The sequence below is a fragment of the Conger conger genome, chromosome 2 (genome assembly GCF_963514075.1).
Source record: "Conger conger chromosome 2, fConCon1.1, whole genome shotgun sequence".
Taxonomy (NCBI): Eukaryota; Metazoa; Chordata; class Actinopteri; order Anguilliformes; family Congridae; genus Conger; species Conger conger.
This window is the reverse complement of record NC_083761.1, coordinates 83,423,602-83,567,780: the sequence shown is the minus strand read 5'-3', so window position 1 is coordinate 83,567,780 and position 144,179 is coordinate 83,423,602. Positions and strand designations below refer to the sequence as shown.

The 144,179-nt window shown below is 42.0% G+C and overlaps 2 protein-coding genes and 9 gene segments (V, D, J or C); all 11 read right to left on the bottom strand.

Moving 5' to 3' along the window:
• Positions 1-249: 249 nt before the first annotated feature.
• Positions 250-743, bottom strand: LOC133121822 (immunoglobulin heavy variable 3-30-3-like; the record flags this gene model as incomplete). The annotated part of the segment is given in 2 exon segments: positions 250-557; positions 651-743. Coding segments are annotated over 2 exon segments (354 nt in total), but the record flags the coding sequence as incomplete, so codon positions are not given.
• Positions 744-2,765: 2,022 nt separating this feature from the next.
• Positions 2,766-3,326, bottom strand: LOC133121386 (Ig heavy chain V region 914-like). The segment is given in 3 exon segments: positions 2,766-2,801; positions 2,888-3,177; positions 3,281-3,326. Coding segments are annotated over 3 exon segments (372 nt in total).
• Positions 3,327-16,591: 13,265 nt separating this feature from the next.
• LOC133118184 (Ig heavy chain V region PJ14-like) lies at positions 16,592-17,610 on the bottom strand. The segment is given in 2 exon segments: positions 16,592-17,185; positions 17,525-17,610. Coding segments are annotated over 2 exon segments (405 nt in total).
• A 986-nt stretch (positions 17,611-18,596) lies between these two features.
• LOC133118193 (immunoglobulin heavy variable 3-30-like) lies at positions 18,597-19,082 on the bottom strand (the record flags this gene model as incomplete). The annotated part of the segment is given in 2 exon segments: positions 18,597-18,895; positions 18,989-19,082. Coding segments are annotated over 2 exon segments (345 nt in total), but the record flags the coding sequence as incomplete, so codon positions are not given.
• A 2,427-nt stretch (positions 19,083-21,509) lies between these two features.
• On the bottom strand, positions 21,510-21,946 carry LOC133117760 (Ig heavy chain V region 914-like; the record flags this gene model as incomplete). The annotated part of the segment is given in 2 exon segments: positions 21,510-21,808; positions 21,901-21,946. Coding segments are annotated over 2 exon segments (345 nt in total), but the record flags the coding sequence as incomplete, so codon positions are not given.
• Positions 21,947-41,125: 19,179 nt separating this feature from the next.
• Positions 41,126-42,751, bottom strand: LOC133121608 (Ig heavy chain V region 914-like; the record flags this gene model as incomplete). The annotated part of the segment is given in 3 exon segments: positions 41,126-41,199; positions 42,311-42,613; positions 42,706-42,751. Coding segments are annotated over 3 exon segments (423 nt in total), but the record flags the coding sequence as incomplete, so codon positions are not given.
• A 15,170-nt stretch (positions 42,752-57,921) lies between these two features.
• LOC133121385 (uncharacterized) lies at positions 57,922-66,189 on the bottom strand (the record flags this gene model as incomplete). The annotated part of the gene is made up of 4 exons (XM_061230573.1): positions 66,141-66,189; positions 65,740-66,032; positions 58,308-58,437; positions 57,922-58,211 (listed from the first exon to the last, which is right to left on the bottom strand). Coding segments are annotated over exons 1-4 (762 nt in total), but the record flags the coding sequence as incomplete, so codon positions are not given.
• Positions 66,190-67,871: 1,682 nt separating this feature from the next.
• LOC133121384 (immunoglobulin heavy variable 3-21-like) lies at positions 67,872-69,624 on the bottom strand. The segment is given in 3 exon segments: positions 67,872-67,893; positions 69,136-69,433; positions 69,525-69,624. Coding segments are annotated over 3 exon segments (366 nt in total).
• Positions 69,625-80,676: 11,052 nt separating this feature from the next.
• On the bottom strand, positions 80,677-81,473 carry LOC133122922 (Ig heavy chain V region 914-like). The segment is given in 2 exon segments: positions 80,677-81,165; positions 81,356-81,473. Coding segments are annotated over 2 exon segments (393 nt in total).
• Positions 81,474-88,764: 7,291 nt separating this feature from the next.
• LOC133121383 (Ig heavy chain V region 914-like) lies at positions 88,765-89,370 on the bottom strand. The segment is given in 2 exon segments: positions 88,765-89,111; positions 89,293-89,370. Coding segments are annotated over 2 exon segments (387 nt in total).
• A 49,894-nt stretch (positions 89,371-139,264) lies between these two features.
• Positions 139,265-142,325, bottom strand: LOC133121382 (uncharacterized). Its single transcript, XM_061230572.1, has 5 exons — positions 142,240-142,325; positions 141,904-142,077; positions 140,901-141,020; positions 139,502-139,797; positions 139,265-139,291 (listed from the first exon to the last, which is right to left on the bottom strand). Exons 1-5 carry the CDS (start codon positions 142,283-142,285, stop codon positions 139,265-139,267), a joined length of 663 nt encoding a protein of 220 aa, XP_061086556.1. The 5' UTR covers positions 142,286-142,325.
• Between the last annotated feature and the right edge of the window lie 1,854 nt (positions 142,326-144,179).

The window sequence follows — 144,179 nt, the reverse complement described above, 5'->3', positions numbered from 1 at the left end:
CAACAGCATTATTGTCTGCAGTTTAGAAGGTGACTCTAAAAGGTATATACAAGATGTTCAAGAATTAACCAGCACCTATAAGCATGAATTAGAGTAAAAGCACAAAACACATCAGTGATATTAAAAACAGAAACCATGAGCTTCACTTCATACAACAGAGTTCATTCCAGGGCTCTCTGCTGTAGCTCTGTGTGATGAAGGGGAAGAGGTTTTTGTGCAGCTCTCCCCTCACTCTCTCTCACTGTGGGTGTCTGCTCTGGCACAGTAATACACAGCAGTGTCTTCAGCTGTCAGGCTGCTCATGTGTAAATACAGCTGGTTCTTGCTGTTGTCTCTGCTATTTGTGAATCTTCCTTGAACAGACTTAGAGTAGAATTTATTATCACTGTCATATTCAATGATTGAGATCCACTCCAGCCCCTTCCCAGGAGCCTGTCTGATCCAGCCCATCCAGTAGTCACTGAATGTGAACCCAGAGGCTGTACAGGTCAGTTTGTGTGATTCTCCAGGCTTTTTAACGACTGGTTCAGACTCAGTCAGTGTCTGACATTCAACACCTGTGAAATGAAGAGAGACACAATCTTCACAATCCACAACCTCACAAAATAACATTTCAGTAAAAATTAAATTACTGGGAAATTAAAACATACTTGTAAAGAACACTGTAATGAGAAGCAGGCTGGTTATGGCAGTCATGGTGAAAGTCTTTGACTGCAGTCTGTGATGATAGTCCTACAGTCAGTCTCCAACAACAGTCCCTCCTCCCTCAGTGCAGAGAGCTAAATGTAGAAGGAAGAGCTCAGAGTTTGCATCAACTCCTCCTCACTGGGTGGGCAGATCTCACACTGTTTAAATAGAGCAGTCAGAGCTGTAGACGGGGCTCAGATCATATAGCAGTTATGAGTATTATCCATCATTACAGCCGTGTGTCTCTCACAGACAGCATAGGACCACACAATACAGAAATCACCCTGATACCCAGTGGTAAACACTGGACCCTGCATGTGTAACACTTACAAACAGAAACATTCTTCCACCAACATTATTGTGGAACTTGTAAGTAATATGCTTAGGTCAGTTCTAAAATGATCATCTGGTCAGTTCTACAATGCAGTAATAAAGTTATTACTTTATATCACTCTGTATAAGAGCATCAACAAAGTGATTGCAATGGAATGACGTGTTCAATTTGGGTCATAATTACTGCTCATCTTCCAGCATAGTCATTGTATTCAGAGGCATTGAAGCATAATTTTTGGATAAATCAAATAACATATATATATTCTCACATTTATGATGAATGTTGTAAAGACATGTTGTTGGGATGGGGCATTATTATTAAATTTACTTATTAAATATTCCGCCTCATGGTATTATGGTGTGTGTTTAACTGCAGAACTCATCAGGGTGGGTTTTTGTACAGCCCTGCTGTAGCTTTGCTGCACTGTGTGTATCGGGCACAGTAATACACAGCTGAACAGAACTTGTTTTTTAGAGAATCCTTGTAATACAAACTCCCATCTCCGTACATATATCCAATCCAATTTCCCTGCAGGCTGTCGGATCCAGCCTGTATAGTAGCTGTCAGTCAGGGAATACCCAGAGACTTTACAGGAGATGCTCAGAGACTCTCCTGGTTTTACTATCATAGAGCCTGGCTGTGTGAGTTCAGAAATATGACCATCTGTGGAGACAGAAATAAAAAAGATCCCTGTGAGCAACATAATAAATGAATGAAACAGCATACAGTATTTAACTCTACATTTAAGCATTTTTAAAAGTAAAATATTGGAACCTCATCACAGAAGAATCTTAAAGTGAAATAAAAATATTAAAACAGCATAATCACTTACAAGACAAAGTTCCCAGCAACACTGCTAATGCTACAATAGCTCCCATTGTCACACACAGATCTCCCTCCCTGTCTTACAGGTGATGCTCCTGTGTTGGGAGGAGGAAGGAGAAAAACAAAATAAATTCAGAGGGTCAGAATATCCATTATGAGGAGCACTGCTGCCCCCTCCTGGAGGAAAATTAAAACAGCAGACTGCTTCCACCAGCATTGCTCTGGAATTTCCATCAGTAACAGTAATGTTCGATTCATTGTTTTCTTTCAGAATTTAAGCTCATGTAGTTATGATTCATATTTATGATGGAATTTATTCCATTAAGGTCACAAAAAAAGAAGAGTCCTTCCTTATTTGTCCTGTTTGGGGAATCTTAGCTTATCTATCTTAAAAAGTAAGTCAAACCAAATGCAAATAAGCTTGAATCTTTTCTGTAGGTTTGGGTTTCCATTAAAAAAGAATCAGATAACCCGAATAAGTCTGTTCATATTTTACTTTCCTCACATAATTAATCTTGAAATAATTTGGATTGCCAGGTCTTCCATTGAATAAAATACAAAGACGGATAGACAAATAGATAGATAGATACTTTATTCATCCCGAGGGAAATTTTAGACTGCTCTTCTCCAAAAGGTGTGCTCGAACCCCTAACAAATATAGATGAACCCATTCCACTATGGGTCTGAATTTATATGATATATAACCAGATATGGTCTTTATGATTCATTAACAATGCCATTGGGTACATATCATAACCACATGTTTACTATTGAGAGAATAACTGAAACTGTTGTGAAGAGATAAAGGGAACATGCTTGTGTGTTGGTCAAAGTGACTAATGCAGAAATGTGGAAACAATTAACTATAGACATTTGCTTCCCAGAATATTTGATCTGAATCTAAAACAGCATTGTTCTTTTATTCCTTCATTAGATCCAGTTCTCTGCTGTGGCTCTGTGTGATAAAGGGGAAGAGGTGATAAAGGGGAAGAGGTTTTTGTGCAGCTCTCCCCTCACTGTCTCTCACTGTGGGTATCTGGCACAGTAATACACAGCAGTGTCTTCAGCTGTCAGGCTGTTCATCTGTAAATACAGCTGGTTCTGGCTATTGTCTCTGGAGATGGTGAATCTTCCCTGAACAGACTGGGCATAATAACTCGAGCTGCTATACTGAGATCCCACCCACTCCAGCCCCTTCCCAGGAGCCTGTCTGATCCAGCCCATCCAGTAGCTGCTGAGTGTGAACCCAGAGGCTGTACAGGTCAGTTTGTGGGATTCTCCAGGCTTTTTAACTGCTGGTTCAGACTCAGTCAGTGTCTGACATTCAACACCTGTGAAATGCAGAGAGACTTAGTCCTCACAATCCGCAACCTCACAAAATAACATTTCAGTAAAAATGAAATGAATGGGAAATTAAAACATGTTAAAACATACTTGTAAAGAACACTGTAATGAGAAGCAGGCTGGTTATAACAGTCATGGTGAAAGTCTTTGACTGCAGTCTGTGATGATAGTCCTCCAGTCAGTCTCCAACAACAGTCCCTCCTCCCTCAGTGCAGAGAGGTAAATGTAGAAGGAAGAGCTCAGAGTTTGCATCAACTCCTCCTCACTGGGTGGGCAGATCTCTCACTGTTTATAAAGATCTTTACATTCATGTCCAGATTACCCAAACAGGTGTAGAACTGCCTCAAACTGGACCTCCATCCCTCCTCTATCTTTTCAGACAGCTGTTCAGTGACAGTACACTCAAAGGTGTGATTGTAGGAGAAGTGTGACCCCCTCTTAAAATCACACTTAAAAACCAAAAAACATTTTCTCCCAATTTCCTGGCCAATTGTATCCTGTTTTTTCTTCAATCCCCCCCATGTACTGCTGAGGACTCGCCACTACAACCCTGCCCCCTGGTGGCCGGAAAGTGAGCAACGGCCTCCACCCTCAGAGCAGCGGCCCAGTAACCTGTAACATTACACATATTTTAAATAATGAATACAATATTGATAATTATGATATAAATTCCGTACTTTCCAAGTATCAACAGTTGCGATGCCACTATTTTTAATAAATATTACCATCGACGGGTGTTACATGTAATAACAGAACTGGAATGAAGGTATTTCCTGTTTTTCAGAAACAGAGACTCTTGGGCCACGTCATATATAGAGCCACCGCAGGTGCAGCGAGTCACAAATTAGCCACAGGATAGTGTACAAACTGCATGGGGAGAGAGATAAAGAGCTCCGTATACAGAAACAGTGGCTGCACTGTTCATAACATTTAGTCCTATTTACAGAAAATCTGATTCATTTATTGTGCTTTGCTTGTTGTGTTGCCAATTTGCATTTGCATATCTGCCTCGTAACAATTTACATTTACATGCAGTGTATATGTATATAAGTACTTGGTACTTGGTATATAGTTGGTCTGAATTTTCCAGAAATATTATTTGAATTTTACTAGATTACAGTGTTGCAATTTATACTTTATGCATTTAAAATGAAATTAAGAAACTAAATCAGGTGTCAATTGGTGTTTTGATTTCATTTCTTTGAAAAAGTATATGATGATAATATTTCAAATATTTGCATGACACTGGTCTGACTGACCCATGAATGCACTATTTGTGTTCATGATGAATGTAAATTTACAGTGTAATTACAGAAGCTAAAAGTAGCGATGAACTTTAGACAGTCTGACATTTTAGCAGTGAAGCAGTGAATTTTAGCCATCTGATTCACACTGAGCAAACTGGACATTCATTTTACATGTTTGTTGAAAATATATATTTTTGGTGGAAATGTAACTTTTCACAATTTCCACCAAAATATTACAATTCCAAGACTGTGTAGCAGTAGGCAGATGCCAAGACCAGAATGGTTTATGTATTTATTCATTGATTGGGTTGGGGTTCCTCTGGTTGTACGCAGTTGGACACACACAGAGACTCACAGGATGCAGCTGCCAGATCCTCCTGCTTAACCAAGCCACCAAGCCCCCATGTGATTATCCACACCCCTTAGTGAATCTTTATAAGCAGTGCTTCCAGCATTGTTTATATACCCAATCCACTCCAGAGCTTTCCCTGCAGGCTGTCGGATCCAGAATGTAGCATAGCTGCTCAGTGAATATGAGACTTTACAGGAGATGGTTAAAGGCTGTCCTGGCGTTACTACCATAGAGCCTGGCTGTGTGAGTTCAACACAGTGACTGTCTGTGGAGACAGAAATAAGAGAAAGGTTTGTGAGTATATGATCAAATATTATAATTAATGAAATAAAAAGAAAAACTGTCATAAATCACTCATTTTAAATTATTAAAATAAAGCTTATATAAATATTTGAGAATGATCTTATGTAAAATATAGAATCTTCATAAAGCTTGCCCACTTACAGGATAAAGTTCCCAGCAACACTGCGAATGCTACAATAGCTCCCATTGTCACACACAGATCTCCTTCTCTGATCCTGTGTTTGGAGGAGAATTCTCAGGGGCTTTTATAGGAAATACGGTGGGCTGAATTTATTTAAATCTCTGGGGGTTGGAGGAAGGAGAAAAACAAGATAAATTCAGAGGGTCAGAATATCCATTATGAGGAGCACTGCTGCCCCCTCCTGGAGGAAGATTACAACAGCAGACTGCTTCCACTCTGGAAATTAGATCAGTCACAATGCTCAAGGTTTAAATGCTCTTATAGTTATGATTTGAATATTTGTGCATTGTGATACATTAAATCAAGATGTCGAAATATACACTAAAGTTTATTTGAGTGCCCTTTCACTTCTTGGATTTGGCTGTGATATTATCCGCATTACGTACTGGGAAAAGCAAACTTAAATTTGGGAGCAGATATTTGTGTCTGTTTGTGCTTCAGTGAAAAAACAGGCAGCTGATGAGGCTTTACTGTTGGGATATGGCAATACTGTTGAGATAGAGCATTTCTGTTGGGATAGGGCATTACTGTTGGGATATGGCATTACTGATGGGATATGGCATTACTGTTGGGATATGGCATCACTGTTGGGATAGGGCATTATTGTTGGGATATGGCATTACTGATGCGATAAGGCATTATTGTTGGGATATGGCATTACTTATGTGATAGGGCATTATTGTTGGGATATGGCATTACTGATGTGATAGGGCATCACTGTTGGGATAGGGCATTATTGTTGGGATATGGCATTACTGATGTGATAAGGCATTATTGTTGGGATATGGCATTACTGTTGGGATAGGGCATTATTGTTGGGATAGGGCATTACTAATGTGATAGGGCATTATTGTTGGGATAGGGCATTATTGATGTGATAGGGCATTATTGTTGGGATAGGGCATTACTGATGTGATAGGGCATCACTGTTGGAGTGGAGATAAAAAAACTCTGTAGGCTCATGTAACGTGTGGTGGGTAAGCTTGTGAAGATCGGTGTAGTTGTGCAAACATAATTATTAATGCGCCTACAGTACATGGTGTTTGTGTTTTACCACTACACTCATCAGGGAGGGTTTTTGTAGAGCCCTGCTGTAGCTTTGCTGCACTGTGACTCTCGGGCACAGTAATACACAGCTGTGTCTCCAGTCTGCAGGCTGCTCCCTTGTAAAGACACTGTGCTGCTGGAGGTGTCCACAGAGATGGTGAACTTGCTCTTCAGTGAATCCTTGTAATACAAACTCCCACCTCCGTACATATGTTCAATCCACTCCAGAGCTTTTCCTGCAGACTGTCGGATCCATCCTGTATAGTAGCTGCTATCAGTCAGGGAATACCCAGAGACTTTACATGAGATGGTCAGAGAGTGTCCTGGAGCAACAACAAGAGAGCCTGTCTGTGTGAGTTCAACACAGTGACCATCTGTGGAGACAGAAATAAAAAAGATGTTTGTGAGTGTATCAATAAGTAATATAATTACTGAATGAAACAGCACACAGTATTCAGCTGTGGATTTAAGCACTTTTAAAAGTAAAATATTGGAACTTTATCACAGAATAATCTTAAAGTTAAATAAAAATATGAAAACAGCAAGATCACTTACAAGACAAAGTTCCCAGTAACACTGCTAATGCTACAATAGCTCCCATTGTCACACACAGATCTCCCTCTCTGTCTTACAAGTGATGCTCCTGTGTTGGGAGGAGAATTCTCAGGGGCTTTTATATGAAATACTGTGGGCTGAATTTGTTTAAATCTCTGGGGGGGGGGGGTTTCTCCCCATTCCCGGAGGAGAATTACAACTGCCGACTTTAAATTCAGAATGAATCTGCTCTTATTTGAATATTTGTGCAATGTGATACATTTCATCAAGATTGCTAAAGAATTCTCAGTTAATCTGAGAAACATCATTTACGTTTACTTTTGCAGGGTTCCCGCACGGGCCGCCAAATGACGTAGGGATCTTACACTACGAAATAGGATGATTATAAGAAATGTATACATCGCAGTCCTTGCACAGGGGCCACAAATTGTGTGGGATACGCCCCTACGCGTTGTGTGTAGATTGCAAGTGTTGGTACATATGACGTTTCGTGATAATAATAATCAAATTAACCAATTAACGTTATGTAGCAGTATAACTGCAAAAAGTAATCCGTCTCATAGTACTGTCATCTGAAATATCCAACCACAAATTTAGCATTTTAATTAATAATTACAATAACCAATATTAATGATTGAACATTAAGATAACCTGAAGGTTGGAAGTTCTTTGAAAGATTGATTTGACTCAGCTCTCATGTCTACGTGACACCAAAACAGACACCGGGTTTAATAAAATACATTTATTAAACAGACGTACAAACACAGAACATATATGGGGTTGAACTAACCGGAAGTTAGCAGGATAAGGTATGGTAGGAATGTGCGCATGCGCACGCATACCTTGGACAAGGGAATGTTAAAGAATCTAGCTTGGGTAGTTAGCTAGAGTTCTGGGTGGGAGTGACAAGAGTGTTAGCTGTGAGAAGAGAGAGACTACTGACGTTGTTTAATTCTATACATACGCGAAAGACGGCAAATGTATTCATGTACATATACGGCTAACAGAATGCATTCAAACGGTAACAGTTGAAATTGTACTTCCCTCTAGGGTCTTTCATTGCACTTATCCCTGGTTATGGGTATGCACTTTGCACTTAGTTGAACGTCGCTCTGGATAAGAGTCATGGCTGATGACTGCATTATTAGAGCTCAGAGTTTGCATCAACTCCTCCTCATTGGGTGGGCAGATCTCACACTGTTTAAATAGAGCAGTCGGAGCTGTAGACGGGGCTCAGATCATATAGCAGTTATGAGTATTATCCATCATTACAGCCGTGTGTCTCTCTTCCATGGCTGATGACTGCATTATTATTCATAGTGAATCCAGGGAGTTTCCTGGCAGGTGAGGGTGGGAGAGTGGAGCCAGGAGCTCCCCAGTACTCAGTACATCACAAGTCACTCTAATGAGAGTGTCCAACACAGACAGCATAGGACCACTCAGTACAGAAATCACCCTGATATCCAGTGCTAAACACTGGACCCTGCATATGTAACACTTACAAAGGGAAAAATGATTCCACGAACATTATTGTGAAACTTGTCAGTAATAGGTTTTTGATTAAAATTGAAATTTCAGATGGATCAATACTTATTCGATTTTCTATTACCAAGTCACAGAATACTATGATCTGTTTTATCAATGTAGTAATAAAGTTCAACGGATTCAAAGCATAATCTTCTCATTCATCAAAATGCATTTATTAGATATATTTTCCTCAAATGTATGATAATCATTGTAAAGATGTGGTTGGGGGCATTATTTTATTGATTATTATGTCTCCACGTGATGGTTGTGTTTTACTGAGAAACTCATCAGTGTGGGTTTGCTGCACTGTGTGCGTCGGGCACAGTAATACACAGCTGTGTCCTCAGTCTGCAGGCTGCTAATATCCAAGTAAAGCACGTTGCTGCTGTCTCTGGAGATGGTGAACCAGCTCTTGAATGATGCTGGAGAATCAATGCTTCCCCCTCCCCACATGATTCCCATCCACTCCATGGCGTTCCCCGGACGCTTCCCCATCCAGCTTGTGCCGTAGTCTGTCAGGGCGTACCCAGAAACCTGACAGGACACCTTCACCGACCCTCCAGGTGACCCCACCTGTGCGGGGGAGGAGGTCAACGTGATGGCATCCAAACCTAAAACAGGATTAAAGGCAGGATTACTGTGGGTTAAACTGCAGTATTACCACCATAAACTGACACTCCTGACTGGCTAACACATGTAGCTCAGTCCCATTCTAAATGAGGCGTATTCACAGAGAAGGACATTACAATGGTATTGTGAAGATCCGAGATCAACGTCATCAATGGCTTACATGGCAGAAAGACCTAGAGAGGAAGGAGCAGAAGGAGCTCATGTTTGCAGTTGCAGTTGCAGTCAGGACGACTTTGACTGACGCACATCAGTGTCTCTCGGCTCTCACAGGAAAGGTCTTTTATAGCAGGGGACACACAGGCCTGATTTGCATACAGACCTTCCTGTTTTCACTCAAAGAGATGGCACGCCCAGGGAGTCAGTGCAGACTGGAAGAGTCATAACTGTGGAGTCACTGCAGGCTGCGGGAGGTGAGTCAGTGCAGTGAGAGTCACTGCCATACAACAGGAGTCCATGCTGAATAGAGGAATATGACTAGTGAGGTCAATTCAGCATTTATTTTGACCAGTAGAACTCAAGTACAAAGAGTTTGTGGCAAATCTGGTCAAATATATTAAGGAACAGGATGTTTTTATTGATGAGAAAGTGTTGGAACATTGTGATAAAATGACAGTGTAACATTGGAACACACGTTGCACTTAGTCACAGAGATCTCAAACTCAAATCCTGGAGGGCCATTGTGTCTGCTGGTTTTTTATGTTTTCCTACACTTACATGTTTAATTTCAGTCACTGATTGGAGAGAGTCTGCACACCATTTTTCAGGACCTAAACTGGCTGCTGATTGAGAGGAAATCACAAAAACCAGCAGAGACTGCAGACCTCCAGGACTGGAGTTTGAGACCCCTGCACTGAGTGGTGTGTTTTAGGATGGGGTGTGCACCCATGTTCTTACTGATGGACTGTCAACCCCCTCTTTTATTGATTATCTCAATCTGACAATTTATGTTCTTTTATTGAAAAGCTGAAGAAAAGCTTGAAGGACTGCTCTGAGGTCCCTGTATGAAGCTGTTTCTCATGGTGTGGTCTACAGGCCTGCAGGTGTTAGTGCTGATGCATCAATTCTCAGGGGCTTTCATAGGAAATACGGTGGGCTGAATTTGTTTAAATCTCTGGGGGTTGGAGGAAGGAGAAAAAAAGTTAAGTTCAGAGGGTCAGTAGATCAGTAACAAAGCTAATGGGGTGAATTCAGAATTAATATCAGATATTATATAAATGCACAAAGTGCAGGAAGGATTGTATCTGGAACTTTTAATTGCATACAGTGAAGATTTTCTCATTTACAAAGACAATCATAAAGAAATCAGGCAGACTTCTTTATTTCAGTGTCAATAATGAACTACATGCCTCTAGAATTGAGTAATAAAGTGTGACAGAAATTCTATGCATAAATGAATAAATAAATGTATATATAAATAATTATTTCATAAAGCATACACTGGATGGTCCCTTTCACATGTCCATAAAGCATTCACTCCCAATTAATTAATGGTATCATGAAACTAAATGTCAGTGACATTCATGAACTCCATTGATGCAGCTGGATTATCAGTCAGACAGTCCAGGAAAAGCCTTCTGAATGTGTACAATCCAGCTGGGAATTGAACCTACAACTTTTGAGTTCCAAACACAGGTTCCAGATTCCATTCTACATCACATTACATGACATTTTTCACATTACATTACATTACATTAATGGCATTTGGCAGACGCTCTTATCCAGAGCGACGTACAACAAAGTGCATACCCATAACCAGGGATAAGTGCGCTGAAAACCCTCGAGGGAAGTACAATTTCAACTATTTTAATTCAGGTTCTGGTAATATGGGGTGCACGCTTCACTGAGCTCTTCAATGTTTGTGTTCTACCACTACACTCATCAGGGTGGGTTTTTGTACAGCCCTGCTGTAGCTTTGCTGCACTGTGTGTTTCGTGCACAGTAATACACAGCTGTATCTCCAGTCTGCAGGCTGCTCCCTTGGAAAGACACTGTGTTACTGGAGGTGTCTCTGGAGATGGTGAACTTGTTCTTTAGTGAATCTTTGTAATCAGTGCTTCCACCCGACCATATAACTCCAATCCACTCCAGAGCTTTCCCTGCCGGCTGGCGGATCCAGTGTGTACCATAGCTGCTCACTGAATATGAGACTTTGCAGGAGATGGTTAAAGGCTGTCCTGGTTTTACTATCATAGAGCCTGGCTGTGTGAGTTCAACACAGTGACCATCTGTGGAGACAGAAATAAGAAAGAAATCTATCTCATTAAGCAATAGAATTATATAAATAACCAGAAAACATGAAGAAAGAAAAATGGAAATATTTAATATTTACATAATATTTAAAGTAAGTAAAACTGGAAAACATCACCAAATAATTGTATTTCAAAACAGAAAATCTAAATACAGCATTGTTACTTACAAGAGAAAGTTCCCAGTAACACTGCTAATGCTACAATAGCTCCCATTGTCACACACAGATCTCCCTCTCGGTCTTACAGGTGATGCTCCTGTGTTGGGAGTAGAATTTTCAGGGTTTTTATAGGAAATACTGTGGGCTGATTTTGTTTAAATCTCTGGGGGTTGGAGGAAGGAGAAAAACAAGATAAATTCAGAGGGTCAGAATATCCATTATGAGGAGCACTGCTGCCCCCTCCTGGAGGAGAATTAAAACGGCAGATCAGCAAGCTGCTCAAGTTTTATTCATGATCTACAGATTTACCAAGATCTTTGTATCTGGACTTCTTCGGTCCAATGATAATGTGCTTATTTACAGTCCTTCCTTGCCCCAAAGAGTACAGACAACTCCATATATCTCTGAAATCTACATACCAATACAGTATTATGAAAACAAATTCCCCTTATTTTCAGTACATTATACTGGAAATAAATGTAATGCTGAAAAACAAATGTAAAGGACGGCAGATTTCTGTCCATGTTTCCATGAATAACACAGATGATTTTAGTATAATAATGGTTTGCAGATATGAGAAAGAACAAGATGGATTCTATCTGGACCTTTTGTCAGTGTAAGAGTGGTAAAGTGCACATTTACATTTACAGAAGTGGTCCTCTTCCACCTCAATGATAGTAATAAGAAAAATTGTCTCTTTAAGCCAATCCAGTTCAAACAAACATGAAAGCAGCCTGCTTGTTTATATTTTGCAGAAAATAAAAATATAGTGCGTTGAACATAAGAGACAGTGGACCATTTGGGAAATATTTATGCAAGATGTAGATATTTTTTAAATATCCATGTGAGGTTGGTGTCAGTGTGAAACATGTTTCTGGCAATGTACGTTTTCTCTGACTCGTCATCCTGATCACAATGATCACAAACCGAATGTTGTAGAGGCACAACAGCCTTACAGCCTGCAGATTAGCAGGTGACTCTAAAAGGTATATAAATGATGTCCAAGAATGAACCAGCATCTATTAGCATGAATTAGACCAAAAGAACAGAACACTTCAGTGATATTTCTAACAGAAACCCTGAGTTTCACTTCATACAGCAGAATTAATTCCAGGGCTCTCTGCTGTATCTCTGTGTGATAAAGAGGAAGAGGTTTTTGTGCGGCTCTCCCCTCACTTTCTCTCACTGTGTGTATCGGGCACAGTAATACACAGCTGTGTCTCCAGTCTGCAGGCTGCTCCCTTGTAAAGACACCGTGTTACTGGAGGTATCCCTGGAGATGGTGAACTTGCTCTTTAGTGAATCTTTATAATATGTGCCTCCACCCGAGCTTATATACCCAATCCACTCCAGAGCTTTCCCTGCAGGCTGGCGGATCCAGGCTGTAGCATAGCTGCTCAGTGAATATGAGACTTTACAGGAGATGGTTAAAGGCTGTCCTGGTGTTACTACCATAGAGCCTGGCTGTGTGAGTTCAACACAGTGACCATCTGTGGAGACAGAAATAGTAAAGATATATATCTCATTAAGCAATATAATCATAGAAATAAATAGAAAACATGAAGAAAAAAAAGTATATATTTAATATTTACATGGTATTTAAAGTAAATAAAACTGGAAAACATCACCAAATAATTGTATTTCAAAACAGAAAATACTAATACAGCCTGGTCACTTACAAGATAAAGTTCCCAGTAACACTGCTAATGCTACAATGGCTCCCATTGTCTCGCACAGATATCCCTTTCTGTCTTACAAGTGATGCTCCTGTGTTGGGAGGAGAATTCTCAGGGGCTTTTATAGGAAATACGATGGGCTGAATTTGTTTAAATCTCTGGGGGTTGGAGGATGGAGAAAAACAAGATAAATTCAGAGGGTCAGAATATCCATTATAAGGAGGACTGCCGCCCCCTCCTAGAGGAGAATTAAAACAACAGATCAGCAAGCCGCTCAAGTTTAACTCACGAACTACAGATTTAGCAAGATCTTTGTATCTGGACTTTTTGTGTCCAATCATAATGTACTTATTTACAGTCCTCCCTTACCCCAAAGAGTATAGATTACTCCACATATCTCCGAAATCTACAAACCAATAAAGTATTAAGATAATGTACTAATTTTCAGCGCATTATACTGGAAATAAATTTAATGCTGAAAAACAACTGTAAATGATGGCAGATTTCTGTCTTTGTTCATGTTTCCATGAATAACACAGGTGATTTTAGTATAATAATGGCTTGCAGATATGAGAAAGAACAGGAAGGATTTCAGATGGATTAATACTTAGTCTATGATGCTAAGACTAAGTCACAGAATAATATGATCTGTTGCAGTAATGCAGTAATAAAGTTCAAGGGATTCAAGGTGTAATCTTCTTATTCATCAAAATGCATTTAATAGATTTATTTTCCTCAAGTGTATGATGATTGTTGTAAAGACACGGTTGTTGGGATGGGGAATCTTTTTATTGTACTTATTAAGTATACCACATTATGGTATAATGGTGTGTGTTTTACTGCAGAACTCATCAGAGTGGGTTTTTGTACAGCCCTGCTGTAGCTTTGCTGCACTGTGTGTATCGGGCACAGTAATACACAGCTGTGTCTCCAGTCTGCAGGCTGCTCTCTTGTAAGGTCACAGTGCTGCTGGAGGTGTCTCTGGAGATGGTGAGTCTTTGACTGCAGTCTATGATGATAGCCCTAAAGTCAGTCTCCAACAACAGTCCCTCCTCCCTCAGTGCCGAGAGGTAAATGTAGAAGGAGTTTGCATCAACTCCTCCTCACTGGGTGGGCAGATCTCACACTGTTTAAATAGAGCAGTCAGAGTTGTAGACGGGGCTCAGATCATATAGCAGTTATGAGTATTATCCATCATTACAGCCGAGTGTCTCTCACAGACAGCATTGGACCACACAATTCAGAAATCACCCTCATATCCAGTGGTAAACACTGGACCCAGCATGTGTAACACTTACAAACAGAAACCTTCTTCCACCAGCATTATTGTAGAACATGTCAATAATAGTTTTTTGATTAAAATTTCTGATTATTATTTATTCCTGTATATCACTCTGTATAAGAGCATCTACAAAGTGATTGTAATGGAATTTAATGTGTTCAATTTGTGTCATAATCACTTCTCATCTGCCAGCATAGTCATTGTGTTCAGAGGATTCAATGCATAATCTTCTGATTCACCAAAATGCATTCAATAGATTTTTTTTCTCAAATGCATGATGAATGTTTTAAAGATGTGGTAGTTGGGATGGGGAATTATTTTTAAATGTATTTATTAAGTATTTCGCATCTTGGTATGATGGTGTGTGTTTTCCTGCACATGGGTTTTTGTACAGCCCTGCTGTAGCTTTGCTGCACTGTGTGTATCGGGCACAGTAATACACAGCTGTGTCTCCAGTCTGCAGGCTGCTCCCTTGTAAAGACACTGTGTTACTGGAGGTGTCTCTGGAGATGGTGAACTTGTTTTTTAGTGAATCTTTATAAGCAGTGCTTCCATCACTCCATATAATTCCAATCCACTCCAGAGCTTTCCCTGCAGGCTGTCGGATCCAAATTGTAGCATAGCTGCTATCAGTCAGGGAATACCCAGAGACTTTACAGGAGATGGTCAGAGAGTGTCCTGGAGTTACAACCATAGAGCCTGGTTGTGTGAGTTCAACACAGTGACCGTCTGTGGAGAAAGAAATAAAAAAAAATTCATCTCATTAAGCATAAGCATATAATCATAGAAATAAACTGAAAATAAATAAAAAAAATTGAAAAAATTGAAAATCTTAATACACCATGATCACTTACAAGAGAAAGTTCCCAGCAACACTGCTAATGCTACAATAGCTCCCATTGTCACACACAGATCTCCCTCTCTGTCTTACAGGTGATGCTCCTGTGTTGGGAGGAGAATTCTCCGGGGCTTTTATAGGAACTACTGTGGGCTGAATTTGTTTAAATCTCTGAGGGTTGGAGGATGGAGAAAAACAAAATAAATTCAGAGGGTCAGAATATCCATTAAGAGGAGCATGACTGCCCCCTCTTGGAGGGGAATTGAAACAGCAGGCTGCTTCCACCAGCATTTCTCTGGAATCAGTAACAATAATGTTCGATTCATTATTTAAAAAATGTAAGCTCATGTAGTTATGATTCATATTTCTACACACTGGAATATATGCCATTTTACATCACAAAAAAATTAATAGAAGTTCAGAAGAGTCCTTCCTTATTCGTCCTGTTTGGGTAATCTTAGCTTATCTATCTTAAGTCAAACCAAATGCAAAAAAATCTGAATCTTTTCTGTAGGTTTGGGTTTCCATGGAGTTCCAGGGAGTTTCCTGGCAGGTGAGGGTGGGAGATTGGAGCCAGGAGCTCCCCAGTACTCAGTACATCACAAGTCACTCTAATGAGAGTGTCCAACACAGACAGCATAGGACCACTCAGTACAGAAAGCACCCTGATGTCCTGTGGTAAACACTAGACGCTGTAACACTTAGAATTGGAAAAAATATTTCACCAACATTATTGTGAAACTTATCAGTAAGTTTCAAATCAAATATCAAATAAGTTTTTGATTAAAATTTCAGATGGATTAATACTTATTCTGGCGGCACAGATGGTGCAGTGCTTAGCACTGCCGCCTCACACCAAGGAGGTCCTGGGTTTGAATCCCCGTCGGCCGGGGCCTCTCTGTGTGGAGTTTGCATGTTCTCCCCGTGTTTGCATGGGTTTCCTCCGGGTACTCTGGTTTCCTCCCACAGTCCAAAGACATGCAGGTTAGGCTGATTGGAGAGTCTAAAGTGCCCATAGGTGTGAGCGAATGGTGTGTGTGCCCTGCGATGGACTGGCGACCTGTCCAGGGTGTATTCCTGCTTTTCGCCCAATGAATGCTGGGATCGGCTCCAGCTCCCCTGCGACCCTGATCAGGATACGCGGGTTAGGATAATGAATGAATTAATTAATTAATAATACTTATTCTATGATGCTATGACTAACTCACAGAATAATAGGATGTTTTTTCGATGCATTAATAAAGTTCAAGGGAGTTCAAAGTGTAATCCTCTTATTAATCAAAATGCATTTAATAGATTTATTTTCCTCAAATGTATGATGATTGTCGAAAAGACATGGTTGTTGGGTTGGGGCATAGTAACTTTTTACAATTTCCACCAAAATATTACAATTCCAAGACTGTGTAGCAGTAGGCAGATGCCAAGACCAGAATGGTTTATATATTTATTCATTGATTGGGTTGGGGTTCCTCTGGTTGTACGCAGTTGGACACACACAGAAACTCACAGGATGCAGCTGCCAGATCCTCCTGCTTAACCAAGCCAACATGTTATTATCCACACAAGCCCAGTGCATGTTCAGCAGGGATATTCAACAGGGTGGGTTTTTGTACAGCCCTGCTGTAGCTTTGCTGCACTGTGTGTTTCTGGCACAGTAATACACAGCTGTGTCTCCAGTCTGCAGGCTGCTCCCGTGTAAAGACACTGTGCTGCTGGAGGTGTCTCTGGAGATGGTGAACTTGCTCTTCAGAGAATCTTTATAAGCAGTGCTTCCCTCCCACCAGATAACTCCAATCCACTCCAGAGCTTTCCCTGCAGGCTGTCGGATCCAGGCTGTACCATAGCTGCTATCAGTCAGGGAATACCCAGAGACTTTACAGGAGATGGTCAGAGACTGTCCTGGAGTTATAACCATAGAGCCTGTCTGTGTGAGTTCAACACACTGACCATCTGTGGAGACAGAAAAAAAGAAGATATGTCAGTATCCCATTGTGCAATATTATCAGTAAAAAGTAAAAAGTAAAAAACAGTAAAAAGTTTTAACAAGGTTGGTACCTTGCGTGGCAGCCAATCGCCGTTGGTGTATGAATGGGTGAATGAGAAGCATCAATTGTACAGTGCTTTGGATAAAGGCGCTATATAAATGCCAACCATTTACCATTTACATATTGAAAAAAAAAAAAAGGAATATATTTCCAAAGAATTGCATAAAAAAGAATAATGATATCACATGCTCACCAAATAATTGTATTTCAAAACATAATATATAAATATAGCATGGTCACTTACAAGAGAAAGTTCCCAGCAACACTGCTAACGCTGCAATAGCTCCCATTGTCACACACAGATCTCCCTCTCTGTCTTACAGGTGATGCTCCTATGCTGAGAGGAAAATTCTCAGGGGCTTTTATAGGAAATACTGTCGACTGAATTTGTTTAATTCTCTGGGGGTTGAAGGAAGGAGAAAAACAAGATAAATTCAGAGGGTCAGAATATCCATTATGAGGAACACTGCTGTCCCCTCGTGGAGGAGAATTGAAACAGCAGACTGCTTCCACCAGCATTAGTCTAGAATTCACACCAGTAATAATGATCATGGGTTAAATTCAGAATGAGTGTTCACATAGTTGGGCGGCACGGATGGTGCAGTGGGTAGCACTGCCGCCTCACAGCAAGGAGGTCCTGGGTTCAGTCCAAAGACATGCAGGTTAGGCTGATTGCTGTTCAGGATAAACGGGTTCAGACAATGGATGGATGGATGGATGTTCACATAGTTATGGTCTTAATATTTGTAAAATCAGATGCATTCCATATAGAGTGTGGTCTTGTCATTTTTACAATATATTCTCCTGACAAAAATACAAAATACCTTATAGAAAAATACATTTATTTCATTACTTTATTTTAAAATGTGTGTATTTTTGTGCCTCTCTCAGGAGAAATATCAGGTTTGTCTCAGTATATTGTGTATATTTCATAGATGATCCAAGAACAGACAGGTTTGTATCTGGGCCTTCTATTAGTGTACAGTGATGATCTGTTTATTTATACGTACAGAAATTGTGCTGAGCAGATCTCTTTTAAATCAGTGGCAATAACTAACTATATGCCTCTAAAATGTAGTAGTGAGGAGTAACTCAAGAGAATTTGAAAGGTGACCAAGAATTTCCAGCCACCTAATAGCATAAATGGTGGACATAAAGAAAAGAACAAAACACTTCAGTGATATTTATAACAGAAACCCTGAGTTTCACTTCATACAGCAGAGTTAATTCCAGGGCTCTCTGCTGTAGCTCTGTGTGATAAAGGGGACAAGGTTTTTGTGCAGCTCTCCCTTCACTCTCTCTCACTGTGGGTTTCTGACACAGTAATACACAGCAGTGTCTTCAGCTGTCAGGCTGCTCATGTGTAAATACAGCTGGTTCTTGCTGTTGTCTCTGCTATTTGTGAATCTTCCTTGAACAGACTTAGAGTAGTATTTCCTATCACTGTCATATTCAATGATTGAGATCCACTCCAGTCCCTTCCCAGGAGCCTGTCTGATCCAGCCCATCCAGTAGCTGCTGAATGTGAACCCAGAGGCTGTACAGGTCAGTTTGTGAGATTGTCCAGGCTTTTTAACTGCTGGTTCAGACTCAGTCAGTGTCTGACCTTCAACACCTGTGAAATGAAGAGAGACATAGTCTTCACAATCCACAACCTCACAAAATAACATTTCAGGAAAAATTATATTACTGGGAAATTAAAACATACCTGTAAAGAAGACTGTAATCAGAAGCAGGCTGGTTATAACAGTCATGGTGAAAGTCTTTGACTGCAGTCTGTGATGATAGTCCTACAGTCAGTCTCCAACAACAGTCCCTCCTCCCTCAGTGCAGAGAGGTAAATGTAGAAGGAAGAGCTCAGAGTTTGCATCAACTCCTCCTCACTGGGTGGGCAGATCTCACACTGTTTAAATAGAGCAGTCAGAGCTGTAGACGGGGCTCAGATCATGTAGCAGTTATGAGTATTATCCATCATTACAGCCGTGTGTCTCTCTTCCATGGCTGATGACTGCATTATTATTCATAGTGAATCCAGGGAGTTTCCTGGCAGGTGAGGGTGGGAGAGTGGAGCCAGGAGCTCCCCAGTACTCAGTACATCACAAGTCACTCTAATGAGAGTGTCCAGCACAGACAGCATAGGACCACTCAGTACAGAAATCACCCTGATATCCAGTGGTAAACACTGGACCCAGCATGTTTAACACTTACAAACAATTATACAACATTATTGTGGAAAGTGTCAGTAATAGGTTTTTGATTAAAATATTATGCAGTAATAAAGTTATGTATTACTATATATCACTCTGTATAAGAGCGTCTACAAATTGATTGGAATGGAATTGAGTGTATTTAATTTGTATCATAATTGCTGCTCATCAACCATAGTCATTGTGTTCAAAGGCTTCAAAATACAATTTTCTTATTGAACAAAATGCATTTAATAGATTTATTTTCTTAAATGTGTGATGACTGATTCATAGAACTCATCAGGGTAGGTTTTTGTACAGCTCTAGCGTTCTTTTGCTGCACTGTGTGTTTCGTGCACAGTAATACACAGCTGTGTCCTCAGCCTGCAGGCTGCTCCCTTGTAACGACACTGTGCTGCTGGAGGTATCTCTGTAGATGGTGAACTTGCTCTTCAGTGAATCTTTGTAAAAGATTTTTCCATTGCCACAGACACGTCCAACCCACTCCAGAGCTTTCCCTGCAGGCTGTCGGATACAGTTTGTACAGTAGCTGCTATCAGTCAGGGAATACCCAGAGACTTTACAGGAGATGGTCAGAGAGTGTCCTGGAGTTACAACCATAGAGCCTGGCTGTGTGAGTTCAACACAGTGACCGTCTGTGGAGAAATAAATAAGAAAGATATGTATCTCATTAAGCAATATAATCATAGAAATAAATAGAAAACATGAAGAAAAAATATATGTATATATTTAATATTTACATAAGATTGAAAGTAAGAAAAACTGGAAAACATCACCAAATAATTGTATTTCAAAATAAAAAATCTTAATACAGCATGGTCACTTACAAGATAAAGTTCCCAGCAACACTGCTAATGCTACAATGGCTCCCATTGTCACACACAGATCTCTCTCTCTCTGTCTTACAGGTGATGCTCCTGTGCTGGGAGGAGAATTCTCAGGGGCTTTTTTTTAGGAAATATGGTGGGCTGAATTTGTTTAAATCTCTGGGGGTTGGAGGATGGAGAAAAACAAGATAAATTCAATGGTTCAGAATATCTATAATAAGGAGCACTGCTGTCCCCTCCTGGCGGAGAATAAGTTCAGCATATCAGCAAGCTGCTCAAGTTTTATTTATGAGCTACAGATTTACCAAGAAGCTTGTATCTGGACTTTTTGTGTCCAATGAAAATGTACTTATTTACAGTCCCCCCCTTACCCCAAAGAGTATAGATTACTCCACATTTCTCTGAAATGTACATCCCAATAAAGTATTCCAAAAACTATTTTCCCCTTATTTTCAGTACATTATCCTGGAAATAAATCTAATGCAGAAAAACAAATGTAAATGATGAATGTTCAATGATGTATGTTCATGGTTTCATGAATAACACAGATTATTTTAGTGTAATAATGGTTTTCAGATGTGACAAAGAGCAGGAAGGGTTTTATCTGGAACCTTTGTCAGTGTAAGAGTGGTAATGTGCATTTTTACATTCACTGAAGTGGTCCTCTACCTCGTTGACAGTAATAAGAAATATTGTGCCATGAAGCCAATTCAGTTGAAACAAATATTAAAGCAGCCTGCTTATTTATATTTTGCAGTAAATAATTGAGTGTGTTGAACATAAGAGACAGAGGACCATTTGGGAAATATTTATGCAAGATTTAAATATTTTTTTAAATATACTTGTGAGGTTGGTGTAAGTTTGACACGTTTCTGGGAATGTACGTTTTCTCTGACTCGTCGTCATGATCACAATGATCACAAACCGAATATTGTAGATGCAGAACAGCCTTACAGCCTGCAGGTTAGCAGGGGAATCTAAAAGGTATCTAAATGATGCCCAAGAATTAACCAGCATCTATTAGCATGAATTAGGCCCAAAGACCAGAACACTTCAGTGATATTTATAACAGAAATCCTGAGTTTCACTTCATACAGCAGAGTTCATTCCAGGGCTCTCTGCTGTGGCTCTGTGTGATAAAGTGGAAGAGGTTTTTGTGCGGCTCTCCCCTCACTCTCTCTCACTGTGGGTCTCTGGCACAGTAATACACAGCAGTGTCTTCAGCTGTCAGGCTGTTCATCTGTAAATACAGCTGGTTCTTGCTGTTGTCTCTGGTGATGGTGAATCTTCCTTGAACAGACTGGGAATAGTAGATGCTACCACTGCCAGAGCTAATATAGGCAATCCACTCCAGTGCCTTCCCAGGAGCCTGTCTGATCCAGGCCATCCCAGAGCTGCTGAATGTGAACCCAGAGGCTGTACAGGTCAGTTTGTGGGATTCTCCAAGCTTTTTAACTGCTGGTTCAGACTCAGTCAGTGTCTGACCTTCAACACCTGTGAAATGAAGAGAGACATAGATATGACAATTTACAACCTCACAAATACAATTGCAGTGAAAATGAAATGAATGGGAAATTAAAACATACTTGTAAAGAACACTGTAATCAGAAGCACGCTGGTTATAACGGTCATGGTGAAAGTCTTTGACTGCAGTCTGTGATGATAGTCCTACAGTCAGTCTCCAACAACGGTCCCTCCTCCCTCAGTGCAGAGAGGTAAATGTAGAAGGAAGAGCTCAGAGTTTGCATCAACTCCTCCTCACTGGGTGGGCAGATCTCACACTGTTTAAATAGAGCAGTCAGAGCTGTAGACGGGGCTCAGATCATATAGCAGTTATGAGTATTATCCATCATTACAGCCGTGTGTCTCTCTTCCATGGCTGATGACTGCATTATTATTCATAGTGAATCCAGGGAGTTTCCTGGCAGGTGAGGGTGGGAGAGTGGAGCCAGGAGCTCCCCAGTACTCAGTACATCACAAGTCACTCTAATGAGAGTGTCCAGCACAGACAGCATAGGACCACACAGTATAGAAAACATTAGAAACCTTATTCCACCAACATTATTGTGGAACTTGGATTAAAATTTCATATTAATTAATACTTACTCTAAGTTCCTATGAATGAACTACAGAATTATATGATTTGGTCAGTTCTGAAATGCAGTGATTGAGTTATTTATCGCTGGATATCATTGTCCATAAGAGCATCTACAAAGTGATTGTAATGTAATTGAATGTATTTAATTTCTGTCGTAATTAGATAACCACCACACTACAGGGGGTGGCCTTCATTGTGTTCAGTGGCTTCAAAGCATAATCTTCTTATTCATGGGAATGCATTTAATAGATTTTTTTTCTCAAAGGTATTGTGAATGTGAAAGGTATAGTTGGGATTGGGTGTTTTTTTACGTACTTATGAATTATTCCACATTATGATATTATGGTGTGTTTTACTGCAGAACTCATCAGGGTGGGTTTTTGTACAGCCCTGCTGTAGCTTTGCTGCACTGTGACTCTCGGGCACAGTAATACACAGCTGTGTCTCCAGTCTGCAGGCTGCTCCCTTGTAAAGACACAGTGTTACTGGATGTGTCTCTGGAGATGGAGAAATATTCATTTTCCATTCATTTTTGTATTAAATTTTTAACAAGTAATATATTACTGTCAGCAATTGACTCATTTTAACAAAAAAACTTCAGAAGCAAGGGGCCAACCAAAGTCTGCAGAAGAACTGTGGCAACTTTTCCAACATGCTTGGAACAACCTCCTGTTATGTTCCTGTGTTCTGTGTGTTAGTGTATCATTGTTTAGTATTATTCATTCTTGTAATTTATCATTTTTCATATTTCATGTCTGGGTCTGTTTATTTTGATTAGTCTTTGCACTCGTCTGAATGTTTTCCAGTCGAGTCACTCCCCTGTCCGAGTGCCCCACTATTCAGGTGTTTACGGTATTTTCAGGTTTCCAGTTAATTTCTCACTCGCGTTTCTTACTTCCTGCTTTGTCTTGGTAGTTAAATGCTGTAAAGCACTATTCTTACAAACCACTACTAATCTAGGTTTTGTACAGTACTAATCCGATTAATACACTTACTGTCTATCTAACTAACTAACTAACAATCACTTTTATTGGGTAGTTTAGAAATATTCATGTAACTAACTCACTAACGCTATCTCTTAGCATTTCTGCGCTGTTCTATTACTCCGCCTCCCTATGCTATCCCTTATTACTCGTTTGTTTCAGCGAAGTGTTCGCACCTGTCTCTTAACTATCACAACGTCTTCAATCTATGCATTGTCTACTCTCTAGTCCAGAGCCGTTTGTTTTACATGTGTGTCTTTGTGAATCCAGCCCACGTTTTCGTTTTCCCCCTCGTTATTGTCCTATTACCCTTTCATGTGTTTCACCTGATGTTCATTTGTTAGACCGCCCTCACTCCCATGCCCCGCCTAGTTTGTCTCATTTCCCTGTGTATTTATACCTGTCCTTTTCAGTCGCACGGCGCTAGTTCGTCTTGTCCTGTTCTGTTCCCGAGCCCTTGTATTCTGTCCCCCAGTTCTAGCGCCCTTGCCCTTGCCCTTGCCCTTGCCCTTGCCCTTGCCCTTGCCCTTGCCCTTGCCCTTCTGGTGATCTGGTGTTCTTGTTTTTGACCCCTGCCTGCTTCCTTGGACTCTCTTTGTGTTTTGGATTTTTGTACCTCTGCCTGTTTGGACTGACCCCCTGGATTTGGACCTTGGCTTGTTTTTTGACTACGCTCTGTCTGCCCCTGCTGTATTAAAACCTGCCATTTTTCTGCATCCCTGTCTGCTACTGGTTCCTCTGTTCCCCCCGGCATAACACCTCCCTGCTGATTGTCTTATAGAATTGCAGGACAGCATTGGCTATCTCAGGGAAGTGATGTAGTTTTAATGCCAAAGGGTGGTCACAAAAACTATTGATTTGATTCAGTTTTTAACTATTCTGCCAAATTATTAAAATGTAATGTAACATGTATAGTACGTTTATTTAGGACCTTTCATTGAATTATTTTTGAAAGAATCTTATCTGTACAGAATGTTATACAGGTGCATAAGACTTTTGCACAGTACTGTACATACCAATTAAATATTCCCAATTTCCCCCTTCTTTCAGTACATTATCCTGGAAATAAATGTAATCCTGAAAAACAAATGTAAATACTGCCAGATTTCATGTTTCCTTGAATAACACAGACGTTTTTAGTATGAAATGTGTTGTGTTAATGGTTTGCAAATATGATATGACAAAGAACAGGAAAGTTTACATCTGGACCTTTTGTAAGAGTGGTAAAGTTTCCATTTACATATGTGGTCCTCTTTCACCTCAATGACAGTAATAAGTAATATTGTCCCATTAAGTCAACACAGTTTAAACAAATATGAACACCCTGCTTGTTTATATTTTACAGTAAATTAACATATAGTGTGGTGTGTTGAACATAAGAGACAGTGGACCATTTGGGAAACATTTATGCAATGTTTATTGGATTTTTAAAGAGGTTAGTGTAAGTATGTTTCTGTGAATGTAAGTTTTTGAATATATGTTCAAAACTTTGAAACTTTTGAATATAATATAGTCATGAAAGAACAGCAATACAGTCTGCTGGTTAGCAGGTGACTCTGAAGGGTATTTAATGTCCAAGAATTATCATGCATCAAATAGTATGAACGAAAACAAAAGAACAAAACACTTCAGTCATATTTATAACAGAAAGTTTCACTTCATACAGCAGAGTTCATTCCAGGGCTCTCTGCTGTAGCTCTGTGTGATAAAGGGGAAGAGGTTTCTGTGCTGCTCTCCCCTCACTCTCTCTCACTGTGTGTCTCTGGCACAATAATACACAGCAGTGTCTTCAGCTGTCAGGCTGTTCATCTGTAAATACAGCTTGCTGTTGGAGTCGTCTCTGGAGATGGTGAATCTTCCTTGAACAGACTGGGCATAATATCTAGTGCTGCTATGCTGACATCCCAACCACTCCAGTCCCCTCCCAGGAGCCTGTCTGCTCCAGCCCATCCAGTAGCTGCTGAATGTGAACCCAGAGGCTGTACAGTTCAGTGTGTGAGAGTCTCCAGGTCTCTTTACCACCGCTTCAGATTCTGTCAGGACAATCTCACACTGAACACCTGTAATTAAAATAAAAATGAGATTTTATCTGTAGAACATGGAAGAGGCAGAGAGAAAAGGAGAGAGAGAGAGAGAGAGAGAGAGATCACACCTGACAACACCGCCACTCCCGCTGCCCTCTCATCCTCCTTCTCCTTCTCGCACACTCCCCGGCCTTCCGGCCGTGGCGGTGGTACTGGTCTTTTAATTTCCCCCTCATGGAAATTCTCTGTTCTCCCCCTCTTTGACCTGTCCATATCCACTTTTGAATTCCATTCTGTTGCAGTATCCTACCCTACTAACCTTTTCATTGCAGTTATCTACCGTCCTCCAGGGCCCCTGGGAAACTTCCTTGATGAGCTAAACACCCTTCTCAGCTCCTTCCCTGAGGATGGCACCCCACTGATTCTCCTTGAAGACTTCAACATGCACCTAGAAGCCTCCCAGTCTGCTGCATTCCTACCGCTAATCCACTCCTTCGGCCTCTCCCTGCAACACTCTCCTCCAACCCACAAGGCGGGCAATTCATGCCGCACGAGCAGCCTCCCTCTCCTCTGTTCTCATTCTTCTAGATCTCTCTGCTGCCTTCGACACTGTGGATCACTCCATCCTCCTGTCTGCCCTGTCAGCAACGGGCATCTGTGGCACAGCCCTGGACTGGATTGAATCCTACCTCTCTGGTCGCTCCTTCCAGGTTGCCTGGGCTGGTTCGGTATCGACACCTCGGCCCCTCGCCACAGGTGTTCCCCAGGGCTCAGTCCTTGGCCCACTTCTTTTTTCTCTTTACACTCGCTCCCTTGGCCCTGTGATCACTGCACATGGGCTATCCTACCACTGCTACGCGGACGATACCCAACTCTTCGTCTCGTTCCCGCCGTCTGATACGCAGGTTTCAGCCCGTATCTCTGCTTGCCTGAGGGACATCCAGAGCTGGATGGACAACCACCATCTAAAGCTCAACCCAGGTAAAACTGAAACGATATTCATCCCTGCTAATACCTCTCCCCATCTGGATCTCTCCATTTCCCTCGGGGATACCACACTCACGCCGTCACCCAGTGCAAGGAACCTTGGCGTGGTGATGGACAGCAGACTTTCCGAGAACATTGCGGCGGTGACCCGATCTTGCAGGTTCTTCCTATACAACATACGGAGAATCCGCCCCTTTCTCACCCCCTACTCGACCCAGCTCCTGGTCCAAGCGATGGTTCTGTCCCGCCTGGACTACTGCAATTCCCTCTTGGCTGGCCTCCCAGCGTCTGCCATCAGACCCCTCCAACTCATCCAGAATGCAGCAGCTCGTCTGGTCTTCAACCTTCCCAAATACTTGCACGTCACCCCCCTGCTTACTTCCCTCCACTGGCTGCCTGTCATGGCTCGCATCAAATTCAAAACATTGGTGCTAGCCTTCCATGCAGTTAAAGGGTCTTCCCCAGCTTATCTGCAAAAAATCATCAGACCCTACACCCCTGCCAGACCACAGGCCGCTTGGCACCTCCCCCTCTCCGAACCTCCACCTCACGCTCACGACTACTGTCTGTTCTGGCTCCACGGTGGTGGAACGAACTCCCCGTTGAGGTCAGAACTATAGAATCTCTCCCCACCTTCAAGCTGAAGACACACCTCTTCAAGCAGCACCTCTCCCCATCCCTCCCTACCTCCCTGTGAACCTTAATTGTCTCTGTGACTTGCTTTGTGTATCGGTATTTTTAGTTGGCTAGGTAAGCAGTGTTTGGATAGTTAACTTTGGTCACTTTTGCTGTTTGTTTGTTTGTTGAAAAAAAAAAAAAAAAAAAAAAAATGGCCCTTGTCCTTATCTTTGTTGTACAGGTAGCAGTTGAAATTGTACTTCCCTCTAGGGTCTTTCAGCGAACTTATCCCTGGTTATGGGTATGCACTTTGTTGTACGTCACTCTGAATAAGAGCGTCTGCCAAATGCCAATAATGTAATGTAATGAGAGAGAGAGAGAGAGAGAGAGACCTGAGAGAGTGAGAGCTGTGAGGAGCAGCAGGGCTGGTAGGAGCTTCATGGCTGCAGGAGAGAAGGAGCAGTGCTGAGTTAAAGTACAGACTGAGTCCCACTGACTGCTGCTCTGCTTCTCACACTGACACTGGCTCCATTTAAAGCTGTGGGAGGTTTGCACTGCACCCTCCTCTAGGGGAGGGCAGAGTGAGGGCCACTGCTGATCACACTCACTCCAGTGTAGAAGCAGCAGCACAGGGAACTCACAGGTGCTGCACAGAAACATAGTGTTCATCACATTCAGTACAACACACATTCATTTCTGTAACCCTGCACAGAAACATAGTGTTCATCACATTCAGTACAACACACATTCATTTCTGTAACCCTGCACAGAAACATAGTGTTCATCACATTCAGTACAACACACATTCATTTCTGTAATCCTACACAGAAACATTGTGTTCATCACATTCAGTACAACACACATTCATTTCTGTAACCCTGCACAGAAACATAGTGTTCATCACATTCAGTACAACACACATTCATTTCTGAAACCCTGCACAGAAACATAGTGTTCATCACATTCAGTACAACACACATTCATTTCTGTAACCCTGCACAGAAACATATTGTTCATCACATTCAGTACAACACACATTCATTTCTGTAACCCTGCACAGAAACACAGTGTTCATCACATTCAGTACAACACACATTCATTTCTGTAACCCTGCACAGAAATGTACTGTACATCTTGTCATTAATAGTTATATTAAGATTTACAGTTATAATGAGTGAATAAACATTTAAAAAGTTAATTATTTATGAAACATTTAAAGGGCAATATCAGTCATTAAGTAATCTTGTGGGTTGATTCCTGCAAAAGAAAGAGTGCATACTGGATATTTTTGACACATTTAAAGACAATTTTGCATTAATTGATTAATTTTTGATTGTAAATGCTCAATCATGTATTCATTGTTGTGAGATTGACATCTTGTGGTCAGAGACAGAACTGCAGTGTACCTGAATGAGATGGACATCTTTTGGTCAGAGACAGAACTGCAGTGTACCTGAATGAGATGGTTTGGGGATATACTCCAGGAGATAATTGATAGTTTTTCAACATGGCAGGAAGTTCTGAAGCTACGCATTGGTTACACAGAGGGAATTTATAATGACCATAAAGGTTCAAGTACAAAACAGGAATGAAATCAGTTTGGCCAGTTCACGAAGAAATTGTTGATTCAGCAGAGTCAAAATACAACAGAAGAATCATGTTCAAAGAAGAGTTCAGTTGACTGAGTCATCTCTGAGATAGAGTCAGACCAGAAGAGTTAAAACAGGATGCAGCCGTTTTAGATCTCCAAAGCAAAGAAAATTCATTTCTGAAATGATTCTTATACTTGTTCTTTTCTCTCCTTTGATAATAAAAATGAGAGAGTTTGAACATTTCAAAGGTAAAACCTGAGTCAGGGAAACATAGTGCAATTTAATTTTGGGGAAAATTATTTTGAATTATATTTAGGAGCCAGAAGTTGTTTTTGATTAGAAAGTGTTGGAACATTGATCTAAATCGACAGTATAACATTAGGACACATTGCACTAAATTCAGAGATCTCAAACTCAAATCCTGGAGCGACGCAGTGTCTGTTGGTTTTTTATGTTTTCCTACACTTACATGTTTAATTTAAGTCTCTGATTGGAGGGAGTCTGCACACCTTTTTTCAAGACCTAAATTGGCTGCTGATTGAGAGGAAATCACAAAAACCAGCAGAGACTGCAGACCTCCAGCACTGGAGTTTGAGGCCCCTGCACTGAGAGGTGAGTTTTAGGATGGGGTGTGCAACCATGTTCTTACTGATGGACTGCCAACCCCCTCTCTTATTGATTATCTCAATCTGCCTATGTATGTTCTTTTATTGAAAAGCTGAAGAAAATCTTGAATGACTGCTCTGAGGTGCCTGTATGAAGCTGTTTCTCAGGGTGTGGTCTAAAGGCCTGCAGGTGTTGATGCATCAATTCTCTGGGGCATTCACAGGAAATACTGTGGGCTGAATTTGTTTAAATCTCTGGGGGTTGGAGGAAGGAGAAAAACAAGGTAAATTCAGAGGGTCAGTAGATCAGTAACAAAGCGAATGGGGTGAATTCAGAATTAATGTTCATGTAGTTATGATTTGAATATTAAAATGGATTTAATAGATATTGTAAGGGTCATTTTCGTAACTGATTCTTAATTGACAATGTGTGTTAACATAATGACAATCACTTGATTAAAAATGACCTTTTATTTTAAATCCTTGTTACGATTAGAACACTTCATGAATTAAGTGCTTAATGTCTCTGCTTCTCCTAGAAGAGGGTAGCTAGCTCTGCTTCTCCTAGAAGAGGGTAGCTAGCACATTCCGGTCTTACAGCAAGGTCAACAAGGGTTAATCAGAAGACAAAATACTGATAAATCTTAGTGGCCAGCTTCATATCTTTTGGTTTTGGTAAAGCCCCCCCTTCTGGGAGAAAGTATTGGAAACTGGATACAAGTCTTACTATGTCTGATTCAGATCAGAAAGCTGGTAAGCTTTCTCACTTTCTGTTATTTCTTTGCAAATAGATACGAAAGTTAAACTCAAGCATTGCTATTGTTGTTTATACTGGGATGTCTTTCATCAGACGAAGCGCACCTGTGAAATAGTGTAAAGGGTAGGTGTATAGGGTAGGGATGTGCCGTTTTCTTTAAATGTACTTAATAAGTATTCCACATTATGGTATTATGGTATGTGTTTTCCTGCAGAACTCATCAGGGTGGGTTTTTGTACAGCCCTGCTGTAGCTTTGCTGCACTGTGACTCTCGGGCACAGTAATACACAGCTGTGTCTCCAGTCTGCAGGCTGCTCCCTTGTAAAGACACAGTGCTGCTGGAGGTGTCTCTGGAGATGGTGAACTTGCTCTTTAATGAATCTTTATAATCAGTGCCTCCAGCATAACCTATACCCGCCACCCATTCCAGAGCTTTCCCTGCAGGCTGGCGGACCCAGTGTGTAGCATAGCTGCTATCAGTCAGGGAATACCCAGAGACTTTACAGTTGATGGTCAGAGAGTGTCCTGGTGTTACTACCATAGAGCCTGGCTGTGTGAGTTCAACACCTTGACTGTCTGTGGAGACAGAAATAAGAAAAAGGTTTGTGAGTATATGATAAAATAATAAAATTAATGAAATAAACAGAAAAACTGTCATAAATTATTTATTTTAAATTATTAAAATAAAGCTTTTAAAAATATTTGAGAATAATCTCATGTAAAATATAGAATCTTGATAAAGCTTGCCCACTTACAGGATAAAGTTCCCAGCAACACTGCAAATGCTACAATAGCTCCCATTGTCACCCACAGATCTCACTCTCTGCTCCTGAGTTGGGAGGAGAGTTCTCTGGGGCTTTTATAGGAAATAATGTGGGCTGAATTTGTTTAAATCTCTAGGGGTTGGAGGAAGGGGAAAAACAAGATAAATTCAGAGGGTCAGAATATCCATTATAGGAGCATTGCTGCCCCCTCCAGGAGGAGAATTAAAACAGCAGACTGCGTCCACCAGCATTACTCCGGAATTTACACCAGTAACTGTAATGATCGATTCATTATATTGTTCCAGAATTAAAGCTCATGTAGTTATGACACATATTTCTACACACTGGAATACATTCCACTTAGGTCACAAAAATGTGTCTTGTCTTTCATCTGGACTCTGAGTCTGAACTAAAGTTTGAATTGAATTGAATTTAATTGAATTGAATAAACGATGCCATTGGGTGCATATCATAACCACATGATTCATTGTTTGTCGCTCTAGATAAGAGCGTCTGCTAATTGCCTGTTACATTACATTACATTACATGGCATTTAGCAGACGCTCTTATCCAGAGCAACGTACAACGAAGTGCAGTTCAAACACAAGTACAAGTGCGAAGAGGACCTGAGAGGACAGTACAGTTCCGAGTCCTAGTGTAATCAGAACCCTTGAAGAGTACAATGAACTTCCAAACTAGCATACCACAGTTGACAGCTAGAATACCCCGAGTACAACAATACAATAGCTAATAAAAATAAAAAAAACAATATCTATACAAGTAACAATATCTATACAATCTATACATAAGTGCCATTACAGTCAATGGCACATATAAGGCTAATCATGGTGGTGAGTTAGGGAGGGAAAGGTGTAGCCTGAAGAGATCAGTCATCAGTCTGCGCTTGAAGGAGGTCAGAGACTCTGCCATTCTGACATCCACCCGGAGGTCGTTCCACCACCGTGAGACCAAGCCCTGTTCAGGATAAGCGGGTTAAGATAATAGATGGATGGATGGATGACTGTATGTTTAGAACGGCACTTCATGTGAATTTTACGAGTTATGGATGTTTTGCTTTAACTTGTGGAAGAACCTATGCACTTGTAAGTCGCTTTGGATAAAAAGCGTCTGCCAAATGACTAAAATGTAAATGTATGGCTGAAAGTTCTTAATGTAGAAATGTGTATAAAATAACCCACACAAATGTTCTACCCAACTTTTATATGAATCTTTCATTGAAAAACAGCATTGTTATTTTATCAATTCATTAGATCCAGTTCTCTGCTGTGGCTCTGTGTGATAAAGGGGAAGAGGTTTTTGTGCGGCTCTCCCCTCACTCTCTCACTGTGACTCTCTGGCACAGTAATACACAGCAGTGTCTTCAGCTGTCAGGCTGCTCATCTGTAAATACAGCTTGCTGTTGGAGTCGTCTCTGGAGATGGTGAATCTTCCCTGAACAGACTGGGCATAATAACTCGAGCTGCTTTACTGAGATCCCAACCACTCCAGTCCCTTCCCAGGAGCCTGTCTGATCCAGCCCATCCAGTTGCTGCTGAGTGTGAACCCAGAGGCTGTACAGGTCAGTGTGTGAGAGTCTCCTGGTCTCTTTACCACTGCTTCAGATTCTGTCAGGACAATCTCACCCTGAACACCTGTAATTAAAAAATTGAGATTTTAGCTGTGGAACATGGAAGAAGCAGAGAGAAAATGGGACAGAGCGAGAGTGCGAGAGAGAGAGAGAAAGAGAGAGAGAGAGAGAGAGAGAGAGAGAGACCTGAGAGAGTGAGAGCTGTGAGGAGCAGCAGGGCTGGTAGGAGCTTCATGGCTGCAGGAGAGAAGGAGGAGTGCTGAGTTAAAGTACAGACTGAGTCCCACTGACTGCTGCTCTGCTTCTCACACTGACACTGGCTCCATTTAAAGCTGTGGGAGGTTTGCACTGCACCCTCCTCTAGGGGAGGGCAGAGTGAGGGCCACTGCTGATCACACTCACTCCAGTGTAGAAGCAGCAGCACAGGGAACTCACAGGTGCTGCACAGAAACATAGTGTTCATCACATTCAGTTCAACACACATTCATTTCTGTAACCCTGCACAGAAACATAGTGTTCATCACATTCAGTACAACACACATTCATTTCTGTAACCCTGCACAGAAACATAGTGTTCATCACATTCAGTACAACACACATTCATTTATGAAACCCTGCACAAAAATGAAGTGTACATTAATAGTGATATTAATATTCATATTTACAGTGAGGAGACTAAATCTATATCTATATATTCACTCACACACTCATACCTATGTGCAATTTAGACTCTCCAATCAGCCTAACCTGCATGTCTTTGGACTGTGGGAGGAAACCGGAGTACCCGGAGGAAACCCACGCAGACACAGGGAGAACATGCAAACTCAGCACAGAGAGGCCCCGGCCGACGGAGATTCGAACCCAGGACCTCCTTGCTGTGAGCCAGCAGTGCTAACCACTGCACCATCCGTGCCACCAAGTTTAAATTAAGAACTAAAGATTTACTAGTGCAGAGAGGTAAATGTAGAAGGAGGAGCTCAGAGTTTGCATCAACTCCTCCTCACTGGGTGGGCAGATCTCACACTGTTTAAATAGAGCAGTCAGAGCTGTAGACGGGGCTCAGATCATATAGCAGTTATGAGTATTATCCATCATTATTGCCATGTGTCTCTCTTCCATGGCTGATGACTGCATTATTATACATAGTGAATCCAGGGAGTTTCCTGGCAGGTGAGGGTGGGAGAGTGGAGCCAGGAGCTCCCCAGTGCTCAGTACATCACAAGTCACTCTAATGAGGGTGTCCAACACAAACAACATAGGACCACTCAGTACAGAAAGCACCGTGATATCCAGTGGTAAACACTGGACCCTGCATGTTTAACACTTACAAACAGAAACCTTCTTCCACCTTTATAACTGTGGAATGTGAGTAATAGGTTTTTGATAAACATTTCTGATGAATTAATACTTACTCCATGTTGCTACGACTTATTCACAGAATAATATGATGGTCAGTTCTGAAATGTAGTAATAAAGCTATTTATCACTGGATATCACTCTGTATGAGCATCTACAAAGTGATTATAATTTAATTTAATTTGTGTCTTAATTACTGCTCATACGCTAGCATAGTCATTGTGTTCAAAGGCTTCAAAGCATAATTTTCTGAAATGCCTTTAATAGAATTCTTTCTCAAATTTATGGTGAATTTTGTAAAGGTGTGGTCGTTGGGATGGGGCGTTTTTTAATGTACTTCATAAGGATTCCAGATTATACTATTATGGTATGTGTTCGACTGCAGAACTCATCAGGGTGGGTTTTTGTACAGCCCTGCTGTAGCCTTGCTGCACTGTGACTCTCGGGCACAGTAATACACAGCTGTGTCTCCCGTCTGCAGGCTGCTCCCTTGTAAAGACACTGTGCTGCTGGAGGTGTCTCTGGAGATGGTGAACTTGTTTTTTAGAGAATCTTTATAAGCAGTGCTTCCATCAGAGCAAATGATCCCAACCCACTCCAGAGCTTTCCCTGCAGGCTGTCGGATCCAGCCTGTACAGTAGCTGCCATCAGTCAGGGAATACCCAGAGACTTTACAGCTGATGGTCAGAGAGTGTCCTGGAGTAACAACCATAGAGCCTGGCTGTGTGAGTTCAACACAGTGACCATCTGTGTGAAAGATGAAAAGGACAATTATTAGAAATGTATGAGAAATGTATTAAGTAATGGAATTATCTTGTTAAAATATTTAAGGAAAAAATAAAAAATATTTCATGAAAACTAATAATATTCTTCAAAATATGAATCCTGAAATATATTGCCAAAGATCCAAATTTGCACAATTACATGATAAAGTTCCCAGCAACACTGCTAATGCTACAATAGCTCCCATTGTCACACCCAGATCTCACTCTCTGTCTTACAAGTGATGCTCCTGTGTTGGGAGGAGAATTCTCAGGGGCTTTTATAGGAAATACTGTGGGCTGAATTTGTTTAAATCTCTGGGGATTGGAGGAAGGAGAAAAACAAGATAAATTCAGAGGGTCAGAATATCCATTATGAGGAGCACTGCTGCCCCCTCCTGGAGGAGAATTAAATCAGCAGATCAGCAAGCTGCTAAAGTTTAATTCATGAACTGCAGGTTTACCAAGAAGCTTTTATCTGAACTTGGACTATCTGGACTATCTGGACAATGATATTGTACATATTTACAGTCCTCCTTTACCCCAAAGTGTATAGATAACTCCACATATCTCTGAAATCTACATACCAGTAAAGTAAACCCATTTCCCATGATTTTCACTTCATTATCCTGGAAATAAATGTAATGCTGAAAAGCAAATGTAAAAAAAGCTGATTTTATGTGTATGTTTGTGTTTTCCTGAATAACACAGATGATTTTAGCATAAAATGTGTTGCATTCGTGGTTTGCAGATATGACAAAGAACAGGAAGGGTTTTATTTGGACCTTTTGTCAGTGAAGGAGTGGTAATGTGCACATTCACATTTACAGAAGTGGTTCTCATTCACCTCAAAGACAGTAATGACAAATAGTGTGTCATTAAGCCAATTCAGTGGAAACAAATATGAAAGCAGCCTGCTTATTTATATTTCGCAGTAAATAAAAATACAGTGTGTTGAACATAAGAGACAGTGGACCATTTGGGAAAAATGTATCCATCCATCCATCCATTATCTGAACCCGCTTATCCTGAACAGGGTCGCAGGGGGGCTGGAGCCTATCCCAGCATACATTGGGCGAAAGGCAGGAATACACCCTGGACGGGTCGCCAGTCCATCACAGGGCACACACACCATTCACTCACACACTCATACCTATGGGCAATTTAGACTCTCCAATCAGCCTAACATGCATGTCTTTGGACTGTGGGAGGAAACCGGAGTACCCGGAGGAAACCCACGCAGACACGGGGAGAACATGCAAACTCCGCACAGAGAGGCCCCGGCCGACGGGGATTCGAACCCAGGACCTCCTTGCTGTGAGGCGGCAGTGCTACCCACTGCACCATCCGTGCCGCCAGGAAATATTTATGCAAGATTTAAATATTTTTTAAATATCCATGTGAAGTTGGTGTAAGTGTGAAACCTGTTTCTGGCAATGTACGTTTTCTCTGACTCGTCATCATGATCACAATGATCACAAACCGAATATTGTAGAGGCACAACAGCATTACAGCCTGCAGATTAGCAGGTGACTCTTAAAGGTATAAAAAAGAATCAACCAGGATCTATTAGCATGAATTAGGCCAAAAGACCAGAACACTGCAGTGATATTTATAACAGAAACCCTGAGTTTCACTTCATACAGCAGAGTTCATTCCAGGGCTCTCTGCTGTAGCTCTGTGTGATAAAGGGGAAGAGGTTTTTGTGCGGCTCCTCTCACTCTCTCACTGTGCGTCTCTGGCACAGTAATACACAGCAGTGTCTTCAGCTGTCAGGCTGTTCATCTGTAAATACAGCTTGCTGTTGGAGTCGTCTCTGGAGATTGTGAATCTTCCCTGAACAGACTTGGCATAGCTGATGGGTGAACTAGATGTGCCAATAGTGGCAACCCACTCCAGTCCCTTCCCAGGAGCCTGTCTGATCCAGTGCATATAGTAGCCACTGAATGTGAACCCAGAGGCTGTACAGGTCAGTTTGTGGGATTGTCCAGGCTTTTTAACTGCTGGTTCAGACTCAGACAGTGTCTGACATTCAACACCTGTGAAAGTAAGAAATATTTCGTACTCTACAACATCTGAAGTAAGATTTCTGTAAAAATTAGATGATTGGCAGGTTAAAACATACTTGTAAAGACCACTGTATTCAGAAGCAGGCTGGTTATAACAGTCATGGTTAAAGTCTTTGACTGCAGTCTGTGATGATAGTCCTACAGTCAGTGTCCAACAACAGTCCCTCCTCCCTCAGTGCAGAGAGGTAAATGTAGAAGGAAGAGCTCAGAGTTTGCATCAACTCCTCCTCACTGGGTGGGCAGATTTCACACTGTTTATGAAGATCTTCACATTCTGCAGAAGTCCAGAATACCCAAACTGACCTCAAACTGGACCTCCACCCAACCTCTATCTTTTCAGACAGAAGTGTGTCTAGCTGCTTAATGACAGTACACTCAAAGCTGTGCTTATGGGAGATGTGTGACCCTCCTCTTAAAATCACACTTAAAAATTTTCTGGCCAATTGTACCGTTTTGTCCTCAGTCCTCCATGTGCTGCTGAGGACTCACCACTACAACCCTGCCCCCTGGTGGGCAGAAGGAGTGCAACACCGCTTCTTCAGGCAGTGCCCTCTCAAGCCCCAGACTGTGATTCCAGAGTGCTTAGGGGTGCTGTATGTGGTGATCCTCCCTGCCAAACCGCCCCCCCCCCCCCACCCACCCAGTAACCTGTAACATTACAAATATTTCAAATAATGAATATAAATATGATATAAATTCTATATATTATAGGTATAAACAGTCGCGATGCCGCTATTTTTATTAAATATTACCATCGACGGGTGTTACATGTAATAACAGAACTGGAATGAAGGTATTTCCTGTTTTTCAGAAACAGAGACTCTTGGGCTACGTCATATATAGAGCCAGGTGCAGGATAGTGTACGGACTGCAAAGGGAGAGAGAAAGAGCTCAAAATACAGGAACAGTGTCTGCATTGTTCAAAACATTTTGTCGTATTTACAGAAAATCTGATTCATGCATTGTGCTTTGCTTGCTGTTTAGCCAATTTCTGATTACATTTATGACATGGTTCAAGCACTCCAGCTCAGTATGAAGACTCCCAAACTTCCCACAATTCCACAGGACACACCCTTTGCACACTGGTCACAGGGTCCCCTCTGTGGGACAAAGACAGGCTGCTGGCTGATGTGTCTGAAGCAGAATTCCAGTGCTGCTGTAACGTCCCTCATGTGCTTCCAGGAGACCTTCACTGAGGTGGGGGACAGCAGGTGACCAATTCCAGCAGAGCCTTTAGTGTGTGACTGACACATTCACTATTTCAAGCTTTTTAACTGCTGGTTCACACACACGCCCGGATTCAACACACATCTTCCCGGAATTCAGAAATCACCCAAATATGGAAGCTATTCCATGCCACATTTCCATTTATGAAGTGACCATGATAATGAAAACTCAACACACAAATTAACAAAAGGCCATATTATAAATTTTGAAAATTCAGCATGAATTAATAAAAGACTGCATGCAATTGAATTAAAGCAGTGTTTATTTGGTTTAAAAAAGACCCACCTTGTAAATGGTAAAATGGTAAATGGTTGGCATTTATATAGCACCATTACCCAAAGCGCTGTACAATTGATGCTTCTCATTCACTCATTCATACACACACTCACACACCAATGGTGATTGGCTGCCATGCAAGGTACCAACCAGCTCATCAGGAGCATTTAGGGGTGAGGTGTCTTGCTCAGGGACACTTCGACGCAGCCCGGGCGGGGATCGAATCAGCAATGCTAGCCCTAATTAAATCAGACGGGGTACAATTGCCTACCAAATTGGGAGAAAAAGGGGAAAATCTGAGAAAAGTTAGCGAAACAAAGGGGAATAGGGAATAGGTAGGCTTCGGTATCATTCGTAACATCACTAGTTATTATAACAAGCTGTTTATTTACTGTTTTCATGTTGCCCATTGTTATTGTTCACAGTTGCGGTACAACTAGCCAACAATAACCATGTATTAGTTGTACATGTTTTACTGCAGAACTCATCAGGGTGGGTTTTTGTACAGCCCTGCTGTAGCTTTGCTGCACTGTGGGCGTCGGGCACAGTAATACACAGCTGTGTCTCCAGTCTGCAGGCTGCTCCCTTGTAAAGACACTGTGCTGCTGGACGTGTCTCTGGAGATGGTGAACTTGCTCTTGAGTGAATCTTTATAAGCAGTGCCTCCACTGGAGCAAATCTCTCCAACCCACTCCAGAGCTTTCCCTGCAGGCTGTCGGATCCAGTCTGTACAGTAGCTGCTATCAGTCAGGGAATACCCAGAGACCTTACAGTTGATGGTCAGAGAGTGTCCTGGAGTTACAACCATAGAGCCTGGCTGTGTGAGTTCAACACAGTGACCATCTGTGTGAAAGATGAAAAGGACAATTATTAGAAATGTCTGAGAAATGTATTAAGTATCAAAAAGTGCTTGTTAAAATATTAAAATTAATATTTAAGAAAAAAAGAAAAAATATTTTATGAAAACTAAAAATATTCTTCAAAATATAAATACTCAAATATATTGCCAAAGAACCAAATATGTACAATTACATGATAAAGTTCCCAGCAACACTGCTAATGCTGCTATAGCTTCCATTGTCACACACAGATCTCCCTCTCTGTCTTACAGGTGATGCTCCTGTGTTGTGAGGAGAATTCTCAGGGGCTTTTATAGGAAATACTGTTGGCTGAATTTACTTAAATCTCTGGGGATTGGAGGAAGAAGAAAAACAAGAGGGTCGGAATATCCATTATGAGGAGCACTTCTGCCCCCTCCTGGAGGAGAATTAAAAGAGCAGACTGCTTCCACCAGCATTAGTCTGGAATTTACATCAGTAATAATGATAATGCATTAAATTCAGAATAAGTGTTCACATAGTTGGGCGGCACGGGTGGTGCAGTGGGTAGCACTGCCACCTCACAGCAAGGAGGTCCTGGGTTCAATCCAAAGACATGCAGGTTAGGCTGATTGCTGTTCAGGAAAAACAGGTTAAGATAATGGATGGATGGATGTTCACATAGTTATGATCTTAATATTTGTAATATCAGATGCATTCCATCTAGAGTGTTGTCTTTACAATATATTCTCCTGACAAAAGAATACCTACTGGAAAAATACATTTCTTTTATTTAAAAATGTGTGTATTTTTGTGTTTCTCTCAGGAGTAATATCAGGTTTGTCTCAGTATATTGTGTAAAAAATATTTAATCGATGATCCAAGAACAGACAGGTTTGTATCTGGGCCTTCTATTAGTGTACAGCGATGATCTGTTTTATTTCCTGGAGGAGAATTAAATCAGCAGACTGCTTCCACCAGCGTTACTCTGGAATTCACATCAGTAACAGTAATGTTCAATTCATTGTATTCTTTCAGAATTTAAGCTCATGTCGTTATGATTCATATTTCTACGCACTGGAATACATTCCATTTAGGTCACAAAAAAGAAATAGAAGTTAAGAAGAGTCCGGTTTGGGGATTCTTATCTCTCTTAAAAAGTAAGTCAAACCAAATGCAAATAGGTGTGAATCTTTTCTGAAGGTTTAGGTTTCCATTAAAAAAAAAAATCAGATGACCTGAATAAATCTGTTTATATTTTACTTTACTAATAAAATTAAGATAAAATCATTTGGATTGCCAGGTCTTCCACTGACAACACAAAGACTGCACTTCTCCAAAAGGTGTGCTCGAACCCATAACAAATATACATGAACCCATTACAATACGGGTCCTGCTCTCCGAACCTCCACCTCACACTCACAACTACTGTCTGTTCTGGCTCCACGGTGGTGGAACGAACTCCCCATTGAGGTCAGAACTGTAGAATCTCTCCCCACCTTCAAGCGCAAACTGAAGACGCACCTCTTCAAGCAGCACCTCTCCCCGTCCCTCCCTACCTCCCTGTGAACCTTAATTGCTGTCTTTGTGATTTACTTTGTGTATCAGTATTTTTAGTTGGCTAGATAAGCAGTGTTTGGATAGTTAAGTTTGGTCACTTTTGCTTTGTTGTTTGTTTGTTTATTTGTTCGTAAAAAAAAAGAAAAAAAAAAAAAGATTCAAATAGGCCCTGGTCCTTATCTTTGTTGTACAGGTAGCAGTGAAATTGTACTTCCCTCTAGGGTCTTTCAGCGCACTTATCTCTGGTTATGGGTATGCACTTTGTTGTACGTCGCTCTGGATAAGAGCGTCTGCCAAATGCCAATAATGTAATGTAATGTGTTCACAGAGTTATGATCTTAATATTTGCTATATTGGATGCATTGCATCTCAAATGCTGTCTTGTCTCTTGACTAAAATAAAAAATACCTTTTTTTTCATGTGTATTTTTGTGCTTCTCTCAGGAGTAATATCAGGTTTGTGTATAAATATTCTATAGATGATCCAAGAACAGACAGGTTTGTATCTGGGCCTTCTATTAATTTACATTTACATTTTTACATTTTAGTCATTTAGCAGACGCTTTTAATCCAAAGCGACTTACAAGTGCATAGGTTCTACCATAAGTCAGAGCATCACATCCAGAAACTAGCAAAATACACAGGAAATGCTGTTCTAAACATAGTTGTCATCAGAAGTGCATTTTTTTTTTTTTTTTTTTGGGGGGGGGGGGGGGGGGGGGGGGTGTTAGACAAGGATAGGGATATCAGAAAGGAGGGGTAGGGGAAATCAGGAGGGAGGACTAAGGTAGAGTTTGAAAAGGTGGGTTTTGAGTCTGCGTCGAAATAGGGGGAGGGATTCTGCTGTTCTGACAGTGGTAGGCAGGTCATTCCACCACTGAGGAACCAGAACGGAAAACAGGCGTGAACGTGCAGCTCGACCGCCAGGAGAGGGAACCGTAAGGCGACCAGAGCTGGCAGACCGGAGTGGTCTAGCTGGGGAGTAGGGAGTGATCAGGGATTGTATGTAAGGTGGGGCAGTCCCCTTAGCAGCCTGAAATGCCAACACTAGGGCCTTGAAACGGATGCGTGCGGCAATGGGAAGCCAGTGGAGGCCAATGAGAAGCGGGGTGACATGAGCCGACCTGGGCTGATTGGTGATCAGGCGGGCTGCAGCATTCTGGACCAGCTGGAGGGGCTTGATGGCACACGCTGGGAGACCGGCTAGGAGGGAGTTGCAGTAATCCAGGCGGGAAATGACGAGTGCCTGGACTAGGAGCTGGGTGGCTTTCTCAGTCAGGAGATGACGGATACGGCGTATATTATACAGAAAGAACCTGCAGGTTCTGGCAGTGGAGGATACTTGTGGAGCCAGGGTGAGGCAGTTATCAAGAGTCACCCCAAGATTCTTTGCTGTACGGGAGGAGGAAACTACAAAGTCCTCAACAGTCAATGAGAGGTCGATTGACGGAGAGGACTTAGCAGGGATGTAGAGAAGCTCAGTTTTGGCAAGGTTGAGCTTCAGGTGATGGGAAGTCATCCACGCAGAGATATGAGCCAAGCAGGCAGAGATCCGTGTGGTGATTTGGGTGTCGGGGGGGACAGAGTGATGATCTGTTTATTTACACATACAGAGATTGTGCTGAGTAGATCTCTTTTAAATCAGTAGCAATAACTAACCATATGCCTCTAAAATGTAGTAGTGAGGAGTAACTAAACAGAATTTGAAAGGTGACCAATAATTTTTTGCCATCTAATAGCATAAATGGTGAGACATAAAGAAAAGAACAGAACACTTCAGTGATATTTATAACAGAAACCCTGAGTTTCACTACATACAGCAGAGTTCATTCCAGGGCTCTCTGCTGTAGCTCTGTGTGATAAAGAGGAAGAGGTTTTTGTGCGGCTCTCCCCTCACTCTCTCTCACTGTGACTCTCTGGCACAGTAATACACAGCAGTGTCGTCAGTTGTCAGGCTGCTCATCTGTAAATACAGCTTGCTGTTGGAGTTGTCTCTGGAGATGGTGAATCTTCCCTGAACAGACTGGGAATAGTAGATGCTACTACTGCCAGAGCTAATATAGGCAATCCACTCCAGTGCCTTCCCAGGAGCCTGTCTGACCCAGTGCATTTCGTAGCTGCTGAATGTGAACCCAGAGGCTGTACAGGTCAGTTTGTGGGATTCTCCAGGCTTTTTAACTGCTGGTTCAGACTCAGTCAGTGTCTGACATTCAACACCTGGGAAATGAAGAGAGACATAGATATGACAATTAACAACATCACAAATACAATTGCAGTAAAAATGAAATGAATGGCAGATTAAAACATACTTGAAAAGAACACTGTAATGAGAAGCAGGCTGGTTATAACAGTCATGGTGAAAGTCTTTGACTGCAGTCTGTGATGATAGTCCAACAGTCAGTCTCCAACACCAGTCCCTGCTCCCTCAGTGCAGAGGTAAATGTAGAAGGAAGAGCTCAGAGTTTGCATCAACTCCTCCTCACTGGGTGGGCAGATTTCACACTGTTTAAATAGAGCAGTCAGAGCTGTAGACGGGGCTCAGATCATATAGCAGTTATTAGTATTATCCATCATTACAGCCGTGTGTCTCTCTTCCATGGCTGATGACTGCATTATTATTCCTAGTGAATCCAGGGAGTTTCCTGGCAGGTGAGGGTGGGAGAGTGGAGCCAGGAGCTCCCCAGTACTCAGTACATCACAAGTCACTCTAATGAGAGTGTCCAACACAGACAACATAGGACCACACAGGACAGAAATCACCCTGATATCCAGTGGTAAACACTAGATGCTGCAAATGTAACACTTAGAAATGGAAAAATTATTCCACCAACATTATTGTGAAACTTATCAGTAATAGGTTTTTGATTAAAATTTCAAATGGATTAATACTTCTATGATGCTACGACTTATTCACAGAATAAAATGATGGTCAGTTCTGAAATGCAGTAATAAAGTTATTTTTAATTGGATATCACTCTGTATGAGAGTCTACAAAGTGATTGTAATTTAATTTAATTTGTGTCATAATTACTGCTCATATGCCAGCAGTCATTGTGTTGAAAGGTTTCAAAGCATAATCTTCTGATTCATCGAAATGCATTTAATAGATTTCTCTCTCAAATGTTTGGTGAATTTTGTAAAGGTGTGATAGTTGGTGCCCTGTGATGGACTGGCAACTTGTCCAGGGTGTATTCCTGCCTTTCGCCCAATGTATTCCGGGATAGACTCCAGCCCCCCTGCGACCCTGTTCAGGATAAGCGGGTTAAGATGATGGATGGACGGATGGATAAAGCATATACTGTATGTCACCTTTCACATGTTCATAATGCATTCATTACTGGTTCATTAATGGTATCATGAAACTAAATGTCAGTGACATTCATAAACTCCATTGATGCAGCTGGATTATCAGTCACAGTCCAGGAAAAGCCTTCTGAATGTGTACAATCCAGCTGGGAATCAAACCCACAACTTTTGTGTTCCAAACACGGGGCCCAAACCCGTATGCCATTGACATATTTGAATTAATGTTCTGGTTATATGGGGTGCACGCTTCACTGAGCTCTTCAGTGTTTGTGTTCTACCACTACACTCATCAGGGAGGGTTTTTGTACAGCCCTGCTGTAGCTTTGCTGCACTGTGACTGTCGGGCACAATAATACACAGCTGTGTCTCCAGTCTGCAGGCTGCTCCCTTGTAAAGACACTGTGCTGCTGGAGGTGTCCATAGAGATGGTGAACTTGTTCTTTAGTGAATCTTTATAAGCAGTGCCTCCATTGTAAATTATGATTCCAATCCACTCCAGAGCTTTCCCTGCAGGCTGTCGGATCCAGTGTGTATTATAGCTGCTATCAGTCAGGGAATACCCAGAGACTTTACAGTTGATGGTCAGAGAGTGTCCTGGTGTTACTACCATAGAGCCTGGCTGTGTGAGTTCAACACCTTGACTGTCTGTGGAGACAGAAATAAGAAAAAGGTTTGTGAGTATATGACCAAACAATATAATAAATGAAATAAAAAGAAATAATTATTAACATAAAGCTTGAAAAATATTTGAGAATAATCTTTTGTAAAATATAGAATCTTGATAAAGCTTGCCCACTTACAGGATAAAGTTCCCAGCAACACTGCGAATGCTACAATAGCTCCCATTGTCTCACACAGATCTCACTCTCTGCTCCTGTGTTGGGAGGAGAATTCTCAGGGGCTTTTATAGGATATAATGTGGGCTGAATTTGTTTAAATCTCTGGGGATTGGAGGAAGGAGAAAAACAAGATAAATTCAGAGGGTCAGAATATCCATTAAGAGGAGCACTGCTGCCCCCTCCTGGAGGAGAATTAAAAGAGCAGACTGCTTCCTCCAATTTAACACTTTAAATTAGATACATTTTAATATGTTTTTACCATGATGAAAATTGAATTAAACTTCTGTGTTGTGTATTGCCACAGTCGTTTATATGCTCCTGTTCCAGGATAAAACAAATATTGCTTTACTAAGCAATATTTAAATAAATTCAAAATAATTCTGGATTACGGATATTCTATGGAATATATTGGTTGCAACACATGCTCAATTTCAATTTAAAATATTTAGCTTGATCAAATAACCAGGACTACATTTTGGAGCATGTTTTGTATTTAGTACATCCCATAGAATATTACTCAGAAATATTATTCAGGTTTGGCCGGCTCACGTGGAGCAGCAATAATTGGCTCACTGCTCCAGAGGGAGGGACTTGGCAGGGTTAGTAGATCGCCGCACCAAAACATGCACCTCGGGCGCCTCGGAATCACAGTTACAGCTTGGGAGGCGAGACGGCTTGAAGAAGGCGTGTCGCTCTCCCGTTGGCCGCCGAGGGACGGGGTGTGGGCGGTGTATCTAATATTAGCTCTAATTGAATCAGACGGGGTCCAATTGGCTACCAAATTGGGAGAAAAGGGGAAAAAATCTGATAAAAATATTTTAAAAAAAGAAATATTTTTCAGACATGCTCTATGCTCTGTACCTAAATCTAGATTCATACTGTGTAATCAAGCTAAAGATGTGTGTTCCTTTTCAAACGTTCACTCGTTACTCAAGCCGTTGCTCATTAAGAAACTGATGGGACCTCACAAGGACATACTTGAATAGTTATAATTTGTTTGTATTAAAAGTTTAATTGAAATGGTTGTATTAAATGTATCTGTTATGTTCTATAAAATGAATGTCAATGTCCATTAAAAAAAAAGAATATAAATGTGTGCTTTAGCTTCATGGTTGAGTTACAGGAGAAGAACAAAAACAGGAAATATCTCCAGTGTGATGAACTGAGGCCACACAGCACAGCCAGGCACATGCTGCCTGTTAAATCATCTGTGGAGGGTTTCTGTACAGCAGGGCTGTAATCTGTTTCACTGTGGCTCTCGGGCACAGTAATACACGGCTGTGTCTGAGGGCTGGAGGTCTGTGATGTCTAAGTAAGCAATGCTGTTGGATGAATCTTCTGTCACTTTGAAACGACTGTGGAAGGAACCACTGTAGTATCCAACCCATTGCAGCCCTTTGCCTGGAGCCTGTCGAACCCAGTGCACGCTGTTGCTGCTGAGAGAGAATCCAGTAATTTTACAGGAGAGCCTGACGGATTCTCCAGGCTTCTTCACCTGTGGATCAGACTCCGTCAGTGTGGGGTTACAGTGAGCATCTGCAGAAGGGGACAAAGCACAGGTTCACAGCAGTTCTGTAGCCATCGCTGTTTCAGCTGCTGCGAGACAGGGGAAGGGAGGGAATAAAATCAGGGTTCTTACATTCAAAGGCAAACAGCAAAGCTGTGATGAATACAAAGGTCTCCATTTTATTTCATTCACAGCAACAGAAAGACAGGAAGTGACCCGTGCAGCTCATCAGTGAATATGAGCTCAAACGCTGTGTTTTAAAGAGCGTGGGGATGTTATATTTGCATATCTGCCTCGTAACAATTTACATTTACATGCAGTGTGTATGTATATAAGTACTTGTTCGGTCCGAATTTTCCAGAAATATTATGACACAGGTCTGACTGACCCATGAATGCAGTGATTGTGTTCATGATGAATGTAAATTTACAGTGTAATTACTGAAGCTAAAGGTAGCCATGAACTTTAGACAGTCTGAAATTTTAGCAATGAAGCAGTGAATTTTAGTCATCTGATTCACACTGAGCAAACTGGACATTCATTTTAAATGTTTGTTGAAATATATATATTTTTGGTGGAAATTTTGTAACTTTTTACAATTTCCACCAAAATATTACAATTCCAAGACTGTGTAGCAGTAGGCAGATGCCAAGACCAGAATGGTTTATGTATTTATTCATTGATTGGGTTGGGGTTCCTCTGGTTGTACGCAGTTGGACGCACACAGAGACTCACAGGATGCAGCTGCCAGATTCTCCTGTACTGCTCTGCTTAACCAAGCCACCAAGCCCCCATGTTATTATCCACACGAGCCCAGTGCATGTTCAGCAGGGATATTCAACAGGATGGGTTTTTGTACAGCCCTGCTGTAGCTTTGCAGCACTGTGACTCTCGGGCACAGTAATACACAGCTGTGTCTCCAGTCTGCAGGCTGCTCCCTTTCAAAAACAATGTGTTACTGGAGGTGTCTCTGGAGATGGTGAACTTGTTCTTCAGTGAATCTTTATAAGTAGTGCTTCCAGCATAGCCTATATACCCAATCCACTCCAGAGCTTTCCCTGCAGGCTGTCGGATCCAGTGTGTATTATCGCCGCTCACTGAATATGAGACTTTACAGGAGATGGTCAAAGACTCTCCTGGTTTTACTATCATAGAGCCTGGCTGTGTGAGTTCAACACAGTGACCATCTGTGAAGACAAATAAGAAAGATATGTATCGCATAAAGCAATATAATCATAGAAATCATCTATGAAATCATCTGATCATAGAAAACACGAAGATAAATAAATATATTTAATATTGACATAATATTTAATGTAAGTGAAACTGGAAAACATCACCAAATAATTGTATTTCAAAAGAAAATATTAATACAGTATGGTCACTTACAAGATAAAGTTGCCAGTAACACTGCGAATGCTACAATAGCTCCCATTGTCACACACAGATCTCCCTCTCTGTCTTACAGGTGATGCTCCTGTGTTGGGAGGAGAATTCCCACGGGCTTTTATAGGAAATTCTGTGGGCTGAATTTGTTTGAATCTCTGGGGATTGGAGGATTGAGAAAAACAAGCTAAATTCAGAGGGTCAGAATATCCATTATAAGGAGCACTGCTACCCCCTCCTGGAGGAGAATTAAAACAGCAGACTGCTTCCACCAGTGTAACTCCGGTATTTACACCAGTAATAATGATCATGCGTTAAATTTAGAGTGAGTGTTCACACAGTTAGGCGGCACAGATGGTGCAGTGGGTAGCACTGCCGTCTCACACCAAGGAGGTCCTGGGTTCAGTCCAAAGACATGCAGGTTAGGCTGATTGCTGTTCAGGATAAACGGGTTCAGATAATGGATGGATGGATGGATGTTCACATAGTTATGGTCTTAATATTTGTAAAATCAGATGCATTCCATATAGAGTGTTGTCTTGTCTTTTTTACAATATATTCTCCTGACAAAAATACAAAATACCTTATAGAAAGAGACATTTATTTATTTTATTTTAAAATGTGTGTATTTTTGTGCTTATCTCAGGAGTAATATCAGGTTTGTCTCAGTATATTGTATATACAGTATATAAGTATTTCATAGATGATCCAAGAACAGACAGGTTTGTATCTGGGCCTTCTATTAGTATCTGTTTATTTACACATACAGATATTGTGCCGAGCAGATCTTTTTTAAATCAGTGGCAATAACTGACTATAGGCCTCTAAAATGTAGTAGTGAGGAGTGACTCAAGAGAATTTGAAAGGTGACCAAGAATTTCCAGCCACCTAATAGCATAAATGATGAGACATAAAGAAAAGAACACTTCAGTGATATTTATAACAGAAACCATGAGTTTCACTTCATATAGCAGAGTTAATTCCAGGGCTCTCTGCTGTAGCTCTGTGTGATAAAGGGGAAGAGGATTTTGTGCGGCTCTCCCCTCACTCTCTCTCACTGTGTGTCTCTGGCACAGTAATACACAGCAGTGTCTTCAGCTGTCAGGCTGCTCATGTGTAAATACAGCTTTAAAACTCTGGGGGTTGGAGGAAGGAGAAAAACAAGAGAAATTCAGAGGGTCAGAATATCCATTATAAGGAGCACTGCAGCCCCCTCCTGGAAAAGAATTAAAACAGCAGACAGCTTCCACAAACATTACTCTTGAAGTAAACAATAACAAAGCTAATGCGATAAATGTTAAGTTCACATAGCTATTGCATTCCGTTTTGATGGCTAAAAATGCACTTAACGGCTTTATTGCCTCATTATCAGTATACTATCCTGGTAGAAATGTCACTGCTGGAAAAAAGTAAAGTGAATGATTGAATGTTTTTGTGTATTGTTGTGCTTCTATGGGGACTAATGTCAGGTTTATCACAGTATATTGTTGTAAAAAATATATTTTATAGATGTATCAAGAACAGAATGGTTTCTGGAGCTTTTGTTCACGTACAGTGATGATCTGATCATTGAGAAATTGTCCTGAGTGGACTTCCTCGAGCACGGCTGATTAATTCAGACAGGCACATTTATCTTTAATAGGAGCTCTGCTGCCCCCACGTGGTGGATATTATAAACTGCACTTTCAGTCGCATAGCTTTGCTGTGGCATGAAGAATAAAATGTTAATATTGTGCTTATTGTACCCTCTAGCAAACAATTACAGGAGAAGAGGTAACAAATAAAAGGCTGTGGTTAGCTAATAGGCTCACACTGTTTAAATAGAGCAGTCAGAGCTGTAGACGGGGCTCAGATCATATCGCAGTTATGAGTTTTATCCATCATTACAGCCGTGTCTCTCTTCCATGGCTGATGACTGCATTACATTTACATTTACATTTTAGTCATTTGGCAGACGCTTTTAATCCAAAGCGACTTACAAGTGCATAGGTTCTACCACAAGTCAAAGCATCACATCCAGAACTAGGAAAATACACCTGGACTGCTGTTCTAAACATATAGTCGTCATCATAAGTGCAATTTTTTTTTTTTTTTTTTTTTTTGGGGGGGGGGGGGGGGGGCGGGGTTAGACAGGGATAGGGGTATCAGAAGGGGGGGGCGGGGTAAATCAGGAGGGAGGACTAAGGTAGAGTTTGAAGAGGTGTGTTTTGAGTCTGCGTCGAAATAGGGGGAGGGATTCTGCTGTCCTGACAGCGGTAGGCAAGTCATTCCACCACTGAGGAACCAGAACGGAAAACAGGCGTGAACGTGCAGCTCGACCGCCAGGTGCCCGTAGAGAGGGAACCGTAAGGCGACCAGAGCTGGCAGACCGGAGTGGTCTAGCTGGGGAGTAGGGAGTGATCGGGGATTGTATGTAATGTGGGGCAGTCCCCTTAGCAGCCTGAAATGCCAACACTAGGGCCTTGAATCGGATGCGTGCGGCAATAGGAAGCCAGTGGAGGCCACTGCATTATTATTCATAGTGAATCCAGGGAGTTTCCTGGCAGGTGAGGGTGGGAGAGTGGAGCGAGGAGCTCCCCAGTACTCAGGACATCACAAGTCACTCTAAGGAGAGTGTCCAACACAGACAGCATAGGACCACTCAGTACAGAAAGCACCCTGATATCCAGTGGTAAACACTGGACCCAGCATGTTTAACACTTACAAACAATTATACAACATTATTGTGGAAAGTGTCAGTAATAGGTTTTTGATTAAAATATTATGCAGTAATAAAGTTATGTATTACTATATATCACTCTGTATAAGAGCGTCTACAAATTGATTGGAATGGAATTGAGTGTATTTAATTTGTATCATAATTGCTGCTCATCAACCATAGTCATTGTGTTCAAAGGCTTCAAAATACAATTTTCTTATTGAACAAAATGCATTTAATAGATTTATTTTCTCAAATGTGTGATGACTGATTCATAGAACTCATCAGGGTAGGTTTTTGTACAGCTCTAGCGTTGTTTTGCTGCACTGTGTGTTTCGTGCACAGTAATACACAGCTGTGTCCTCAGCCTGCAGGCTGCTCCCTTGTAACGACACTGTGCTGCTGGAGGTATCTCTGTAGATGGTGAACTTGCTCTTCAGTGAATCTTTGTAAAAGATTTTTCCATTGCCACAGACACGTCCAACCCACTCCAGAGCTTTCCCTGCAGGCTGTCGGATACAGTTTGTACAGTAGCTGCTATCAGTCAGGGAATACCCAGACACTTTACAGGAGATGGTCAGAGAGTGTCCTGGAGTTACAAACATAGAGCCTGGCTGTGTGAGTTCAACACAGTGACCATCTGTGGAGAAATAAATAAGAAAGATATGTATCTCATTAAGCAATATAATCATAGAAATAAATAGAAAACATGAAGAAAAAATATATGTATATATTTAATATTTACATAAGATTGAAAGTAAGAAAAACTGGAAAACATCACCAAATAATTGTATTTCAAAATAAAAAATCTTAATACAGCATGGTCACTTACAAGATAAAGTTCCCAGCAACACTGCTAATGCTACAGTGGCTCCCATTGTCACACACAGATCTCTCTCTCTCTGTCTTACAGGTGATGCTCCTGTGCTGGGAGGAGAATTCTCAGGGGCTTTTATAGGAAATACTGTGGGCTGAATTTGTTTAAATCTCTGGGGGTTGGAGGATGGAGAAAAACAAGATAAATTCAATGGGCCAGAATATCTATAATAAGGAGCACTGCTGCCCCCTCCTGGCGGAGAATAAGTTCAGCATATCAGCAAGCTGCTCAAGTTTTATTTATGAGCTACAGATTTACCAAGAAGCTTGTATCTGGACTTTTTGTGTCCAATGAAAATGTACTTATTTACAGTCCCCCCTTACCCCAAAGAGTATAGATTACTCCACATTTCTCTGAAATGTACATCCCAATAAAGTATTCCAAAAACTATTTTCCCCTTATTTTCAGTACATTATCCTGGAAATAAATCTAATGCAGAAAAACAAATGTAAATGATGAATGTTCAATGATGTATGTTCATGGTTTCATGAATAACACAGATTATTTTAGTGTAATAATGGTTTTCAGATGTGACAAAGAGCAGGAAGGGTTTTATCTGGAACCTTTGTCAGTGTAAGAGTGGTAATGTGCATTTTTACATTTACTGAAGTGGTCCTCTACCTCATTGACAGTAATAAGAAATATTGTGCCATGAAGCCAATTCAGTTGAAACAAATATTAAAGCAGCCTGCTTATTTATATTTTGGAGTAAATAATTGAGTGTGTTGAACATAAGAGACAGAGGACCATTTGGGAAATATTTATGCAAGATTTAAATATTTTTTTAAATATACTTGTGAGGTTGGTGTAAGTTTGACACGTTTCTGGGAATGTACGTTTTCTCTGACTCATCGTCATGATCACAATGATCACAAACCGAATACTGTAGAGGCTCAACAGCCTTACAGCCTGCAGATTAGCAGGTGACTCTAAAAGGTATATAAATGATGGCCAAGAATTAACCAGCATCTATTAGCATGAATTAGGCCCAAAGACCAGAACACTTCAGTGATATTTATAACAGAAATCCTGAGTTTCACTTCATACAGCAGGGTTCATTCCAGGGCTCTCTGCTGTGGCTCTGTGTGATAAAGTGGAAGAGGTTTTTGTGCGGCTCTCCCCTCACTCTCTCTCACTGTGGGTCTCTGGCACAGTAATACACAGCAGTGTCTTCAGCTGTCAGGCTGTTCATCTGTAAATACAGCTGGTTCTTGCTGTTGTGTCTGGTGATGGTGAATCTTCCTTGAACAGACTGGGAATAGTAGATGCTACCACTGCCAGAGCTAATATAGGCAATCCACTCCAGTGCCTTCCCAGGAGCCTGTCTGATCCAGGCCATCCCAGAGCTGCTGAATGTGAACCCAGAGGCTGTACAGGTCAGTTTGTGGGATTCTCCAGGCTTTTTAACTGCTGGTTCAGACTCAGTCAGTGTCTGACCTTCAACACCTGTGAAATGAAGAATGACATAGATATGACAATTTACAACCTCGCAAATACAATTGCAGTGAAAATGAAATGAATGGGAAATTAAAACATACTTGTAAAGAACACTGTAATCAGAAGCAGGCTGGTTATAACGGTCATGGTGAAAGTCTTTGACTGCAGTCTGTGATGATAGTCCTACAGTCAGTCTCCAACAACGGTCCCTCCTCCCTCAGTGCAGAGAGGTAAATGTAGAAGGAAGAGCTCAGAGTTTGCATCAACTCCTCCTCACTGGGTGGGCAGATCTCACACTGTTTAAATAGAGCAGTCAGAGCTGTAGACGGGGCTCAGATCATATAGCAGTTATGAGTATTATCCATCATTACAGCCGTGTGTCTCTCTTCCATGGCTGATGACTGCATTATTATTCATAGTGAATCCAGGGAGTTTCCTGGCAGGTGAGGGTGGGAGAGTGGAGCCAGGAGCTCCCCAGTACTCAGTACATCACAAGTCACTCTAATGAGAGTGTCCAGCACAGACAGCATAGGACCACACAGTATAGAAAACATTAGAAACCTTATTCCACCAACATTATTGTGGAACTTGGATTAAAATTTCATATTAATTAATACTTACTCTAAGTTCCTATGAATGAACTACAGAATTATATGATCTGGTCAGTTCTGAAATGCAGTGATTGAGTTATTTATCGCTGGATATCATTGTCCATAAGAGCATCTACAAAGTGATTGTAATGTAATTGAATGTATTTAATTTCTGTCGTAATTAGATAACCACCACACTACAGGGGGTGGCCTTCATTGTGTTCAGTGGCTTCAAAGCATAATCTTCTTATTCATGGGAATGCATTTAATAGATTTTTTTTCTCAAAGGTATTGTGAATGTGAAAGGTATAGTTGGGATTGGGTGTTTTTTTACGTACTTATGAATTATTCCACATTATGATATTATGGTGTGTTTTACTGCAGAACTCATCAGGGTGGGTTTTTGTACAGCCCTGCTGTAGCTTTGCTGCACTGTGACTCTCGGGCACAGTAATACACAGCTGTGTCTCCAGTCTGCAGGCTGCTCCCTTGTAAAGACACAGTGTTACTGGATGTGTCTCTGGAGATGGAGAAATATTCATTTTCCATTCATTTTTGTATTAAATTTTTAACAAGTAATATATTACTGTCAGCAATTGACTCATTTTAACAAAAAAACTTCAGAAGCAAGGGGCCAACCAAAGTCTGCAGAAGAACTGTGGCAACTTTTCCAACATGCTTGGAACAACCTCCTGTTATGTTCCTGTGTTCTGTGTGTTAGTGTATCATTGTTTAGTATTATTCATTCTTGTAATTTATCATTTTTCATATTTCATGTCTGGGTCTGTTTATTTTGATTAGTCTTTGCACTCGTCTGAATGTTTTCCAGTCGAGTCACTCCCCTGTCCGAGTGCCCCACTATTCAGGTGTTTACGGTATTTTCAGGTTTCCAGTTAATTTCTCACTCGCGTTTCTTACTTCCTGCTTTGTCTTGGTAGTTAAATGCTGTAAAGCACTATTCTTACAAACCACTACTAATCTAGGTTTTGTACAGTACTAATCCGATTAATACACTTACTGTCTATCTAACTAACTAACTAACAATCACTTTTATTGGGTAGTTTAGAAATATTCATGTAACTAACTCACTAACGCTATCTCTTAGCATTTCTGCGCTGTTCTATTACTCCGCCTCCCTATGCTATCCCTTATTACTCGTTTGTTTCAGCGAAGTGTTCGCACCTGTCTCTTAACTATCACAACGTCTTCAATCTATGCATTGTCTACTCTCTAGTCCAGAGCCGTTTGTTTTACATGTGTGTCTTTGTGAATCCAGCCCACGTTTTCGTTTTCCCCCTCGTTATTGTCCTATTACCCTTTCATGTGTTTCACCTGATGTTCATTTGTTAGACCGCCCTCACTCCCATGCCCCGCCTAGTTTGTCTCATTTCCCTGTGTATTTATACCTGTCCTTTTCAGTCGCACGGCGCTAGTTCGTCTTGTCCTGTTCTGTTCCCGAGCCCTTGATTCTGTCCCCCAGTTCTAGCCCCCTTGCCCTTGCCCTTGCCCTTGCCCTTGCCCTTGCCCTTGCCCTTGCCCTTGCCCTTGCCCTTGCCCTTGCCCTTGCCCTTGCCCTTGCCCTTCTGGTTATCTGGTGTTCTGGTTTTTGACCCCTGCCTGCTTCCTTGGACTCTCTTTGTGTTTTGGATTTTTGTACCTCTGCCTGTTTGGACTGACCCCCTGGATTTGGACCGTGGCTTGTTTTTTGACTATGCTCTGTCTGCCCCTGCTGTATTAAAACCTGCCATTTTTCTGCATCCCTGTCTGCTACTGGTTCCTCTGTTCCCCCCGGCATAACACCTCCCTGCTGATTGTCTTATAGAATTGCAGGACAGCATTGGCTATCTCAGGGAAGTGATGTAGTTTTAATGCCAAAGGGTGGTCACAAAAACTATTGATTTGATTCAGTTTTTAACTATTCTGCCAAATTATAAAAATGTAATGTAACATGTATAGTACGTTTATTTAGGACCTTTCATTGAATTATTTTTGAAAGAATCTTATCTGTACAGAATGTTATACAGGTGCATAAGACTTTTGCACAGTACTGTACATACCAATTAAATATTCCCAATTTCCCCTTACTTTCAGTACATTATCCTGGAAATAAATGTAATCCTGAAAAACAAATGTAAATACTGGCAGATTTCATGTTTCCTTGAATAACACAGACGTTTTTAGTATGAAATGTGTTGTGTTAATGGTTTGCAAATATGATATGACAAAGAACAGGAAAGTTTTGTCGAGGACCCGGCCCTAGGCCCCCCTGATGAGAGATTGACGGGGGATGGGTTAGAAAGGAATGCATTGTTAACCCCTCGCACACGCCATCGAGGTGGTAGTAAGAACGCCCGTAAGAAGAAAAATATGTGGTTCAGAGAATGAGCAGCCATACTTGTCAGTAGAGGAGTCTGAAGTCGGGGGACTTAGATTTAGGGTTTTAAGGAGCAAGGTTAAAGTTCTGACTGAGAATACCCCAACCCTACAGGGGAGGGGCACAATGCCCGGCTAAAGAAAAACAAAAATAAGGAAAACGGAAGGGATGTCAATACCGAAAGAAAATGAATGATTAATGGCGGATGATTTACACTCAGCTATTGGCTGGATGTCCTTTGTAGATCCCTTAAGGCGCCACAAAAAGGGGCACCTGAAGAGGGTGTTGGGATGGTGGCAGGCTTTAACGTCTGGCTTGCATGAAATCAAAGTTTGGAGGAAGTCAAGGAGAGATTATGAAACTGACACAGACACCAGTGATGAATAGGTTCATTAAAAACAACATAAGGGCTAGTGTTTTTCCACTCATATATTAAGATGGGGGAAATTCCCAAACCAGAGGGGCCCATGACATAAAATATTGGGGACAGTTCTTTTGAGGTATGAGAAAATGACAATTGGAAAAACAGAAATAATTAATATGATCATTAAAAACAGGTTATATAAAAGATAAATGTCTTCCCGCTTGACATAATGGGGGCATTTCTTATCAAAAAAGGTACACTTTTGTATGCAAAAAAGATATATAAGGGATAAGTTTTTAGACCTTAGAGCAGGATCCCAGAATTTGGCTTCAGAAGATATCTACGAGCTGGTGAAGAGAGAGCAACACAAGACAGCTGTAGTCAAGCTGGAGTGGCGCGCTCCCTCTGCGCGCCACTCCAGGATATGGATATGGAGAGAGGAGTGATGTACGCGGTGCGGACTCAGCCCAAGAGTTGTGGCAGCGGGACTGATGTCGAAGAGGTGTTCACGCGCATCCCTCATCATACAGAAAAGCTGGTGAAAGAGTTAAAGGGCTTTTACAACATGCTTGGAGCCGTGAACTGCACCTGGAGGCCAACAGACGTGACGCGGGGTTCCTCCACGCTACAGAACACCTTCCTGCTGGACCCACGCAAGAACCTGAAGCCTCCCCCCCTAACCTCAGTGTCAGTGAGGAGAGGCATATGCTGCGGCTGCACTGCAAAACCCCCGACGTGTTCGAAGAAATACCAGTGCACATCCCAGACAACAGGCAGGAGAAGTACGAAGTGCAAAGTCACGTCTTTCGAAAGTCTGGGTCCTGATCCTGCCCCAGATTCCCAAACCAATGCAGCTGTTCAAAGAGCTCATCAACAGCAAGGAGGAAGGATCAAATCCCGCAGAAAACGAGATGGCTATATTTAGGGCATGAGTGGTAATTATAATCTATATTACTTGTAGAAGTAGGAAAAGTAATACATAGAAGTAATACATTATAAGTTTCCTTTTATTTTTATGTCTTTTATTTTTTAGATACTATATACGATATAAATAAGTAGTAGACTTTAGGGGTGTTCGTACCCATTGTATTAATGGAAGTTCAGTAGCTTTTATCTCCGTGAAGGGGGAGCCATAAGATAAGGTAAAGGCCAAAGAGGAGGATGGATATTGGAGGGGTGTACCTTGATTTTTAAACATCGTGGTGGAAAGGTAATTTAGAAAGAGCTAAGAGGGGTATATGTAACTTGCATGTGATTAGCAAACTGCAAAAGATGATATGTACACTGTAATCTGTATAACTCTATTCTTTTGATTGATTATAATAAAGTATATCTTACTATAATCATATGTGATAAAGAGTCTTTAGAGGAATACATTGAATACAGGACATCGATTACCAGATTTGCATCACACCCTTCACTTCGAGACTGGGCTGGAAGTTCAGTAGAACTTACCAGGGCTCCAGGACGTTCGGAGTACTTGAGTTCGTCCCCGAGACACCTCATTGTGAGGTACTGCTCGTGGGAACTTGAGGTCTGAGCTCGGCAAGGGGTCCGTGGCTCACGACAGTTTACATCTGGACCTTTTGTAAGAGTGGTAAAGTTTCCATTTACATATGTGGTCCTCTTTCACCTCAATGACAGTAATAAGTAATATTGTGCCATTAAGCCAACACAGTTTAAACAAATATGAACACCCTGCTTGTTTATATTTTACAGTAAATTAACATATAGTGTGGTGTGTTGAACATAAGAGACAGTGGACCATTTGGGAAACATTTATGCAATGTTTATTGGATTTTTAAAGAGGTTGGTGTAAGTATGTTTCTGTGAATGTAAGTTTTTGAATATATGTTGAATATAACTTTGAAACTTTTGAATATAATATAGTCATGAAAGAACAGCAATACAGTCTGCTGGTTAGCAGGTGACTCTGAAGGGTATTTAATGTCCAAGAATTATCATGCATCAAATAGTATGAATGAAAACAAAAGAACAAAACACTTCAGTGATATTTATAACAGAAAGTTTCACTTCATACAGCAGAGTTCATTCCAGGGCTCTCTGCTGTAGCTCTGTGTGATAAAGGGGAAAAGGTTTTTGTGCGGCTCTCCCCTCACTCTCTCTCACTGTGTGTCTCTGGCACAATAATACACAGCAGTGTCTTCAGCTGTCAGGCTGTTCATCTGTAAATACAGCTTGCTGTTGGAGTCGTCTCTGGAGATGGTGAATCTTCCTTGAACAGACAGGGCATAATATCTAGTGCTGCTATGCTGATATCCCAACCACTCCAGTCCCCTGCCAGGAGCCTGTCTGCTCCAGCCCATCCAGTAGCTGCTGAATGTGAACCCAGAGGCTGTACAGTTCAGTGTGTGAGAGTCTCCAGGTCTCTTTACCACCGCTTCAGATTCTGTCAGGACAATCTCACACTGAACACCTGTAATTAAAATAAAAATGAGATTTTATCTGTAGAACATGGAAGAGGCAGAGAGAAAAGGAGAGAGAGAGAGAGAGAGAGAGAGAGAGATCACACCTGACAACACCGCCACTCCCGCTGCCCTCTCATCCTCCTTCTCCTTCTCGCACACTCCCCGGCCTTCCGGCCGTGGCGGTGGTACTGGTCTTTTAATTTCCCCCTCATGGAAATTCTCTGTTCTCCCCCTCTTTGACCTGTCCATATCCACTTTTGAATTCCATTCTGTTGCAGTATCCTACCCTACTAACCTTTTCATTGCAGTTATCTACCATCCTCCAGGGCCCCTGGGAAACTTCCTTGATGAGCTAAACACCCTTCTCAGCTCCTTCCCTGAGGATGGCACCCCACTGATTCTCCTTGGAGACTTCAACATCCACCTAGAAGCCTCCCAGTCTGCTGCATTCCTACCGCTAATCCACTCCTTCGGCCTCTCCCTGCAACACTCTCCTCCAACCCACAAGGCGGGCAATGTCCTAGACCTTGTCTTTGTGAGGAACTGCTCATGCTCCGATTTCACGGTTACCCCTCTGCATACATCTGATCACCACTTCATCTCATTCTCCCTCCCTCTTCCTCCCCATCCTCCTCCCCCTCCTCCCACCCACACTTCCTCAGCCCGCCGTAACCTCCGCTCCCTCTCACCCTCTTCCTTTGCTAGCACCGTCACCGCCTCACTCCCCCCTCTCGAATCCTTCTCCAAACTCCCCGCTGACTCTGCATCTGCCACCCTCCTTTCATCTCTCCCCTCCGCCTTTGACTCTCTCTGTCCCCCTGTCTCAAAGCCACCTCGCACATCCCCTCCCTGTCCTTGGATATCTGACACCCTCCGTACCTCCAGGGCCAGCCTCCGCGCAGCGGAGAGGAAGTGGGGGAAATCCAGAGACGCTTCAGACCTCATGACTTACCAGTCTCTCCTGGCGGCATTCTCTTCCGATGTCACTGCCGCCAAAGCAAAATACTATCAAACACAAATTCAGAACTCCGCTTCTAACCCCCGGAAACTTTTCTCCATTTTCTCCTCTCTCCTCAACACACCGCCTCCTCCTCCTCAGTCCTCCTTCACTGCTGATGACTTTGCTGATTTCTTCGATGAGAAGGTCACAGTCATCCGCAGATCCTTTACAACCACCGCCCCCCTTACTGTGCCCTTCCCCCCCTCTAGGCCCATCCCTTCCTTTTCCACTTTCACCCCCCTTAAAGACTCTGATGTTTCTCAACTCCTGCTCTGCCACCGCCCTACAACCTGTCCCCTTGACCCTATCCCCTCTTCTCTTCTCCAAACTATCACACCTGACATTCTCCCATTTGTCACCTCCCTTGTCAACTCCTCCCTGTCTTCCGGCTGTTTTCCGGCATCCTCCAAGAGGGCCCACATCACTCCGCTGCTAAAAAAGCCTACCCTGGATCCCTCCATCATCCAGAACTACCGCCCGGTATCTCTTCTTCCTTTCCTTTCTAAAACTATAGAACGAGCCGCTTCTACTCAACTTTCTTCCTTCTTTTCTAACAACAACCTGCTAGACCCCCATCAGTCTGGCTTCAGATCAGGCCACTCGACAGAGACTGCGCTCCTCTCCGTCAGTGAGTCACTCCATGCCGCACGAGCAGCCTCCCTCTCCTCTGTTCTCATTCTTCTAGATCTCTCTGCTGCCTTCGACACTGTGGATCACTCCATCCTCCTGTCTGCCCTGTCAGCAACGGGCATCTGTGGCACAGCCCTGGACTGGATTGAGTCCTACCTCTCTGGTCGCTCCTTCCAGGTTGCCTGGGCTGGTTCGGTATCGACACCTCGGCCCCTCGCCACAGGTGTTCCCCAGGGCTCAGTCCTTGGCCCACTTCTTTTTTCTCTTTACACTCGCTCCCTTGGCCCTGTGATCACTGCACATGGGCTATCCTACCACTGCTACGCGGACGATACCCAACTCTTCGTCTCGTTCCCGCCGTCTGATACGCAGGTTTCAGCCCGTATCTCTGCTTGCCTGAGGGACATCCAGAGCTGGATGGACAACCACCATCTAAAGCTCAACCCAGGTAAAACTGAAATGATATTCATCCCTGCTAATACCTCTCCCCATCTGGATCTCTCCATTTCCCTCGGGGATACCACACTCACGCCGTCACCCAGTGCAAGGAACCTCGGCGTGGTGATGGACAGCAGACTGTCCCTTTCCGAGAACATTGCGGCGATGACCCGATCTTGCAGGTTCTTCCTATACAACATACGGAGAATCCGCCCCTTTCTCACCCCCTACTCAACCCAGCTCCTGGTCCAAGCGATGGTTCTGTCCCGCCTGGACTACTGCAATTCCCTCTTGGCTGGCCTCCCAGCGTCCGCCATCAGACCCCTCCAACTCATCCAGAATGCAGCAGCTCGTCTAGTCTTCAACCTTCCCAAATACTCACACGTCACCCCCCTGCTTACTTCCCTCCACTGGCTGCCTGTCATGGCTCGCATCAAATTCAAAACATTGGTGCTAGCCTTCCAAGCAGTTAAAGGGTCTTCCCCAGCTTATCTGCAAAAAATCATCAGACCCTACACCCCTGCCAGACCTCTTCGTTCAGCCTCCACAGGCCGCTTGGCACCTCCCCCTCTCCGAACCTCCACCTCACGCTCACGACTACTGTCTGTTCTGGCTCCACGGTGGTGGAACGAACTCCCCGTTGAGGTCAGAACTATAGAATCTCTCCCCACCTTCAAGCGCAAGCTGAAGACACACCTCTTCAAGCAGCCCCTCTCCCCATCCCTCCCTACCTCCCTGTGAACCTTAATTATCTCTGTGACTTGCTTTGTGTATCGGTATTTTTAGTTGGCTAGGTAAGCAGTGTTTGGATAGTTAACTTTGGTCACTTTTGCTGTTTGTTTGTTTGTTGAAAAAATAAAAAAAAATAAAAAAAATGGCCCTTGTCCTTATCTTTGTTGTACAGGTAGCAGTTGAAATTGTACTTCCCTCTAGGGTCTTTCAGCGAACTTATCCCTGGTTATGGGTATGCACTTTGTTGTACATCACTCTGGATAAGAGCGTCTGCCAAATGCCAATAATGTAATGTAATGAGAGAGAGAGAGAGAGAGAGAGAGAGAGAGAGAGAGAGAGAGAGAGAGAGAGACCTGAGAGAGTGAGGAGCAGCAGGGCTGGTAGGAGCTTCATGGCTGCAGGAGAGAAGGAGGAGTGCTGAGTTAAAGTACAGACTGAGTCCCACTGACTGCTGCTCTGCTTCTCACACTGACACTGGCTCCATTTAAAGCTGTGGGAGGTTTGCACTGCACCCTCCTCTAGGGGAGGGCAGAGTGAGGGCTGCTGCTGATCACACTCACTCCAGTGTAGAAGCAGCAGCACAGCGAACTCACAGGTGCTGCACAGAAACATAGTGTTCATCACATTCAGTACAACACACATTCATTTCTGTAATCCTACACAGAAACATTGTGTTCATCACATTCAGTACAACACACATTCATTTCTGTAACCCTGCACAGAAACATAGTGTTCATCACATTCAGTACAACACACATTCATTTCTGAAACCCTGCACAGAAACATAGTGTTCATCACATTCAGTACAACACACATTCATTTCTGTAACCCTGCACAGAAACATATTGTTCATCACATTCAGTACAACACACATTCATTTCTGTAACCCTGCACAGAAACACAGTGTTCATCACATTCAGTACAACACACATTCATTTCTGTAACCCTGCACAGAAATGTAGTGTACATCTTGTCATTAATAGTTATATTAAGATTTACAGTTATAATGAGTGAATAAACATTAAAAAAGTTAATTATTTATGAAACATTTAAAAGGCAATATCAGTCATTAAGTAATCTTGTGGGTTGATTCCTGCAAAAGAAAGAGTGCATACTGGATATTTTTGACACATTTAAAGACAATTTATAATGAGGGAATTTATAATGACCATAAAGGTTCAAGTACAAAACAGGAATGAAATCAGTTTGGCCAGCTCACGAAGAAATTGTTGATTCAGCAGAGTCAAAATACAACAGAAGAATCATGTTCAAAGAAGAGTTCAGTTGACTGAGTCATCTCTGAGATAGAGTCAGACCAGAAGAGTTAAAACAGGATGCAGCCGTTTTAGATCTCCAAAGCAAAGAAAATTCATTTCTGAAATGATTCTTATACTTGTTCTTTTCTCTCCTTTGATAATAAAAATGAGAGAGTTTGAACATTTCAAAGGTAAAACCTGAGTCAGGGAAACATAGTGCAATTTAATTTTGGGGAAAATTATTTTGAATTATATTTAGGAGCCAGAAGTTGTTTTTGATTAGAAAGTGTTGGAACATTAATCTAAATCGACAGTATAACATTAGGACACGTTGCACTAAATTCAGAGATCTCAAACTCAAATCCTGGAGCGACGCAGTGTCTGTTGGTTTTTTATGTTTTCCTACACTTACATGTTTAATTTAAGTCTCTGATTGGAGGGAGTCTGCACACCTTTTTTCAAGACCAAAATTGGCTGCTGATTGAGAGGAAATCACAAAAACCAGCAGAGACTGCAGACCTCCAGCACTGGAGTTTGAGGCCCCTGCACTGAGAGGTGAGTTTTAGGATGGGGTGTGCAACCATGTTCTTACTGATGGACTGCCAACCCCCTCTCTTATTGATTATCTCAATCTGCCTATGTATGTTCTTTTATTGAAAAGCTGAAGAAAATCTTGAATGACTGCTCTGAGGTGCCTGTATGAAGCTGTTTCTCAGGGTGTGGTCTAAAGGCCTGCAGGTGTTGATACATCAATTCTCTGGGGCATTCACAGGAAATACTGTGGGCTGAATTTGTTTAAATCTCTGGGGGTTGGAGGAAGGAGAAAAACAAGATAAATTGAGAGGGTCAGTAGATCAGTAACAAAGCGAATGGGGTGAATTCAGAATTAATGTTCATGTAGTTATGATTTGAATATTAAAATGGATTTAATAGATATTGTAAGGGTCATTTTCGTAACTGATTCTTAATTGACAATGTGTGTTAACATAATGACAATCACTTGATTAAAAATAACCTTTTATTTTAAATCCTTGTTACGATTAGAACACTTCATGAATTAAGTGCTTAATGTCTCTGCTTCTCCTAGAAGAGGGTAGCTAGCTCTGCTTCTCCTAGAAGAGGGTAGCTAGCACATTCCGGTCTTACAGCAAGGTCAACAAGGGTTAATCAGAAGACAAAATACTGATAAATCTTAGTGGCCAGCTTCATATATTTTGGTTTTGGTAAAGCCCCCCCTTCTGGGAGAAAGTATTGGAAACTGGATACAAGTCTTACTATGTCTGATTCAGATCAGAAAGCTGGTAAGCTTTCTCACTTTCTGTTATTTCTTTGCAAATAGATACGAAAGTTAAACTCAAGCATTGCTATTGTTGTTTATACTGGGATGTCTTTCATCAGACGAAGCGCACCTGTGAAATGTTAAAAAGGGCATTTTTCCCTCACAATATTTTTCTCAAATGTATGGTGAATAGTGTAAAGGGTAGGTGTATAGGGTAGGGATGTGCCGTTTTCTTTAAATGTACTTAATAAGTATTCCACATTATGGTATTATGGTATGTGTTTTCCTGCAGAACTCATCAGGGTGGGTTTTTGTACAGCCCTGCTGTAGCTTTGCTGCACTGTGTGTTTCTGGCACAGTAATACACAGCTGTGTCTCCAGTCTGCAGGCTGCTCCCTTGTAAAGACACTGTGCTGCTGGAGGTGTCTCTGGAGATGGTGAACTTGCTCTTTAATGAATCTTTATAATCAGTGCCTCCAGCATAACCTATATACCCAATCCACTCCAGAGCATTCCCTGCAGGCTGTCGGACCCAGTGTGTAGCATAGCTGCTATCAGTCAGGGAATACCCAGAGACTTTACAGTTGATGGTCAGAGAGTGTCCTGGTGTTACTACCATAGAGCCTGGCTGTGTGAGTTCAACACCTTGACTGTCTGTGGAGACAGAAATAAGAAAAAGGTTTGTGAGTATATGATAAAATAATATAATTAATGAAATAAACAGAAAAACTGTCATAAATTATTTATTTTAAATTATTAAAATAAAGCTTTTAAAAATGTTTGAGAATAATCTCATGTAAAATATAGAATCTTGATAAAGCTTGCCCACTTACAGGATAAAGTTCCCAGCAACACTGCGAATGCTACAATAGCTCCCATTGTCAACCACAGATCTCACTCTCTGCTCCTGAGTTGGGAGGAGAGTTCTCTGGGGCTTTTATAGGAAATAATGTGGGCTGAATTTGTTTAAATCTCTAGGGGTTGGAGGAAGGGGAAAAACAAGATAAATTCAGAGGGTCAGAATATCCATTATAGGAGCACTGCTGCCCCCTCCAGGAGGAGAATTAAAACAGCAGACTGCTTCCACCAGCATTACTCCGGAATTTACACCAGTAACTGTAATGATCGATTCATTATATTGTTCCAGAATTAAAGCTCATGTAGTTATGACACATATTTCTACACACTGGAATACATTCCACTTAGGTCACAAAAATGTGTCTTGTCTTTCATCTGGACTCTGAGTCTGAACTAAAGTTTGAATTGAATTGAATTGAATTGAATTGAATAAACAATGCCATTGGGTGCATATCATAACCACATGATTCATTGTTTGTCGCTCTAGATAAGAGCGTCTGCTAAATGCCTGTTACATTACATTACATTACATGGCATTTAGCAGACGCTCTTATCCAGAGCAACGTACAACGAAGTGCAGTTCAAACACAAGTACAAGTGCGAAGAGGACCTGAGAGGACAGTACAGTTCCGAGTCCTAGTGTAATCAGAACCCTTGAAGAGTACAATGAACTTCCAAACTAGCATACCACAGTTGACAGCTAGAATACCCCGAGTACAACAATACAATAGCTAATAAAAATAAAAAAAACAATATCTATACAAGTAACAATATCTATACAATCTATACATAAGTGCCATTACAGTCAATGGCACATATAAGGCTAATCATGGTGGTGAGTTAGGGAGGGAAAGGTGTAGCCTGAAGAGATCAGTCATCAGTCTGCGCTTGAAGGAGGTCAGAGACTCTGCCATTCTGACATCCACCCGGAGGTCGTTCCACCACCGTGAGACCAAGCCCTGTTCAGGATAAGCGGGTTAAGATAATAGATGGATGGATGGATGACTGTATGTTTAGAACGGCACTTCATGTGAATTTTACGAGTTATGGATGTTTTGCTTTAACTTGTGGAAGAACCTATGCACTTGTAAGTCGCTTTGGATAAAAAGCGTCTCCCAAATGACTAAAATGTAAATGTATGGTTGAAAGTTCTTAATGTAGAAATGTGTATAAAATAACCCACACAAATGTTCTACCCAACTTTTATATGAATCTTTCATTGAAAAACAGCATTGTTATTTTATCAATTCATTAGATCCAGTTCTCTGCTGTGGCTCTGTGTGATAAAGGGGAAGAGGTTTTTGTGCGGCTCTCCCCTCACTCTCTCACTGTGACTCTCTGGCACAGTAATACACAGCAGTGTCTTCAGCTGTCAGGCTGCTCATCTGTAAATACAGCTTGCTGTTGGAGTCGTCTCTGGAGATGGTGAATCTTCCCTGAACAGACTGGGCATAATAACTCGAGCTGTTATACTGAGATCCCAACCACTCCAGTACCTTCCCAGGAGCCTGTCTGATCCAGCCCATCCAGTTGCTGCTGAGTGTGAACCCAGAGGCTGTACAGGTCAATGTGTGTGAGTCTCCTGGTCTCTTTACCACCGCTTCAGATTCTGTCAGGACGATCTCACCCTGAACACCTGTAATTAAAAAATTGAGATTTTAGCTGTGGAACATGGAAGAAGCAGAGAGAAAATGGGACAGAGCGAGAGTGCGAGAGAGAGAGAGAGAGAGAGAGAGAGAGAGACCTGAGAGAGTGAGAGCTGTGAGGAGCAGCAGGGCTGGTAGGAGCTTCATGGCTGCAGGAGAGAAGGAGGTACACTGAGTTAAAGTACAGACTGAGTCCCACTGACTGCTGCTCTGCTTCTCACACTGACACTGGCTCCATTTAAAGCTGTGGGAGGTTTGCACTGCACCCTCCTCTAGGGGAGGGCAGAGTGAGGGCCACTGCTGATCACACTCACTCCAGTGTAGAAGCAGCAGCACAGGGAACTCACAGGTGCTGCACAGAAACATAGTGTTCATCACATTCAGTACAACACACATTAATTTCTGTAACCCTGCACAGAAACATAGTGTTCATCACATTCAGTTCAACACACATTCATTTCTGTAACCCTGCACAGAAACATAGTGTTCATCACATTCAGTACAACACACATTCATTTAGGAAACCCTGCACAAAAATGAAGTGTACATTAATATTCATATTTACAGTGAGGAGACTAAATCTATATCTATATATTCACTCACACACTCATACCTATGGGCAATTTAGACTCTCCAATCAGCCTAACCTGCATGTCTTTGGACTGTGGGAGGAAACCGGAGTACCCGGAGGAAACCCACGCAGACACAGGGAGAACATGCAAACTCAGCACAGAGAGGCCCCGGCCGACGGAGATTCGAACCCAGGACCTCCTTGCTGTGAGCCAGCAGTGCTAACCACTGCACCATCCGTGCCGCCAAGGTTAAATTAAGAACTAAAGATTTACTAGTGCAGAGAGGTAAATGTAGAAGGAGGAGCTCAGAGTTTGCATCAACTCCTCCTCACTGGGTGAGCAGATCTCACACTGTTTAAATAGAGCAGTCAGAGCTGTAGACAGGGCTCAGATCATATATGGATGGATGGATGGATGGATGGATTTTTTCTAAAATGTATAAAGAATGTTGTAAAGGTGCGGAATTTGGGATGGGAATTTGGGGATTTTTATAGCACTTCCTAAGGATTCCACATCATGGTATTGTAGTGTGCGTTTTGCTGCAGAGCTAATGCGGGTGGGTTTTTGTACAGCCCTGCTGTAGCTCTGCTGCACTGTGACTCTCGTGCACAGTAATACACAGCTGTGTCTCCAGTCTGCAGGCTGCTCCCTTGTAAAGACACTGTGTTACTGGAGGTGTCTCTGGAGATGGTGAACTTTTTTTTTTGTGAATCTTTATAAGCAATGCCTCCATCATAGCAAATGCGTCCAATCCACTCCAGTGCTTTCCCTGCAGGCTGTCGGATCCAGCCTGTACAGTAGCTGCTATCAGTCAGGGAATACCCAGAGACTTTACAGGAGATGGTCAGAGAGTGCCCTGGAGTTACAACCATAGAGCTTGGCTGTGTGAGTTCAACACAGTGACCATCTGTGTGAAAAGGACAATTATTAGAAATGTATTAAGTTTTGGAATTATCAAAAAGTGCTTGTTAAAATGTCATGAAATATTAAAATAAATCTTTTTTTTTTTGATGAAAACTAAAAGATTTTCTTAAAAATATGAATACTAAAATATATTGCCAAAGAACTAAATATTAACACTTACATGATAAACTTCCTAGCAACAATGCTAATGCTACAATAGCTCCCATTGCTCCTGTGTTGGGAGGAGAATTCTCAGGGGCTTTTATAGGAAATACCGTGGGCTGAATTTGTTTAAATCTCTGGGGGTTGGAGGATGGAGAAAAACAATATGAATTCAAAGGGTTAGAATATCCATCATGAGCACTGCTGCCCCCTCCTGGAGGAGAATTTAATCAGCAAGCTGCGAAAGATGCAAAAGCGTTAGTATATGGACTTTTTATGTACAATGATAGTGTATTCAATTACAGTCCTCCTTTACCCCAAAGAGCATAGACAACTCCACATATCTCTGAAATTTTCATACCAATAAACTATTCCAAAAATTGTCAAAAGCCAGTTTGACCGGCTCTCCTGGAGCGCCATAATTGGCTCGCTGCTCCAGAGGGAGGGACTTGGCACAGTTAGCTGATCGCCCCACACGAAGCACCTTAAAACGCCTCGGAATCACGGTCACGAGCATGAGACGAGACGGCTTGAAGAGGGCGTGTCGCTCTCCTTCGGGCCGCGGAGGGACGGGCTGTGGGCGGTGTATCTAACACTAACTCTAATTGGATCAGACGGGGTTCAATTGGCAACCAAATTGAGAGAAAAAGGGAAAAATCAGGAATAAAAAAATAATAATAATAAAGTTTTCCAAAAACATTTATTTTCAGTTAATTATCCTGGAAATACATTTTATGCTGAAACCAAATGTAAATGACAGCAGTTTTTTTCTGTACGGCCATGTTTCTGTAAATAAGGCAGATGATTTTAGTATCAATTTTGTTGCATTCGTGGTTTGCGGATATGACAATGAACAGGAAGGATTTTATCTGGACCTTTTGTAAGTGTAAGAGTGGTAATTTGCACATTCACATTTACAGAAGTGGTCCTCATTCACCTCATTGACAGTAATACGAAATATTGTGCCATGAAGCCAATTCAGTTGAAACAAATATTAAAGCAGCCTGCTTATTTATATTTTGCAGTAAATAATTGAGTGTGTTGAACATAAGAGACAGTGGGACCATTTGGGAAATATTTATGCAAGATTAAAATATTTTTTTTAATATACTTGTGAGGTTGGTGTAAGTTTCTGGGAATGTACGTTTTCTCTGAGTCGTTGTCATGATCACAATGATCACAAACCGAATATTGTAGAGGCAAAACAGCCTTACAGCCTGCAGATTAGCAGGTGACTCTAAAAGGTATATAAATGATGGCCAAGAATGAACCGTCATCTATTAGCATGAATTAGGCCAAAAGACCAGAACACTGCAGTGATATTTATAACAGAAACCCTGAGTTTCACTTCATGCAGCAGAGTTCATCCCAGGGCTCTCTGCTGTAGCTCTGTGTGATAAAGGGGAAGAGGTTTTTGTGCGGCTCTCCCCACACTCTCTCTCACTGTGGGTCTCTGGCACAGTAATACACAGCAGTGTCTTCAGCTGTCAGGCTGTTCATCTGTAAATACAGCTTGCTGTTGGAGTCGTCTCTGGAGATGGTGAATCTTCCCTGAACAGACTGGGAATAGTAGATTTGTGAACTAGATGTGCCAATAGTGGCAATCCACTCCAGTCCCTTCCCAGGAGCCTGTCTGATCCAGCCCATCCAGTAGCTGCTGAATGTGAACCCAGAGGCTGTACAGGTCAGTTTGTGGGATTCTCCAGGCTTTTTAACTGCTGGTTGAGACTCAGTCAGTGTCTGACATTCAACACCTGTGAAATGAAGAATGACATAGATATGACACTGAACAACCTCAAAATACAATTTTACTGAAAATGAAATGAATGACAGATTAAAACATACTTGTAAAGAACACTGTAATGAGAAGCAGGCTGGTTATGACAGTCATGGTGAAAGTCTTTGACTGCAGTCTGTGATGATAGTCCAACAGTCAGTCTCCAACACCAGTCCCTCCTCCCTCAGTGCAGAGAGGTAAATGTAGAAGGAAGAGCTCAGAGTTTGCATCAACTCCTCCTCACTGGGTGGGCAGATCTCACACTGTTTAAATAGAGCAGTCAGAGCTGTAGACGGGGCTCAGATCATATAGCAGTTATGAGTATTATCCTTCATGACAGCCGTGTGTCTCTCTTCCATGGCTGATGACTGCATTATTATTCATAGTGAATCCAGAGAGTTTCCTGGCAGGTGAGGGTGGGAGAGTGGAGCCAGGAGCTCCCCAGCACTCAGTACATCACAAGTCACTCTAATGAGAGTGTCCAACACAGACAGCATAGGACCACTCAGTACAGAAATCACCCTGATATCCAGCCGTAAACTTTGGATGCTGTATGTGTGACACGTGTCTACTTTTTCCCAGTATTTTGATTCTGGTGATGCGTATCAAACACAGAGCCATAAACTGCCATTACATACTAAACACAGGCTGTACTACATTTGATCAATCCTATGATAAATTCAGCGGGCCAGAACATATATTATGAGGAGCACTTCTGCCCTCTACTGGAGAACTATTGAAAAATCAGGACAGGATGCTTGTTCTTCTATGGGAAAGACATCAGCTGATCTCAGGATATTTGCAGTAAAAATATTCTCATTATATAACAAATACAGGTAGGTTTTAATCAGGACCTTTTGTTTGCATTCAGTGATATGACCTCTACAATGACAATACTAATGTCTGTAAGAAGCATTGATAAACTGGTAACACTCTTTATGATGTAAAATTAAATAACGCTCCCACATAAAGCATATGCTCCGCCATCATGAGAAAAATAATAATATTTTTGACACTTTCATTAATGCTTCCATACAGGAAACAGTCAGTGTTAATGACACACGTGCAGTCCATTTCTGCAGCTGAAGTCTGACTGATGCAAACGAGCATCATGTTCAGAGCTTGGATATCTATCTCCAGCGGGGAGCTGCACCTACAATTTCAGAGTTACAAGCTCTGTTCCCAAAACATTAAAGATGCTTTTCCTGACATGGAGAAGCCCTGCTGCTCTTTACTAAGCCTCTGGAAAATCGCACACTTCCCACAATTCCACAGGACAAAGAGGAATAAAGAGATCATGAGATAAATAACCCCTCATTGCTCCAGGGGAGGATTGTCTCCTGCTTAGTCTTATCAACTGTACACTCTGGATAAAAGCGTCTGCCAAATGCCATTAATGTAATGAAGCAAATACTCTACATCACCTTTCACATGTTCATAATGCATTCATTACTGGTTCATTAATGGTATCATGAAACTAAATGTCAGTGACATTCATCAACTCCATTGATGCAGCTGGATTATCAGTCAGATAGTCTAAGAAAGGCCTTCTGAATGTGTACAATCCAGCTAGGAATTGAACCCACAACTTCTGAGTTCCAAACACGGGTCCCAAACCCGTATGCCATTGACATATTTTAATTCATGTTCTGGTTATATGGGGTGCACGCTTCACTGAGCTCTTCAATGTTTGTGTTCTACCACTACACTCATCAGGGAGGGTTTTTGTACAGCCCTGCTGTAGCTTTGCTGCACTGTGTGTATCGGGCACAGTAATACACAGCTGTGTCTCCAGTCTGCAGGCTGCTCCCTTGTAACGACACTGTGTTACTGGAGGTGTCTCTGGAGATGGTGAACTTGTTCTTTAGTGAATCTTTATAAGCAGTGCTTCCACCCGAGTCTATATAGCCAATCCACTCCAGAGCTTTCCCTGCAGGCTGGCGGATCCAGGCTGTGTGATAGCTGCTCACTGAATATGAGACTTTACAGGAGATGGTCAGAGAGTGTCCTGGAGTTACAACCATAGAGCCTGGCTGTGTGAGTTCAACACACTGACCATCTGTGGAGAAATAAGAAAAGGGTTTGTGAGTAAATCAGTCATTGAGTTTGTCATTGAATGACAAAGCAAAACATTCATTAACTAAAGCTTTGGAAAATATTTCAGAATAATTTTAATGTGAAATAAAAACATATAATAAAATAAGCATGCACACGTACAAGATAAAGTTCCCAGTAACACTGCGAATGCTACAATAGCTCCCATTGTCACACACAGATCTCCCTCTCTGTCTTACAGGTGATGCCCTGTGTTGGGAGGAGAATTCTCAGGGGCTTTTATAGGAAATACCGTGGGCTGAATTTGTTTAAATCTCTGGGGGTTGGAGGAAGGAGAAAAACAAGATAAATTCAGAGGGTCATAATATCCATTATGAGGAGCACTGTTGTCACCTCGTGGAGGAGAATAAATTCAGCATATCAGCAAGCTGCTCAAGTTTTATATATGAGCTACCAAGAAGCTTGTATCTGGACTTTTTGTGTCCAATGATAATGTACTTACTTACAGTCCTCCCTTACCCCAAAGAGTATAGATTACTCCACATATCTCTGAAATCTATATACCAATAAAGTATTCCAAAAACAATTTTCCCCTTATTTTCAGGACGTTATTACATTACATTATTATCATTGTTATCCTTGTTATCCTGGAAATAAATGTAATGTTGAAAAACAAATGTAAATGATACATGTTCAGTGATGTATGTTCATGTTTCCATGAATAACACAGATTATTTTAGTGTAATAATGGTTTGTAGATATGACAAAGAACAGGAAGGGTTTATCTGGACCTTTTGTCAGTGTTAGTGTGGTTATGTGCACATTAACATAGACAGAAGTATTCGTCATTCAGCTCAATGACAGTCATAAGTAATATTGTGCCAATAAGCCTGTACAATTCACATACACACAATTGTTTATATTTTACAGTAAAAAAAGAAATAGTGTGTTGAACATAAATAAGAGAGAGTGAATCATTGGCCATTGAGGAAACATTTATGCAAGATTTATTGGATGTTTAAAATATCCTTGTGAGATTGGTGTCAGTTTGAAACATGTTTCTGGGAATGTATGTTTTCTCTGACGTCATCATCTTCACATCTCACACTGTTTAAATAGAGCAGTCAGAGCTGTAGACGGGGCTCATATCATATAGCAGTTATGAGTATTATCCATCATTACAGCCGTGTGTCTCTCTTCCATGGCTGATGACTGCATTATTATTCATAGTGAATCCAGGGAGTTTCCTGGCAGGTGAGGGTGGGAGAGTGGAGCCAGGAGCTCCCCAGTACTCAGTACATCACAAGTCACTCTAATGAGAGTGTCCAACACAGACAGCATAGGACCACTCAGTACAGAAAGCACACTGATATCCAGTGGTAAACACTAGACCCTGCATATGTAACACTTACAAATATAAACTTTCTTCCACCAACATTATTGTTGGGCATTATTGTGGAATGTGAGTAATTGGTTAACTAAGCAGGAGGGCTAAGGCCCTTGCTCAAGGGCCCAACAGCTGTGCAGATCTTATTGTGGCTACACCGGGATTAGAACCACTGACCTTGTGTGTCCCAGTCATTTACCTTAACCACTACGCTACAGGCCACCCCCATATTCATTGTGTTCAAAGGCTTCAAAGCATACGTTTCTGAAATGCATTTAATAGATTTCTTTCTCAAATTTATGGTGAATTTTATAAAGGTGTGGTAGTTGGGATGGGTGTTTTTTTTATTTTTATGTACTTATGAAGTATTCCACATTATAGTATTACGGTATGTGTTCTACTGCAGAACTCATCAGGGAGGGTTTTTGTACAGCCCTGCTGTAGCTTTGCTGCACTGTGACTCTCGGGCACAGTAATACACAGCTGTGTCTCCAGTCTGCAGGCTGCTCCCTTGTAAAGACACTGTGCTGCTGGAGGTGTCTCGGGGGATGGTGAACTTGCTCTTTAGAGAATCTTTATAGTATGTGCTTCCATCATAGCAAATGCGTGCAACCCACTCCAGAGCTTTCCCTGCAGGCTGTCTGATCCAGTTTGTACAGGAGGTGCTTGTGAGGGAATACCCAGAGACTTTACAGGAGATGGTCAGAGAGTGTCCTGGAGTTACAACCATAGAGCCTGGCTGTGTGAGTTCAACACAGTGACCGTCTGTGCAGAAAGAAATACAAAAATATGTGTATCTCGTTAAGCAATATAATCATATAAATAAACAGAAAATAAATAAATAAATAAATATCTAATAATATATTTCATATTTACATGAGATTGAAAGTAAGAAAAACTGGAAAACATCACCAAATAATTGTATTTCAAAATAGAAAATCTTAATTCAGCATGGTCACTTACAAGATAAAGTTCCCAGCAACACTGCTAATGCTACAATAGCTCCCATTGTCTCTGTCTTACAGGTGATGCTCCTGTGTTGGGAGGATAATTCTCAGGGGCTTTTATAGGAAATACTGTGGGCTGAATTTGTTTAATCTCTGGGGGTTGGAGGAAGAAGAAAAACAAGATAAATTCAGAGGCTCTGAATATCCGTTATAAGGAGCACTGCTGCCCCCTCCTGGAGGAGAATTAAAACAGCAGACTGCTTCCACCAGCATTGCTCTGGAATTTACATCAATAAGAGTATGTTCGATTAATTATATTCTTTCAGAATTTAAGCTCATGTAGTAGGGAATAAAATCAGCAGATCGGCAAACTGCTCAAGTTCATGAGCTACAGATTTACCAAGATCTTTGTATCTGGACTTTTTGTGTCCAATGAGAATGTATTCATACACAGTCCTCCCTTACCCCCAAGAGTACAGATTACTCCACATATCTCTGAAATCTACATACCCATAAAGTACATTATCCTGGAAAGAAATGTAATGCAGAAAAACAAATGTAAATGATACATGTTCAATGATGTACATTCATGTATGTATGTTCCATGAATAACACAGATTATTTTAGCCTAATAATGGTTTGCAGATATGACAAAGAACAGGAAGGGTTTTATCTGGACCTTTTGTCAGTGTAAGAGTGGGAATTTGCACATTTACATTTACAGAAGTGGTCCTCTTCCACCTCAATGACAGTAATAAGAAATATTGTGCCATCAAGCCAATTCAGTTGAAACAAGGCTCAGGCAGTAAGAGCAGTCGACTGGCAGTCGGAGGGTTGCCGGTTCGATCCCCCACCCGGGTGTCGAAGTGTCCCTGAGCAAGACACTTAACTCCCAAATTCTCCTGACGAGCAGGTCGGGGCCTTACATGGCAGCCAATTGCCGTGAGTGTGTGTATGAATGGGTGAATGGAGAAGCATCAATTGTATAGCGCTTTGGATAAAGGCGCGATATAAATGCCTGCCATTTACCATTTTACCAAACAAATATTAAAGCAGCCTGCTTTTTTATATTTTGCAGTGAATAAAAATATAGTGTGTTGAACATCAGTAAGAGACAGTGGACCATTTGGGAAATATTCATGAAAGATTTTAATATTTTCTGTGGTGTAAGGTTGGTGTATGTTTGAAATGTGTTTCTGGGAATGTACGTTTTCTCTGACTCGTCATCATGATCACAATGATCACAAAGTGAATATTGTAGAGGCACAACAGCATTACAGCCTGCAGATTAGCAGGCGACTCTAAAAGACATATAAATGATGTTCAAGAATTTACCAGCATCTACAGTGGGAGCAATAATTATTTGATCCCTTGCTGATTTTGTAGTTTTGCCCACTTACAAAGAATGGAACTGTGTAGAATTTTAATCATTGGTACATTTTAACATTGAGAGACAATAACAACTTCATATAAATTTTATACATTTATTATCGTATTTGTGCATGAAATAAGTTTTTGATCCCCTCCCAATCAGCAATAATTCTGGCTCCTACAGACCAGTTAGTTTTCCATTAAGAAGCACTCCTAATCTCAACTCATTACCCAAAACACCTGTGTCAACTCGTTACATCGTTATGTAGCTGTATAAAAGACACCTGTCCACACAATCAATCAGATTCCAATGTTTCCACCATGGCCAAGACAAAGGAGCTGTCTAGGGACATCAGGGACAAAATTGTAGACCTGCACAAGGCTGGGATCGGCTACAAGAAAATAAGCAAGCAGCTTGGTGAGAAGTTAACTACTGTTGGAGCAATTATTAGAAAATGGAAGAAACACAAAGTCACCGCCAATCTCCCTCGGTCTGGGGCTCCACGCAAGATCTCGCTTTGTGGGATATCAATGATCATGAGAAAGGTCAGGGATCAGCCCAGTACTACACAGGAGGAGCTTGTTAATGACCTGAAGGCAGTTGGGACCACAGTCACGAAGAGAACCATCAGTAACACACTACACCGTGAAGGATTAAAATCCTGCTGCACATGCAAGGTTCCTCTGCTGAAGAAGGCATATGTACAGGCCCATCTGAAGTTTGTCAAAGAACACCTGGATGATCCAGAGGAGGCTTGGGAGAAGGTGATGTGGTCAGATGAGACCAAAATAGAGCTATTTGGCATCAACTCGACTCCTGAGTTTGGAGGAAGAGAAATGCTGAGTACAACCCCAAGAACACCATCCCCACTGTGAAGCATGGAGGAAACCTTATGCTTTGGGGGTGTTTCTCAGCTAAGGGGACAGGACGACTTCACCGTATCGAGGGGAGGAAGAATGGAGCCATGTACCAGGAAATTCTGGGCGACAACCTCCTTCCCTCAGTGAGAGCACTGAAAATGGATAGTGCATGGGTCTTCCAACATGACAGTGACCCAAAACCAGTGGAGGCTGGTGACTTCCAGAATTGAGGAGGCCATTTTTTTCCGCTTGCTCACTTCACTCGCGATGGAATGTTCCCTGTTCTCTTATCTGTCTTTGTGCTGGCCAAAGGCATACTATTTGGAGTGTAAGCTACAGTCAGAAAGTTCTGGCTGATGAAATTAATTGTGCAGAGCTTAGCCTTGTGCCTTCCTGAAGAAATGACATTGCTGTAAGTCTATGAGCCTGCCTGATAATTAAGCTGAGAAATGACATTTGGATGTAATATAAATGCCAAGTGAACATGTGTAAAAGGCAGGAATTTTAATTATGTAGTTAAAAACAATTTTGTTTAGCTTACATTTTTCATTCTTCTACAGCTTGAACATGTAATCACCAATTTAATCAAGTTTAGCATATAAAAAAGATAAGATAACACTTTCTTTATCATATGTAGTTTTATTCAATATATTTAATATAAAATATGTAAAAATATGGTTCCAGTTGGCTTTATCTAACGTTAACGTTATCCACTAGAGGGCAGCACTCTATTCGTATTTAGAGTGAATTTCCTCACAGAGCAACAATTCGGTAATTTGATATGGAAGATTATTAAATTGACTTGTAATAAAACGAAATGGACTACATTAAAAATAAAACTGTTCAATAAATCCCAAATGGTGTCTAACATGACCTATTGAATGTCATTCTCACTCCCTAGTATCTGGAATCTGCATATCTCCAGCCCAAGATCTCAAATTGCGCTAGAATCTCGCCGACTTCCGAGGTAGTTTTAAGCAAAAGTGTTTGGCCAACTGAGCTATAAACTCCAGGGATGATAGCCAGGGGTGTTCTCTAAATTTCCTGAAAAGCACAAGTTGATAGGACACTCGTAGCCACTATGGCGAGTGTTTGTTTGACTGAAGTGACTAGCGAATTCTCAAAATGGCTTCTGTGTTGAATAGGAAAGGAAGGGATAGTTGATTCCAAATGAACCAGTAGCATGTGATTGGACGAACAAAATGTCAATCTTTCAGCCCTGGACACAATGCATGGTGAGGCCAGGCCTCCGTTGCCCACCCATTTTCAGCGATCTGGCCAATCACATATTGGCATGAAAAAAAATGCATTACATTGACTTCTATGAGAATCTCATTTCCTAGGGGAGGCCTGGCCTGGCCTGGCCTCCCTTAATACAAACTGATAGGGAAATCTGGCCTGTTGCTTTACAATTGCCAAGGCAACAAAGGGGTAGCTCAAAAAGAAGCATATTAAGGTCCTGGAGTGGGCTAGCCAGTCTCCAGACCTAAATCCCATCGGAAATCTGTGGAGGGAGTGAAGCTTCGAGTTGCCAAGCGACAGCCTTGGAACCTTAAGGATTTGATGAGGATCTGCAAAAAGGAGTGGACCAAAATCTGGTGAAAAACTACAACAAACGTCTGACCTCTGTGCTTGCCAACAAAGTATTAAATCCTATGGTTCTATGGATCAAATACTTATTTCATGTGAAAATATGATTTTTTGAATTTATAAAATTTATATGATGTTGTTATTGTGGATTATTTTCTATGTTAAAATGTACCTATGATTAAAATTCTACTCAGTTCCATTCTTTGTAAGGGGGCTAACCAACAAAATCAGCAAGGTATCAAATAATTATTGCTCCCACTGTATATATATATATATATATATATATATATATATACATACATACATACAGCATACTCACAATATGAAGAAGATAAAGTTCGGAAATACTATGGGCTGAAGTTGTTTAAATCTCTGGGGATTGGAGGAAGGAGAAAAACAAGATAAATTCAGAGGGTCAGAATATCCATTATGAGGAGCACTGCTGCCCCCTCCTGGAGGAGAATTAAAAGAGAAGAATTAAGGAGAATTAAATCAGCAGATCAGCAAGCTGCTAAAGTTTAATTCATGAACTACAGGTTTACCAAGAAGCTTTTATCTGAACTTGGACTATCTGGACTATCTGGACAATGATATTGTACATATTTACAGTCCTCCTTTACCCCAAAGTGTATAGATAACTCCACATATCTCTGAAATCTACACACCAGTAAAGTAAACCATTTCCCAGGATTTTCACTTCATTATCCTGGAAATAAATGTAATGCTGAAAAGCAAATGTAAAAAAAGCTGATTTTATGTGTATGTTTGTGTTTTCCTGAATAAGACAGATTATTTTAGCATAAAATGTGTTGCATTCGTGGTTTGCAGATATGACAAAGAACAGGAGGGGTTTTATTTGGACCTTTTGTCAGTGAAAGAGTGGTAATGTGCACATTCACATTTACAGAAGTGGTACAGTTCATTCACCTCAATGACAGTAATGACAAATAGTGTGTCATTAAGCCAATTCAGTGGAAACAAATATGAAAGCAGCCTGCTTATTTATATTTTGCAGTAAATAAAAATATAGTGTGTTGAACATAAGAGACAGTGGACCATTTGGGAAATATTTATGCAAGATTTCAATATTTTTAAAATATCCATGTGAGGTTGGTGTAAGTGTGAAACCTGTTTCTGGCAATGTACGTTTTCTCTGACTCGTCATCATGATCACAATGATCACAAACCGAATATTGTAGAGGCACAACAGCATTACAGCCTGCAGATTAGCAGGTGACTCTAAAAGGTATAAAAAAGAATTAACCAGGATCTATTAGCATGAATTAGGCCAAAAGAACAGAACACTGCAGTGATATTTATAACAGAAACCCTGAGTTTCACTTCATACAGCAGAGTTCATTCCAGGGCTCTCTGCTGTAGCTTTGTGTGATAAAGGGGAAGAGGTTTTTGTGCGGCTCTCCCCTCATTCTCTCTCTCACTGTGACTCTCTGGCACAGTAATACACAGCAGTGTCTTCAGCTGTCAGGCTGTTCATCTGTAAATACAGCTTGCTGTTGGAGTCGTCTCTGGAGATGGTGAATCTTCCCTGAACAGACTGGGAATAGTAGATTTGTGAACTAGATGTGCCAATAGTGGCAACCCACTCCAGTCCCTTCCCAGGAGCCTGTCTGATCCAGGCCATATAGGAGCCACTGAATGTGAACCCAGAGGCTGTACAGGTCAGTTTGTGGGATTGTCCAGGCTTTTTAACTGCTGGTTCAGACTCAGACAGTGTCTGACATTCAACACCTGTGAAAGTAAGAAATATTTAGTACTCTACAACATCTGAAGTAAGATTTCTGTAAAAATTAAATGATTGGCAGGTTAAAACATACTTGTAAAGACCACTGTATTCAGAAGCAGGCTGGTTATAACAGTCATGGTGAAAGTCTTTGACTGCAGTCTGTGATGATAGTCCTACAGTCAGTCTCCAACAACAGTCCCTCCTCCCTCAGTGCAGAGAGGTAAATGTATAAGGAGTTCAGAGTTTGCATCAACTCCTCCTCACTGGGTGGGCAGATCTCACACTGTTTAAATAGAGCAGTCAGAGCTGTAGACGGGGCTCAGATCATATAGCAGTTATGAGTATTATCCATCATTACAGCCGTGTGTCTCTCTTCCATGGCTGATGACTGCATTATTATTCATAGTGAATCCATGGAGTTTCCTGGCAGGTGAGGGTGGGAGAGTGGAGCCAGGAGCTTCCCAGTACTCAGTACATCACAAGTCACTCTAATGAGAGTGTCCAACACAGACAGCATAGGACCACTCAGTACAGAAAGCACACTGATATCCAGTGGTAATCACTGGACCCTGCATATGTAGCACTTACAAAACTAAAAAATAATTACCAACTTGTGAATAGTAGGCTTTTGGATTATTGCAACTTCAGATGAATTAATACTTATTGTTGTGATGAGTAATTCACAGAATAATATGATCTGTTTTGTCAATGTAGTAATAAAGTTCAATCTTCTTATTTATCAAAATGCAGTTAGTAGATGTATTTTTCTCAATTGTATGATAATTGTTGTAAAGATGTGGTTCGGGGCATTATTTTATCAATTATTCTGTCTCCATGTGATTCAGAATTAATGTTCACGTAGTTATGATTTGAATATCAGATATTATATTGATGTACAAAGTGCAGGAAGGATTGTATCTGGAACTTTTTTTTGCATACAGCGAAGATTTTCTCATTTACAAAGACAATCATAAAGAAATAACTTTATTTCAGTGTCAATAATGAACTACATGCCTGTAGAATTTGTAATGAAGTGTGACAGAAATTCTCTGCATACATGAATCAATAAATGTGTATATAAATAAGGCTTTCATAAAGCATATACTGTATGTCACCTTTCACATGTTCATAATGCATTCACTCCCAATTCATTAATGGTATCATGAAACAAAATGTCAGTTACATTTTTACATGAACTCCATTGATGCAGCTGGATTATCAGTCAGACAGTCCAGGAAAAGCCTTCTGAATGTGTACAATCCAGCTGGGAATCGAACCTAGAACTTCTCAGTTCCAAACACAGGTCCCAAACCGGTATGCCATTTACACATTTTAATTAATGTTCTGGTTATATGGGGTGCAGACTTCACTGAGCTCTTCAATGTTTGTGTTCTACCACTACACTCATCAGGGTGGGTTTTTGTACAGCCCTGCTGTAGCTTTGCTGCACTGTGTGTCTCGGGCACAGTAATACACAGCTGTGTCTCCAGTCTGCAGGCTGCTCCCGTGTAAAGACACTGTGCTGCTGGAGGTGTCTCTGGAGATGGTGAACTTGTTCTTCAGTGAATCTTTATAACTCGTGCCTCCACCCGTGCCTATATACCCAATCCACTCCAGAGCTTTCCCTGCAGGGTGGCGGATCCAGTGTGTATTATAGCTGCTCAGTGAATATGAGACTTTACAGGAGATGGTTAAAGGCTGTCCTGGTGTTACTACCATAGAGTCTGGCTGTGTGAGTTCAACACAGTGACTGTCTGTGGAGACAGAAATAAGATAAAGGTTTGTGAGTATATGATCATATGATAATATGATAATTTAATTCATGAAATAAACAGAAAAACTGTCATCAATGATTTATTTTACATTATTAAAATAAAGCTTTTAAAAATATTTGAGAATAATCTTATGTAAAATGTAGAATCTTGATAAAGCTTGCCCACTTACAGGATAAAGTTCCCAGCAACACTGCGAATGCTACAATAGCTCCCATTGTCTCACACAGATCTCCTTCTCTGCTCCTGTGCTGGGAGGAGAATTCTCAGGGGCTTTTATATGAAATAATGTGGGCTGAATTTGTTTAAATCTCTGGGGGTTGGAGGAAGGAGAAAAACAAGATAAATTCAGAAGGTCAGAATATCCATTATGAGGAGCACTGCTGCCCCCTCCTGGAGGAGAATTTAAAGAGCAGACTGCTTCCTCCAATTTAACACTTTAAATTAGATACATTATAATGTGTTTTTACCTTGATGAAAATCGTATTAAACGTTTGTGTTGCGTATTGCCAAAGTCATTTATGTGCTCCTCTTCCAGGATAAAACCTATATTGCTTTACTGAGATTCAAAGTAGAATCCTCTGATTCATTTCAAAATTCAAAATGATTCTGAATTAGGGATATTCTATGGGATATATTGGTTGCAAGACATGCTCAATTTCTATTTAAAATATTTAGCTTGATCACATTACCAGGACTAGATTTTGGAGCATGTTTTGTATTTAGTACATCCCAAGAAATATTACTCAGAAATATTATTAAGACATGCTCTATCCTCTATAACTAAATCTACATTCACACTGTGTAATCAAGCTTGTTACAACCCTGGCTCAGGGAATATAACACAGTGGAAACAGACACAGTTAAAGAGTTTGAAAAGAACTAAATGTATTGTAACACAGGAACTATGAACTGCTCAAAACAAAATGGTGGCGGTTGAAGACCCTGCTGCTGAAGAGCTGGCTGCCAAGACAAAGAGAGAGAGCTTGAGGAGCAAGGGGAGGAGTTTATATACTCCAGCCTATGGCAGGTGTGGCGGGTTAGTAATCAGTGCAGGGTTCACCTCCTGGCTCCACCTGCAGGACGAGACTAGAACTACATACCCCCATACATAACAAGCTAAAGATGTGTGTTCATTGTCTTCTTTTCAAACGTTCACTCGTTACTCAAGCTGCTGCTCATTAAGAAACTGATGGGACCTCACAAGGACGTAATTGAATATTTATAATTTCTTTGTATTAAACGTTTTATTGAATTGGTTGTGTGGCGGCACGGAAGGTGCAGTGGGTAGCACTGCCGCCTCACAGCAAGGAGGTCCTGGATTCAAATCCCCGTCGGCTGGGGCCTCTCTGTGCGGAGTTTGCATGTTCTACCCGTGTCTGCGTGGGTTTCCTCCCACAGTCCAAAGACATGCAGGTTAGGCTGATTGGAGACTCTAAATTGCCTGTAGGTGTGTAGGTGTTTAGGTGTGAGTGTGTGAGTGTGTGAGTGAATGGTGTGTGTGCCCTGCAATGGACTGGTGACCTGTCCAGGGTGTATTCCTGCCTTTCGCCCAATGTATGCTGGGATAGGCTCCAGCCCCCCTGCGACCCTGTTCAGGATAAGTGAGTTCAGATAATGGATGGATAGATGGATGGATGAATTGGTTGTATTAAATGTATTTGTTATGTTCGATAAGATTAATGTCAATGTCCATTTGAAAAACAAAAAAACAATATAAATGTGTGCTTTAGCTTCATGGTTGAGTTACAGGAGAAGAACAATAACAGGAAATATCTCCAGTGTGATGAACTGAGGCCACACTGTTAAATCATGTGTGGACGGTATTTGTACAGCAGGGCTTTCAACTCTCTCACTGTGGCTGTCGGGCACAGTAATCCACAGCTATGTCTGAGGGCTGGAGGTCTGTGATGTCTAAGTAAGCAATGCTGTTGGATGAATCTTCTGTCACTTTGAAACGACTGTGGAAGGAACCACTGTAGTATCCAACCCATTGCAGCCCTTTGCCTGGAGCCTGTCGAACCCAGTGCACGCTGTAGCTGCTGAGAGAGAATCCAGTAATTTTACAGGAGAGCCTGACGGATTCTCCAGGCTTCTTCACCTGTGGATCAGACTCCGTCAGTGTGGGGTCACAGTGAGCATCTGCAGAAGGGGACAAAGCACAGGTTCACAGCAGTTCTGTAGCCATCGCTGTTTCAGCTGCTGCGAGACAGGGGAAGAGAGGGAATAAAATCAGGGTTCTTAAATTCAAAGGCAAACAGCAAAGCTGTGATGAATACAAAGGCCTCCGTTTTATTTCATTCACAGCAACAGAAAGACAGGAAGTGACCTGTGCAGCTCATCAGTGAATATGAGCTCAAACGGCTGTGTTTTAAAGAGTGTGGGGAAGTTATATTTGCATATCTGCCTCGTAACAATTGACATTTACATAGTGTATATGTATATAAGTACTTGTTTGGTCTGAATTTTCCAGAAATATTATTTGGATTTTACTAGATTACAGTGTTGCAATTCATACTTTTAAAATGAAATTAAGAAACTAAATCAGGTGTCAATTGGTGTTTTGATTTCATTTCTTTGAAAAAGTAGATGATAATATTTCAAATATATGCATGACACAGGTCTGACTGACCCATGAATGCAGTGTTTGTGTTCATGATGAATGTAAATTTACAGTGTAATTACTGAAGCTAAAGGTAGCCGTGAACTTTAGACAGTCTGAAATTTTAGAAGTGAAGCAGGGAATTTTAATCATCTGATTCACACTGAGCAAACTGGACATTCATTTTGAATGATTGTTGAAAATATATATTTTTGGTGGAAATCTTGTAACTTTTTACAATTTCCACCAAAATATTACAATTCCAAGACTGTGTAGCAGTAGGCAGATGCCAAGACCAGAATGGTTTATATATTTATTCATTGATTGGGTTGGGGTTCCTCTGGTTGTACGCAGTTGGACACACACAGAAACTCACAGGATGCAGCTGCCAGATCCTCCTGCTTAACCAAGCCACCATGTTATTATCTACACAAGCCCAGTGCATGTTCAGCAGGGATATTCAACAGGGTGGGTTTTTGTACAGCCCTGCTGTAGCTTTGCTGCACTGTGTGTTTCTGGCACAGTAATACACAGCTGTGTCTCCAGTCTGCAGGCTGCTCCCGTGTAAAGACACTGTGCTGCTGGAGGTGTCTCTGGAGATGGTGAACTTGCTCTTCAGAGAATCTTCATAAGCAGTGCTTCCCTCCCACCAGATAACTCCAATCCACTCCAGAGCTTTCCCTGCAGGCTGTCGGATCCAGGCTGTACCATAGCTGCTATCAGTCAGGGAATACCCAGAGACTTTACAGTTGATGGTCAGAGACTGTCCTGGAGTTATAACCATAGAGCCTGGCTGTGTGAGTTCAACACACTGACCATCTGTGGAGACAGAAAAAAAGAAGATATGTCAGTATCCCATTGTGCAATATTATCAGTAAAAAGTAAAAAGTAAAAAACAGTAAAAAGTTTTAACATATTGAAAAAAAAAAAAGGAATATATTTCCAAAGAATTGCATAAAAAATAATAATGATATCACATGCTCACCAAATAATTGTATTTCAAAACATAATATATAAATATAGCATGGTCACTTACAAGAGAAAGTTCCCAGCAACACTGCTAACGCTGCAATAGCTCCCATTGTCACACACAGATCTCCCTCTCTGTCTTACAGGTGATGCTCCTATGCTGAGAGGAAAATTCTCAGGGGCTTTTATAGGAAATACTGTCGACTGAATTTGTTTAATTCTCTGGGGGTTGAAGGAAGGAGAAAAACAAGATAAATTCAGAGGGTCAGAATATCCATTATGAGGAACACTGCTGTCCCCTCGTGGAGGAGAATTGAAACAGCAGACTGCTTCCACCAGCATTAGTCTGGAATTCACACCAGTAATAATGATCATGGGTTAAATTCAGAATGAGTGTTCAGATAGTTGGGCGGCACGGATGGTGCAGTGGGTAGCACTGCCGCCTCACAGCAAGGCGGTCCTGGGTTCAGTCCAAAGACATGCAGGTTAGGCTGATTGCTGTTCAGGATAAATGGGTTCAGACAATGGATGGATGGATGGATGTTCACATAGTTATGGTCTTAATATTTGTAAAATCAGATGCATTCCATATAGAGTGTGGTCTTGTCATTTTTACAATATATTCTCCTGACAAAAATACAAAATACCTTATAGAAAAAGACATTTCTTTCATTACTTTATTTTAAAATGTGTGTATTTTTGTGCCTCTCTCAGGAGAAATATCAGGTTTGTCTCAGTATATTGTGTATATTTCATAGATGATCCAAGAACAGACAGGTTTGTATCTGGGCCTTCTATTAGTGTACAGTGATGATCTGTTTATTTATACGTACAGAAATTGTGCTGAGCAGATCTCTTTTAAATCAGTGGCAATAACTAACTATATGCCTCTAAAATGTAGTAGTGAGGAGTAACTCAAGAGAATTTGAAAGGTGACCAAGAATTTCCAGCCACCTAATAGCATAAATGGTGGACATAAAGAAAAGAACAGAACACTTCAGTGATATTTATAACAGAAACCCTGAGTTTCACTTCAGACAGCAGAGTTCATTCCAGGGCTCTCTGCTGTAGCTCTGTGTGATAAAGGGGACGAGGTTTTTGTGCAGCTCTCCCTTCACTCTCTCTCACTGTGGGTTTCTGGCACAGTAATACACAGCAGTGTCTTCAGCTGTCAGGCTGCTCATGTGTAAATACAGCTGGTTCTTGCTGTTGTCTCTGCTATTTGTGAATCTTCCTTGAACAGACTTTGAGTAGTATTTCCTATCACTGTCATATTCAATGATTGAGATCCACTCCAGTCCCTTCCCAGGAGCCTGTCTGATCCAGCCCATCCAGTAGCTGCTGAATGTGAACCCAGAGGCTGTACAGGTCAGTTTGTGAGATTGTCCAGGCTTTTTAACTGCTGGTTCAGACTGCTTCCACCAGCATTTCTCGGGAAGTGTTGCTGTTGTACCCCTGAATCGGGGGACGAAATCATAATTGTGACTCAACACAAGTGTTTCTCCACGAATGGCTTTATCACCAATCAATAAGTAATAAACAATCCCAATACAAACAGTTAACTAGTAACATATGCAGAAAAACCGTTAACTAATGTCCATCATTGTTATCTTACATAAAATAATATGTTTGGGCAGTTCAAAACTATTAGCCATAGATATGGCAAACTGGCGGCTTTAGCTATCCTAGCTAGATACATAGCTATGTATATACATAGCTAGCTATCTGATACCCATTTCTCTGAAATAACCTAGATAAAGGTCTTACTTCATATTCTCCAACACACAATTAAGTACAAGGTATTAGACCGATTAATCGGCATGAAATATCCAGCATTGTGCAAGCTAGCAAGACGCGTGCCTCACATGTGCTTAACTTCCTTCAGTATTAGCAGGACGCTAACAAACCGTATGCTATTCTTCTTTCAATTTTTCGAATAAAACTCGACGAAAACGCCATAAAAACGTTTTCCTAAGATAACAAGATATACATAAAGAACTTCCAAATGATTCCTAAGCATATTAATGGTCGTGATTACCTGAATAGGGTTCTCCCCCTACGGCTACAGCACAAACGCAGGCATGAGCAAGCAATATCAGGTTAGCAAAATAAGATCGTTTTGCAGATCACTGATGATATGATTATATCTCAACTTTTAACTTTATCACATTACAGACCATGAATTCAGTCCTTTTAAGTGCTTTTCACTTGTCACATTGCCAGATTGGGCAACTTTTTATAGTATTGGGCGGTTTTTGTTTTCTGACAAATTACACATTATAACCAAACAAGTTCTTATCAAACAATAAATTGCAGATATAAAATATATGATTAAGTGGTTCATTTTCACTTGCTTTTGTTTCTGCACTGAAGTAACGATCTCTGCTAATGATACATTTGAAAATCAAACGTTGCCTAGGCTATCATTAATACAGCCCGCGCCATCAGTTTTTCAAGTTGGATGTCGAAGCGGGGAAGTGGGGAAAATACAAAACAATTTAAAGGACTGGTATGTCAGTGACCTGGCTAGCAAATTTAGCGGGATGTTTAATTCGTTTGTGTTTAATTTCATACAGTCCGGGTCGGGAAAATTGATACCCTTACTTCTGCTTTCCTACTGGTAGCTAGCCATCATAGCTAGGTAGACGCAATTGACGAAGGAGTGCAGCTCAGAAAACTCCATCCAGGAGCGCCGTAAGTTTTCCATTTACGCCGAACTAGCTGGCCTCCTTTTGACCGCCCTCGCTTTACTGTATCCGGATATTTACTCCATTTTCATAAATTGAGTGCTTGCTGGCCACTTTATACAGTCCGTCAGACTGGCTGCTGCTGCTGCTGCTGCTGTCAGTGTGCCTACGCCTGCCCGCGATACAGTTGCTGGTCAAAACGCCAACGGTTTCTCATGTCTGTTTAATAGAACGTTCAATTAGCCTAATTCGTGTTAGCATGTGTCTCCCCCATGTTATGTAGAATTTAAATGTAGAATCTAATTCAAATGTAATAAAATGTACAGTCATGAAATTGATATATGTTTCTGAATTTCCCACAGTAAAGACGTGGTAGCTGGGAGGGGCATTATTTTATTTTTTATTTTATTCATTATTATCATAATTATTATTCTGTGTTTGGGATTGTGTTTTACTGCGAAACTCATCAGGGTGGGTTTTTGTACAGCCCTGCTGTAGCTTTGCTGCACTGTGACTCTCGTGCACAGTAATACACAGCTGGGTCTCCAGTCTGCAGGCTGCTCCCTTGTAAAGACACTGTGTTTCTGGAGGTGTCTATAGAGATAATGAACTTGCTCTTTTGTGAATCTTCATAAAGATATTGGGGGTTTCCCGACCAATATCGCGCAATCCACTCCAGTGCTTTTCCTGCAGGCTGTCGGATCCAGGCTGTAGCATAGCTGCTCTCAGTCAGAGAATACCCAGAGAGTTTACAGGAGATGGTCAGAGAGTGTCCTGGTGTTAAAACCATAGAGCCTGGCTGTGTGAGTTCAACACAGTGACCATCTGTGGAGACCGAAATAGAAAAATACATTTATGATGAGGATACCAATAAGTGATGTAGTTGTTGATAGAAACAGCAAATACTACTAAACTACTGTTTTAAAGTAAAGATTGGAAAAAGTATAAAACAATTTTGATTTCAAATGAAAATATTAATACAGCATGCTTACAAGATAAAGTTCCCAGCAACACTGCTAATGCTACAATAGCTCCCATTGTCACACACAGATCTCCCTCTCTGTCTTACAGGTGATGCTCCTGTGTTAGGAGGATAATTCTCAGGGGTTTTTATAGGAAATACTGTGGGCTGAATTTGTTTAAATCTCTCGGGGTTGGAGGAAGAAAAACAAGATAAATTCAGAGGGTCAGAATATCCATTAAGAGGAGCACTGCTGCTCCCTCCTGGAGGAGAATTAAAAGAGCAGACAGCTTCCACAAACATTACTCTGGAAGTTACATCAATAACAAAGCGAATGCGATAAATTTAAAGTTCACAACTCATCAGTGTGGGTTTTTGTACAGCTCTAGCGTTGCTTTGCTGCACTGTGTGCGTCGGGCACAGTAATACACAGCTGTGTCCTCAGTCTGCAGGCTGCTAATATCCAAGTAAAGCACGTTGCTGCTGTCTCTGGAGATGGTGAACCGGCTCTTGAATGATGCTGGAGAATCAATGCTTCCCCCTCCCCACATGATTCCCATCCACTCCATGGCGTTCCCCGGACGCTTCCGCATCCAGCTTGTGCCGTAGTCTGTCAGGGCGTACCCAGAAACCTGACAGGACACCTTCACCGACCCTCCAGGTGAGCCCACCTGTGCAGGGGAGGAGGTCAACGTGACAGCGTCCAAACCTAAAACCGGGGAATAAAGGCAGGATTACTGTGGGTTAAACTGCAGTATTACCACCGTAAACGGACAGTCCTGACTGGCTAATACATGTAGCTCAGTCCCATTCTAAATGACGTGTATTCACAGAGAAGGACATTACAATGGTATTGTGAAGATCCGAGACCAACGTCATCAATCGCTTACATGGCAGAAAGACCAAGAGAGGAAGGAGCAGACAGCTCATGTTCGCGGGTGCAGTTGCAGTCAGGACGACTTTGACTGATGCACATCAGTGTCTCTCGGCTCTCGCAGGAAAGGTCTGTTATAGCAGGGGACACACAGGCCTGATTTGCATACAGACCTTCCTGTTTTCACACAAAGAGATGGCACGCCCAGGGAGTCAGTGCAGACTGGAGGAGTCATAACTGTGGAGTCACTGCAGGCTGTGGGAGGTGAGTCAGTGCAGTGAGAGTCACTGCCATACAACAGGAGTCCATGCTGAATAGAGGAATATGACTAGTGAGGTCATTTCAGCATTTATTTTGACCAGTAGAACTCAAGTACAAACAGTTTGTGGCAAATCTGGTCAAATATATAAAGGAGCAGGATGTTTTTATTGATGAGAAAGTGTTGGAACATTGTGATAAAACGACAGTGTAACATTGGAACACACGTTGCACTTAGTCACAGAGATCTCAAACTCAAATCCTGGAGGGCCATTGTGTCTGCTAGTTTTTTATGTTTTCCTACATTTACATGTTTAATTTCAGTCACTGATTGGAGAGAGTCTGCACACCATTTTTCAGGACCTAAACTGGCTGCTGATTGAGAGGAAATCACAAAAACCAGCAGATACTGCAGACCTCCAGGACTGGAGTTTGAGACCCCTGCACTGAGAGGTGTGTTTTAGGATGGGGTGTGCAACCATGTTCTTACTGATGGACTGCCAACCCCCTGTCTTATTGATGACCTCAATCTGACAATTTATGTTCTTGTATTGAAAAGCTGAAGAAAAGCTTGAGGGACTGCTCTTAGGTCCCTGTATGAAACTGTTTATCAGAGTGTGGTCTACAGGCCTGCAGGTGTTAGTGCTGATGCATCAATTCTCAGGGGCATTCTCAGGAAATACTGTGGGCTGAATTTGTTTAAATCTCTGGGGGTTGGAGGAAGGAGAAAAACAAGACAAATTCAGAGGGTCAGTAGATCAGTAACAAAGCTAATGGGGTGAAATCAGAATGAATGTTCACGTAGTTATGATTTTTGATATCAGATATTATATAGAGGCACAAAGTGCAGGAAGGATTTTATCTGGAACTTTTATTTACATACAATGAAAATGTATCATTTACAAAACAATCATAAAGAAATCAGGCAGATCTCTTTAATTCAGTGTCAATAATGAACTACATGCCTCAGGAATTTTGTAATAAAGTCTGACAGAAATTCTATTCATAATTGAATGAATAAATAAGGCTTTCATAAAGCATATACTGTTTGTCACCTTTCACATGTTCATAATGCATTCACTAGCGATTTGTTAATGGTATCATGAAACAAAATTTCAGTGACCTTCATGTACTCCATTGATGCAGCTGGATTATCAGTTAGACAGTCCAGGAAAAGCCTTCTGAATGTGTACAATCCAGCTGGGAATCAACTTTTGAGTTCCAAACACAGGTCCCAAACCCGTATGCCATTGACATATTTTAATTAATGTTCTGGTTATATGGGGTGCAGACTTCACTGAGCTCTTCAATGTTTGTGTTCTACCACTACACTCATCAGGGAGGGTTTTTGTACAGCCCTGCTGTAGCTTTAATGCACTGTGTGTATCGGGCACAGTAATACACAGCTGTGTCTCCAGTCTGCATGCTGCTCCCTTGTAAAGACACTGTGCTGCTGGAGGTGTCTCTGGAGATGGTGAACTTGTTCTTCAGTGAATCTTTATAAGCAGTGCTTCCATCATAGCCTATATACCCAATCCACTCCAGAGCTTTCCCTGCAGGCTGTCGGATCCAGTGTGTACCATAGCTGCTAAGTGAATATGAGACTTTACAGGAGATGGTTAAAGGCTGTCCTGGTGTTACTACCATAGAGCCTGGCTGTGTGAGTTCAACACAGTGACTGTCTGTGGAGACAGAAATAAGAAAAAGGTTTGTGAGTATATGACCAAACAATATAAGTAATGAAATAAAAAGAAAAAATGTCATGAATCATTTATTTTAAATTATTAAAATAAAGCTTGGAAAAATATTTGAGAATAATCTCATGTAAAATATAGAATCTTGAAAAAACTTGCCCACTTACAGGATAAAGTTCCCATCAACACTGTGAATGCTACAATAGCTCCAATTGTCACCCACAGATCTCCTTCTCTGCTCCTGTGTTTGGAGGAGAATTCTCAGGGGCTTTTATAGGAAATACTGTAGGCTGAATTTGTTTAAATCTCTGGGGGTTGGAGGAAGGAGAAAAACAAGATAAATTCATTATGAGGAGCACTGCTGTCCCCTCCTGGAGGAGAATTAAAACAGCAGACTGCTTCCACCAGCATTACTCCGGAATTTACACCAGTGACCATAATGATCGATTAGTTATATTGTTTCTGAAAGAAAGATCATGTCATTATGGCACATATTTCTGCACACTGGAATACATTCCATTTAGGTCACAAAAAATGTGTCTTGTCTTTCATCTGGACTCTGAGTCTGGAATAAGGTTTGAATTGAATTGAATTGAATTGAATAAACAAATGCCATTGGGTGCATATCATTACCACATGATTCATTGTACGTTGCTCTAAATAAGAGTGTCAGCTAAATGCCTGTAATGCAATGTTTACTATTTACAGAATAATTTAAACTGTTGATGTTCAGCTTTTGTTTCTCCAAAAATGCATTACAATCTGCTTAATATGAAGAGCTTATGGGGAAAGCTTTGTATTGTTCATTGCTAATATAGAAATGTGTAAACAATAAACCATAGATACCCAAATTATTTTACATGAAACTTTAATTTAAGAACAGCATTGTTCTTTCATTCATTCATTAGATCCAGTTCTGTGCTGTAGCTCTGTGTGATAAAGGGGAAGAGGTTTTTGTGCGGCTCTCCCCTCACTCTCTCTCACTGTGGGTCTCTGGCACAGTAATACACAGCAGTGTCTTCAGCTGTCAGGCTGTGCATCTGTAAATATACCTTGCTGTTGGAGTCGTCTCTGGAGATGGTGAATCTTCCCTGAACAGACTGGGCATAATAACTAGAGCTGCTATACTGATATCCCAACCACTCCAGCCCCTTCCCAGGAGCCTGTCTGACCCAGTTCATATAGTAGCTGCTGAATGTGAACCCAGAGGCTGTACAGGTCAATGTGTGGGATTCTCCAGGCTTTTTAACTGCTGGTTCAGACTCAGTCAGTGTCTGACATTCAACACCTGTGAAATGAAGAGAGACTTAGTCCTCGACTTTGACTGACGCACATCAGTGTCTCTCAGCTCTGGCAGGAAAGGTCTGTTATAGCAGGGGACACACAGGCCTGATTTGTATACAGACCTTCCTGTTTTCACACAAAGAGATGGCACGCCCAGGGAGTCAGAGCAGACTGGAAGAGTCATAACTGTGGAGTCACTGCAGGCTGCGGGAGGTGAGTCAGTGCAGTGAGAGTCACTGCCATACAACAGGAGTCCATGCTGAAGAGAGGAATATGACTAGTGAGGTCAATTCAGCATTTATTAGTTTTGACCAGTAGAACTCAAGTACAAACAGTTTGCGGCAAATCTGGTCTCATATATTCAGGAGCAGGATGTTTTTATTGTTCAGAAAGTGTTGGAACATTGTGCTAAAACGAGAGAGACCTCAAACTCAAATCCTGGAGGGCCGTTGTGTCTGCTGGTACATGTTCAATTTAAGTCCCTGATTGGAGGGAGTCTGTACACGTGTCCTGTGGGTGTTGGACTCCGCCACGTTTCCTGTGGGTGTTGGACTCCGCTAAGGTTGCCCCCTGTCACCGGTCCTGTTTGTGATATTCATGGACAGGATCTCAAGGTGCAGCCGAGATGAGGAGAGTGTCCGGTTTGGTGACCTCAGAATCGCATCTCTGCTTTTTGCGGATGATGTGGTTCTGCTGGCTTCATCGGACCGTGACCTTCAGCACGCACTGAAGCGGTTTGCAGCCGAGTGTGAAGCGGCCGGGATGAGAGTCAGCACCTCCAAGTCCGAGGCCATGGTTCTCTGCCGGAAAACGGTGGATTGCTCCCTCCGGGTGGGGAACGAGTCTTTGCCCCAAGTGAAGGAGTTCAAGTATCTCGGGGTCTTGTTCACGAGTGAGGGTAGAAGGGAGCGTGAGATCGACAGGCGGATCGGTGCAGCATCAACAGTAATGCGGGCGTTGCACCAGACCGTCGTGGTGAAGAGGGAGCTGAGCCGGAAGGCGAAGCTCTCGATTTACTGGTCGATCTACATCCCAACCCTCACCTATGGTCACAAGCTTTGGGTAGTGACCGAAAGAACGAGATCACGTATACAAGCGGCCGAAATGAGCTTCCTCCGTAGGGTGGCCGGGCTCAGCCTTAGAGATAGGGTGAGGAGCTCGGACATCCGGAGGGAGCTCGGAGTAGAGCCGCTGCTCCTTCGCGTCGAAAGGAGCCAATTGAGGTGGTTCCGGCATCTGATCAGGATGCCTCCCAGGCGCCTCCCTTTGGAGGTTTTCCGGGCTCGTCCAACTGGGCGGAGACCCCGAAGGAGACCCAGAGCCCGCTGGAGAGATTATATATCTCTCCTGGCCTGGGAACGCCTCGGGATCCCCCAGGAGGAGCTAGAATGCGTTGCTGAGGAGAGGGACGCCTGGAATACCTGGCTATGCCTACTGCCACCGCGACCCGACTCCGGATAAGCGGGTGATGATGGATGGATGGATGGATGCACACCTTTTTTCAAGACTAAAATGGCTGTTGATTGAGAGGAAATCACAAAAACCCGCAGAGACTGCAGACCTCCAGGACTGGAGTTTGAGACCCCTGCACTGAGAGGTGTGTTTTAGGATGGGGTGTGCACCCATGTTCTCACTGATGGACTGCCAACCCCCTCTCTTATTGATTATCTCAATCTGCCAATTTATGTTATTTTATTGAAAAGCTGAAGAAAAGCTTGAGGGACTGCTCTGAGGTCCCTGTATGAAACTGTTTCTCAGGGTGTGGTCTACAGGCCTGCTGGTGTTGATGCTGATGCATCAATTCTCATGGGTTTTCCGAGGAAACTAGACTGCAGACCTCCAGGACTGGAGTTTGAGACCTTATACTTTTAACAAAAACCCTGAGTTTCACTTCAAAAAGCAGAGTTCATTCCAGGGCTCTCTGCTGTAGCTCTGTGTGATAAAGGGGAAGAGGCTTTTGTGCGGCTCTCCCCTCACTCTCTCTCACAGTGACTGTCTGGCACAGTAACACACAGCAGTGTCTTCAGCTGTCAGGCGGTTCATCTGTAAATACAGCTTGCTGTTGGAGTCGTCTCTGGATACAGTGAATCTTCCCTGAACAGACGGGGAATAGTAGATGGATGAACTCTGTGTACTAATATAAGCAATCCACTCCAGTCCCTTCCCAGGAGCCTGTCTGATCCAGACCATATAGTAGTCACTGAATGTGAACCCAGAGGCTGTACAGGTCAGTTTGTGGGATTCTCCAGGCTTTTTAACTGCTGGTTCAGACTCAGTCAGTGTCTGACATTTAACACCTGTGAAAGTAAGAAATATTTAGTGCTCTACAACATCTGAAGTAAGATTTCTGTAAAAATTAAATGAATGGCAGGTTAAAACATACTTGTAAAGAACACAGAAATGAGAAGCAGGCTGGTTATAACAGTCATGGTGAAAGTCTTTGACTGCAGTCTGTGATGATAGCCCTACAGTCAGTCTCCAACAACAGTCCCTCCTCCCTCAGTGCCGAGAGGTAAATGTAGAAGGAAGAGCTCAGAGTTTGCATCAACTCCTCCTCACTGGGTGGGCAGATCTCACACTGTTTAAATAGAGCAGTCAGAGTTGTAGACGGGGCTCAGATCATATAGCAGTTATGAGTATTATCCATCATTACAGCCGTGTGTCTCTCACAGACAGCATTGGACCACACAATTCAGAAATCACCCTCATATCCAGTGGTAAACACTGGACCCAGCATGTGTAACACTTACAAACAGAACCCTTCTTCCACCAACATTATTGTAGAACATGTCAATAATAGTTTTTTGATTAAAATTTCTGATTATTATTTATTCCTGGATATCACTCTGTATAAGAGCATCTACAAAGTGATTGTAATGGAATTTAATTTGTTCAATTTGTGTCATAATCACTTCTCATCTGCCAGCATAGTCATTGTGTTCAGAGGATTCAATGCATGATCTTCTGATTCACCAAAATGCATTCAATAGATTTTTTTTCTCAAATGCATGATGAATGTTTTAAAGATGTGGTAGTTGGGATGGGGAATTATTTTTAAATGTATTTATTAAGTATTTCGCATCTTGGTATGATGGTATGTGTTTTCCTGCACATGGGTTTTTGTACAGCCCTGCTGTAGCTTTGCTGCACTGTGGGCGTCGGGCACAGTAATACACAGCTGTGTCTCCAGTCTGCAGGCTGCTCCCTTGTAAAGACACTGTGCTGCTGGACGTGTCTCTGGAGATGGTGAACTTGTTTTTTAGTGAATCTTTATAAGCAGTGCTTCCATCATCCCATATAATTCCAATCCACTCCAGAGCTTTCCCTGCAGGCTGTCGGATCCAAACTGTAGCATAGCTGCTATCAGTCAGGGAATACCCAGAGACTTTACAGGAGATGGTCAGAGAGTGTCCTGGAGTTACAACCATAGAGCCTGGTTGTGTGAGTTCAACACAGTGACCGTCTGTGGAGAAAGAAATAAAAAAAAAATTCATCTCATTAAGCATAAGCATATAATCATAGAAATAAACTGAAAATAAATTAAAAAATTGAAAAAATTGAAAATCTTAATACAGCATGGTCACTTACAAGAGAAAGTTCCCAGCAACACTGCTAATGCTACAATAGCTCCCATTGTCACACACAGACCTCCCTCTCTGTCTTACAGGTGATGATCCTGTGTTTGGAGGAGAATTCTCAGGGGCTTTTTATAGGATCTACTGTGGGCTGAAATTGTTTAATCTCTGGGGGTTGGAGGAAGGAGAAAAACAAGATAAATTCAGAGGGTCAGAATATCCATTATAAGGAGCACTGCTGCCCCCTCCTGGAGGAGAATTAAAAGAGCAGACTGCTTCCTCCAATTTAACACTTTAAATTAGGTAGTTTTTACCATGATGAAAATTGAATTAAACTTTTGTGTTGTGTATTGCCACAGTTGTTTATGTGCTCCTGTCGCAGGATAAAACAAATATTGCTTTACTGAGCAATATTTAAATAAATTCAAAATTATTCTGGATTAGGGATATTCTATGGAATATATTGGTTGCAACACATGCTCAATTTCAATTTAAAATATTTAGCTTGATCAAATAACCAGGACTACATTTTGGAGCATGTTTTGTATTTAGTACATCCCATAGAATATTACTCAGAAATATTATTCAGGTTTGGCCGGCTCACGTGGAGCAGCAATAATTGGCTCACTGCTCCAGAGGGAGGGACTTGGCAGGGTTAGTAGATCGCCGCACCAAAACAAGCACCTCGGGCGCCTCGGAATCACAGTTACAGCTTGGGAGGCGAGACGGCTTGAAGAAGGCGTGTCGCTCTCCCGTTGGCCGCCGAGGGACGGGGTGTGGGCGGTGTATCTAATATTAGCTCTAATTGAATCAGACGGGGTCCAATTGGCTACCAAATTGGGAGAAAAGGGGAAAAAATCTGATAAAAATATTTTTAAAAAATAAATATTTTTCAGACATGCTCTATGCTCTGTACCTAAATCTAGATTCACACTGTGTAATCAAGCTAAAGATGTGTGTTCCTTTTCAAAAGTTCACTCGTTACTCAAGCCGTTGCTCATTAAGAAACTGATGGGACCTCATGAGGACATAATTGAATATTTATAATTTGTTTGTATTAAACGTTTAATTGAATTGGTTGTATTAAATGTATTTGTTATGTTCAATAAAAAAATATCTATACAGTGGGAGCAATAATTATTTGATCCCTTGCGGATTTTGTAGGCTTGCCCACTTACAAAGAATGGAACTGTGGAGAATTTTAATGATATAAATTTTATGAATTTATTCTCGTATTTTTGCATGAAAAAAGTATTTGATCCCCTACCAATCAACAATAATTCTGGCTCCCACAGACCAGTTAGTTTTCCATTAAGAAGCACTCCTAATCTCAACTCATTACCCAAAACACCTGTGTCAACTAGTTACATCGTTATGTAGCTGTATAAAAGACACCTGTCCACACAATCAATCAGATTCCAGCTTTTCCACCATGGGCAAGACAAAGGAGCTGTCTAAGGACATCGGGGACGAAATTGTAGACCTGCACAAGGCTGGGATGGGCTCAACAAGCAAGCCGCTTGGTGAGAAGTTAACAACTGTTGGAGCAATTATTAGAAAATGGAAGAAACACAAAGTCACCGTCAATCTCCCTCGGTCTGGGGCTCCACGCAAGATCTCGCCTCGTGGGATGTCAATGATCATGAGAAAGGTCAGGGATCAGCCCAGTACTACACAGGAGGAGCTTGTTAATGACCTGAAGGCAGTTGGGACCACAGTCACGAAGAGAACCATCAGTAACGCACTACACCGTGAAGGATTAAAATCCTGCTGCGCGTGCCAGGTTCCTCTGTTGAAGGAGGCACATGTACAGGCCCATCTGAAGTTTGCCAAAGAACACCTGGATGATCCAGAGGAGGCTTGGGAGAAGGTGATGTGGTCAGATGAGACCAAAATAGAGCTATTTGGCATCAACTCGACTCGCCGTGTTTGGAGGAAGAGAAATGCTGAGTACAACCCCAAGAACACCATCCCCACTGTGAAGCATGGAGGTGGAAACCTTATGCTTTGGGGGTGTTTCTCAGCTAAGGGGACAGGACGACTTCACCGTATCGAGGGGAGGATGAATGGAGCCATGTACCAGGAAATTCTGGGCGACAACCTCCTTCCCTCAGTGAGAGCACTGAAAATGGGTAGTGCATGGGTCTTCCAACATGACAGTGACCCAAAACATACGGCCAAGGCAACAAAGGGGTGGCACAAAAAGAAGCATATTAAGGTCCTGGAGTGGGCTAGCCAGTCTCCAGACCTAAATCCCATCGAAAATCTGTGGAGGGAGTGAAGCTTCGAGTTGCCAAGCGACAGCCTTGGAACCTTAAGGATTTGATGAGGATCTGCAAAAAGGAGTGGACCAAAATCCCTCCCAAGATCTGTGCAAACCTGGTGAAAAACTACAACAAACGTCTGACCTCTGTGCTTGCCAACAAAGGTTTCTCCACCAAGTATTAAGTCCTTTGGTTCTATGGATCAAATACTTATGTGAAAATATGATATTAAATTAATAAAATTTATATGATGTTGTTATTGTGGATTATTTTGTGATATTCTGTCTCTCAATGTTAAAATGTACCTATGATTAAAATTCTACACAGTCCCATTCTTTGTAAGTGGGCAAACCTACAAAATCAGCAAGGTATCAAGTAATTATTGCTCCCACTGTATATGTATATATATGTATACAGCATACTCACAATATGAAGAAGATAAAGTTCCCAGCAACACTGCTAATACTATAAAAGCTCCCATTGTCACACACAGATCTCCCTCTCTGTCTTACAGGTGATGCTCCTGTGTTGCGAAGATAATTCTCAGGGGCTTTTTCAGGAAAGGGCTGAATTTCCATTATAAGGAGCACTTCTGCTCCCTCCTGGAGGAGAATTAAAACAGCAGACTGCTTCTGCCAGCATTACTCCGGAATTTACACCAGTAACCATAATGATCGATTAATTATATTGTTTCTGTATGAAAGCTCATGTAATTATGACACATATTTCTACACACTGGAATACATTCCATTTAGATATATATATGTGTATATATATATATGTATATATATGCTGGTAGAACCTATGCACTTGTAAGTCGCTTTGGATTAAAAGCGTCTGCCAAATGACTAAAATGTAAAATGTAAATTTAGGTCACAAAAAATGTGTCTTGTCTTTCATCTGGACAAAGTTTGAATTGAATTGAATTGAATAAACATTGGGTGCATATCATAACCACATGATTCATTGTACGTCGCTCGAGATAAGAACGTCTGCAAAATGCTTGTAATATAATGTTTATTATTGAGAGAATAATTTAGACTGTTGATGTTTCTCAATCTGATTAATATGAAGAGCTTATGGGGAAAGCTTTGTATCTTTCATTGCTAATATAGATATGTGTAAACAAGAAACCATCGATACCCAAATTATTTGATATGAATCTTTAATTTAAGAACAGCATTGTTCTTTAATTCATTCTTTAGGTCAAGTTCTCTGCTGTAGCTCTGTGTGATAAAGGGGAAGAGGTTTTTGTGCGGCTCTCCCCTCACTCTTTCTCACTGTGGGTGTCTGGCGCAGTAATACACAGCTGTGTCTCCAGTCTGCAGGCTGCTCCCTTGTAAAGACACTGTGTTACTGGAGGTGTCTCTGGAGATGGTGAACTTGTTTTTTAGAGAATCTTTATAAACAGTGCTTCCACCCGACCTTATATACCCAATCCACTCCAGAGCTTTCCCTGCAGGCTGTCGGATCCAGGCTGTAGTATAGCTGCTCACTGAATATGAGACTTTACAGGAGATGGTTAAAGACTGTCCTGGTTTTATTATCATAGAGCCAGGCTGTGTGAGTTCAACACTGTGACCATCTGTGGAGACAGAAATAAGAAAGAAATCCATCTCATTAAGCAATATAATTATAGAAATAAACAGAAACCATGAAGAAAGAAAAATGGAAATATTTAATATTTACATAATATTTAAAGTAAGTAAAACTGGAAAACATCACCAAATAATTGTATTTCAAAATAGAAAATCTAAATACAGCATGGTCACTTACAAGAGAAAGTTCCCAGTAACACTGCTAATGCTACAATAGCTCCCATTGTCACACACAGATCTCCTTGTCTGTCTTACAGGTGATGGTCCTGTGTTTTGTGAGGAAAATTCTCGGGCTTTTATAGGAAATACTGTGGACTGAATTTGTTTAAATCTCTGGGGCTTTTATAGGAAATACGGTGGGCTGAATTTGTTTAAATCTCTGGGGGTTGGAGGAAGGAGAAAAACAAGATAAATTCAGAACCTGTTGTGAAGAGGAAAGGGAACATGCATTTGTGTCGGTCAAAGTTACTAATGTAGAAAAGCGGAAACAATTAACAATAGACATGTGCTACCCAAATTATTTTATATGAATCTGAAGCAGCGTAGTTCTTTCCTTCATTCAGAGAGTGAGTGAGTGAGTGAGTGAGTGAGTGATTGAATGAGTGATTTATTTTCCAAGATCTGCGTATCTGGACTTTTTGTGTCCAATGATGATGTACTCATATACAGTCCTCCCTTACCCCAAAGAGTATAGATTACTCCACATATCTCTGAAATCTACATCCCAAAAAAGTATTCCGAAAACATTTTCCCTTTATTTTCAGTTAATTGTTCCAGAAATAAATGTAATGCTGAAAACAAATGTAAATGACAGAAGTATTTTTTGTACGTTCATGTTTCCGTAAATACGACACGTGATTTTGGTATCAATTTTGTTGCAGGAATGGTTTGCAGATACAACAAAGAACAGGAAGGTTTTTTTTCTGGACCTTTTGTCAGTGTAAAAGTGGTAATGTCTTCATAGACATTTACAGAAGTAGTCCTCTTCCACCTCAATGAAATGATTATAAATATTATTGTGCCATTTAGCCAATCCAGTTCAAATGAATATGAAAGCAGCCTGCTTGATTATATTTTATATTAAATTAACATATTGTGTGTTGAACATAAGAGACAGTGGACCATTTGGGAAATATTTATGCAAAATGAAATGAATGACAGATTAACACATACTTGTAAAGAACACTGTAATCAGAAGCAGGCTGGTTATAACAGTCATGGTGAAAGTCTTTGACTGCAGTCTTTGATGATAGTCCTACAGTCAGTCTCCAACAACAGTCCCTCCTCCCTCAGTGCAGAGAGGTAAATGTAGAAGGAAGAGCTCAGAGTTTGCATCAACTCCTCCTCACTGGGTTTAAATAGAGCAGTCAGAGCTATAGACGGGGCTCAGATCATTTAGCAGTTATGAGTATTATCCATCATTACAGCCATGTGTCTCTCTCCCATGGCTGATGACTGCATTATAGTGAATCCAGGGAATTTCCTGGCAGGTGAGGGTGGGAGAGTGGAGCCAGGAGCTCCCCAGTACTCAGTACATCACAAGTCACTCTAGTACACTCAGTACAGAAAGCACCTTGATATCCAGTGGTAAACACTGGACCCTGCATGTTTACCACTTACGAAGGGAAAAATTACTCCACCAACATTATTGTGAAACTTGTCAGTAATAGGTTTTTGATTCAAATTTCAAATGGATTAATACTTATTCGATGTTGCTATGACTAAGTCACAGAAAAATATGATGTTTATTCAATGCAGTAATAAAGTTCAAGGGATTCCAAGTGTAATCTTCTGTAAGGTTGAGGAGGTGCGGAGAGCCAGGTGCGACTAAGGGGGTGACCCCTTGTAAGCGGACCCACAAACGAGCCCGCCACTAAGACCCCGGGGGGGTAGAGGAGACAGCACTGTACACGGAGACAACTCCGCACAAATAAAAGGAAGAGCCCCAAATAACGGCTCAGGAAATAAAAACTACCCTCCAAAACCAGGGCGAAAATCACAAACAAAAAATGAGTGCGTAAAGGCTAGCACTACTGCCCCGGACCGGGGAAAACCCAAAATAAAAGTACAACCCAGTATAAAAGACTGGGCTAACGAAAATAAAGACTCAGGAGTCGCAGCTCCGAAAAAACACACAAACCAAAATACAAAATACCGGGGACAACGTCCCTCACCCACGGACTCACACGAGCCGAAAACAAAACGAAACAAAGAACAAAAGAACCTACAGGAAGGCGGCTGCAGTGTACACACACTAACGCGCAGACCCCTTCCTTACCTTTTCTGAACACAGAACCAGCACAATACCTGACTCGAATGCTGAGTCTTACCATGTGCAAATACCGGCTAGGTGGCAGAGCGAACAGTGACACCTAAGCGAAGACTGAGGGAAAATGCGGGCTTTAAGTACCTTCAGGAGGTAGACATCACCTAAGCACTAATGACCATCAGGTGAAAGTAATAAGCCCCCTGATGGCCACAACCAGTACTACCTCCAACCCTGACAGGACCCCCCTTCTAAGGAGCGGCCCCAGACGCTCCTTCAGCCCCCCGCCTGCGGAACTCATGGACGAGCTCTGGGTCCAGAATGTTCCTAGTGGGGACCCAACAGCGCTCCTCAGGACCATAGCCCTCCCAGTCCACAAGGTACTGTCTGCCCCTGCCCACGCGACGCTCAGCCAGGATGCGGCGCACAGTATAGGCCGTACCCCCGTCAACTATCCGTGGAGGCGGTGGAGGAACCTCCGCCGGGGCCAGCACGCTGGTGAATACCGGTTTAAGGCGTGAGATGTGGAAGGTGGGATGGATCCTCATGGACCGGGGCAGTTGGAGTCTCACCGTAACTGGGTTGATCTTCTTGACAATGCGGAAAGGGCCCACATAGCGGGGGGCGAGCTTCCGCGACTCCACTCGCAATGGCAGATCGCGAGTGGACAGCCACACCCTCTGCCCTACCCTGTAGGAAGGAGCTGAACGGCGATGTCTGTCGGCCAGTCGCTTCTGGGTAGCAGTAGCCCGTAGGAGTGCCGCCCGTACTTTGCTCCAGGTGCCACGGCACCGCCGAACAAAAGCCTCAGCGGAGGGCACCTCGGCCCCCTTCTCCAGTTCCGGGAACAATGGCGGCACGTACCCAAATTGAGCCTCGAAGGGTGAGAACCCGGTGGAGGCGTTGCGCAGAGTGTTGTGTGCGTACTCGGCCCACGCGAGCTGACGACTCCAGGACGTGGGGTTGGCCGCGGCTAAGCACCGCAGTGTGTTCTCAAGCGTCTGGTTAGTGCGCTCCGTCTGCCCGTTGGTCTCAGGATGAAAGCCCGAGGACAGACTTACTGAGGCCCCTAACAAGGAGCAGAACACACGCCAAAACCTAGACGCGAACTGGGGTCCGCGGTCAGACACCACATCCTGGGGCAGACCATGTAGTCTGAAGACGTGGTCAACTACTAGCCTTGCGGTCCCCGCTGCCGACGGTAATTTTGGTAGCGCCACAAAATGAGCCGCCTTAGAAAACCGGTCAACTACTACCAAGATCACCGTATTGCCTTCAGATGACGGCAGCCCTTTAATGAAGTCGAGGGCCACATGACTCCATGGGCGTCTCGGGACCGGTAAGGGTCGTAATAGCCCTGAGGGGGGTTGGTGCGATCCCTTACTACGGGCACAGACCGGGCACGCGGCCACAAACTCCCGAACGTCCTTTTCCATCCCGGGCCACCAGAACCGCCTAGACAAGAAGTCCTTTGTGCGGTGAACCCCGGGATGCCCTGCCAGCCGTGAGGCATGTCCCCACTGCAGTACCTGGGACCGAACCCCAGCAGGCACGAAAAGGCAATGAGGTGGACCCCCCCCTGGATCCGGCTCGAGGCGCAACGCTCCTCGCACCGCCGCCTCCACCTCCCAAACCACTGGCGCCGCTATTTGCTCCCCAGGGATGATAGGTTGAGGAGTGTGCTCTCTGTCTGTGTTATCAAACACCCTGGAGAGGGCGTCGGGTTTAGTGTTTTTGGAACCGGGACGGTAGGTCAGCGTAAACGAAAAACGCGCAAAAAATAGGGCCCAGCGGGCCTGCCGCGAGTTCCGTGTCTTGGCCGACTGTATGTACTCTAGATTCTTGTGGTCAGTCCATACAGTGAATGGGTGCTCCGCCCCCTCCAGCCAGTGACGCCACTCCTCCAGAGCTAACTTGACCGCCAGCAGTTCCCTGTCTCCCACGTCATAATTTCTCTCGGTCTGGGACAAGGACCGAGAAAAAAACGCACAGGGGTGCACTTTTTGGTCTAGAGGGGACCGTTGGGAATAGAACAGCGCCCACCCCCAGCTCGGAGGCATCCACCTCCACAATAAATGGGCGCGAAGGATCTGGAGTTATTAAAATGGGTTCCGTGCAAAACCTCTCCTTTAGCTCCGCGAACGCCGCTTCCGCACGGGGGTTCCACACAAAGCGCGCTGGAACCGTCTTCTTGGTAAGCGCCGTGATGGGCGCGACCACCGTGCTAAAACTTCTGATAAAACAGCGATAAAAATTTGCGAACCCTAAAAACCTCTGAACCTGCTTTATTGACGTGGGCGTAGGCCAGTTCTTAACGGCCGCTACTTTCATTGGGTCCATCTCAATTCTCCCCTCAGACACAATGAACCCAAGAAAAGACACCGTATTCGCGTGGAAAATGCATTTCTCCGCCTTGACAAATAGGCGCGCCTCCAAAAGACGCGTGAGGACCTGGGTCACGTGCTGAATGTGTTCGGTGTGATTGTTGGAGAAAATTAAAATATCGTCCAGGTAGACGAACACAAATCTCTCCAACGTCTCCCTGAGCACATCATTTACCAGTGCCTGAAATACTGCAGGGGCGTTAGTAAGACCGAACGGCATAACTAGATATTCGTAATGCCCGGTGTGGGTATTGAACGCTGTTTTCCACTCATCGCCCTCGCGTATGCGTACAAGATTGTACGCATTACGGAGGTCGAGTTTGGTAAAAACAGATGCAGATTGCAGGCGCTCGAACGCGGAGTTCATTAGCGGTAGGGGATACCTATTTTTAATGGTTATAGTATTTAACCCTCTATAGTCTATGCAAGGTCTCAGGCCCCCGTCCTTTTTTCTCACAAAAAAGAACCCGGCCCCCGCTGGTGATGTAGATGGTCTACTAAATCCATTAGCTAATGCATCGCAAATGTATTCGTTCATGGCCTTGCTTTCCGGTGCTGACAACGAATACAGCGACCCCCTAGGTGGAGACGTTCCAGGGAATAACTCGATGGCACAGTCATAGGGTCGGTGCGGGGGTAACGTAGTGGCTCGCTGTTTGCTAAACACCTCCGCTACCTCCCTATATTCCCTGGGAACGTTCTGCGGAAGAGGAAACGTAACAGCCCCTATCATCCGCCCCTCCTCTCCACTGTCAGAGTCCTGCAAGCTTCCCTCAGAGTCCCGGTCAGTGACGTCACTGATCTCCCCCTCGTCCACGGGAGGACTCCAGTCACAGACGGAGTCCCACTCCAGACTCTCCGCCTGCGCATCTGACACCTGAGAACTAGCCCGAGGGCTGGGGAACCCCCTAGCCTCCTCCTCGTCCCCCTCAGAGTTTATATCGGTCTCTACGGGTGGGGCTGCGGGAGTGTGCGTCTGCTCAGAGTGATTGGCGCACTGCGGACCCCACCGGGACACCGGATTGCTCCGGTCTCCCCAGTTTATTCGGGGTTGATGTTTTACTAGCCACCCGTGACCTAGTACAATAGGGTACACCGGAGACTCCACCAAAAAAATAAAAAATAAATAAAAAAAATAAAAAAATGCGCTCCCGGTGCCCCAGAAACGGAATCCGCATTACCACCCGCTCAGTCATCTGACGCACAACCCCGGACCCCAACGGGCGACCGTCCAGCGCCGTGATGGATTGGGGCTGTGGCAAAGACCGAACCGGCAGGCTCTGGTGTTTTGCCCACTGTCGGTCGATAAAATTGTCAACTGCCCCGGAATCAATAAAGGCGTTTGCCCGAGCCTCACCCCCCTTCCACGTCAAGTTGACGGGGAGAAACGTGCGAAAGCTAATACCTCTTACCAGTCCCACTAGTGACTTTCGCTCCACTAGTGGGACTGCGCTTTTCCCTTCAGGTCGGGGCAGTTTCTAATTAGATGCCCCGGTCGCCTACAAAAGAAACACAATCCCTCTTTCCAGGGACGTTTCTTAGGGCGCACCAGAGTAGCGCTGTCCACCTGCATAGGTTCCTCCCCTGTGTGTGTGTCTTGTGCCCCCACGGTACTGACAGCCTTGCCTGGAGGAAGCGGAATGGGCCAGTTGGACCGACCTCCCCTGCCCACTCTCTCCCTCTCCCGTTCACGGACCCGGTTGTCAATGCGGATAGCCGCGGATATTAGCGCACCTAAACTCCCCGGTGGCTCCATGGTAGCCAGGGCATCCCGGACTGGGTCAGATAATGCGCTAGTGAACAAGGTTATGAGTGGGTCGTCCGCCCACCCTGTCTCACCTGCCAGAGCCTGAAATTCGACAGAAAACTCGGCAATACTCCGGGCACCCTGCTTTATCCATGTCAACCGAGATGCCGCCTCTCTACCCGTGACATCGTGGTCGAATACACGCGTCATCTCCTGCATTAGGAGCTGGGAGTCATTCATGAGGGGAGCCTGACCGCGAATCAGCGGGTCTGCCTAGGCCAGAGCCATCCCCGTCAATAGAGCCAGAATGAACGCGACCCGAGCATCCTCTGTGGTGAACCGTGAGGGTTGAGATTTTAAAAAAATTAGGCACTGGGAGAGGAACCCCCTACATTTCCCTGCCTCTCCACCATACCGCAAAGGGAGCTGGAGCTTGGGCTCCCTAACCACCGGTGTAATGGGTTGATAAGTAGGGGGGGAACGGGACGATTGGGAGGTGTCAGAGATGGGTGCAGGTGTAGGAGAAGACCGAAACTCGCTGGCTAATTGCCGGAACGTCTCGGCGAGTCCGAACAATACCTCCTGCTGTTGGTCTAACCTAGTTAATATCTCCTCCTGCTGTTGAAATACCCTGGTTTGCTGCTCGGCAGTGGCAGTTTGTTGTGCACGCAACACCAGTAACTCCTGCTCCTGCCTAACTAGAGCAGCCTGCTGGGCGGATACAACCGCCTCCAGAGGAGAATCCCCTCCCACACTAGTCGCTGGCCTCTCCATGCTGGCTTCGGTGTTCTGTAAGGTTGAGGAGGTGCGGAGAGCCAGGTGCGACTAAGGGGGTGACCCCTTGTAAGCGGACCCACAAACGAGCCCGCCACTAAGACCCCGGGGGGGTAGAGGAGACAGCACTGTACACGGAGACACAAATAAATAGGAAGAGCCCCAAATAACGGCTCAGGAAATAAAAACTACCCTCCAAAACCAGGGCGAAAATCACAAACAAAAAATGAGTGCGTAAAGGCTAGCACTACTGCCCCGGACCGGGGAAAACCCAAAATAAAAGTACAACCCAGTATAAAAGACTGGGCTAACGAAAATAAAGACTCAGGAGTCGCAGCTCCGAAAAAACACACAAACCAAAATACAAAATACCGGGGACAACGTCCCTCACCCACGGACTCACACGAGCCGAAAACAAAACGAAACAAAGAACAAAAGAACCTACAGGAAGGCGGCTGCAGTGTACACACACTAACGCGCAGACCCCTTCCTTACCTTTTGTGAACACAGAACCAGCACAATACCTGACTCGAATGCTGAGTCTTACCATGTGCAAATACCGGCTAGGTGGCAGAGCGAACAGTGACACCGAAGCGAAGACTGAGGGAAAATGCGGGCTTTAAGTACCTTCAGGAGGTAGACATCACCTAAGCACTAATGACCATCAGGTGAAAGTAATAAGCCCCCTGATGGCCACAACCAGTACTACCTCCAACCCTGACATCTTCTTATTAATCAAAAAGCATTTAGTAGATTTATTTTCCTCAAATGTATGAAGATTGTTGTGAAGACATGGTTGTTGGGTTGGCGCATTTTCATACTTATTCAGTATTCCACATTATGGTATTATGGGATGTGTTCTACTGCAGAACTCATGAGGGTGGGTTTTTGTACAGCCCTGCTGCAGCTTTGTTGCACTGTGTGTCTCGGGCACAGTAATACACAGCTGTGTCTCAAGTCTGCAGGCTGCTCCCTTGTAAAGACACTGTGCTGCTGGAGGTGTCTCTGGAGATGGTGAACCTGTCCTTTAGTGAATCTTTATAATATGTGCTTCTATCATAATCTATACCTGCCACCCATTCCAGAGCTTTCCCTGCAGGCTGGCGGATCCAGTCTGTAGCATAGCTGCTATCAGTCAGGGAATACCCAGAGACTTTACAGGAGATGGTCAGAGAATGTCCTGGAGTTACAACCATAGAGCCTGGCTGTGTGAGTTCAACACAGTGACCATCTGTGGAGGCAGAAATAAAAAAGATATGTATCTCATTAAGCAATACAATCAGAAAATAAATACCAAAATAAATATACAATAATATATTTAATATTTCTATAATATTGAAAGTACGTAAAACTGGAAAACATCATTAAATAATTGTATTTCAAAATAGAACATTTTAATACATCATGGTCACTTACAAGACAAAGCTCCCAGTAACACTGCTAATGCTACAATAGCTCCCATTGTCACACACAGATCTCCCTCTCTGTCTTACAGGTGATGCTCCTGTGTTGGGAGGAGAATTCTCAGGGGCCTTTATAGGAAATACTGTGGGCTGAATTTGTTTAAATCTCTCGGGGGTTGGAGGAAGGAGAAAAACGAGATGAATTCAGAAGGTCAGAATATCCATTAATAGGAGCACTGCTTCCCCCTCCTGGAGGAGAATTAAAACCGGAGACTGATTCTACTCTGGAATTGATGTCACTCATAAAGCTAAAGGTTTCAATTCAGAATGAATGCTCTCATAGTTATGATTTTGATATGCATGCTTTGTGATGTATTAAATCAACATTGCACAACAAACTACACAAAAGTGCATTTGAGTGCTGTTTTACTTCTTGGATTTGGCAGTCTTATTATCCCCATTACGTCCAGGCAAAAGCAAAGGGAGGTGATATACAGGGCAGTCTGTAGGTCTTTGGACAGTGGTAGAATGTATGTTCTTTTACTCTGTACTCCAGCACATTGAATTGGAAATGAAGCAATGACTATGTTAAAGTACAGACTGACTCCTTTAATCTGAGGGCATTTACAGCCGCATCAGGTGATCAGTGTAGGAATTACATCCCCTTTTAAACAGTCCCTTCATTTTAGGGGACCAAAAATAATTGGACAGCCCCTCAGCCTTTTCTGATTACTCAGGTCATTCAACTGAGTACAGGTAAAAGAAAGCTTTCAGTATATGGTATTGATTTGAGGCATTTAATTGTCTTTGAAGTCTGCTTTGTCAATGTTTGTCAACATGAGGGCCAGAGTTGTGCCAATAACAGTCAAAGAAGCCATTATGAGTCTGAGAAATTAGAAAAAAGAAATCGTCAGAGACATGGAGACAGAAATAAAAAAGATGTTTGAGAGTGTATCAATAAGTAATATAATTACTAAATTAAACAGCACACAGTATTAAACTGCTGGTGGAACATTTCTGAAAGTAACTTTATCACAGAATAATCTTAAATTGAAAGTAAAGGTATGAAAACATCTTGCTCACTTACAAGATAAAGTCATGAGTAACACTGCTAATGCTTATATAGGCCTATATATAAATATATATTTCTTCATACTTTTTAATTTTTAATTTCTTCTCGTGGAAGGAGGATAAGCAGAGTAAGAATTTAATTGTATGCTGTCACTGTTGTGTTTTACTGTGCGTATGACAATACAACTCTTGAGTCTTGTATTAGTCAAAGTTACTAATGTAGAAATGTAGAAACAATCATTGTAGAATATTGTAGAGACAGAGCAGCATTTCAGCCTGCTGGTTAGCAGGTGACTTGAAAAGGTATATAAAAGATGTCCAAGAAAGTTCAGGTATCTATTAGCATGAATGAAACCAAAAGAACAGAACACTTCAGTGATATTTATAACAGAAACCCTGAGTTTCACGTCATACAGCAGAGTTCATTCCAGGGCTCTCTGCTGTAGCTCTGTGTGATAAAGGGGAAGAGGTTTTTGTGCGGCTCTCCCCTCACTCTCTCTCACTGTGCATCTCTGGCACAGTAATACACGGCAGTGTCTTCAGCTGTCAGGCTGTTCATCTGTAAATACAGCTTGCTGTTGGAGTCGTCTCTGGAGATGGTGAATCTTCCCTGAACAGACTGGGAATAGCTGATGGGTGAACTATATGTGCCAATATAGGCAACCCACTCCAGTCCCTTCCCAGGAGCCTGTCTGACCCAGGCCATATAGTAGCCACTGAATGTGAACCCAGAGGCTGTACAGGTCAGTTTGTGGGATTCTCCAGGCTTTTTATCTGCTGGTTCAGACTCAGTCAGTGTCTGACATTCAACACCTGTGAAATGAAGAAAGATTTAGTACTCATAATTTACGACCTCACAAATAAAATGACTGTCAAATGTAAAAGCGGATTAAAACATACTTGTAAAGAACACTGTAATGAGAAGCAGGCCAGTTATAACAGTCATGGTGAAAGTCTTTGACTGCAGTCTGTGATGATAGTCCTTCAGTCAGTCTCCAACAACAGTCCCTCCCACCTCAGTGCCGAGAGGTAAATGTAGAAGGAAGAGCTCAGAGTTTGCATCAACTCCTCCTCACTCGGTGGGCAGATCTCTCACTGTTTATAAAGATCTTCACATTCAAGTCCAGAATACCCAAACAGGTGCAGCAACAGCCTCCACCCTCAGAGCAGTGGCCCAGTAACCTGTAACGTTACAAATATTTCAAATAATAAATATAAATATGATATAAATTCTATATATTATAAGTATCAACAGTTGAGATGCCACTATTTTTAATCACTATTACCATCGCCGGGTGTTACATGTAATAACAGAACTGGAATGAAGGTATTTCCTGTTTTTCAGAAACAGACTCTTGGGCCACGTCCTATATAAAGCCACCGCAGGTGCAGCGAGTCACAAATTAGCCGCAGGATAGTGTACGAACTGCATGGGGAGAGAGAGAAAGAGCTCCGTATACAGAAACAGTGGCTGCACTGTTCATAACATTTTGTCCTATTTACAGAAAATCTGATTCATTTATTGTGCTTTGCTTGTTGTGGTGCTTTTTTTGTGGTGCTGGTGTTTTTGTTTAAGTGGTTAGTGTTTCCGTGTTATGTTACCCTCTGTGTTCACCATGGTCTGTGTTAATTCATTCATTCCCTATCATTAGTTTCACCTGTCTCCCACCTGATTGTTTCCACACCTGATTGTAATTCCCTCTCATTACCTATGTATAAAAACCCCTCTGTTTGTGCAGTTAGTTGGCAGACTGTCATGAGCCTTAGCCATGCTCGCCAGTGGTATTTTCTGATTGACTCCCGTTTTGGCCTGTTTTGTTTTAGACTGCCATCTCTTGATTCACCCTTTTGTTCTTATTTGACCCATTGTGTTTGGACTCTGTTTCCCTATCAGTTTTTTGATTTTGGTTTCTCCTTTTGTTTGGACTGCCCATCTGCTATCGACCCTTTGCTTGTCACATCGGCCACATATTGGATTATCCCTGCTGAACCCATTTGCTCATGTACTGACCCTTTGCCTGGACTCTCGTTTTCAGACTGCCTGACCTCTGTCACTACTGTTTGCTGGATATTGTCCCATGCCTGGCTGTTCTGTTTTGAAGCCAATAAAGACTTTAACCTTAATTTTTGTGGTCTCGCTCTTGGGTTCAGTGTTCTGATTCCTGACATTCTGATTACAGTTATGACAGGGTTAAAGCACAGCAGCTCAATATGAAGACTATATCCAAACTTCCCACAATTCTACAGGACACACCCTTTGCACAGAGGTCATGGTGTCCCCTGTGTGGGACAAAGACAGGCTGCTGGCTCATGTGTCTGAAGCAGAATTCCAGCGCTGCTGTAACATCCCTCATGTGCTTCCAGGAGACCTTCCCTGAGGTGGGGGAGAGCCGATGTTTTCTTTTGCCGGTAGTGATGGCGAGACGATGCTTTTTGAGGCATCAAGTGCACACTAGTGACACCTGCTGGTAGAATAATGTACTGCCGCTTTATAATTACATGCCACTTCCAGTAGCACAGATGCGTTTTTTTGGCAGAAGAATCTTGCAAACTCACCGGCCCTCCAGGAATGGAGTTGCCCAACCCCGGTCTAAACTGAAAGTTGTTCCAATGGACCTGAGGTGAAAAATAAAATTTGTTTTTCGAGAGCAAACCAAAGAGGAAAAGGAAACAAGTAGGTTTGAACCCCAATCTTCTGCAAGAAAGACAGTTGCACTAATCACAACACTAAATGAGCCGGGAGTAAGGGCTTTCTTTTCGGTATACGAGACTACACTCCTTTTTTTTCTCCCCTGATTGATTAGCAAGCACGCAGGAGCGGACCGAAACAGCTTTGGTATGAACGAGTGGTGTTGCCAATAAGGATTGTCATGGGATCGCTTCATGATTCATGATACAGTTATCATGAATTTGCTGATGTAATTATTCCCTACTAATTTATTTCATAATGTCCGATTAAACAAGTGAAAAAATAGGTCAATAATAAATTAGCCTATGTTCCTGTGCCTGTTGTTACGACCCAGGTTCGCAATCCGCTCTGGGTTTTTCCCTCTGCTCGTGTGCTCTGCTTGCAGGAACGGAAAGGTGGGCGGAGCTGAGGAGAACTGAGCCAGCGCTGATTATTGGATTTGACGCACCTGGAAGCTGGGGTTTAAAAGCACAGCTTCACGAGTCTAGAGCGAGCTCACGTTAGCTCAGGGCTGGACTGCGAATGCGCCTTCCTCGCGCTATGGCATTGTCGGTTGTATTTGGTTGTTGTCTTTGACCCTTGTTAAAAAGCCGGTATTTGGTTGTTCTCTTTGACACTATTTTAAAAGGTTTGCATAAGTCTTCATAAAAAGAAGGTATTTAATAAATATCTGTAAATTCTTTCACCTTGTTGTTGGTGTCCATTTTATGTTACGGCCAAATCGAGCCTTAGGTCGTAACACTGTCGACAACACAATGTGGGAAATTGAAATAAAGAGGGACAATTTGTCTGGGTTAGACTGGGCAGTAAAAGTGCTTATGTAACTGGGGACACTCTCGGCACTTAACGACCACCACGACAACCCGCGAGGGAAAGGGGTTCCTTATATCGACAATCCGAAACTCAAACCAGAAAGCAATGCTCAAACCAAACCGATCAGGTGGTTCTTCACTCGTTTGTCATCGGTCACGTGATTTTCTGAAAACGATTCAAGCCTCAAAGCAGGGCTTACGTACTCGAAACACGCCTCGGTATAATTGGCAACATCACTAGTTATTATAACGAGCTGTTTATTTACGGTTTAAATGTTTACGTTGTGTTCACAGTTGTGGCATCCGCTAGTAGAACTAGCCAACAATAACCTTATCATATTAATGTCATATTAATGAATACTTTATGTTGCTATGACTGATTCAGAATAATATGATCTGTTCAGTTCTGAAATGCAGTAATACAGATCAAAGGATTCAAAGTATGATCTTTGTATTCATCTAAATTAAGTAGATTTAAAGAAATGTATAATGAATGTTGTAAAGATGTGGTAGTTCGGATGGGGCATTATTTTGTGAATTATTCTGTGGGCACATGATGGTTGTTTTACTGCAGAACTCATCAGGGAGGGTTTTTGTACAGCCCTGCTGTAGCTTTGCTGCACTGTGTGTCTCGGGCACAGTAATACACAGCTGTGTCTCCAGTCTGCAGGCTGCTCCCTTGTAAAGACACTGTGCTGCTGGAGGTGTCTCTGGAGATGGTGAACTTGTTCTTCAGTGAATCTTTATAACCAGTGCTTCCACCCGAGCCTATATACCCGATCCACTCCAGAGCTTTCCCTGCAGGCTGTCGGATCCAGTGTGTAGCATAGCTGCTATCAGTCAGGGAATACCCGGAGACTTTACAGTTGATGGTCAGAGAGTGTCCTGGAGTAACAGCCATAGAGCCTGGCTGTGTGAGTTCAACACAGTGACCATCTGTGGAGGCAGAAATAAAAAAGATATGTATCTCATTAAGCAATACAATCAGAAAATAAATACCAAAATAAATATACAATAATATATTTAATATTTCTATAATATTGAAAGTACGTAAAACTGGAAAACACAGTGACCATCTGTGGAGACAGAAATAAAAATGACATGTGCGTCTCATTTTTAAAGTAAGTAAAACAGGAAAACATCACCAAATAATTGTATTTCAAAACATAAAATATTAATACAGCATGGTCACTTACAAGATAAAGTTCCCAGCAACACTGCTAATGCTACAATAGCTCCCATTGTCACACACAGATCTCCCTCTCTGTCTTACAGGTGATGCTCCTGTGTTGGGAGGAGAATTCTCAGGGGCTTTTATAGGAAATACTGTGGGCTGAATTTGTTTAAATCTCTGGGGGTTGGAGGAAGGAGAAAAACAAGATAAATTCAGAAGGTCAGAATATCCATTATGAGGAGCACTGCTGCCCCCTCCTGGAGGAGAATTAAAACAGCAGACTGCTTCCTCCAATTTAACACTTTAAATTAGATACATTATAATGTGTTTTTACCATGATGAAAATCGAATTAAACGTTTGTGTTGTGTATTGCCACAGTCGATTATGTGCTCCTCTTCCAGGATAAAACCTATATTGCTTTACTGAGATTCAAAGTAGAATCCTCTGATTCATTTCAAAATTCAAAATGATTCTGAATTAGGGATATTCTATGGGATATATTGGTTGCAAGGCATGCTCAATTTATATTTAAAATATTTAGCTTGATCACATTACCAGGACTATATTTTGGAGCATGTTTTGTATTTAGTACATCCCAAGAAATATTACTCAGAAATATTATTCAGACATGCTCTATCCTCTATAACTAAATCTACATTCACACTGTGTAATCAAGCTTGTTACAACCCTGGCTCAGGGAATATAACAAAGTGGAAACAGACACAGTTAAAGTGTTTGAAAAGAACTAAATACAGGAACTACGAACTGCTCAAAACAAAATGGTGGCGGTTGAAGGCCCTGCTGCTGCAGAGCTGGCTGCCAAGACAAAGAGAGAGACCAGGAGGAGGAAGGGGAGGAGTTTATATACTCCAGCCTATGGCAGGTGTGGCGGGTTAGTAATCAGTGCAGGGTACACCTCCTGGCTCCACCTACAGGACGAGACTAGAACTACATACCCCCATATATAACAAGCTAAAGATGTGTGTTCATTGTGTCTTCTTTTCAAACATTCACTCGTTACTCAAGCTGTTGCTCATGAAGAAACTGATGGGACCTCTCAAGGACATAATTGAATATTTATAATTTCTTTGTATTTAACGTTTTATTGAATTGGTTGTGTGGCGGCACGGATGGTACAGTGGGTAGCACTGCCGCCTCACAGCAAGGAGGTCCTGGGTTCAAATCCCCATCGGCCGGGGCCTCTCTGTGCGGAGTTTGCATGTTCTCCCCGTGTTTGCCTGGGTTTCCTCTGGGTACTCCGGTTTCCTCCCACAGTCCAAAGACATGCAGGTTAGGCTGATTGGACAGTCTAAATTGCCCGTAGGTGAAAGGTGTGTGCGCCCTGTGATGGACTGGTGACCTGTCCAGGGTGTATTCCTGCCTTTCGCCAAATGTATGCTGGGATAGGCTCCAGCGACCCTGTTCAGGATAAGTGGGTTCAGATAATGGATGGATGGATGAATTGGTTGTATTAAATGTCTTTGTTATGTTCGATAAGATTAATGTCAATGTCCCTTTGAAAAACAAAAAAACAATATAAATGTGTGCTTTAGCTTCATGGTTGAGTTACAGGAGAAGAACAATAACAGGAAATATCTCCAGTGAGATTAACTGAGGCCACACTGTTAAATCATGTGTGGACGGTATTTGCACAGCAGGGCTTTCAACTCTCTCACTGTGGCTGTCGGGCACAGTAATACACAGCTGTGTCTGAGGGCTGGAGGTCTGTGATGTCTAAGTAAGCAATGCTGTTGGATGAATCTTCTGTCACTTTGAAACGACTGTGGAAGGAACCACTGTAGGATCCAACCCATTGCAGCCCTTTGCCTGGAGCCTGTCGAACCCAGTGCACACTATCGCTGCTGAGAGAGAATCCAGTAATTTTACAGGAGAGCCTGACGGATTCTCCAGGCTTCTTCACCTGTGGATCAGACTCCGTCAGTGTGGGGTCACAGTGAGCATCTGCAGAAGGGGACAAAGCACAGGTTCACAGCAGTTCTGTAGCCATCGCCGTTTCAGCTGCTGCGAGACAGGGGAAGAGAGGGAATAAAATCAGGGTTCTTATATTCAAAGGCAAACAGCAATGCTGTGATGAATACAAAGGCCTCCATTTTATTTCATTCACAGCAACAGAAAGACAGGAAGTGACCCGTGCTGCTCATCAGTGAATATGAGCTCAAACGCTGTGTTTTAAAGAGCGTGGGGATGTTATATTTGCATATCTGCCTCATAACAATTTATATTTACATACACTGTATATGTATATAAGTACTTGTTTGGTCATATTTCAAATATTTGCATGGCACAGGTCTGACTGACCCATGAATGCAGTGTTTGTGTTCATGATGAATGTACATTTACAGTGTAATTACTGAAGCTAAAGGTAGCAATGAACTTGAGACAGGCTGAAATTTTAGGAGTGAAGCAGTGAATTTTAGTCATCTGCTTCACACTGAGCAAACTGGACATTCATTTTAAATGTTTGTTGAAATATATATATTTTTGGTGGAAATGTTGTAACTTTTTACAATTTCCACCAAAATATTACAATTCCAAGACTGTGTAGCAGTAGGCAGATGCCAAGACCAGAATGGTTTATATATTTATTCATTGATTGGGTTGGGGTTCCTCTGGTTGTACGCAGTTGGACACACACAGAGACTCACAGGATGCAGCTGCCAGATCCTCCTTCACTGCTCTGCTTAACCAAGCCACCATGTTATTATCCACACAAGCCCAGTGCATGTTCTGCAGGGATATTCAACAGGGTGGGTTTTTGTACAGCCCTGCTGTAGCTTTGCTGCACTGTGTGTATCGGGCACAGCAATACACAGCTGTGTCTCCAGTCTGCTCCCTTGTAAAGACACTGTGTTACTGGAGGTGTCTTTGGACATGGTGAACTTGTTTTTTAGAGAATCTTCATAAGCAGTGCTTCCATCACAGCAAATGATCCAAACCCACTTCAGAGCTTTCCCTGCAGGCTGTCGGATCCAGCCTGTACAGTAGGTGCTTGTGAGGGAATACCCAGAGACTTTACAGGAGATGGTCAGAGAGTGTCCTGGAGTTACAACCATAGAGCCAGGCTATGTGAGTTCAACACAGTGACCATCTGTGCAGAAAGAAATGAAAAATATGTGTATCTCATAAAGCAATACAATCATATAAATAAACAGAAAATAAAAAAATAAATGTATAATAATATATTTAATATTTACATAAGATTGAAAGTAAGAAAAACTGGAAAACATCACCAAATAATTGTATTTCAAAATAGAAAATCTTAATACAGCATGGTCACTTACAAGAGAAAGTTCCCAGTAACACTGCTAATGCTACAATAGCTCCCATTGTCACACACAGATCTCCCTCTCTGTCTTACAGGTGATGCTCCTGTGTTGGGAGGAGAATTCTCAGGGGTTTTTATAGGAAATACGGTCGGATGAATTTGTTTAATCTCTGGGGGTTGGAGGATGGAGAAAAACAAGATAAATTCAGACGGTCAGAATATCCTTTATGAGGAGCACTGCTGCCCCGTCCTGGAGGGTAATTGAAACAGCAGATTAGCAAATTGGTCAACTTTTATTCATTACTACAGATTTACCAAGAAGCTTGTAGGACTTTTTGTCCAAGTGTCCAATGATAATGTACTCAATTACAATCATCCTTTACCCCAAAGAGTATAGATAAGTCCATGTATAGTATAAAAGAACACATTTGAGATTTCCAAATATAAATTTTCCAAAAGATTTAATTTTACAGAGACATTTTTGTATTTAATTTTTAACAAGTAATATATTACTGTCAGCAATTTACTAATTTTTACAAAAAACTTCAGAAGCAAGGAGCCATCCAAAGTCTGCAGAGGAACTGTGGCAACTTTTCCAACATGCTTGGAACAACCTTCCTGCTGATTGTCTTATAGAATTGCAGGACAGCGTTGGCTATCTCAGAGAAGTGATGTAGTTTTAACGCCGAAGGGTGGTCACGAAAACTATTGATTTGATTCAGTTTTGAACTATTCTGCCAAATTCTTCAAATGTAATGTAACATGTGTAGTACATTTATTTAGGACCTTTCATTGAATTATTTTTGAAAGAATCTTATCTGTACAGAATGTTATACAGGTGCCTAAGACTTTTGCACAGTACTGTACGTACCAATAAAGTATTCATTATTGTCCCTTACTTTCAGGACATGATCCTGGAAATTAATGTAATCCTGAAAAACAAATGTAAATACTGGCAGATTTCATGTTTCCATGAATAACACAGTTGTGTTAATGGTTTGCAGATATGACAAAGAACGGGAAAGTTTATATCTGGACCGTTTGTAAGAGTGGTAAAGTTTCCATTTACATAAGTTGTCCTCTTACACCTCAATGACAGTAATAAGTAATATTGTGCCATTAAGCCAACACAGTTTAAACAAATATGAAAGCAGCCTGCTTGTTTATATTTTACAGTAAATAAATATATAGTGTGGTGTGTTGAACGTAAGAGACAGTGGACCATTTGGGAAACATTTATGCAATGTTTACTTGATATTTAAAGAGGTTGGTGAAAGTATGAAACATCTTTCTGTGAATGTAAGTTTTTGAATATATATTCGAAACTTTGAAACTTTTGAATGTAATATAGTCAAGAAAAGAACAGCAATACAGTCTGTTGGTTAGCAGGTGACTCGGAAGGGTATTTAATGTCCAAGAATTATCAGGCATCTAATAGTATGAACGAGAACAAAAGAACAAAACACTTCAGTGATATTTATAACAGAAACCCTGAGTTTCACTTCATGCAGCAGAGTTCATTCCAGGGCTCTCTGCTGTAGCTCTGTGTGATAAAGGGGAAGAGGTTTTTGTGCGGCTCTCCCCTCACTCTCTCTCACTGTGGGCACAGTAATACACTGCAGTGTCTTCAACTGTCAGGCTGTTCATCTGTAAATACAGCTTGTTGTTGGAGTTGTCTCTGGAGATGGTGAATCTTCCCTGAACAGACTGGGAATAGCTGGTGCCACTGCTAGGGTTAATATAGGCAACCCACTCCAGTGCCTTCCCAGGAGTCTGTCTGATCCAGTTCAGATATAAGCTGCTGAATGTGAACCCAGAGGCTGTACAGGTCAGTTTGTGGGATTCTCCAGGCTTTTTAACTGCTGGTTCAGACTCAGTCGGTGTCTGACACTCAACACCTGTGAAATGAAGAAATACTTAGTCCTACAATCCACAACCTCACAAAATAACATTTCAATAAAAATGAAATGAATGGCAGATTAAAACATACTTGTAAAGAACACCGTAATCAGAAGCAGGCTGGTTATAACAGTCATGGTGAAAGTCTTTGACTGCAGTCTGTGATGATAGTCCAACAGTCAGTCTCTAACAACAGTCCTTCCTCCCTCAGTGCAGAGAGGTAAATGTAGAAGGAAGAGCTCAGAGTTTGCATCAACTCCTCCTCACTGGGTGGGCAGATCTCACACTGTTTATAAAGATCTTCACATTCAAGTCCAGATTACCCAATCAGGTGCAGCAACAGCCTCCACCCTCAGAGCAGTGGCCCAGTAACTTGTAACATTATAAATATTTCAAATAATGAAGATAAATATGATATAAATTCTATATATTATAAGTATCAACAGTTGCGATGCCACTATTTTTAATCAATATTACCATCGACGGGTGTTACATGTAATAACAGAACTGGAATGAATATATTTCCTGTTTTTCAGAAACAGAGACTCTTGGGCCACGTCATATATAGAGCCACCGCAGGTGCAGCGATTCACAAATTAGCCACAGGATAGTGTACGAACTGCATGGGGAGAGAGATAAAGAGCTCCGTATACAGAAACAGTGGCTGCACTGTTCATAAACATTTTGTCCTATTTACAGAAAATCTGATTCATTTATTGTGCTTTGCTTGTTGTGTTGCCAATTTCTGTGTCAGGTTCTGTGTTTTTCATTGTCACGTTTTTGTTTAAGTGGTTAGTGTTTCTGTGTTATGTTACCCTCTGTGCTCACCGTGGTCTGTGTTAATTCATTAATTCCCTGTCATTCGTTTCACCTGTCTCCCACCTGCTTGTTTCCACACTTGATTGTAATTCCCTCTCGTTACCTTTGTATAAAAACCCTGCTGTTTGTGCAGATAGACTGTCATGAGCCTTAGCCATGCTCTCCAGTGGTATTTTCTGATTGGCTCCTGTTTTGACCTGTTTTGTTTTAGACCAGCGCCTCTTGATTTACCCTTTTGTTCTGATTTGACCCGTTGTTTGGACTCCGTTTCCCTATCAGGTTTTTTATTTTGGTTTCTCCTTTTGTTTGGACTGCCCATCTGTTATCGACCCTTTGCTTGTCACATCGGCCACATATTGGATTATCCCTGCTGAACCTGTTTGCTTGTGTACCGACCCTTTGCCTGGACTCTCGTTTTCAGACTGCCTGATCTCTGTCACTACTGTTTGCCGGATATCGTCCCCTGCCTGGCTGTTCTGTTTTGAAGTCAATAAAGACTTTCACGTTAACTTTTGTGGTCTCGCTCTTGGGTTCAGTGTTCTGATTCCTGATATTCTGATTACAGTTATGACAGGGTTAGAGCACAGCAGTTCAATATGAAGACTACAGGACACACCCTTTGCACAGAGGTCATGGTGTCCCCTGTGTGGGACAAAGACAGGGTGCTGGCTCATGTGTCTGAAGCACAATTCCAGCGCTGCTGTAACAACCCTCATGTGCTTCCAGGAGACCTTCCCTGAGGTGGGGGAGAGCCGGTGTTTTCTCGATGTTTTCGTTTGCCGGTAGTGATGGCGAGACGATGCTTTTTGAGGCCTCAAGTGCACACTTGTGACACCTGCTGGTAAACTAATGAACAGCTGCTTAATAATTACGTGCCACTTCCAGTAGCTCAGATGGGTTTTTTGGCAGAAGAATCTTGCAAACTCACCGGCCCTCCAAGAATGGAGTTTCCCAACCCCGGTCTAAACTTAAAGTTGTTCCAATGGACCTGTTTCACTGAGGTGAAAAATATAATTTGTGATTGTATTTTTTTTAAGTGAGCAAAACAAAGACGAAAATGACACGAGTAGGTTTTAAACCCCAATCTTATGCATGAAAGGTAAGGGCTTTCTTTTCGGTATACGAGACTACACTCCTTTTTTCACCTGACTGATTAGCATGCACGCAGGAGCGGACCGAAACAGTTTTGGTATGTACGAGTGTTGCCAATAAAGATTCTCATGGGATCGCTTCATGATTCATGATACAGTTATCATTAGGCTACATTTGCTGATGTAATTATTCCCTACTAATTTATTTCATAATGTCCGATTCAACAAGTGAAAAAATAGGTCAATAATACAATTTGCCAATGTTCGTGCCTGTTGACAACACAATGCGGGAAATTGAAATAAAGAGGGACAATTTGTCTGGGTTAGACTGGGCAGTAAAAGTGCTTATGTAACTGGGGACACTCTCGGCACTTAACGACCACCACGACAATCCGCGTGTGAAAGTAGGGATTTGCTTCCTTATATCGACAACCCGAAACTCAAACCCTTCACTTGTTTGTCATCGGTCACGTGGTTTTCTGACTCAAGCCTCGAAGCAGGGCTTACGTACTCGACACACGCCTCGGTATAATTGGCAACATGGCTAGTTATTATAACGAGCTGTTTATTTACGGTTTAAATGTTTCACATACTTTGTGTTCACAGTTGTGCCATTCGCTAGTAGAACTAGTCAACAATAACCATATCATATTAATGCCATATTAATGAATACTTTATGTTGCTCTGACTGATTCAGAATAATATGATCTGTTCAGTTCTGAAATGCAGTAATACAGTTCAAAGGATTCAAAGCATAATCTTCTTATTCATCTAAATTAAGTTAGTAGATTTAAAAAAATGTATAATGAATGTTGTAAAGATGTGGTCGTTTGGATGGGGCATTATTTTGTGAATTATTCTGTGTGCACATGATGGTCGTGTTTTACTGCAGAACTCATCAGGGTGGGTTTTTGTACAGCCCTGCTGTAGCTTTGTGGCACTGTGTCTTTCGGGCACAGTAATACACCGCTGCGTCTCCAGTCTGCAGGCTGCTCCCTTTCAAAAACAATGTGTTACTTGAGGTGTCTCTGGAGATGGTGAACTTGCTCTTTAATGAATCTTTATAGCCGGTGCTTCCATCATAACAAATGTATCCAATCCACTCCAGAGCTTTCCCTGCAGGTTGCCGCATCCAGTTTGTACAGTAGGTGCTTGTCACTGAATATGAGACTTTACAGGAGATGGTTAAAGGCTGTCCTGGTGTTACTACCATAGAGCCTGGCTGTGTGAGTTCAACACAGTGACCATCTGTAGAGAAATAAGAAAAGGGTGTGTGTAAATCAGTAATACTGATTATTGAAATAATTATTGAAATAAACAGCAAAACACTCAAACATTTCATTTTAAATGATTAGAATGAAGCTTTGGAAAATATTGAAGCATAATTTCAATGTGAAATAAAAATCTTAATACAGCATGGTCACTTACAAGAGAAAGTTCCCAGCAACACTGCCAATGCTACAATGGCTCCCATTGTCACACACAGATCTCCCTCTCTGTCTTACAGGTGATGCTCCTGTGTTGGGAGAAGAATTCTCAGGGGCTTTTATAGGAAATACTGTGGGCTGAATTTGTTTAAATCTCTGGGGTTGGAGGAAGGAGAAAAACAAGATAAATTCAGAGGGTCAGAATATCCATTATAAGGAGCACTGCTGCCCCCTCCTGGAGGAGAATTAAAAGGGCAGACTGCTTCCTCAAATTTAACACTTTAAATTAGATACATTATAATGTGTTTTCACCATGATGAAAATCAAATTAAATGTTATCCTCCTGTTCCAAGATAAAACCTATATTGCTTTACTGAGATTCAAAGTAGAATCCTCTTATTCATTCCAAAATTCAAAATTATTCTGGATTAGGGATATTCTATTGGATATATTGGTTGCAAAACATGCTCAATTTCTATTTAAAATATTTAGCTTGATCAAATAACCAAGACTACATTTTGGAGCATGTTTTGTATTTAGTACATCCCATAGAATATTTGTCAGAAATATTATTCATACATGCTCTATGCTCTATACCTAAATCTAGATTCACACTGTGTAATCAAGCTGAAGCGTTCATTGTGTCTTCCTTTTCAAACGTTCAGTCGTTACTCAAGCTGTTGCTCATTCAGAAACTGATGGGACCTCACGAGGACATAATTGAATGTTTATAATTTCTTTTTTTTTTAAGTTTTATTGAAATGGTTGTATTAAATGTATTTGTTATGTTCTATAAAATGAATGTCAATGTCGCAGGCACAGTAATACACAGCTGTGTCTCCAGTCTGCAGGCTGCTCCCTTTCATAGTTGAGTTACAGGAGAAGAACAATAACAGGAAATATCTCCAGTGAGATGAACTGAGGCCACACAGCACAGTCAGACACATGCTGCCTGTTAAATCATCTGTGGAGGGTTTCTGTACAGCGGGGCTGTAATCTGTTTCACTGTGGCTCTTGGGCACAGTAATACACGGCTGTGTCTGAGGGCTGGAGGTCTGTGATGTCTAAGTAAGCAATGCTGTTGGATGAATCTTCTGTCACTTTGAAACGACTGTGGAAGGAACCACTGTGGTATCCAACCCATTGCAGCCCTTTGCCTGGAGCCTGTCGAACCCAGTGCACACTGTAGCTGCTGAGAGAGAATCCAGTAATTTTACAGGAGAGCCTGACGGATTCTCCAGGCTTCTTCACCTGTGGATCAGACTCCGTCAGTGTGGGGTCACAGTGAGCATCTGCAGAAGGGGACAAAGCACAGGTTCACAGCAGTTCTGTAGCCATCGCTGTTTCAGCTGCTGCGAGACAGGGGAAAAGAGGGAATAAAATCAGGGTTCTTGCATTCAAAGGCAAACAGCAAAGCTGTGATGAATACAAAGGCCTCCATTTTATTTCATTCCCAGCAACAGAAAGACAGGAAGTGACCCGTGCAGCTCATCAGTGAATATGAGCTCAAACGGCTGTGTTTTAAAGAGCGTGGGGATGTTATATTTGCATATCTGCCTCGTTACAATTTACATTCACATACAGAGTATATGTATATAAGTACTTGTTTGGTCTGAATTTTCCAGAAATATTATTTGGATTTTACTAGATTACAGTGTTGTAATTTATACTTCATGCATTTAAAATGAAACTAAGAAACTAAATCAGGTGTCAATTGGTGTTTTGATTTCACTTCTTTGAAAAAGTATATGATGATGATTTCAAATATTTGCATGACACAGGTCTGACTGACCCATGAATGCAGTGTTTGTGTTCATGATGAATGTAAATTCACAGTGTAATTACTGAAGCTAAAGGTAGCAGTGAACTTTAGACAGTCTGAAATTTTAGCAGTGAAGCAGTGAATTTTAATCATCTGATTCACACTGAGCAAACTGAACATTCATTTTACAGGTTTGTTGAAAATATATGTTTTTGGTGGAAATGTAACTTTTCACAATTTCCACCAAATAATTACAATTCCAAGACTGTGTAGCAGTAGGCAGATGCCAAGACCAGAATGGTTCATGTATTGACAGGATGCAGCTGCCAGATCCTCCTGCTTAACCAAGCCACCAAGCCCCCATGTGATTATCCACATGAGCCTAGTGCATGTTCAGCAGGGATATTCAACAGGGTGGGTTTTTGTACAGCCCTGCTGTAGCTTTGCTGCATTGTGTGTTTCGGGCACAGTAATACACAGCTGTGTCTCCAGTCTGCAGGCTGCTCCCTTGTAAAGACACTGTGCTGCTGGAGGTGTCTCTGGAGATGGTGAACCTGTTCTTTAGTGAATCTTTATAACCAGTGCTTCCATCATAGCCTATATACCCAATCCACTCCAGAGCTTTCCCTGCAGGCTGGCGGATCCAGTGTGTAGCATAGCTGCTATCAGTCAGGGAATACCCAGAGACTTTACAGTTAATGGTCAGGGAGTGTCCTGGAGATACAACCATAGAGCCTGGCTGTGTGAGTTCAACACAGTAACCATCTGCGGAGAGAGAAACATGCTGATTTATTTGTATTTAAAGATTTGTATTTAAAGATTGGGAAAATATTACAGGAACCTTTTTATTGAAAAAAATAATAACAATTAATACAGCATTCTCACAAGATAAAGTTGCCAGTAACACTGCGAATGCTACAATAGCTCCCATTGTCACACACAGATCTCCCTCTCTGTCTTACAGGTGATGCTCCTGTGTTGGGAAGAGAATTCTCAGGGGCTTTTATAGGAAATACTGTGGGCTGAATTTGTTTAATCTGGGGGTTGGAGGAAGGAGAAAAACAAGATAAATTCAGAGGATCAGAATATCCATTATAAGGAGCACTGCTGCCCTCTCCTGGAGGGGAATAAAATCAGCAGATCGGCAATGTGCTCAAGTTCTACTCATGAGCTACAGATTTACCAAGAAGCTTGTGTCCGGACTTTTTGTGTCCAAAGATAATGTACTTATTTACAGTCCTCCCTTAGCCCAAAGAGTATAGATTACTCCACATCTCTGAAATCTACAAACCAATAAAGTATTTCAAAAACAATACATCCTGGAAATAAATGCAATGCAGAAAAACAAATGGAAATGATAAATGTTCAATGATGTATGTTCATGTTGCCATGAATAACACAGATGATTTTAGTATAGTGATGATTTGCAGCTATGACAAAGAACAGGAAGGATTTTATTTGGACCTTTTGTCAGTGTAAGAGTGGTAATGTGCACATTCACATTTACAGAAGTGGTCCTTATTCACCTCAATGACAGTAATAAGAAATATTGTGTCATTAAGCCAATCCAGTTCAAACAACATTAAAGCAGCCTGCTTTCTTATATTTTGCAGTAAATAAAAATATTGTGTGTCGAACATAAGAGACAGTGGACCATTTGGGAAATATTTATGCAAGATTAAAATATTTTTAAAATATACTTGTGAGGTTGGTGTAAGTTTGAAACATGTTTCTGGCAATGTACGTTTTCTCTGACTCGTCGTCATGATCACAATGATCACAAACCGAATATTGTAGAGGCAGAACAGCATTACAGCCCGCAGATTAGCCGGTGACTCTAAAAGGAATATAAAAGATGCCCAAGAATGAACCAGCATCCATGAGCATGAATTAGCCCAAAAGAACAGAACACTTCAGTGATATTTATAACAGAAACCCTGAGTTTCACTACATACAGCAGAGTTCATTCCAGGGCTCTCTGCTGTAGCTCTGTGTGATAAAGGGGAAGATGTTTTTGTGCGGCTCTCCCCTCACTCTCTCTCACTGTGGGTCTCTGGCACAGTAATACACAGCAGTGTCTTCAGCTGTCAGGCTGCTCCTCTGTAAATACAGCTTGCTGTTGGAGTCGTCTCTGGAGATGGTGAATCTTCCCTCAACAGACTGGGAATAGTAGATGGGTGAACTAGATGTGTCAATATAAGCAATCCACTCCAGTGCCTTCCCAGGAGCCTGTCTGACCCAGGCTATCCTAAAGCTGCTGAATGTGAACCCAGAGGCTGTACAGGTCAGTTTGTGGGATTCTCCAGGCTTTTTAACTGCTGGTTCAGACTCAGTCAGTGTCTGACATTCAACACCTGTGAAAGTAACAAAGATTTAGTACTCTACAACATCTGAAGTAAGAAGTCAGACAAAATGAAATAATGGCAGGTTAAAACATACTTGTAGTGAAGACTGTAATCAGAAGCAGGCTGGTTATAACAGTCATGGTGAAAGTCTTTGACTGCAGTCTGTGATTATAGTCCTACAGTCAGTCTCCAACAACAGTCCCTCCTCCCTCAGTGCAGAGAGGTAAATGTAGAAGGAAGAGCTCAGAGTTTGCATCAACTCCTCCTCACTGGGTGGGCAGATCTCACACTGTTTAAATAGAGCAGTCAGAGCTGTAGATGGGGCTCAGATCATATAGCAGTTATGAGTATTATCCATCATTACAGCCGTGTGTATCGCTTCCATGGCTGATGACTGCATTATTATTCATAGTGAATCCAGGGAGTTTCCTGGCAGGTGCGGGTGGGAGAGTGGAGCCAGGAGCTCCCCAGTGCTCAGTACATTACAAGTCACTCTAATGAGAGGGTCCAACACAGACAACATAGGACCACACAGTACAGAAATCACCCTGATATCCAGCCGTAAACTTTGGATGCTGTATGTGTGACAGATGTCTACTTTTTTCCCAGTATTTTTATTCTGGTGATGCGTATCAAACACAGAGCCATAAACTGCCATTACATACTCAACACAGGCTGTACTACATTTGATCAATCCTATGATAAATTCGGCGAGCCAGAACATATATTATGAGGAGCACTTCTTCCCTCTACTGGAGATCTATTGAAAAATCAGGACAGGATGCTTGTTCTTCTATGGGAAAGACATCAGCTGATCTCAGGATATTTGCAGTATATATATTCTCATTATATAACAAATACAGGTAGATCTTTTGTTTGTTTGTTTCAGTGATATGACCTCTACAATGACAATACTAATGTCTGTAAGAAGCACTAATAAACTGGTAACACTCTTTATGATGTAAAATTAAATAACGCTCCCACATAAAGCATATGCCCTGCCATCATGACATAAATAATTATATTTTTTACACTTTCATTAATGCTTCCATACAGGACACAGTCAGTGTTAATGACATTTGTACGTGCAGTCCATTTCTGCAGCTGAAGTCTGACTGAGCATCATGTTCAGCGCTTGGATATCTATCTCCAGCGGGGAGCTGCACCTACAATTTCAGAGTTACAAGCTCTGTTCCCAAAACATTAAACATGCTTTTCCTGACATGGAGAAGCCCTGCTGCTCTTTGCTAAACCTCTGGAAAACCCCACACTTCCCACAATTGCACAGGACAAAGAGGAATAAAGAGATCATGAGATAAATAGCCCCTCATTGCTCCAGGGGGGGATTGTCTCCTGCTTAGTCTAATCAACTGTACACTCTGCATAAGAGCGTCTGCCAAATGCCATTAATGTAATGAAGAAAATACTCTACATCACCTTTCACATGTTCATAATGCATGCATTACTGGTTCATTAATGGTGTCATGAAACTAAATGTCAGTGACATTCATAAACGCCATTGATGCAGCTGGATTATCAGTCAGATCGTCCAAGAAAAGCCTTCTGAATGTGTACAATCCAGCTGGGAATCGAACCGACAACTTCTGAGCTCCAAACACAGGTCCCAAACCAGTATGCCATTTAAATATTTTTATTCATGTCCTGGTTATATGGGGTGCAGACTTCACTGAGCTCTTCAATGTTTGTGTTCTACCACTACACTCATCAGGGAGGGTTTTTGTACAGCCCTGCTGTAGCTTTGCTGTACTGTGTGTATCGGGCACAGAAATACACAGCTGTGTCTCCAGTCTGCAGGGTGCTCCCTTGTAAAGACACTGTGCTGCTGGAGGTGTCTCTGGAGATGGTGAACTTGCTCTTCAGTGAATCTTTATAATATGTGCTTCCATCATAGCAAATGAGTGCAACCCACTCCAGAGCTTTCCCTGCAGGCTGTCTGATCCAGCCTGTACAGTAGGTGCTTGTCAGGGAATACCCAGAGACTTTACAGGAGATGGTCAGAGAGTTTCCAGGTGTTACTATCATAGAGCCTGGCTGTGTGAGTTCAACACAGTGACTGTCTGTGGAGACAGAAATAAAAAAGATGCTTGTGAGAGTATCAATAATTAATATGATTACTGAATGAAACAGCACTCAGTATTCAATTGTGGATTTAAGCACAACAGGACCTTTTGTCAGTGTTAGAGTGATAATGTGCACATTCACATTTACAGAAGTGGTCCTCATTCACCTCTGACAGTAATACAAAATATTGTGCCAAGAAGCCAATTCAGTTGAAACAAATATTAAAGCAGCCTGCCTATTTTTATTTTGCAGTAAATAATTGAGTGTATTGAACATAAGAGACAGTGGACCATTTGGGAAATATTTATGCAAGATTTAAATATTTTTAAAATGTACTTGTGAGGTTGGTGTAAGTTTGACACGTTTCTGGGAATTTACGTTTTCTGTGACTCGTCGTCATGATCACAATGATCACAAACCGAATATTGCAGATGCCGAACAGCCTTACAGCCTGCAAAGTTGGCAGGTGACTCTGAAAGATATATAAATGATGGCCAAGAATTAACCAGCATCTATTAGCATGAATTAGACCCAAAGAACAGAACACTTCAGTGATATTTATATTTATATTTATATATTTATATTTACAGAAACCCTAAGTCTCACTTCATACAGCAGAGTTCATTCCAGGGCTCTCTGCTGTAGCTCTGTGTGATAAAGGGGAAGTGGTTTTTGTGCGGCTCTCCCCTCACTCTCTCTCACTGTGGGTCTCTGGCACAGTAATACACGGCAGTGTCTTCTTCAGCTGTCAGGCTGTTCATCTGTAAATATAGCTTGCTGTTGGAGTTGTCTCTGCTGATGGTGAATCTTCCCTGAACAGACTGGGCATATTCACTGGAGCTGCCATGCCGACGTCCCAAAAACTCCAGTCCCTTCCCGGGAGCCTGTCTGATCCAGGCCAACCAGTGGCTGCTGAGTGTGAACCCAGAGGCTGTACAGGTCAGTGTGTGAGAGTCTCCTGGTCTCTTTACCACCGCTTCAGATTCTTTCAGGACAATCTCACCCTGAACACCTGTAATTAAAATAAAAGTGTGATTTTAGCTGTAGAACATGGAAGAAGCAGAGAGAAAATGGGAAAGAGAGAGAGAGACCTGAGAGAGTGAGAGAGAGAGACCTGAGAGAGAGAGAGAGAGAGAAAGAGAGAGAGACCTGAGAGAGTGAGAGCTGTGAGGAGCAGCAGGGCTGGTAGGAGCTTCATGGCTGCAGGAGAGAAGGAGGAGTGCTGAGTTAAAGTACAGACTGAGTCCCACTGACTGCTGCTCTGCTCTCACACTGACACTGGCTCCATTTAAAGCTGTGGGAGGTTTGCACTGCACCCTCCTCTAGGGGAGGGCAGAGTGAGGGCCACTGCTGATCACACTCACTCCAGTGTAGAAGCAGCAGCACAGGGAACTCACAGGTGCTGCACAGAAACATAGTGTTCATCACATTCAGTTCAACACACATTCATTTCTGTAACCCTGCACAGAAACATAGTGTTCATCACATTCAGTACAACACACATTCATTTCTGTAACCCTGCACAGAAACATAGTGTTCATCACATTCAGTACAACACACATTCATTTCTGTAACCCTGCACAGAAACATAGTGTTCATCACATTCAGTACAACACACATTCATTTCTGTTACCCTGCACAGAAACATAGTGTTCATCACATTCAGTACAACACACATTCATTTATGAAACCCTGCACAAAAATGAAGTGTACATTAATAGTGATATTAATATTTATATTGACAGTGAGGAGACTAAATCTATATCTACATATTCACTCACACACTCATACCTATGGGCAATTTAGACTCTCCAATCAGCCTAACCTGCATGTCTTTGGACTGTGGGAGGAAACCGGAGTACCCGGAGGAAACCCACGCAGACACAGGGAGAACATGCAAACTCAGCACAGAGAGGCCCCAGCCGACGGAGATTCCAACCCAGGACCTCCTTGCTGTGAGGCATAAATCAGTAACAGTAATATTCAATTAATTATATTGTTTCCGAATGAAAGCTCATGTAATTATGGCACATATTTCTACACAATGGATTACATTCCATTTTGGTCACTTGAAACTGACTAAAAAATAAATATAAGTTAAGAAGAGTCCTTGCTTATTTGTCTTGTTTCTGGAATCTTATCCTGTTTAAAGTCAAACCAAATGCACAAAAAAACATATCTTGCAAGGTTTGGGTTTACATGAAAAAATAAATTAGGTGACCTGAATAAATAAATATATCTTTTTAGATTCAGATTTTCAAATGAATAAATCTTCTATTATTTTCTAATCATTCTAATCTGTCATGAAATAACTTGGATTGCCATAATTTGGATCCTTCCCCTGAAAATATGAAGGCTGCTCTTCTCCGAAATGTGTGCATGAACCCATAATGAATATGCATAAACCCATAGCAATATGGGCCACAATATATATGATGTATAACCATATGTTCTGTATGAATCATAAACAAAATAAAGTTTACATTTCATTGCATTTAATAAACAATACCATTGGGTGCATATCATAACTACATGCTTCATTTATTGTAGCTTTGGATGAGAGCATCTGCTAAATTACTTAATATACTGTTTATATCACTTCGACACACCCAGGGTGGGTTCAAACCAGCAACCATCCAACTCCCAGATGACTGCTCTTACCTCCTGAGTCAATGTCCCCCCAATATTTGCATAACTATACATAATGTAAACTATACAAAAACCCATTACAACATGGTCACAATTTATATGATTTAGAAGCAGATATTGTCTTTATGAATCATAAGCAATGCCATCGGGTGCATATCATAACCATATTTTACTATTGAGAGAATAATTGAAACTGTTAATGTTCAGCTTTTGTTTCTCCAAAAATGCATTCCAATCTCATTAATATGAATGGGGACAAGCTTTGTATGGTTGAAAGTTATTCATGTCGAAATGTGTATTAAATAAACCATAAAAATGTTGTACCCAAATTTTATATGAATCTTTAATTGAAAAACAGCATTGTTCTTTTATTCATTCATTAGATCCAGTTCTCTGCTGTAGCTCTGTGTGATAAAGGGGAAGAGGTTTTTGTGCGGCTCTCCCCTCACTCTCTCTCACAGTGCGTCTCTGGCACAGTAATAAACAGCAGTGTCTTCAGCTGTCAGGCTGTTCATCTGTAAATACAGCTGGTTCTTGCTGTTGTCTCTGGATATAGAGAATCTTCCCTCTACAGACGTGGCATAATATTTGTAGGTACTGTCATATCTGATGTTAGCAACCCACTCCAGCCTCTTCCCAGGAGCCTGTCTGATCCAGCCCATCCAGTAGCTGCTGAATGTGAACCCAGAGGCTGTACAGGTCAGTTTGTGGGATTCTCCAGGCTTTTTAACTGCTGGTTCAGACTCAGTCAGTGTCTGACATTCAACACCTGTGAAATGAAGAATGACATAGATATGACAATGAACAACATGACAAATACAATTTTAGTGAAAATAAAATGAATGGCAGATTAAAACATACTTGTAAAGACCACTGTAATCAGAAGCAGGCTGGTTATGACAGTCATGGTGAAAGTCTTTGGCTGCAGTCTGTGATGATAGTCCTACAGTCAGTCACCAACAACAGTCCCTCCTCCCTCAGTGCAGAGAGGTAAATGTAGAAGGAAGAGCTCAGAGTTTGCATCAACTCCTCCTCACTGGGTGGGCAGATCTCACACTGTTTAAATAGAGCAGTCAGAGCTGTAGACGGGGCTCAGATCATATAGCAGTTATGAGTTTTATCCATCATTACAGCCGTGTGTCTCTCTTCCATGGCTGATGACTACATTATTATTCATCGTGAATCCAGGGAGTTTCCTGGCAGGTGAGGGTGGGAGAGTGGAGCCAGGAGCTCCCCAGTACTCAGTACATCACAAGTGACTCTAATGAGAGTGTTGAACACAGACAGCATAGGACCACACCGTATAGAAAGCACGCTGATATCCAGTGGTAAACACTAGACCCTGCATGTGTAACACTTACAAACAGAAACCGTCCACCAACATTACAGTAGAATGTGTCAGTAATAGATTTTTGATAATACTTACTCAATGTTGCCACAACTTATTCACAGAATATGTGAGCATCTACAAAGTGATTGTAATATAATTTAATTAGTCTTATAATTACTGCTCATATGCCAGCATCGGCATTGTGTTAAAAGGCTTCAAAGCATAATTTAATTAATCATGAAAATACATTTACTAGATTTCTTTCTCAAATGTATGGTGAATTTTGTAAAGGTGTGGTAGTTGGGATTGGGTGTTTTTTTATGGACTTATTAAGTATTCAACATTATGGCATTCTGGAGTGTGTTTTACAGCAGAACTCATCAGGGAGGGTTTTTGTACAGCCCTGCTGTAACTTTGCAGCACTGTGTGTCTCGGGCACAGTAATACACAGCTGTGTCTCCAGTCTGCAGGCTGCTCCCTTGTAAAGACACTGTGTTACTGGAGGTGTCTCTGGAGATGGTGAACTTGTTCTTGAGTGAATCTTTATAAACAGTGCCTCCATTATGCCATATAGCTCCAATCCACTCCAGAGCTTTCCCTGCAGGCTGTCGGATCCAGTGTGTGTGAGCGCTGCTCACTGAATATGAGACTTTACAGGAGATGGTTAAAGCCTGTCCTGGTTTTACTATCATAGAGCCTGGCTGTGTGAGTTCAACAGAGTGACTGTCTGTGGAGACAGAAATAAGAAAGATATGTATCTCAGTAAGCAATATAATCATAGAAATAAATAGAAAACATGGAGAAAGAATATATGTATATATTTAATATTTACATGATATTTAAAGTAAATAAAACTGGAAACAGAAAATATTAATACAGCATGGTCACTTACAAGATAAAGTTCCCAGTAACACTGCTAATGCTACAATAGCTCCCATTGTCACACACAGATCTCCCCCTCTGTCTTACAGGTGATGCTCCTGTGTTGGGAGGAGAATTCTCAGGGGCTTTTATAGGAAATACGATGGGCTGAATTTGTTTAAATCTCTGGGGGTTGGAGGATGGAGAAAAACAAGAGAAATTCAGAGGGTCAGAATATCCATTATAAGGAGCACTGCTGCCCCCTCCTGGAGGATAATTAAAACAGCAGATCAGCACGCTGCTCAAGTTTAATTCATGAACTACAGATTTACCAAGAAGCTTGTATCTGGACTTTTTGTAAGTGTACAATGATATTGTACTTATTTACAGTCCTCCTTTACCCCAAAGAGTATAGATAACTCCACATATCTCTGAAATCTGCATACCAGTGAAGTAAACCATTTTCCCTGATTTTCAGTTCATTATCCTGGAAATAAATGTAATGCAGAAAAACAAATGTAAAACAGCTGATTTTATGTGTATGTTTGTGTTTCCCTGAATAACACAGATGATTTTAGCATCAAATGTGTTGCTTTCATGGTTTGCAGATATGACAGAGAACAGGAAGGATTTTATCTGCACCTTTTTTGTCAGTGTAAGAGTGGTAATGTGCACATTTACATTTACAGAAGTGGTCCTCTTTCACCTCAATCACAGTAATAAGAAATATTGCATCATTAAGCCAATCCCGTTCAAACAACATTAAAGCAGCCTGATTTTTTATATTTTGCAGGAAATAAAAATATAGTGTGTTGAACATAAGAGACAGTGGACCATTTGGGAAATATTGATGCAAGATTTAAATATTTTTAAAATATACTTGTGAGGTTGGTGTAAGTTTGAAATATGTTTCTCTGACTCGTCATCATGATGACAATGATCACAAACCAAATATTGTGGAGGCACAACAGCCTTACAGCCTGCAGATTAGCAGGTGACTCTAAAAGATATATAAATGATGTCCAAGAAGTAACCAGCATCTATTAGCATGAATTAGGCCAAAAGAACAGAACACTTCAGTGATATTTATAACAGAAACCCTGAGTTTCACTTCATACAGCAGAGTTCATTCCAGGGCTCTCTGCTGTAGCTCTGTGTGATGAAGGGGAAGAGGTTTTTGTGCGGCTCTCCCCTCACTCTCTCTCACTGTGTGTCTCTGGCACAGTAATACACGGCAGTGTCTTCAGCTGTCAGGCTGTTCATCTGTAAATACAACTTGCTGTTGGAGTCGTCTCTTGCCATACCACGTGCTGCCACCACCACCACTACTGATACTGGCCACCCACTCCAGCCCCTTCCCAGGAGCCTGTCTGACCCAGTTCATATAGTAGCTGCTGAATGTGAACCCAGAGGCTGTACAGGTCAGTGTGTGGGATTCTCCAGGCTTTTTTTTTCTCCAGTCTCTCTTCCATGGCTGATGGCTGCATTATTATTCATAGTGAATCCAGGGAGTTTCCTGGCAGGTGAGGGTGGGAGAGTGGAGCCAGGAGCTCCCCAGTACTCAGTACATCATAAGTCACTCTAATGAGAGTGTCCAACACAGACAGCATGGGACCACTCAGTACAGAAATCACCCTGATACCCAGTGGTAAACACTGGAGCCTGCATGTGTAACACTTACAAACAGAAACTTTCTTCACTGTGGAACTTGTCAGTAATATGTTTTTAAATTAACTTAATCTCTGTTGCTATGACTGATCCAAAGAATAATATGATCTGTTCAGTTCTAAAATGCAGGACGAAAGTTATATATTACTATATATCAACTTCAGAGCATCTAAAGAATGATTGTAATGGAATTTATTGTATTTAATTTGTGTCATAATTACGGCTCATCTTCCAGCATAGCCATTGTGTTCAGAGGATTCAAAGCATAATGTTCTTATTCAACGAAATGCATGTAATAAAATCTCAAATGTATGAATATAATGGAATTGAATGTATTTAATTTGTGTCATAATTGCTGCTCATCTACCATAGTCATTGGCTTCAAATGGCTACCATGGTGCAATGGCTTCAAAGTATAATTTTCTTATTCAACAAAATGCATTGGATAGATTTCTTTTCTCGAATGTATGATGAATGGTGTATAGATGTAGTAGTTGGGATGGGGAATTATTTTTGAATGTACTTATTAAGTATTCCACATTACGGTTTTATGGTATGTGTTTTACTGCAGAACTCATCAGGGAGGGTTTTTGTACAGCCCTGCTGTAGCTTTGCTGCACTGTGTGTCTCGGGCACAGTAATACACAGCTGTGTCTCCAGTCTGCAGGCTACTCCCTTGTAAGGTCACAGTGCTGCTGGAGGTGTCTATAGAGATGGTGAACTTGCTCTTCAGAGAATCCTTGTAATACGAAGTCCCACCTCCGTGCATACTTCCAATCCACTCCAGAGCTTTCCCTGCAGGCTGTCGGATCCAGCCTGTAAAGTAGCCTGTCAGTGAATACCCAGAGACTTTACAGGAGATGCTCAGAGACTCTCCTGGTTTTACTATCATAGAGCCTGGCTGTGTGAGTTCAACACAGTGACCATCTGTGGAGACAGATATAAGAAAGATATGTATCTCATTAAGCAATATAATTCTAGAAATAAACAGAAAACATCAAGAAAAAAAAAAATACATACAAAGTACATAATATTTAAAGTAAGTAAAACTGGAAAACATCACCAAATAATTGTATTTCCTGGAGGAGAATTAAAACAGCAGATCAGCAAGCCGCTCCTGTTTAATTCATTCATTCATTCATTCATTCATTCAATCATTATCTTAACCCGCTTTTCCTGAACAGGGTCGCAGGGGGGGCTGGAGCCTATCCCAGCATTCATTGGGCGAAAGGCAGGAATACACCCTGGACAGGTCGCCAGTCCATTGCAGGGCACACACACCATTCACTCACACACTCATAACTAAGGGCAATTTAGACTCTCCAATCCGCCTAACCTGCATGTCTTTGGACTGTGGGAGGAAACCAGAGCACCCGGAGGAAACCCACGCAGACACGGGGAGAACATGCAAACTCCACACAGAGAGGCCCTGTCCGACGGGGATTCGAACCCAGGACCTCCTTGCTGTGAGCCAGCAGTGCTAACCACCGCACCATCCGTGCCACCAAGTTTAAATTAAGAACTAAAGATTTACTAGTGCAGAGAGGTAAATGTAGAAGGAAGAGCTCAGAGTTTGCATCAACTCCTCCTCACTGGGTGGGCAGATCATATAGCAGTTATGAGTAATATCCATCATTACAGCCATGTGTCTCTCTTCCATGGCTGATGACTGCATTATTATTCATAGTGAATCCAGGGAGTTTCCTGGCAGGTGAGGGTGGGAGAGTGGAGCCAGGAGCTCCCCAGTACTCAGTACATCACAAGTCACTCTAATGAGAGCGTCCAACACAGACAACATAGGACCACTCAGTACAGAAAGCACCCTGATATCCAGTGGTAAACACTGGACCCTGCATGTTTAACACTTACAAACAGAAACCTTCTTCCACCTTTATAACTGTGGAATGTGAGTAATAGGTTTTTGATAAACATTTCTGATGAATTAATACTTACTCCTTGTTGCTACGACTTATTCACAGAATAATATGATGGTCAGTTCTGAAATGTAGTAATAAAGTTATTTATCACTGGATATCACTCTGTATGAGCATCTACAAAGTGATTATAATTTAATTTAATTTGTGTCGTAATTACTGCTCATACGCTAGCATAGTCATTGTGTTCAAAGGCTTCAAAGCATAATTTTCTGAAATGCCTTTAATAGAATTCTTTCTCAAATTTATGGTGAATTTTGTGTGGTAGTTGGGATGGGGCGTTTTTTAATGTACTTCATAAGGATTCCAGATTATACTATTATGGTATGTGTTCGACTGCAGAACTCATCAGGGTGGGTTTTTGTACAGCCCTGCTGTAGCTTTGCTGCACTGTGACCCTCGGGCACAGTAATACACAGCTGTGTCTCCTGTCTGCAGGCTGCTCCCTTGTAAAGACACTGTGTTACTGGAGGTGTCTCTGGAGATGGTGAACTTGTTTTTTAGAGAATCTTTATAAGCAGTGCTTCCATCATAGCAAATGATCCCAACCCACTCCAGAGCTTTCCCTGCAGGCTGTCGGATCCAGCCTGTACAGTAGGTGCTTGTGAGGGAATACCCAGAGACTTTACAGCTGATGGTCAGAGAGTGTCCTGGAGTAACAACCATAGAGCCTGGCTGTGTGAGTTCAACACAGTGACCATCTGTGTGAAAGATGAAAAGGACAATTATTAGAAATGTATGATAAATGTATTAAGTAATGGAATTATCAAAAAGTGCTTGTTAAAATATTTAAGGAAAAAATAAAAAATATTTCATGAAAACTAATAATATTCTTCAAAATATGAATCCTGAAATATATTGCCAAAGATCCAAATTTGCACAATTACATGATAAAGTTCCCAGCAACACTGCTAATGCTACAATAGCTCCCATTGTCACACACAGATCTCACTCTCTGTCTTACAAGTGATGCTCCTGTGTTGGGAGGAGAATTCTCAGGGGCTTTTATAGGAAATACTGTGGGCTGAATTTGTTTAAATCTCTGGGGATTGGAGGAAGGAGAAAAACAAGATAAATTCAGAGGGTCAGAATATTCATTATGAGGAGCACTGCTGCCCCCTCCTGGAGGAGAATTAAATCAGCAGATCAGCAAGCTGCTAAAGTTTAATTCATGAACTGCAGGTTTACCAAGAAGCTTTTATCTGAACTTGGACTATCTGGACTATCTGGACAATGATATTGTACATATTTACAGTCCTCCTTTACCCCAAAGTGTATATCTCTGAAATCTACCTACCAGTAAAGTAAACCATTTCCCATGATTTTCACTTCATTATCCTGGAAATAAATGTAATGCTGAAAAGCAAATGTAAAAAAAGCTGATTTTATGTGTATGTTTGTGTTTTCCTGAATAACACAGATGATTTTAGCATAAAATGTGTTGCATTCGTGGTTTGCAGATATGACAAAGAACAGGAAGGGTTTTATTTGGACCTTTTGTCAGTGAAGGAGTGGTAATGTGCACATTCACATTTACAGAAGTGGTTCTCATTCACCTCAAAGACAATAATGACAAATAGTGTGTCATTAAGCCAATTCAGTGGAAACAAATATGAAAGCAGCCTGCTTATTTATATTTCGCAGTAAATAAAAATATAGTGTGTTGAACATAAGAGACAGTGGACCATTTGGGAAATATTTATGCAAGATTTCAATATTTTTTAAATATCCATGTGAGGTTGGTGTAAGTGTGAAACCTGTTTCTGGCAATGTACGTTTTCTCTGACTCGTCATCATGATCACAATGATCACAAACCGAATATTGTAGAGGCACAACAGCATTACAGCCTGCAGATTAGCAGGTGACTCTAAAAGGTATAAAAAAGAATCAACCAGGATCTATTAGCATGAATTAGGCCAAAAGAACAGAACACTGCAGTGATATTTATAACAGAAACCCAGAGTTTCACTTCATGCAGCAGAGTTCATTTCAGGGCTCTCTGCTGTAGCTCTGTGTGATAAAGGGGAAGAGGTTTTTGTGCGGCTCTCCTCTCACTCTCTCACTGTGCGTCTCTGGCACAGTAATACACAGCAGTGTCTTCAGCTGTCAGGCTGTTCATCTGTAAATACAGCTTGCTGTTGGAGTCGTCTCTGGTGATGGTGAATCTTCCCTGAACAGACTTGGCATAGCTGATGGGTGAACTAGATGTGCCAATAGTGGCAACCCACTCCAGTCCCTTCCCAGGAGCCTGTCTGATCCAGGCCATATAGGAGCCACTGAATGTGAACCCAGAGGCTGTACAGGTCAGTTTGTGGGATTCTCCAGGCTTTTTAACTGCTGGTTCAGACTCAGACAGTGTCTGACATTCAACACCTGTGAAAGTAAGAAATATTTCGTACTCTACAACATCTGAAGTAAGATTTCTGTAAAAATTGATGATTGGCAGGTTAAAACATACTTGTAAAGACCACTGTATTCAGAAGCAGGCTGGTTATAACAGTCATGGTTAAAGTCTTTGACTGCAGTCTGTGATGATAGTCCTACAGTCAGTCTCCAACAACAGTCCCTCCTCCCTCAGTGCAGAGAGGTAAATGTAGAAGGAAGAGCTCAGAGTTTGCATCAACTCCTCCTAACTGGGTGGGCGGATTTCACACTGTTTATGAGGATCTTCACATTCTGCAGAAGTCCAGAATACCCAAACTGGCCTCAAACTGGACCTCCACCCAACCTCTATCTTTTCAGACAGAAGTGTGTCTAGCTGCTTAATGACAGTACACTCAAAGCTGTGCTTATGGGAGATGTGTGACCCTCCTCTTAAAATCACACTTAAAAATTTCTGGCCAATTGTACCGTTTTTTCCTCAGTCCTCCATGTGCTGCTGAGGACTCACCACTACAACCCTGCCCCCTGGTGGGCAGAAGGAGTGCAACACCGCTTCTTCAGGCAGTGCCCTCTCAAGCCCCAGACTGTGATTCCAGAGTGCTTAGGGGTGCTGTATGTGGTGATCCTCCCTGCCAAATCCCCCCCTCACCCGCCCAGTAACCTGTAACATTACAAATATTTCAAATAATGAATATAAATATGATATAAATTCTATATATTATAGGTATAAACAGTCGCGATGCCGCTATTTTTATTAAATATTACCATCGACAGGTGTTACATGTAATAACAGAACTGGAATGAAGGTATTTCCTGTTTTTCAGAAACAGAGACTCTTGGGCTACGTCATATATAGAGCCAGGTGCAGGATAGTGTACGGACTGCAAAGGGAGAGAGAAAGAGCTCAAAATACAGGAACAGTGTCTGCATTGTTCAAAACATTTGGTCGTATTTACAGAAAATCTGATTCATGCATTGTGCTTTGCTTGCTGTTTAGCCAATTTCTGATTACATTTATGACATGGTTCAAGCACTGCAGCTCAGTATGAAGACTCAGGAAAATCCCAAACTTCCCACAATTCCACAGGACACACCCTTCGCACACTGGTCACAGGGTCCCCTGTGTGGGACAAAGACAGGCTGCAGGCTGATGTGTCTGAAGCAGAATTCCAGCGCTGCTGTAACGTCCCTCATGTGCTTCCAGGAGACCTTCCCTGAGGTGGGGGACAGCAGGTGACCAATTCCAGCAGAGCCTTTAGTGTGTGACTGACACATTCACTATTTCAAGCTTTTTAACTGCTGGTTCACACACAGGCCCGGATTCAACACACATCTTCCCGGAATTCAGAAATCACCCAAATATGGAAGCTATTCCATGCCACATTTCCATTTATGAAGTGACCATGATAATGAAAACTCAACACACAACCTGGGCTGACTGGTGATGGGAAGTCATCCACGCAGAGATATCAGCCAAGCAGGCAGAGATCCATGTGGTGATTTGGGTGTCGGGGGGGAAGGAAATGAAGAGTTGGGTGTCATCAGCGTAGGAATGATAAGAAAAGCCGTGGGAAGAGATAACAGAACCAAGAGACATGGTGTATAGCGAGAAGAGGAGAGGCCCAATAACCGAGCCCTGCGGGACTCCAGTTCGTAGGGGTTGAGGGTCGGAGACAGAGCCCCTCCAAGTAACCTGGTAGGAGCGACCAGAGAGGTCGGAGGAAAACCAAGCGAGTGCAGAATCTGTGACACCCATCCCAGACAGCGATGAGAGCAGAATCTCATGGTTGACTGTATCGAAGGCGGCCGACAGGTCGAGGAAGATGAGGACAGAGGAGAGGGATTTTGCTTTAGCAGAGTGGAGTGCCTCAGTGACCGCGAGCAGGGCGGTTTCAGTGGAATACTGCAGAACTCATCAGGGTGGGTTTTTGTATGGCTCTACCATTGTTTTGCAGCACTGTGACTCTCGGGCACAGTAATACAGAGCTGTGTCTCCAGTCTGCAGGCTGCTCCCTTGTAAAGACACAGTGCTGCTGGAGGTGTCTCTGGAGATGGTGAACTTGTTTTTTAGAGACTCTTTATAAACAGTGCCTCCACCCGAGTTTATTAATCCAATCCACTCCAGAGCTTTCCCTGCAGGCTGTCGGATCCAGTGTGTATAGTAGCTGCTATCAGTCAGGGAATACCCAGAGACTTTACAGGAGATGGTCAGGGAGTGTCCTGGAGTTACAACCATAGAGCCTGGCTGTGTGAGTTCAACACAGTGACCATCTGCGGACAGAGAAATTTCAGTATATCAATAAGTAATATAATTATTGATATAAACCACAAATACAACTAACATGCTCATTTATTTGTATTTAGAGATTTGGAAAATATTACAGAAACTTTTTTATTGAAAAAGAATAATAGCAATTAATACAGCATTCTCACAAGATAAAGTTGCCAGTAACACTGCGAATACTACAATAGCTCCCATTGTCACACACAGATCTCCCTCTCTGTCTTATAGGTGATGCTCCTGTGTTGGGAGGAGAATTGTCAGGGGCTTTTATAGGAAATACTGTAGACTGAATTTGTTTGGGGGTTGGAGGAAGGAGAAAAACCAGATAAATTCAGAGGGTCAGAATATACAGTATGAGGAGCACTGCTGCCCCCTCCTGGAGGAGAATTAAAACAGCAGACTGCTTCCACCAGCATTACTCCGGAATTTACACCAGTAACCATAATGATCGATTAATTATATTATTCCAGAATGAAAGCTCATGTAATTATGACACATATTTCTACACACTGGAATACATTCCATTTAGGTCACAAAAAACGAAATAGAAGTTTAGAAGAGTCCGGTTTGGGGAATCTTAGCTTATCTATCTTAAAAAGTAAGTCAAACCAAATGCAAATAGGTGTGAATCTTTTCTGAAGGTTTAGGTTTCCATTTTTAAAAAAATCAGATGACCAGAATAAATCTGTTTATATTTTACTTTACTAATAAAATTTAGATAAAATCATTTGGATTGCCAGGTCTTCCACTGACAACACAAAGACTGCACTTCTCCAAAAGGTGTGCTGGAACCCATAACAAATATACATGAACCCATTACAATACGGGTCCCCCTCTCCGAACCTCCACCTCACGCTCACGACTACTGTCTGTTCTGGCTCCAAGGTGGTGGAACGAACTCCCCGTTGAGGTCAGAACTGTAGAACTGTAGAAACTGGTCCTTATCTTTGTTGTACAGGTAGCAGTGAAATTGTACTTCCCTCTAGGGTCTTTCAGCGTACTTATCCCTGGTTATGGGTATGCACTTTGTTGTACGTCGCTCTGGATAAGAGCGTCTGCCAAATGCCATTAATGTAATGTAATGTAATGTAATGTGTTCACAGAGTTAGGATCTTAATATTTGCTAAATTAGATGCATTGCATCTCGAATGCTGTCTTGTCTCTTGACTAAAATAAAAAATACCTTTTTTTTTATGTGTGTATTTTTGTGCTTCTCTCAGGAGTAATATCAGGTTTGTCTCAGTATATTGTGTATAAATATTCTATAGATGATCCAAGAACAGATAGGTTTGTATCTGGGTCTTCTATTAATTTAGAGTGATGATCTGTTTATTTACACATACAGAAATTGTGCTGAGCAGATCTCTTTTAAATCAGTGGCAATAACTAACTATATGCCTCTAAAATGTAGTAGTGAGGAGTGACTCAAGAGAATTTGAAAGGTGACCAAGAATTTCTTGCCATCTAATAGCATAAATGATGAGACATAAAGAAAATAACAAAAGAATTGACTGATATTTTTAACAGAAACCCTGAGTTTCACTTCATACAGCAGAGTTCATTCCAGGGCTCTCTGCTGTGGCTCTGTGTGATAAAGGGGAAGAGGTTTTTGTGCAGCTCTCCCTTCACTCTCTCTCACAGTGACTGTCTGGCACAGTAATACACAGCAGTGTCTTCAGCTGTCAGGCTGTTCATCTGTAAATACAGCTTGCTGTTGGAGTTGTCTCTGGAGATGGTGAATCTTCCCTGAATAGACTGGGAATAGTAGATGGTGCCACCGCTATATATATATAATAATATATAATATATTTAATATATATTTTTTCTCAGATTTATGATGAATGTGAAGACGTGGTAGTTGGGATGGGGCAGTATTTTTAAATTTACTTATTAAAGATTCCGCATCATGGTATTTTGGTGTGTGTTTTACTGCAGAACTCATCAGGGTGGGTTTTTGTACAGTTCTACCATTGTTTTGCAGCACTGTGACTTGTTTTTTAGCGAATCTTTATAAGCAGTGCTTCCAGCATTGTTTATATACCCAATCCACTCCAGAGCTTTCCCTGCAGGCTGTCTGATCCAGAATGTA

What these genes read in the sequence shown, in the direction of transcription:
- LOC133121382 (XM_061230572.1), bottom strand. Translation starts at nt 142,285, where the DNA reads ATGGGAGCTATTGTAGTATTCGCAGTGTTACTGGCAACTTTATCTT. An exon ending in CTGTGACCAGTGTGCGAAGG is followed by an intron (nt 139,798 to 140,900) that starts GTGTGTCCTGTG and finishes TTACTTTCACAG; the next exon opens with GTGTTGAATGTCAGACACTG. An exon ending in ACACTGCTGTGTATTACTGT is followed by an intron (nt 139,292 to 139,501) that starts GCCAGAGACGCA and finishes TATACCTTTTAG; the next exon opens with AGTCACCTGCTAATCTGCAG.